This window comes from Heliconius melpomene, chromosome 15, assembly GCF_056956725.1.
Source record: "Heliconius melpomene rosina isolate 202511_hmr_F chromosome 15, ASM5695672v1, whole genome shotgun sequence".
Classification (NCBI taxonomy): Eukaryota; Metazoa; Arthropoda; class Insecta; order Lepidoptera; family Nymphalidae; genus Heliconius; species Heliconius melpomene.
Window position 1 is genome coordinate 11,041,732 of NC_140403.1, and position 144,179 is coordinate 11,185,910.

A 144,179-nucleotide genomic window follows, 5' to 3' on the forward strand; every position below is an offset into this window, starting at 1 on the left:
ACATAAGTCAAATTTTCACCAAATGAGCTGTGGTAGATATATAATGAAGACGACGCTTCATTCTCGTAATTAAATGTCAGTTCACGTAAAGCACTAAGATTCAAAGGATTTATTTACTCTTTACATGTCTAATTTCTCAAAGGCTTAATTTAGTTTTGAATTTTGTTCGAGCTCAGACGGCACTGTCATAAACATTTTGAGGCTTCGTTTGTCCTCGTAAAAGTTTTAGAATTAGATTTCCTGGAAAAGGAAATTGGTTTCCTATATCTTATAAAACAAAGTCGCTTTTCGTGTCTGTCTGAACTTTCTAACTCTTCTTCTTCTAAACCACCCAACGGATTTTTATGCGGTTTTCACCATTAGGTCGAGTATTTCTCAGGGAAGGTTTATATATAATTTATTATTTGTATATTCTTATGTAAATTAACATAAATACGATAAATGTGTCTAAAGTCCTACCCATTGAGACACTTTTGCGCATGCGCTGCCTTAATGGTAAGTACTACATGAAAATAATGTACTGGAGTATTGTTCCTCTTAATAAGATCTATAAAAAAGTCCGCGAGAGCATATTTTTATCTTTTAAGGATAACGTGTAGTGATCATATTTCTGTCTAAAAATAGTAATTTAAATATATTTTTTATTGAGAGGGATATTTTTCCATAATGGTATTAATCCTTATCCTTTAAAATACTTTATTAATTTTCTACGTTAAACGAAGATAAAATTAGCTGTTTACACTATTTCGAAATTGCGAATAGTTTATAGAAAAACGCATTTAATTGTTGACACATCACGCCGTTGACTCATCAGCTGTGCCGACTTAAGTTTTACTTATCCCTTACTCTCAGCATATAAATAAGTATATTAGTTACGTTGGCCATTTAATGTAGATCAAAACTGTCTTTTACTGTTTTTTCATTCTATTAAGTACTTTAGAAGTTGATACAATATCAAAACATCCTTGCTGCGAAACGCGCCCCGCGACGTTTTGCTTATACAAGCGCGTCATGAGCAGTCATCGGTGGTTCAGTAGTAGAATGCTCGCCTGCCACGCGGGCGGCCCGGGTTCGATTCCCGGCCAATGCATTCTATTTAATTTTCCTCACAGGCAGCCACGTAGTGCTTGCTTTTCATCAGGGACAGAATACCCTCTTTAGCATTAACCACAAGCTCGAAAAAAAAAAAACCCGCCCGCTATAGAGGCATAGCAACGAAGATTTAGATGCGTTTGCACGTATTGGATAATTGGAGTTGAATGTATTATTTCAGCGCGATATATTTGGTTTCATATTTTTTGTAGTAGTTATTAGTAGGAAGGCTTTTGTTTATAATTTCTTCCGTTTAAAAATAGTCATTTAACTATCTAAAAATAGTCATTTAAATATATTTTAATAAGTACTTGAAAAGCTTAGTAGCACAGATTTAAAATTACGATACCTACTAAAAAATCCTTGCCGAGTAAAACAATTGGAAAATCCTTATTGGAACTACGAAAATGCGGGTTGCATTAGAGTTTAATTAATTTTAAGTGCTTTGCAAACATACTTTACATGAATAATCCAGTAGTAAAAGCGGGCGAAGCCGCAAGGGGGTCGCTAGTATAATTATAAATATGAAATTTAACATGTATAGTTAAATTATAATTTAATTATTTACTCTTCAAAATGTAAAAAAATATTTGCTTATTTTGTTTAGCTTTTTGGTAATACTCACGACGTTTACTAGAGGTTAGCTAGTGTAACGCGTGAGGAATAAATTACTTTGGCCCGATGTTTGTCGCCCTCGTCAAAGGGCAATACTCCTGATTATAACAACTAGATTGTCCTTTTTGAGTATCTTAAAACATTGTTTGAAAAATGATCATTATAATTAATGGTAAAATGACGCATATATATATTTTTTATTGTACAAGATACACTATTATTTACTTAATTATAACTTTTGATGGAATTTTACAGATTTAAGCATTAAGTCTTCTAAATATTTTTACAGGTACGTACGAAATCGTGATCAATAATATAAAATTTTGCTACCAAATTGGAATTTCGTAAGAAAATTGAGTAATTTCCTTATTTATTTAATAGTTAAAACGATTTAAAGTTTAGACCAATATGTTCGTAATTAAATATTACGTTATATTACGTAAGCTATTACCGTAGGAGCAATGAGGCTCGTGAAATAGCTTCCAGCCATTTAACTTTATCGTTAGTTTATAACGTACTTACTGACCGCGTCACTGCCAGCCTTCTCGCCACTGCGAGACGTCTGTTTGTTGGGTCGCTTTATCAGACACCGGATGCTACTCCGCGAACTAGTTAATGTTCTCTATATAAACCGACGTAGTGTAATAGCATTCTATGTTGTATAAAGTTTACATAGCTTACTACAAACAAACATGTTTTTATTTAAAACTTTTCACTTATGAATTTCACCTCCTTAAGGTTCCCATTTCATTAATTGACAAAGTTTAAAATTTTAAGCATCCTTTGGAAGAGATCGCACCGCGCATGACGTAGCCCTAGCGCCTAGCGGGAAAACGAAGGACACACGGCGGACGGGCCCAGAGCGGGGACCACGACTCGCTCGCCTCGCAGTTCTATTATTTAGTACGAACGGGCCTGGTAACTCGTAAACAACGCGATTGTCAACAATATATATTTATTGTATACAAATACTTATTTTCAACGTTTTTTTTTTTATTAAACTTACGTTAATTTTTTTAATGTGTATGTACTGTTTAAAATGAAGAGAAGAAAATTATTTATTGTGTTTATTTTATTTATGTTAATATGTCATTAGTTTGACAGATGTGCTTGTGAGGTGCTACGATAAATATTATATAATAAGAACAGTTCTCCAAAACGTGATGAAAATTTTAACTGTGGTAGCGCTTTGCGGTAAGTAGTAGATAATAATAGAGTTCAAAACATTTTACGGAAAACTATTTTCCAATATTACTTTTAATTATTAAAGAAACCTATAACTAAATGAATCAGTAATAATGTTGATATTTTAGGTAAAGTTATAAAACTGAAATTTGTTCAAATTGAAAAATATTTCATAGTGATAATTTTTATATTTGAAAAAAAAGACTATTTTAATTATATCCTTTTAGTTTAAGTGTAACTATTAACGTTAAGTATAATATAAGACCTTGTCTGAAATAATATGTTGTATAATATATTTTTTTTACATTACAGATGACAAAATGAAGTCATAACTATTATCATTATAGCATTTAAATTTTTATTAATTAGAAGAGAAATGAATAAACCATGGTAGCACTATATATTTTTATTATTTAAGTTTCATAGTATATTACTTAATAACTGAATAATACCTTTAAACTATACTAAAGCTTTTACAATCGTCATAAGTACAACCTGCTATAGCTAAAAAAACAATGATACGTTCCCTCTATTTGATTTATTTTAATATTTGTGAGGAAAATGTTAACGCATGTTTGTGAAACGTGTTTTCGTGACTCGACTGATATATACCGTAAGAATTTAAGGTTTTTCTACGAAAATGATAATCCATTTTATAATAAATTACATTTCTTCAAAATGACAAACTTATTTATATTATTTTGGTTATGACACATTTTTCATGCCACGCCATTTCATGCCAATAAGTATTGAAATTTTTAGATGAAAATCTCATCGTACAACGTACAATTATTTATATTAAGGCTATGTTTTTTAAACAGCTTTCATATTTTAATTCATTTATTTAATTTTCCTATTTATAATTTCATAAATATTTTTTTAAATAACTTTTATTAAATCCTTAATAATTCTTAAATAATTAACTTAACATATAAAAATATATATACAATTATATATTAATTTTTAAAGTAACTGTATGTGTCGTAAATTTACAATGTCATATAAGCTAAACCTGAAGGTTAACCTGTTCTTAAAATAGAAAAAACCATTTCTAAGATTAAAATCTTGAAGTCGCCATACAATGTTATATTTGTCTATGAGTTTTGTCAACTTTTATTATATTTGAGCCAAAGGACAGAGCAAATGTAGTCAAATATAGACGTAATAAAATAAGACCCCTTACTCTCGTGCCAGAACTCTAAGAAGTAGACCGCATCCATTTAAAACTTGAAACTTGTCATGTTATAAAATATAAGTTTGCGACTAATCCATTAGTTAAAAGTTAGAAGAAAATACCTCTTAAATTGTTGTACTACGGTAGTTACAACTATACGTCGCGTCGTATAATGTTATTATTTCTTTATTGTTAGTCATTTCAAGTATGTAAAAATGTAATATGACTTCGGTTGACTAAATAGAGACATCAAAAATAACTGATGGGCGAAAACTAACTTACGAATTACTTTGGAACAGCATTGTTAGTACAGGGTGAGGTTTGTTCATTTTGAATGAAATTCCTTTGTGATCTTTTGAATACAAATAATTAGCCGCATTAAGTTATGTTAAGTTTGAAATTTACATTGAAAAATACTATGAAATATTTTTTTCAGAAAATCTACGCAAAAAATTAGCATCATTATTGCGTCCTTGTATATAATTAATATAATTTAACCTTATAAAATAGGTTAAAACTAGAAATAAGTACATCATCATTTCTAGAAATCTACCAAAACACCACTGTCCTTGTGGACTAGCTATCCTACAACTTCTAGTAATACATAACAGATATTCAAATTTGTTGGATTGAGCGCGCTAAGTCTCAAATAATTTAAGCAAAATCGCGGAGCCAGTAGTATATTAATATTCAGTGACTATATTCAAGAAGTTTGCGTTAGTTGGCTTAGTTGCAGAGCAAACATGAAAATTGTTAGGTTGCATAATGCATAGTTAACGAATAGATCCTCTGTTTTAACATGCTGATCTATGGGCTATGTATAGCACGTGCACTTAGGTTATGGAAATATACATGTAACACGAGGAGTTAATATTGATAACTATATATTATATTTACCTTACTATGATGCTAATGAAAACTTTTAGTTTAGTTTTATTTCGTTAGCAATGTACTTGTTTAATAGTATTGTGTTTTTTTTTTAATTGAGAAACACACGTTCTATTATATTTTTTTGTTTGTATATCAAAAACGGACAAGCGAGACTCGGGCTCGCCCACCGATGTTCCGTACAAAAATTGTCGGTCTCGAGTCAAAATACGTGTTCTTTGCGATATAAACGGTCTTATCTTTTTTTTTAAGTAAAAGTAGAAAAAAAAATAAGGAAATCATGTGGCCGTAGAGCTGAGTTAGCGGTTTGAATTTCAACTCAGTTTTCCTGTGATAAGTGACAGACAGATAGACAGACATACGAACGGACAACAGAGTGATCTTATAAGGGTTGTTTTTCCCTTAAAATCATCAACACAAGCCAAGAATATATTATATTAATATATATGTTAGAATTTTCAAAAAATTGGCTTACTATTTTAAGTAAAAACTACAAACTACAAAAACAAACTGCGAACTACGAAAGCTAAGCGATATAAATAAAGAAAAACAACTTAACGTGTTATTTCGCAAAAAAATTACGACGTCCAAAGGTTTCAAGCTCTGATACAATGTAATATCTAATACCTACTTCATCTTTGAACTTACAATCTGGAGTATAAATCATTTACAGAGAGAGACATTTAAAATTCACTTTCAACTTGTAAGGCAAGCATTCAATATTTATGTAAGAGGATTACTGTAAATGTGATTATAAAGGCGGTCTATTTTCACGAAGTTCGTTATCATCTTGAAATTAATTTGAATATGTTTTTTTACGAAATTTTTTTGAATTTGATTGGTGGAATTGAATAATGTCTGTCTTTCCTGTGGTTGGCAGAAGGCCAGATGTGATTGCGTTTATGTTTTTTTCATAGCCATTTACTATTTAACGAAGTGAGGCAAAAGGAACAAAAATGATTTTTTTTTCTTGATTGTCTCAAACTTCATATTTATAATTTTTTCTTGATGGTCCATTCATTCATTTATTTTTGTGGTTATTATATTTGTTAACATAATTATTATATACATAGCAGATTTAGCTTGTTTCCGTGTCTATTGATCAGTATCTATGTGTTCAACAAAAATTAGTTATATTTTAATCAATATTTTTGTTATATTACATTAAACACACATTTAAATTACCTCTTAATCTTTATGTTTTTATTGAAATATATTATAAATTTACTTAATATAATATGTAAATATTAATATTCTATATATTCTATTGTACTAATAAAACAGTTAAGTTATCTTAATAATGTATTTCAATATTTACCGTTACATGATAGCAACATCGTTGTCAAATCTAAAAAGCTATTTCCTTAGTCTAAGTAATATTTCTACGACATATTTCATATTACATTGTCAACAACAAACTAAATTGCAATTTCTCTTAAGAGCGGTTGAGGACTGGGGTGCATCATGGAAATGAGGCCATTTGAATGATGGCGGTCGGTGTTTGCTCACTTTTTACTAGCTCGATGTACTTTTATGCTATTGTCAATATTAAAATGGAATGTCTTACATTTGAATTATAATTTAAAACAAAACGTAGTTCTTAGTATATATAGCATATCTAATCTTCGTGTAATAAAAATTATTAAAGCTTATAACTAGATAAATAAAATTGCAATTGTAAAATATAATCTGAAAACTAACGACAATTAGTTACATATGTGCCAATAAAAGTATGGCCAGATAATATTAAAGTTAAACAATACCTGTCGATTGTATTCTATTTGCTTGTCTGTGACGTACGAACTGTCGATGTAACCTACCACGCCGTGTTTGTGTTTCTGGCTCTCGGCCAGGCGACCATTGTACTTTACTACTGCGATTGTTTTCACTGCGCAGTTCAAACTGCTCCAGAACTCAACGTCCAGATAGAGATGAAAGAGTTTGTATGCAAGGCGACTGTAATGGCCGTTTACTTTTTGGAAAATTAAGATAGGGTTACGTGGCTTTAGGAAAATGCGTTTAAATACTGCTAGAAATGTTTGGTTATGTGTTGATTGATGATTAGCTAGTGTCTGTACTGTTAATGAACAACTAAAAAGCATAATTATGATAACTATGATTATTTTTTTTAGCGTCACGCTGTATCCCATATATAATAGGGTAGACAGAGGTAGGGAAACCTATAATAAGTAATAAAAATTACAAACAAAAAAAAAATAAAGACAGACAGCTAAAACTTAGATTTAATCTTTTGAAGTAAGTATGACTTTGCTATAATTGGTACTTTTTATTTTGCTATACTAATTTCAATTTTGTTGAATTTTTTTTATTATGATCCAGTGGATATAAAAGAAAAGATTTGTAACTAATTTGTTTATAGTTTCGTTTCAACTCTACAAACAATAAAAGTGTATGTAGATTGGATTAAACGATACTAATGTAAAGTATTTTTTGTAGCGATCTGTTCTTCAACATTTTTTAATTATATTTAAAAGTTGACTGACTTAATATAATTTCCTTATATGTTACATAAGTTTAGCTTCCTAACTGATAAAGAACGAAGCGCACATTTTTTTCCTTTAATTCCTTTACAAGAAATAATTTGACACAAATTTAAACAACACAAAATTATTTGCAATCAAAAACATGTTGTAAATTATGTATCTTACAATAAGGCACAACTTACTAGGTGTAGTAAAAGCCACTATTGAAATCTCTAATTCATAACTCAAACATAACGAGTGAACTCAATTATTAAACAAATTATATTACCGTTGAACCCGAGTTTGGGAGCTTTTAATACAAAACTAAGTTATCTAAGCTGTAAAGTTACAATGACACTCGCTCACAACTGACAACAACACACGACACCTACATTCATTTCACAGTTTCATACTCACAATTAACCCTCTCTGCGTCGTAATAGGACGTAATAACCGCGCTGTGTTCGTAAGGTATTGCTACGTCTAGTACAACTAGACAAATATTCGTCAATAATTAAGCTTACGTCTTCGACTTGAACAACCCGCGAGCTTTCTCGTGAGATATTCAAGCTTTTTAAGATATTTTCTTTCATGTGCCACTATAAGTTAAAAGATATATAGATCCTAGATTATAATTTTAAAATTAAGTATAAACAATTATAAATAGTAAAACAGATTTTAATAAATTTATCACTAAATGTCTAAATACTAATTTGAAAGCTGGCTTAAAAAACCTCAAAAAAATATTATTGAATGGACTATTCTGTTATTATTTTAACATTTTTAACATTTTAAGTTTCTGCCACCGTCATCTTTGATTTTATTTTAAATATTTCTAATAATATTATATGTACATACAGTGCTTTAATATCGAGAAGTCCAGCTGATGCATCCATTATGATAATGAAAATGAAGGTAATTAATCTCTGCATGAACATGTATGTACACTAAAAGCTGCTTATCGTGATGATTATTATTGTTGAATAAATATTTATACATACTCATACACTCAACCTGCTCACCTCACACTACTCATAAAAGCCCCAGAAACCTTTATTAGTTTCTATTATGTTTTATAAACTTTTTTCTATTTATTATATTATTCAGGAAGGTTAATTAATAACATGTGTATCATGAAATTATACTTGTTTGTAATATCCATTTACATTTAAAATTTAGGTATAATCCAGTAAACTATAATTCAATTAACTAAATGTTTTGTAAAAATAAAATATTGTTTTGTAAAAATAAAAAATTCTCTTTAGAAAGTTAATCTTTTAATTTGTAAAATAATTACTTGTGTGTATCGCTTAGAAAATATTAAATTTAGTGACTGTATTAACCGGAGTGTATATAAGATATGGTAAAACTTTATAGTCTTTATTAATTCAATTAATTCCGTGCTTACTAAATTATAATAATGATTGAGTGTATGAATATACACAAGTGTCTAAGCAGCGAATTTCCTATTATAAATGACCTTTTTCAAATTGGGTTACTTATCCAGGGAATACGCTGGTATGAACGACAAGGCCCTCTGCGACCATCAATACAGTGTTACTAGCACACGTGTGACAGTGGTGCTAATATTAAGTACTGGGGAGATGAGAGTAATTTTTTATAAATAGATTCATTGTTTTCCTCATAACAGGGCAGAGGTGGACAGAGAGAACAGTGTCAGGACACTTGGTTCTCTGCTTTTCACCCGAAATCGAGACATTGCTTATTGTTTTACGGAACTCAACGACGCATTTTGTCTTACAAGGGCAAGTTGGGATCAAATCAATCGTCGCGTTTACAGGCCGGCGTTGTACCACTACACAACGATGCTTCGCATTTTTTTTTATTTATTGAGATATTAATCTTCCTATAACTTTTTTTAGCTTCTTCCCGCACGCACGCCGTATCCCGTATGTAACAGTGTAGGCAGAGGGAACCTAGTGTTAAGATACTCCACTCTCCATTTGCCACCGAATTCTGGAGGCATTGCATGTTTAGTTAAAATGTTAAAAGTTAAAATATGCCATAATAACAAGCATTTTCAGGTTAAAATAGCAATGTTCACAAATTGTAAAATACGTATTTCACGCTATCGGTCGCTTTACAGTCAGCGTGCTTGAACATATGTAACGTCTATCGAGGTCACCAAGTCGCATAGGAATTGACTATTTCTCGTAATGGAACGATAAGTGCTCTTATATGGTAGCTATTTCTTCTAAAGTAATGAAAAGAAAAAATCTAACTAGTACATTAATATTTCTAATTTGAATTCGCGTAAATATTATTTGTAAAAATATCTTATTTAGACGCTACATCTATCGCTCTATAAATAGTAATTATTTCTTTCAGCTTCACTCTTTTTCTTCAGAGACATATATACACATATCATATCAATTATACTCCATTCTCTCCTTTTCGGCTGAATTGTTCCCCCGAGCGGAGAATCGAACTCAAATCATTGCATTTACTGACAGACCCTCTGCTCTATGAATGTATTTTGAAATCAACAAAGCAGACAATTTTGAGTATGAAAATCGAAATACTTTGCATATTTTAATAAATTTTATTTGCTTAGGAACTACTGTTGATTATAAATGCTTAAGTAATTTAACTGCGCCCAATTAGCTTTGGGTAGTTTATATAGTGTTCCGTTAGACTACACGCTGTTGTAATTAACTGCATGCAGCTACGGACGTGTGCTTTACTTATGTATATATATGTTGTTTTTGTCTGTTAGTTTTGTTTCAGGTATATTACATGGATAAAGTATATCCATACCTATATTATAAATTCGAAAGTAACTCTGTCTGTCTGTCTGTCTTTTACGCAATCAGAGCCAAACCGCTAATATAATTGTGATAAAATACTCATATAGAGATACTTGAGTGTCTCGGGATGAACATAGGATACTTTTTTTTCTCATATTTGTAATATTTTAGATATATACCCACATATTAAAATAGTTATTAATTTGACATGCAATTTATTCCGCCATGTTAATAACAACTGTCGCGTTGTTAAGCAACGATTTGCAAAGTTCATTGTTATAAAACGTCACCCAAAATGAGCTTGCTTAACGCATCTGTCTATTGAAAACTGAAAATAATTTCATAAATATACTTAATAAATATTCGTATAGTTCAAGCGGGCGTAGCCGCGTTCGGCTCCACTAGTGTTTTTATATATTAATGGCACAAATAATTATTGTACTTAAAAGTTTAGTTATTGAATTAATGGAACAGTTGCCGTAAGTTTATATTTATAATGTTTGTCATTTTTTTTATAGACAGTGCAATAATGAGATTTTAATTAATTTATTCATATTACAAAATTTGTGGCTCGTTCGTGCACGTTCATGAAGAACTGGTCGTTATTTAAATATGAAAACTAAGAAACCGTAGTATTATAGTAGCTAAAGAAAAATCTCTTCGTTTTCATCGCAGGGGGTAGCTTCAACTATATGGGGCAGAACTGTCATTTCGGTTTCACAGAAACTAGACCGATGGATGAGTGTACATTGTTCATATGTGTTTGTATGTGACTTACTCCAGTGTGTTAGCTATGTCAAACCTGTGCTAAAAGAGAGAAACCACTGTCTTTTACTACTGTAACTTGTACTGATTTTATATGCGTTAGTATACGAAACGGAATCTTAATTCTATTTGTTTGATTTTACAACCCTACATCAGGCGAGGTAGGCTTAGACAACCAAGCGATAACAAATACTAAATTATTATAAATATTTATTAAATTTTATAAAGTTATTCATTTAAAATAATTTTTTGTCAAATATATTTTACTAAATAATTCATGAAAGAAATTATAATTACTTACAGAAAGTAATTCATCATACATTTAAGACTGGCTTAAAGAATGGAAAGTGAAAAAGTCTCGGAAAGCTAACGATAGTAAGAAACGTTGGCGTGTGGCCAGAATTGGTGACAATTCCACCTTTTTGCTGTTGACAACATTTCTCAAAGACAAATATTTTTATATTACAACAAGCAAGTTTCCATCTAACAATTTATTGTATACAATTAGGTAAAGAGCATTATGACAAATTCATGGAAAAATCTTGCATTTGTAGAGAAAGAAACGAGTTTTGAAACATTTTACTGTAATTTTTTACTTTTAAGTATCTAGCGCATCATGGATATCCTGTAGGTATATTGCATTAGATGCGATAGAACAAAAAGACATACCCGCTCTTTGCGAGTATAAAACATATACTTTTCTCTAAGTAAATACAGAAATATGTTTTTTATCAGGAAATCATAATGCCGTAAATTTGAGTATATGGTTTGAATTTCAATTCGATATCTCCAAGCGTTCCTGAGATAAAGGGTCTCGACAGACAGACAGACAGACAGGCAGATAGATAGACCGACGGACAACAGAGTGATCTTATAAGAGTTCCTTTTTTCCTTACAAAGTACGGAACCCTAAAAAGTGTGTAGAAGATAGAAAATAGTACTCTTTACCTTTACCTCAGGAATAGGCACGGCCAAAGCTTGTACGAGTATAATTTCATTTAAGTAGTAATCAATAAGAAGGCTCAGTCTTTAGGGAGCTCACACACCCTTTTACATGCCGTTCGTCACTGTAGGGTCGATTTTATTTATTGTACTAGCTAACGTGCTAGTTCTGACCCTAATTGCTTTAAGTTTGTAGTAATTACGAAATGCAATCGCTCATTTAAATTAAAATGTAATGAAGGAACATAAGGAAAATATTAGAGTTTTAATTCTAAAGGGAATCTATCATTAAGCTTTACCTATTAATCTTAGATCGATCCACAACGGTGTGGATACATTATACTCGTATACCACCACGACCGACCCTTGTTGTGATGATACTCGATCTTGCTTTTAACTTAATTTAGGTCAGGCTGTGTCCCTAGCGGAGTAGTCAAGGAGAGTGCCAAATGCTATGGTCTCCTACGGTACGGATCTTGCTTTTAATTTATTCTAAATTAATTAGGCTATTTAAAAAGAGAAAATAAAAATAATTAAGAGATGAAATTAGCAAAGCGCTTAAAAATTATTAACTGTCAAAGTAACTTTAATTTAAAGAAGTAATATTACTATTACTATATGTTACTGTGATTAATAAAATATATTTATTAAATTTTAGATACCATTTTTATAAAGTACTCCTATCCCCTAATTTGTAATCAGCATAAAATTTCATTCATCACTCTGTTTTTTATTTCCTTTTTTTTCTCTCGATCGTTAGTAATGAACTTGAAATATAATTAACGTTTCAGGTAGCCTCTTGCATAATAATGATGAGGTAGTACCGTTTTTAAAATATAACTTCATTAATTTATAATGTAATTTTCATAATTTCTAATGACGTTTAGGACAATGCTTTTATGATCGATATGTACCTACCTAATAATACCAATTAAGTATATTACATTCATAATATATAAAAAATATATAACTTAACTTACTTACCATAGAGTTAGTCTACATTTTCTATTAATTCATAGAAAGTGTAGGCTAACTACGAGTTAGCCTATTCACGATCTTTAATTCATATCTATAACCTATTTTAACTAATTGTAATCTATACGCAAAAGATAATAAATAATTATGAACTAAAAATACATACTCAAGGCAACAAAATAAACTATCGATATTTGAATAATAATAACTGTACAGCGCGACGTTTATCCTCAGAAAGGAACTTAAACAAATTACACTGGCAACCCTCCATAATTATTATTCAACCTTTATCGTGGGTAAATCGAGTAAATTTGTTTCGAAATTACTTTTATTAAAAGTATTTCTTTCCAACCGTAGAACAAAAGTGCTAAAGTAGAGTAAATGGACTGGAATTTCCATTTGAGGAATATATTATTATAAAGCAGAATTATTGTAACTGAATAATTGAACCTCCATAAAAAAGAAAACTATATGCTAATAATAATTGTCATTGTCAAATTAATTATATAACTATATTTTGTCTTGCTTTTTCGCTTAGAACGAATTGAGACAGATAACGTTCGTTGAGGTTGTTAACGATTGTCTTGTCGTTTCTTATACAGGATGGAAGAGGCAGCGCTTCTTTTATTGAAACTGCATATAGGGTAATATATTTCAAACCCACACTTAAGAAATTAATCAAGGTACCTCAACAGTTTGGACGTAGGATTTTTTTTCCATTTCACGATTTTTATCCATACCTGTATTTCGTGTGACGCACACATACGTGTGCGACGTTTCCGATTTGACAGGTAAGTGTGTGCGTGCCAAGTAAAACAAAAAGGCTTAGTAATTAAATATTGTAGTAAAGGTGTTGTAGCATTAGTTTGACACCGACTTCAAAATTATAAAATCTTTATATAATTATTTTTCACTTTTTAGTTCGTTGTTAGAAGTCGGTTTTTGTTTTTGTTAAAAATTATTATTATATATTTATTTTACGATTTTTAGTGATGGGTAGATCTTAAAATGATGCTTCTTGAACGAGTGGTGATGGTGGTGGTAGTGGTTGTCAACGAGTGGTTGTGATTGTTCTATGTAAAACTTCATTTAATTAGGTATTATTTTTGTGCAAAGTTACATTTTGGTATATTGACAAGAACAAATATAAAAAGTATTCGGGTGAATTCGGAATCTCCCTTTTTTGAAGTTGGTTGAAAATGAGAACATCCTCTTTTTTGAGATTGGTTGAAAAGAAATGCAACGATCAGGAATCTCACTTCTGACATCAATTTAAAAAGTTTTTGCTTGTAACTATTACAGTATAATTAATTTTTGACCAAAAAAAACAAACTTTCTCAATTTTCTCCGGATTCCATAATCGAAACCTAACCAAACTTTCACCAAATTATCCTTGAAGTGTATCCTTTTAAATAAAAAAAGAATCATCAAAATCGGTTGGCGCGACATTGAGTTATTCGGCTATTAGTCGCGCACATGCATAATGCAAATTTAAGACTTATGTGATTTTCTCATGGATACCATTGTCAGACATAGACCAAAAAAAATGGGACCATTCGGGAAGCTATACCTTTCAAATAAAAAAAAATTATCAAAATCGGTCCACCCAGTTAAAAGTTATGAGGTAACAAACATAAAAAATAAATAAATAAATAAATAAAATAAATACAGTCGAATTGATAACCTCCTTTTCTTACAGAAGTCGGTTAAAAAATAACTTTTTCATTTTTGGGAATTATTTTTTTTCCGAATTATATTAGACTTTTATAGAGTAGTTAAAACTGTGGTTTCATTTAAAGTGGTGCTCACAATTCCACCCTGTATATTCATTGTATCAACATATAGAGAGGGGCAGTTCATATAAAACGAGAATTATTTTTTACCTAAAAAAAGCCAGATCTAATCAAAAAGTTATAAACTTTGACGTTTCAGATTTAAAATTTTACATCCATTGCAGATTGCAGAGTTATATACAGTATCGTTAAAACCTCAGTTGCTTAAATATGTCGATCGATATGTTATTATCAAAATGAGCTGTTTACTTTACGTATAGTCAAAACAAATAAAATTAATTTACTACGCACTGTACAGTGAATTGAGAAATTATTTTCATACTTGATAAGGGATATAACTACTATAAATCCTCGCCGTCGTAACCTATATACGAGTACACAATTCATCTTCCTATTTGAGCTATATTTTATTATTCATAGAAGCTAACCATAAATCGAAGCTTCTTTTAGTGCTATGAAATAGCTAATAAATAAATCTAAGTATATATACTTATATTTATCTATATACTTTGACCTATATAAAGACTGGGACTACTTCTTTCAAGACTAAGTGCCGCGTTCTGTAGTCGAGACAGTTAGTTCAACAAACATTACATTGACTATATCTTCATTGCTAATGTACCTATATGGAACTATATTATATATATTTTGTATATTTATATTATTTATAAGGAATTATTTGATTTTTATATATTTTTTTAAACATTTTAAATTTGCGCTAGCCCGTATCTCTTAAGACTAAATTACTCTCTTCAAAGGTTGTCTGTAAGAGATTGCTATCAGCCATAAGACCGCCTTTGCACGCTATGGATTTATTTTAAGACTGTCCTTTATATTCCTCTGTAAAGCTTTGAGAGCAATAAAGTTTTTCTATCTATCTATCTATAATTTAAGCTCGCCAGATATATTGTATATCTTTGTTCAAAACATAGTAGCCACAGATACATTTAGATAAAACATTGTTACATGACTAAGAATTTTTTTTTTTTTATGTAAACAGTTTTAAATCCTGTACAAACCATTTCTTACCATAAAATAGAAATAAATAGATTTCATTAATCGCCCATCAAAAGTCCCCAATAGAGCGGAAAGTCCATTTCCCGTCAATATCTTCAGTGGATTGATTTATATCAGTCGACTAATCTTAGGACATTTGACAGATTCTTTCGTTATCAAAATGACATTTTGTGGTTGGAGATCGTATTCTCGGAAAGGAAATTGAACGATGGAATTCATTACATTCTTATATAGTAAATCTATTATTTTTTTCTTTCTAATATAATTTTTACTATTATAAGTTAGTTTAAAAAATCGTCAATTTTGTATAGCAAAATAATCTCGTAATTAAGATAATGCCATAATTTTGTTTTTATCATATAAAAAAAAAATATAAAAATCACAAATAATATTATTTAATGACGAACTAAGCTTACCAAATTAACTGTATATTTACCGAGTCCGACCCCGACTGACCTTTACAAACATTTGTTTTACTCGCTTATTGTGTATGCTCGGTACATATTTGTATGTAATATTAACGTACTCTATGTTTACCTTATTTTTGAAATAATAGATTATGTTTAAAACAAAAATATAAATTTATTTTTTGTTATTGTTAGTATAATATTATTGGACAATCTTCAGGGGAATTTAATTTACATGTATATAATAAGCTTCTTAATTAACTAATCATATGTTATCCTGAGTGAGATATCAATTTATGATTTTATATTATGATATATTATACTCAGAATTCTACCAACCATATCATACCAACTTATTTTAATTTTATAAAGTAAGTCTCTGGAACCCATTGATAAATATACAAAGACTAGCGGACGCGCGCAGCTTCGCTTGCTTATTTAGGGGTGCATTGTAATAAACCACGAAACATGTGTTCAATGAAAGATTTTTAAGAGTCTATATTTTAAACTTTTGTAAAAATCGGTGGCGATTTAAAGATTTTTCCATACAAACTTTCAACCCCTTATTTGCACCCTTAGGGGGAGAATTCTAGAAAACGATGAAACACGTGTTCAATTAAATACTTTTAAAAATCTCAATTTCAAATTTTATAAATATCGGTGCTGATTAAATTTTTTTTCCATAAAAACTTTCAACCCCTATTTCACTCCTTTAGGGTTAAAATTTTTAAAAATCCCTTCTTAGTGGATGTCCAGATTACGAAAGTAAACATCTGTCCAAATGTCACGTTTCTACGCACAGCGGTTACGGCTGTGCGTGCGTCTTACCTCAGTCAGTGAGGACAAGTCCTTTTATATATATAGATATTAGTAACTCAAACCGTAATTAAAAGTCAACGTTTCTATATGAGAACACCTTTAAGCTGCAGTTTCTAAAATACGCTCAGACGCCACCGTTTGTGTAAACGTTGGAGGCACTTTCCACGCGGGAGCTCCTCCGAGAACAACGTAGTACGTCGCATTGCAATACTATTTTAAGTATTTACCGTTTCGCTTGCTAATGTTAGCTTTCCTAAAATAATAATGTTTTGTTAGCAGTGTAGCGTGTCTTATTATTTTTCTGTTTTATATTGTTTAATATCTGAAGCTCTTTGCATGTGCGCTGGAAATGCGTGAAGATGTCTCTTCTGATAAAGTAAACATTTACTTCATAACACATTTACTATAACTATGTTGAATTAAGTTATATTATTCAACATTATATTATGTTGAATGAAAAAAATATATATTTTCATAAACAAAATTTAAGTTAGTATATTAATAACGAAGTTCTATAAAACATACTAAACTACCAAAAATAATTGAATTAACATTTCTTAAATACCTCGGGAGAACAAAGAGACATCATAAAATAATTCTACATTGGATCTACCGGAACGAGAGCCGTAGAATAAATATAATTTTGCGTCTTACAATTTTAAACGACAACACGAAATAAGTCATTTTTACGTTTTAATTAAAAACGGTCTTAATAAAATTGCGAATCATAAAAACAGTGTTCCAAGCTGATTGATGATTTATTTTATAATATATTTTGTCTTTGAACGGATCCTGATAAAATAACCGTTTACTCTGTGGTTTTTTTGGCAGAGTATTTATAATTTAGTTTGTGCTTAACATCCCGCATGATATACATTATTTAATAACAAAAATAGTGTTGTTTATTTTTTTTTTTAATTTATATCCATAAAAAACTGTATTTTTCATATAAATAAATTTTGTGCTGAATTCGAATACACAACCATTATTTAAATAAAATATCTAATATAATTTGTTTCAGCATTAACATCAGCTCATGAAATAACTCAGCTGAAGGTCCCGCTATACGCGGACCCTCGGCGCGCAGCTGAGCTCAGCTGTCACTTCCAGATGGATGACCAGAGACTACACTCCGTCAAGTGGTACCGAGACATGCACGAGATATTCAGATACAGACCCTCACAGCAGGTAGCTTCGATCTCTATTTAATGGGGTTTTTTCCCTGTAATATTAAATTAATCCGACTTTAGATATGATGAGACTGAAAACGTTGATAGACATTTATGTTTTAAAGCAACATTAATGTTGATATACCTATTAACATATATTAATAAATGTTCTCATATATGTAAGCTAAAAACATCTTATCAGATAATTTGTAGCCATATAAAATACGTTAGTAGGTATTTGACGAAACTTTTCGCTTTTTGACTTATTGTTTTTGTATTTTGAGTAATTAACAAATTAAGTAATTACTTTATATAGTTTTTATAAATTACCAGAATTATTTATTTAATAGCTTAAAGCTGTTACACGAGTATACACCTACGGAGTATAAATATAAAACAAAATCACTTCAAAAGTATTATTATGCTTGTAACTTTACGTACTAGTAAGTCCCGTTAGAAGTACTTGATTTATATTTATACACATAAGAAGATAGTTTATATAATGAAAAGGTTTATTCAAATTTTATAGTCATTTACACGATATAAAAAAACTGGACAAGCGCGAGGCAGCCTCGCCCACTGATGGTTCCGCATAATTAGTGCGTCATAAAAAATGAACAAAATATGTTTTGGAACTTATGAGGCGATTATTATACAGGATTTAATAAGAAATATATAGTTTTCAGATTTATTCCTAAGTTAGTACTAATTGTAGATGCTAGCTACCGAATTTCATTTTTCATTATCTTACAGAAGTCGGTTCATAAAATTGATAATATGCATTATATTGTGATACAATATTATTATAGTTTATAGGACATGTTGTACTAAGTAATGAATATCTGCACAGGTTCCAATCCGGCTGTTCAATGTGACCGGTATAATGGTGCAAGGCGGCGACTGCCAAGAGGACTCGTGCACGGTGCGCGTCATGCCGCCGCCCGTCGCCGCGAGAGCTGCCTACACGTGCGAGGTGTCCACAGAGGGGCCCAAGTTCCAGATAGCGAGACAGACTAAACATATGACTGTTGTTGGTGAGACAACTTTACATAGTTTTACTAAGAGATTATAACTGTGTAAATTGGCGCCTGTAAAATTTTTGCGTAAACTATAAAAAAAGTATCATTTTTCGTTGTGGTAGGAATTTTAAGAAATCTCTTCTTAGTGCTTTTATTCCATACCTACCAAATATCAATTTTCTAAGTTTATTATAGTTTCGTATTTGTGTATTGTTTATTTATGTTATTACAAGTCATGTGTCGAATATTGGTATTGCAACATTCACACCGTACATTCCTACATATGCGGTAGCGAACGTTAAATCTCTAATAGTAGAATGTTAGATTTCGCTTCATGAATATGTAAATGTTTAAATTATTAATATTGCGGATTTTAGAGAAGCTCAAATAGAAACTAGAATTTAGGCGAATATTGAATGAGTACGCTCTGGATTTGTAACAGTTTGTTGTTACTAGTACAAGCCTGATATCGAACAGAATAAATAACTTTTAATATTTCGTTTAATTTACTTTTATTTATTTTTTAAATACATTCATTTATTAACGTTCATTAACAATGAAAAATATCTAGATAGAGAAGATCATTTTTGAATATAAAAATAATAATATTAACAAAAAAGTAGAAAGTTAAAAACAGCGTGATATAATATCGTGATATTATATGATATCACTAAACCTGTCTATCAATCTTTACCAATCATTTTAAATTTTCAATGAAGTCGTTTACATGAAAATGGAATTAAATACATAGTAATATAATATTAACAGTCAATGCTGAAGAAAGAGCGAATAACTATGAATTAAAAACTTTAAAAAAAATCTCCACATTTTTTTTAGAAAAACGTCTTGATCGAAAAGTATCTTGAAACGAAAAGTATCTTGATTATTTTGTATTAATTTAATTATGGTCTGTATAACATTCTTACTGACAGTTGTTATCCGCAACTTTCATACATAAACGTAACTCTACTCTCTAAACAACTGAAGGTCACATATAGCAATACGGGTTACAGGTTACCTGAAAATGTTTACATATACTAAACTTTTAAGTTCAATTTTTAACATCGTATAAAAGAGAACATTTGTCTTTTAAACTTTTTTAAGGCCTATTTGCCATTATTTTATCTAAATTTACAAGTTTTGGAGGTAATGATTGCTAAATCTATCTCATTTCAGAATTTATTTATGAACCATCAGTCGAGTGCATGCACTTATATAATTTAATTAAAAAATCGGATGTGTTCGAGAAATCAATATTTAACTGCATCTAGTTCAGCGAAAATCACTTACACAGTACAACTACAACTTTATTTAGCTTTACTTAATGCTTCTAATTTTAACATAAATTAGTTATGTGAAGCTTTTGACTCCAACTAGAACGGCTCGTACCTACCTAACACTTTAATTACGTTTACATTCCTACTATTAAGTACTGTGCTCTAAAGTAGTGTATGTAACTGGAGTTCCTTTACAAGATTACCATAACAGTTTAGTTAGCGTCCCGTACTTCAGCTAATTTGAACAACTTTATTGGAGCTTTAGGATGTTTTGTTTTTCTTAAGATTATTAGTGAATAAGAGGTAGCAAGAGAAAATATAATACAATATAATTATCGTTCTTTTTTGGTAAACGTTTAAAATTAATATAAAATTCTCTTTATAAGTTAGTTTCCAATTGCATGGATATAATGAAGTTTTATTAGTCTTACCACTTAGCATTTAAACTAAATAACCTTGAAAAAGGTAATGTGGATTTTTTTAAAATAATTTATTTGGTTAAATCTTTTAAATATACAAATATTACAAAACAGCAGCGCTTTCAACGGTTTGACTTATATACCGTAATGAACTCTATAACAATTTGTTCCTTACTTTTCTCTTGCATAGTCATATACTATGTTCATAGCAGCGTCGTCACGAGCTGAGGTTGGAGCACGTCGGCAAAGGAAAAGTTAATGTGGGGCCGTGTTTGTGTTGTCCTTTGCTGTGAAATCTTTCTGAATAATTTTCAAGTGCGCAATAAAGTCTGTACATTATCCTAGTTGATTCCTTGTTACTATTCTAATTAATTTGGCTTGAAAAGACAATTGAGAAGGATTTTTATAGACTCGGTGTATGAAAAATAAAATTTGAGATGAGATACCCGAAGGCAATCTAACTTGTTATCAAATCTCGTTAGAGGCTTCAAAGTTTCATTTGTATTAATCTTCGTACTAAAGTCCATTACCCTCGCAGCCATGCCGCACAAGGACCCCACAATACTTGGCGCTCCTAAACTAGTGAGGCCCGGCGAGCAGGTACTGCTCAACTGCTCCTCTGACTACTCCCTGCCGCCCTCTGATATTGATTGGTACATAGACGATGAGATTGTAAAGGTACGTATGTCGTTATATTTATAGTACTTAAGTTATACTGTGAAGCAGTAACACTTGCTTTAGTTATCTGACTCTGGCTGAAAACAAGATGGTAGTGGATTCGATCCTCGTTCGGGTAAATGACTATACCTAATTTAAATATTCTCATCGCCCTATTGTGATAATATATTTCTTGCCTTATCGTTGAACAAAACTTAGCCTCTTTTCAAGAATTTTCCACAAGAATTTTCTTAATACAACTCAAAGAATTCAGAAAATTTATACCTTAAAAATTAATATTTTGTTACAAATGTTCCAGTGGGATTAAACTTAATAATAAATATACAGGCTCATTTGAATAATTTTCATTTTCTCGCTTTAGTGACACTACATACCTTGGCGTGCTCGAAAAATGGAAATAAATATCCTAACATTTGGTTCCCTAGGGTATTCGCCCTCAGCTACAAGCGGAATACAATATGAAATTGACAAAAATATTTAAACATTCACTATTGTGCACTAAATTCGACACCATAGACTTACCACTTCCAAATTAGTAAAATTAATATGAAAATATTTATATTATTTTTCAATAATATGTACCCAATTCGTCGATATTACCAAATATCTATAAATTAAGTGATCACTTTTTAATAATAAGCTACCTACTACTGCTACTACCGCCTACATTCCCAAATCCGTAAAATCTAAAACATAAGTCTACCGTCGACCAGAATTCGAATGCACTATATAATAATCCCGTGGTTGATTAACAACACCTTTAAAATAATAAATGAGAAAGAACTACAATACTGCTATTCTCTAGAAAAAGTAGCATTACCTAGAAAACAAGAAAAGAATAGAAAAAATGTTACCAGAACATATATATGTGGTTTCACTTTGTAACTACCTGGAAATGAGCTAATAACAAAATGCGCTCATTAGAATATACGGAGGTGGATATTACATTTTTATATGAGGAAAACTAGTATGTGACCTTTTTTTGCCCTCTCGTTAGGAAACGGTGATATGGGAAAGTGACGTACATTTTAAATCTAAAATTAAAATGTATATGATAAACATTATTACTTTCCATAACGTTTTATTTAATAAATAATTAGTATAATGACTGTTTGTTATTTAATTTTTTTATTGTTTTGTTTTATATAAGTACAAATTATTCGTATTTTGGAGTAACTATAATTAAATATACTTACGAATGGTGTTCATTACGAATTTTAAACTATAAGAAATATTTAAAATTTTTATGATTCCGAAAACAAACATAATTTAATATAGCAGTTTTTATGTCAATGATATTATTACTTAAATTACGAAATGGAAATTTGAACTCGTTATATTTATGTAGTAATATTTATAACTTTTCTATTTTAATTTTTCCAGTTAAACGACTTGATTTGTAAGCTTACAGTAGGCAAATAGGATAAGTAGGTCACGCTATTGGGCTTTCTGCGATAAAACTTTAAAGTAGAAGCTAAGCCATAAGATAGGCGGTGAAGCGGCTCAAGAGGTAGGCCAAATCGATTTAGCTGTTTGTCCTCTTGTTCTCCTAATGGAGACACAAATCCAAACCGATTTGAACGGGTACTGTCAATTATTGTAATTGAACTTAGTCGGCGATTGAATCCACAAATTAAACAATTGCACATTCAACGATCTTCGCTGTATTTAAATTTTATATTTAGTTACAGTTGATTGTGATCATTTTTTGGCCGAGGCTATTGTAGCGGAGTGGAATAGTGTTTGACCTTTACGGTCAATGATAGCATAGATAGATAGGATAGGGGATGTGCTCATTTTCAAGCGACTTCAAAAAAGGGAAAGGCCTCAATTTGCTCGAATATTTATTATGCATATATATATAACTAATTTTAAAATCACTTTATATAAATAGGGGCAAAAAAGCTTTATGAACGTACTTCCGTTTCACAAAGTTGTCTCGTCCGCTGTAATTAAGCAATGTTAACAACATATTAAATTCCATAACGGAACGTGACTGAGCGTAAATTCTAGGTAGACTATGTGTTTATTAAAAAGCTTGCATTACAACGACGCGACGTATAGTTGGAGCTCCTGTAATAAGTACTTTTAGTGAGATAAAAAAGTCAAAATTTTGATCTATAATAAATGTAATACAACGTGTAATAAAAGTGGAAGAGAGACAGGGGAGACCTCTGTTTGACTTCGAGAACGCAGTATCGATGATACCAGAGGAAGATCTCCCGGAGGGCATGTGTGAAGAGGTTAATGACCGACCGTTCATATTTTTTAGTTATACTATATCATTTTACAGACAGAGCCCTGGCAACGTCTCGAGCTAAGCGCGCCCCAAGCAGGCGGGCTGCGCGCGTCCTGGCGCGTGTTGCGCGTGGCAGTGCCGGCGGCCGCGAGCGGGGCGCTGCGCGTGCGCTGCGAGGCGACCCTGCCTGTGGAGCCGCCCGTGGTGAGGGACACGGCCGCCACCGTCACGGTGTACTCGCGGACGCTGCTGTCCAAGTATGTGTCTAATGGAGGTATGTGTTGAATGTTGTTAGTTATAATAGATTGTTTAAAGACCATGAGAAACATTCCAGCCAAACGGGGAAAACCAAAAATATGTATATTTAAGACATGAAAACCCAGTGGCTGCGATTTAAATGTACCGCCATGGCGCTTAAGCAGATATATTCGTATTGTGATACATAATGTATTAGGTATATTATAATTATGTTTTTTTAACAAAAACTATTTATTTTTTTATCTATTTGTAACGCCAAATATTATATTACGTTATATTAAATTCTTCTTACATTTTAATAAAATAGAATGTTGCTTTAAGCTCCCAAACTAAATTTGAAACTTGATTAATATTTCATTGAGTTAAATTTGTTTGATAGAAAGGTAATCGCTCAGGGCGCGATTCTAGAAATAAGAAATCAGCTTATGTATTTTATAAAGTTTAGACAATAATATTATTGTTTCTTATTTACATTTAAAATTTTGAATTTCTCCCACTTCATTTCCTTCCACTTCTACTTTCCGCCCAATTTTCGAAACGTACCGTAGTGAGTGCAGAACTCAACGGCTCGCTTTGTTTTCTTAATAGGGGAAATTATTTTAATTTTCTTGTAGAAAATGAAAATAATTTCCTTCTTTCTTTTCCTACAAGTAGGTGTTGAACCCATTAGCGTGAAATTTACAGGCTGACGGTGTTCCTCTGCGACACGACTGTTCTCATGAATAACTTAATATTTATTATTATATTGTTGCAGGTACATTCGTTGGGAGCAAAGGCTTGATCGTCGTTTTGATTTGGACTTTTAAGGAAATATTAAAGTTAGTGAGCTTATGAGGCTTGGTTAAATATATTTCAAGTGATATTAGAATAAGTGTAGATAATTCAACGGCCTCAATTTTAAATAGTTAAGAGCCATAAAAATAATCGATATTTAAGTCGATGCATAAAACACCTTAGTGGAAACATACGATTAGAAATCGTTACTATGAAACTTACAATCAAAGTGAATTTCATTCAATATAGATACATGAATAGATTAAAAATATTGTATAAAGTTATTATTTTTGGTACGTTTCGTAGGTATTAAACGTTGTTTATTAAAATATTGTCAAAATGTATGTGTTTAATAAATAATTTATTAAATAAATTATATACTGATTAACATAATACAATTAAACTTACTCCCAAATTCTAAGATTTGTCCTGCATTTTAATTAACTAAAGATTTCGCTGAGCAAAGTATTCAAAGAATGTATACGTACTGACGTGCGTAGGTATAACTGAAAGAACTTTAAGCTTTTAAGTTTTAACACCTAGTTAAATTTTAATTTTTTTGAATTCATTAAATTCTATTTTTTTTCTTTATTCCTTGATAATTTCACACAACATGAATAAAATTAATATTAATATTAAAAATTCGTAAAATAACGCTGTATTTTTTTCAATGTCTTTAAATTAATCAAAAATAAGATAGTATATTCTGTTACATTCATATAGTCACAAAGGACTTAAAAAGGTGATCAGTGGCTTCTAACTAAAAGAAACACACTATAGGAGATACAATCAAAAAAAATACTAAAATACGTGCACTACTTCATATATTTCTTTGTTCAAATCTGTTGCCAGCTGCCGCCATAACAGTCTATCACACGATATGGCACAGGTCACAAAAAATAGGTCATATTTTATCTAAAAGCATACGAATATTCCAAAATTACTAGATTTACTAAAAAGTGCCAAAATCACAATTGAATTTATTAAACTTTTTTAATTGAATTCATATTTCTTTAATGCTAAATGTAAACAGGTGTGGATAGTGAGCAATCATTTTAGAATTGCAGTTTTTAGGAGAGTTTTGTATAGTTCGCAATTTTACTTGAGTGATTAAGCATTTATTTTTAAACATTGTTTAATACTTACCATGACTAGTAATGAAACATACAGATATGCCGTAGGTTTGTAAAGAATTATGCATTATATTAAGTAAAAGTTCACTTAGTTACTTTAACATATGTATAAATATAGGCGTTAATCTCTGGCTGTGTGTCACTTAAAATAATGTCAATTTTTTGCACAAAATAATCGTTTTATCTTTGACGTAAAGTAAATCGACTTTTTTTTATTTCATTCACTAAATTAAATGTGATGCGTAAATAAATTATGATATGAACGTGTTGTATTTATTTAAAGCCTTTATACCTCACATTAAATAATTAGTTAAGTAACTGCTTAATATCAAATGAAAATATTGACATTACAGCTTAATATTAAAAAAGCTGCAAAATATTTAAAATCACGTAATAATTTGTGTAAAACAATAAAATGTAAATATTTAACAAAGATTCAAAGAGCCACGATGACCTCGATATACAGATTAACTCGACTCACGTTAAGAGGATAAAATCAGGACAGCCTGCTTCAGAGTAGGTATACGTAAATCTTTAGAGTGTAAGATTGAAGGTTGAAAGTGTTGTGGTCCATTTAAATTGTTGCTTTTATTTAGTGTTATATTAAACTACTTGCTCAAGGAAACTATCTAAATGTAACTGCAAGGTAAGTTAATACATCATCAGCATTAAAAACAAGACCACAAGGCCGAATTAGGACGTCAACGTCAGCGGAAAACGTGGATAGAGTGCGGGCTTCAATTCAACAATCCCCTCGGCGTTCTGTTCGGAAACATGCCGCTTCACTAGGATTATCTTTCAGTAGTGTCCGCAGAATACTGCATAGAGACCTTAAATTTCACCCATACAAGATTCAGGTAGTGCAAGAATTAACAGTTAGAGACTTAGACACACGAACAAATTTATGCCGCGACATTCAGCAGATCCCCCGCACTGCTGTTTTGATCTTCAGTGATGAGGCACATTTTCACCTCGCCGGAACTGTCAACAAACAGAATTTTCGATACTGGGCTGAGAATAACCCACGAAACCTACACGAACGACCACTTCACAGCCCTCGAGTGACAGTGTGGTGCGCTATTGCAGAGTTTGGTGTGTGGGGTCCCTATTTTTTTGAAGAAGATGGTCAAGTCGTCACAGTTACCTCTGCTCGGTATTGCGACATGCTTGAAACTTTTCTGAAACCGAAATTGGAGGAATTAACGCAGAATCATGACAACGATAACATCTGGTTCCAACAAGATGGTGCTACAGCCCATACATCCAGGCGTTCAATGGAAATCCTGCGACAAATGTTTCCCGGTCATCTCATTTCTTTGCGAGGTGACGTTGGGTGGCCGCCGAGATCACCTGATTTAACCCCCTGCGATTTCTTTCTCTGGGGTTACCTGAAGGAAAAGGTGTACACGCATCGTCCCCGAACCATCGATGAACTGAAGGCTGCAATCACGGAAGAAATCAATGCTATTCCGCTGAATATGACTCGACGAGTAATGGACAACTTCCGGGAAAGGCTTCAGCAGTGTGTGGTCAATGGAGGTAGACATTTACAGGATATCATTTTTAAAACTAACTAAATTAAAACTGCATGTTATGTGCTTTCAAACAATAAAATAATTTTTACTGCATGTCGCTTTGTTTTTAATACACACCTTATTGAAATCGGAAAGTTCAATATGACTCACCCTGTATATACATTAGATGTATCCTATAGTGTAATGAGTCTCCCTGTTGAATAATCTGTAGACATCGATTTTTCATTCATCGCCTATACTATATACATATTCAGGCGGACTCTGTCGCCCTCGGTGACGTTCGGTAATAGATTGCTTCGAGATTGTCCCTCGAGGCAAGTAAAATGGCAGATTAAACTTAGATTACATTCTTAATTAAAATATCTATATTATGTGGTTTACAATTGTGTTGATAATTTCATGCCTGAGTGCTGTAAAATTAAGAAACGGTAAAAATGTAAAACTATACTCTCTATGAAATTACGAGTAATGTGGTCGTCGCCTTGGATCATATTATTTGTATATCTGATACAAATGACCCGCACTTCCCTCGGGACGTGCCAAGATGGCTAATTTAAAACTGAATACATTGTGGACATTGGATTTGCTACCTTTATGAGAAGCCGCAACACGGTGCGCCTGGCGTGCCTCCAGGCTGGCGGATTGTCAACTATTTTTTTTCGTTTAATTTCTATTAAGGATCATTTGAAACTTTTATTTTTCACCTTCCGGTTTATTTCTGTTTGTTTTGTAAATAGTAAGAACACTACATGTATTATACAATGGCTTAATTACTTAAATAATCTATACTAAATATTAAAAATGTGATTTTATATGTGAACGTTATTTGAGTAGGAAAAGCACAAACATATTACTTATACGATTACAAAGGAAATTCGTCAAAAAGCCTCTCAAGCGCTGTAATGATTGGAAATGTGTTCGCAAAATCGCTGAAAAGAAAAAATATAATTGGCTAAAATTACGGACTTTCATAATTTTTATTAATATTGTCTTGTTAAGTCTACATTAATTTATTTAATACCGTATTTACAAACAATTATAAATTTAGTACTACGTCGTTACTTTTGTATTCTCTAATTCTCTTTCTCGAAGCGTAATTAAAATTCACTTTTATACGATAATAGGCATAAAATGAACATTGCTTTTGTATAATGAATTACTGTGTTTATTTTTTATGCTTAATAAAAATATGAATGCTTAAATAAATAAAGATAGCTTCTTTTTACTTTACCCGTAGATATTCATAGGTTGCTTAATTAATAATCCAAGATGTAATTAAGAAAAAAGTTTTAATGTCTTTTTTACAACAAAACATATTCATGTACCAACAACATTAACCGATCTGGTACAGAAAAAATTGTAAAAGTTTCCAGCGTCAGATTAAAAAAATCTTTTACTGGAATAAATTAAAACACTTTCAGCTTTACTAATTTACTCGTCGTATGTGCTAAAAGACGTACCGACGGTCGATGGAGCCGATACGTGCTAGAGTGGAGACCGCGCTTAGGCAAGCGTAGTGTAGGACGCCCTAGAGCACGATGGACGGACGATTTAAAGAAGGTGGCTGGCACCGGATGGATACGAGAAGCCCAAGACCGGGATGGTTGGCGTTTGATGAGGAAGGCCTACATTCAGCAGTGGACGGCGATAGGCTGATGAAAAAAAATGGGCTAAAATATTATTTGTTAGTAGTATTATAGTACTTTACCTAATAGTCCCACGTCATCTAATCAGATAGCAATAAACATAATTATTCCTTTGGACGTGATTTGAACACAACAATCGGTACAGGTAATGGTATCGACATTGTGTATCTCTACAATAGATTATATCATTAATACGGATATGCAAAAGTAACATTCTAAAGGGTTTCTATTTAGTAGCGAACGAACCCTGCGCTCATTGTTTATGTAGATTGAAGAAAGTTTCATAATATCAGTGTGTGACACCAGAGGGCTGTAGATCGCCCCTCGAGAGTCCTCTCTATATTAAATTTGGTTGTATTTTTCTTTAAGCTATTCTAATTTTAAAAATTCCATTGGGATCGTAGTGTCTGAGTATGATATAAAATTACATGAACGATGATCTTATGATAAACTTAAAAGAGAAATGTCAAAATTAAGTAACTTATATTAGCTCTTAGGGAGTTTCTGTTTTCTTTTGTTTTAACTCTAATGTAACTATAATATTCCATATTTGAAAAGTATCGTTTAGTAAATGACGTCTAGTAGAGACTAAATGAGACCAGTTGTTCGAAGCAATTTTGACACAGACATAGTTAATAATATATAATTGTCGCGACCTGCGCGTGACGGGTAATTATAAGTTTCAGTTTCAGTGAAGCACGGCGCGGTCCTCGCAATGAACGGCGTCGCGGTATACTCGTAGTTCTGTTGTACATTGTTGCTCCTAGTTTAAGAGCTATTAGTCTGATTCAATTCAGGCAGCTTTTAATGATTTACCACATGAATATAATATTTTGAAATAAATTTCATATATTCCAATGTGGAGTAAATATTCATAATTATTTTATTTTATTCTTCTACAATTTGAGGCTAAACCTAGCGATCTCTGTGACTGAGTGACTACTAATGAAACATTAGCCAAAAAAAATAATGTTCTAAATATTAAATATTACATATTTTTTTATGTGAGTTAATATATATTATGCAAAATTAAAGTTCAAAAGCCTTAATTTAAGCGGGTCACCATGGACGCTCGTCTCATTTTTTATGTAAATAGCGTGCAAGAACTTTTATAATACCAGCTCGTGACGCCAGAGGACCGCGGCACATTCCGGCGGTTATTGGTCTGCAAAATTACATATTTTATTATTTATGAATTTATAAATTCCTCATCAAAAAAGTATAAGGCAAAAAATATTAACATATAGTTTACAAGAATTGTTCCGTAATGTTTGATTTCGTTACTAATTGGGAAAAGTAAACCTTTCCTTAAGAAAAAACAATTTTAATTCCAAGAATGTTTATGACGCTTGTCATCCTATTTAATATCTAGGATCGGTTGTTCGTATTATAATTTAACGGAAGTTAGATACAGAATTTGAACTTTAGTTAACTAATAACTACCAAAGTAACCACCACCCAAGATCCATACTTCTTAATAGTACTCACCGGTGTTGGATGTGCACAGAAACTTCCAGGCTTTATAAAATAATGAAAGTCTGGTTGCTTTGTCTCTGAATATTTATATATTTTCACATTTTCATTATATGTTAATCGAGCTTTAAATTTAAATCACATCATATATTTGTCTTCTCGTAATTTTGCTTTCATAAAGCATTTTTATTTGAAAATAAATATGGACTGGACTGGAAACTAAGAATGATCCAACACGGCCTTTTTATTCATGAATGAAAAGAGATTTGACGAGAGAGGATTTGACGAGAGGGTTACAAGTTGGCATTCAGCTTTCAGTCCTGTTTAAAAGCGCACTAGATTTCATTTTTATTCAATGACATTATAATGTATGTATGAATGATGCACTCAAGTAAACATTTTGTAATAGTAAAAAACACATCACTTTTAGGTGGATTGTTTAAGTGTTCACTGCGTGATATAAGGGTACAGTTAAATATTATTATCATTGATTAGTTTTCCATTTATTTCGATACATGAATCTTGTAACACACACAAAAAAATCTGGATTAACTTATCATATTGCAAAAAGCCCACAGGCGACGATATTAGTGAACTCAGGGGAAGCCCCGGTTGATCTTCTAGAACTCAGTATCAATGATACGGGAGGAATGTCAGGTAAAAAACATAAAGACCCCCAGAGGGCATGTATTTTCATATAAGATAACAGTGGACGAGGTGAAAAAGGTATGTTTGCAGGGACCGTAGCGTAAAAGTGAATTTAAAAATAATTAAGTAGGCAACTAGTTAAATTACTCAGGCGAGAAAAAGGCTTTTTAAAAATTATTTATTTAATTTTATAAACAACCTTTCTGTTTTAAAGCAAGTTGAAGACAGAGAATCTTTATTAAAATTTTATATAATTCAAAACAGTTAAATCAGCAAAATACTAAAACACTATTGTTCGATTCCGCGAGGTGCAAGTGCGGCGTCATCGGAATGTATCCTTATGCTTATGTAACTCCTCCCTCCTTAAGATGGAAGCTGGTCCTGCAGGTTCCTGAAGCGTCCTCGCTGCTGGTTTCCTCCGGGACTCTGGGAAAATGCTCGTAGATTTTCCAAAAATAACATTTATTATAGTAGTATATAATAATCATAGATAAGCTTGAAACAGCCAGGATAATACTCTATTTCTTTATTTTCTCCTCTTCTTCTAAGGTTTGGATATTATATGCAAGTTGATGTATATAATCGAGAGGTATATATTCTAAATCCTTCTTTTAGGTAAGAGTGCCCTTTGTTACCAAGTATAAGGGTTGGAAATAAGGAATAACTAGGTTATATTTATCATTAGAAATGGAAGGAATTTCTAGGATGGAAATTAGGAAATGTTCTGTACTATATGCTTTCATCATAATAGACACTTTGATTTATTTATTTGAATAGGTTTAATGTTTACAAAATTAAAACTACATATATTTTTTATGAATTAATAAATTTCCTTATAATAATTAGTAGTATCTAACTACTATCGAAACTAAACCATATATAATACCATGATTAACTCTAGAAATAGTAAAAATATTTTTTTTTTGTTTTTTTTTATAAGTAAATCTAACTTATATTCTATTTTATTTCTATAAACCTTATATATCCTTTAAGATGAAGTATTCTCGCATACAACAAAATAAGTTCTTTAAAATAATTATATATTATTATATATAGTATTTATTTGTATGTAAAATTATTATATATAATATTTATCTGTATATAGAACTATTATATATAATATTTATTCGTTATTAAGTAAGTAAAAGCAAGGTTAAACGTATCATTTTGTTTCAGAGTTTTTCTTTAATTAATAAAATTTAAATAATAATATAATATAATAAAATTCCATTATGTATGGGATCTAGGGTTATTTTGTGGAACACGAGGGACCTGAAATAAGATGAGGCCTTCGTAGCAATTTATAACGAACTCTATTAGAATTAGAGTTTGGATGATTTTTTATAATCTCCGTTATATAGTAAGGGTGCAAATTAATTATCTTATACGGACCTTTGAAATCTGGTATGGCTTTATCTCTGAGCGCCGTCTTAGCTACTTGCTCATAGACTGTTTCACCTACCTTATGTGGTCTTCTTATGTATTTCCTTAAAGATGATACTATTTTCTTCTCAGTATTATTTACTTTGGTACATACGTCCTTTATCAATGATCTAGTTACTCTATTATCAACTCTGTACTTCGAACTGGGTGTTATTTTAGGGTTATATTTCGAACTGGGCGTTATTTTAGGGTTAAACTGCCTAACTTGTCTGTCATTATCGTTATATTTAATTAGTAAACCTTTATTTTCGTTATCTATTTGGGAATGGTTGGTGGACACTAAGTTATTAGGAACAATAGTACTGATACTCGTACTGTCAGTCTCTGACGGGCGAATCTTATGTCTGTCGTTGTCAGGCTCTATGTTGTTATCGTTGTTATTACTAGATACAGGGGGTACCTGCACTATGTTTTCATTAATTTGTGCATTTATGTCTTGGGATATACTGTCAAATATATTGTCGTCTTTAATATTGTTAGAATTTACGGTTGATAATGATTCGTCAGCTTTTGTATTTTGTTTGCCTTTTTTATATATAATATTATATGGTCGTAATTTAAATGTACCTATGTTACTTATGGTTCGTCCTTCTGAATTAGTATTAATGACTTTGGTTATAAATTTTCCATTTTTAACATTAATAATAGCAGCAGGGGATGTTAATCCCTTAGACCAAATATAGTCGTCGTAGATATAAAATCCGTCAGTATAGTTTGTTTTTAACGTGATAAGTTTTTCACACTTTGGTTCTATTTTTATAAGTTTCTTATTATAGTCGAAATAAATAGGTATGTCGGCTGTCGCTGTATGTAGTATTTTATTTTTCAAATTAATATTGCTAGATAATGATTTTAATAAATCTAGACCTATAAGTCCTTTGTATTTAGGGTCGAAATCAAAAATAAGGAATTTATGAAGAGTATCACTATTAAAGATTGGGGGTAAAGGTAAATTCACTACATGATTATGCTGTGTTGTCGCATGAGCTGTTTTTATTTCAAATGGTTCATATTCTACACAATTTTGAAAAATAGAATTAAGTATAACTTCTGGTGAGATAAGGGATCTCGAAGCTCCTGTGTCAATTAAAAACTTACCTTTAAATTCGGGAATTACTATGTAGGGTAAATGATCTTTATCATGATTATTTATTTTTACTATCTCTTTACGTCTGGGTCTATGCCTAACGTAAAATCCTGCTGGTTACTTATTTCGTCATTAACTGGTTCATAAGTATCCTGCTCGTCTGGTATATGTATATTATCATAATAATACTCACCTGGGGTGTAGTGTTGGGAATACTCATTGAGTTGTTGCTCCTGTGGCTCGTCTGTGTAGAAGAGTTCCTCCACTGCGAACTGCGGCTTCTCTGGTTTATTTGTTGACCTCATAGTCACATCTGATATTTTTTGGGGTGGATTTATTTGCTGGTGAGGGATGTTACCTCTATGATTAATAAAAGGTCTATAATTACCTGAGGGTTGTCGGTTTTTCCATGGTAGCATTGACTGAACCCATTGTTGACGTTGTTCTGGTGTCCAGTTATTTTGTCTAGGGGTAAAATTTGAATTTACGTGCATAGGTGGATTATTTAATCTAGATTGTGAATTTGAAAATGGAATAAAGTTTCTATGATTTTCTTTAACCTTACTTTGGGGGTTTGACATATTAAAATTATTATCAAATCTATTGTATGTGAGGTTAGCTTCTTCTTGCCTAGCTTGTACAATTGCTAGTTCTAATGTGGTAGGCCTGGCTAGACGCACACCTATTGAAATTTGAAAGTCTAATTGGTTCGTATATTGCTCTATAACCATGTTTTCATAATATTCTTTGTTACTATGTTTACCTACGGACAAAAGGGTGTCAAGTATGTCTCGAAGGCGTTTCCCAAAAGTTTCCGCGTCTTCATTTTTATTACGTCGCGTTCGAGTTAGCTCTTGCATTAGTTGTATTTCGTTCCTAGGTTCACCTAATCTTCTAATCAAAGCGCGTTTAATCGCGTCCCACGAGTCTAGAGACTCTTCGTATGCTATTGCATCTATTGCGGCTCCACTGAGTCTACTTTTTATCAAACACACAATAGCGGGGTGGTGTTTCGCTGCGCCCTCTATTAATTTCAATATATTATCTACTTCTCTAATATAAAAATTCAACGTTTTTGAATTACCATCGTAACGTGGCATAAAATCTGAAATTAACTTAAAACTAGAATTCTCGCAATTTTCAAAAGACATTTTATCTTTTAATCACGACTAACCTATTTAACAAAATAATTAAAACAAATAAAATATTTCAATTCAATATAATATTTATTAAAATAATATTTTATTATTTCATTTAATTATTTATTCATTATTTCATTTCATTTATTTATTATTTCATTTCATTTATTATTTCATTTATTTATTATTTCATTTCATTTATTATTTCATTTATTTATTATTTCATTTATTTCTCATAAACTTATTCAATAATAGTAAATGCCTATCGCGATTTGAGCTATATAGACAGATACAAAAATACGGAAGGAAATATAGCATAGGAACTTGGATAACAAAAGTACTCACCAAAGAAACCTCTGCATCTCCAACCGGGACTCAACTGCTTGGCAGAACCTCCGATGCTTAGGTGCTCCGCCGGTCTCGCCGTCGTAGATTCTTCTTAATAGATCGCGGTAATAACGATAGAAACCGTTCGCGGGCTTTAAGAGTTTGATTAAAGCCAAACACGCCGCGATCCTACCGACTGCGCCAGTTAAATTACTCAGGCGAGAAAAAGGCTTTTTAAAAATTATTTATTTAATTTTATAAACAACCTTTCTGTTTTAAAGCAAGTTGAAGACAGAGAATCTTTATTAAAATTTTATATAATTCAAAACAGTTAAATCAGCAAAATACTAAAACACTATTGTTCGATTCCGCGAGGTGCAAGTGCGGCGTCATCGGAATGTATCCTTATGCTTATGTAACTAACTTTAAAACTTATTTAAATTAACCTTTAAGTATGGACGTCGGGTCTGACAGACCCATCTAGTTCTACGAATTCTACAAATCGGCCACTTCTCGGTGACCTCCGCCACTGAGTCGCTCAGTACCTTTCATATTAATGACAAAATGAATGTAGATAGCAGTGGTTGTGTCTCTGGGTTCAAAACACGTGAGTATTTAACTTTCTAAACGCGGCCTGGGTCTGTCAGACCCGACGTCCATGTTTCCCATACATTAATGATTTCAAAACGCCATATATTTTTAAAATATTACAAAATATACTTTAATATTTTAATTGTATTATTTGTATTCAAATGTTTTTATTGTTATATATCATATATTATTTTGCATTATTTCTTATATATTTTAGTAATATAAATATTATTTACCAAAAAAGATTCAATTTTTTTAGATTTTATGATAAAATGGAAAAAAATGATCGACCAAGCACGTCAGGGACAAAAATATCGGTACTTTATAATCAACATCAAAAAAAGAATTGGACGACGATATTTTATAAAGAAAATAACACTTTATCAAACAAAAAGACGCGTTTCGTATACTAAACTACTCTAAGAATTGAGAATGACTTTGACTCGCGTTTCGCGATCTGATCTATCATTTATTGAACATGAAGCTAAAAAAATAGTTTTGGGTTCTTGAAAAACATGTACACTTTGCCCCCAAAAGATATATAGAAAGACAACACATACTTATGTTGACTGCAATCGTCCTGTTTGCCTACAATGTTGAAAGCCACTGTGTATCGATGTTCAATTGTACCTTATCTTGAGGTGTTGTCAAAATTTTTATTTTATACCATAAAATGTAATTTCTTTATTTTTTTTAATTGTTAGACTTTATATTTTGTTAAAAAAAAAATTATTTTATTATCTGTCTTTTTTTTATAGTATTATTTTCTTAAGAGTCATCCCATGTGGCCAAAGACTGAAATTGTGACTTTAAGTTACTTAAATCGTTGTGATGCGTAAAGTTTAATAAAAAGCGATTTTATTTATATTGATCTTGTTTGATTTGAGGCTATTCATGTAAACTAAAACATAAAATTGTCTCCTTCCTTTAAAAAACAGACGGAATATGACCAATAAATACACTGGTCTGACAGACCCGACGTCCATATGTGTGTTATAAAAAAATCACGTCCATAGTTAAAGGTTAAAAATCTATCCCATAGGATATTTAAACACTAATAACAGTGTATATTAAAAATATTTGTACAAAATAAATAAAGAATTGCTAAGTTTCAAAATTCTATTTTCATAATTTTCAGTGTACAAAGTCAAAGTCAAAGTCAAAATATCTTTATTCCATAAAAATGCTTAACATTCACTTGGACATGTCATAAAAGATAAAAAAAAATGGAAAACAAAATAACCAAAAAAAATGTGCAATTTTGACTTGAAAAAAGCCCGTTCAAATGGTTGAGCTCATGAGAAGATACAGGCAAAGAAACTCATGGCCACTCTTTTTAAATGCCAACATTTGTTATAAATCACAATTAACAATTTTAACTTAGAAATAGAGCAACTCATTTCCAAACATCTTTATCGCGAACATAATCTTTAACAGAGTAATAAGCTTTTTGGCAGAGCCTGTGCTTTACCACTTTTTTAAATTTGTTCAGTGATAAATTAACCACGTCGTTTGGAAGTTTGTTATAAAAGTGTATACTTTGACCTACGAATGAGTGAGACACTTTATGGAGCCTAGAGAAGGGCACAGCAAGCTTATTTTTATTTCTTAAATTATATTGATGGAGGTCACTGTTTTTATTAAATTTATTAATATTCTTATGCACATATACTAAGTTGTCGTAAATATATTGGGAGTGTAGTGTGAGGATGTTAAAGTCTTTAAATTTATTCCTTAGTGACTCCCGTGGACCCATTTTATAGACTGCTCGGACAGCCCGTTTTTGGAGCACAAAAATGGTATCTATGTCAGCGGCACTACCCCAAAGTAATAGGCCGTAAGACATAATGCTATGAAAATAGCTGAAGTATACTAAACGCGCGGTGTCAACATCGGTCAGTTGACGAATCTTGCGGACAGCATACGCTGCCGAACTAAGTCTACCAGATAAAGTTTCTATATGCGGACCCCATTGTAACTTAGCATCTAATGTTATACCTAAGAAAACAGTTTCATTAACTACTTTAAGTTCCTTATTGTTCATCAAAACCCTGGTTTCTACTTGTTGAACATTCTTAGTAAAGAACCTGATACATTTAGTTTTACTACTATTTAAAAGCAAGTTATTGGCACTAAACCAGTGCAATATCCTAGAAAGAGCATTGTTTACATCGTCAATTTCCAATTGCTGTCTATTAACCTTAAAAACTAAAGATGTATCATCTGCAAACAACACCATTTCACAGATATCTCTCATAAGGTGAGGTAAGTCATTAATGTACAAAAGGAACAAAAACGGACCCAGAATAGAGCCTTGTGGCACCCCCAATGCTACAGGTGACCCGTGTGATAGTTTCCCGTTGACATTTACCTTTTGAATCCTATCACTTAAATAAGAAGTGAGAAGATCCAAAGCAATGCCTCTTATACCATAGTGGTGTAGCTTCCTGATAAGAGTTTTATGCTGCACACAATCAAATGCTTTGGATAAGTCACAAAACACCCCAAAGGCATCACGTGACTCCTCCCAAGCCGCGAATACACTCTCTAATAATTTGACCCCAGCATCAGATGTTGACCTTCCACGAGTGAAACCAAATTGACCTGTGTGCAGTAATTTATTTTTATTAAAATAAGTAAGAAGCTGACTGAGTATCAGCTTTTCAAAAATTTTACTAAACGTAGGTAGTACTGAAATCGGTCTGAAATTTGTGGGGTCTTGCGTACTACCTGATTTAAACAATGGAGTTATTTTACTATATTTCATCAAATCAGGAAACACTCCACAATCAATACATCTATTAAAAATTGTAACTAAATCAGGAATCAAAATATCAATTAAAGAATTTATGATATTAACTGAGACACCCCACAAGTCGGCTGTCTTTTTCATACTAATTGATTTGAAAGCTACACTAATGTCTGAATAATTTACATGACGGAAAACGAAACCATTATAAAATTCGGGAACATTGTCTTTAATTAACGATTCTGCAATAGTGGTGGAAGAACCTAAATCGTTTGTTAGACTGACTGGGAAAGTAGAGAAAAACTTTTCAAATGCAATGGCCACTTCCAAATCGGAATCAACAATGTGACCGTCAATACTAAGTTTAAAATTAGAATCTTTCACCCTAGTTCTCCCAGTCTCGGCATTAACAACCTTCCAAGTGGCTTCAATTTTATTATTACTATTTCTGATTTTTGTTTTAATAAATAAAGATTTAGCAATTTTGCAAACTCTTTTGAAAATTTTAGAGTAAGATTTTAAGTACTCTTTAAACTCTTCACCACTATTAAACTGTTTTTCATAATATAACATATACAGTGTCTCCCTACTCTTATAAATACCTGCTGTGGCCCAGTCTCCAAAGATAGGACTATCAGTAATTGTAATCTCTTTGGGAGTAAATATTGAATGAAATTTATTAATAAAAGAGTAAAAAAAAGAATTGTACAAAGAATTGGGAGGTAAAGTTATATCTAAAACTAGTAAATTAGTTAGTAAACTAACTCTCATACGTTCCAAACGACTAGCTGTGACAGGTACAACAGCAATTCTTTTCTTAGCCACCTGTTTTTTCTTACTATAGAATTCTACTAGCTGACCAGAGTGGTCAGAATCCAATTTATTAATAATGCTTTTGTAGCATGGAATAATGTCAGTAAATATGTTATCTATACAAGTACTAGTCGTAGGAGTTATTCTGGTTGGCTCCATAAATAAATTAAGTAAATTGTGTGACTTAAAAAGACTTAATAAATTAATGGTGGGACTAAAACTTTCCAAAATATTAACATTAAAGTCCCCACACACTAACAAAGGCTTACCCGACTTGGTAAGTTTGCTTAAGGCCTCATCCATTACTTCTAAAAATAATTTTAAATTGGCGGAGGGAGGTCTGTATACACATATAACAATGAATTGCTCTAATTGAACACACGCTAATTCGATAGAACATTCTACAGAAAGGGACACAATATCTTTCCGTTCCTTGAACTTAAGGTTCTTGTTTAATATTATAAGCGACCCCCCATGTATTGTGTTGATTCTGCAGAATGAGCTTCCTACCCGGTGGTTTCTGAAATTAAACATGAGCTGGTTCACCTTTAACCAATGTTCAGTAATACACAAAATACTAATTTCCTCCGAGTTCATGAATAATTCCAGCTCTAGCTGCTTGCCCCCCGTCAAGCAACAGATGTTCTGATGAACTAATCTAATAGAATTAACATTTTTATTATTATTTTTGCATGGATATTGTGATGATGTGCAATGTGCGTGATTATTGTAATTTAATTGTAAAGCTGGCTGGATCAAATGGATATTTAATAATAAATTAGAGCTAGAGGTTGCTACCTCTGTTGTCTGAGAAATTAATTTAAATGTTGAGAAATGTCAACAGAGTGTAAATTATTAGACATAATGTCAGAATAAATTGGAATGTCAGTCTGCTCAATAGAAGCAGTTGAAGTAGTAGCCAAGTTCTTGGCTGATAAGTCAAAATAATAGGATAGCACAGAAGCTATCTGTCTCTTAAACCTATGACCAAAATAATATTTACTTTGAGTCAAAAATAAAGTTTTACTAACTATTTTGTTAGTGTCAATTAAATGAAATTTGTCATTATATGTACTTATTGTGTGCAGAGTAGAGTTTAGCTACAAAATATGATATTGCTAAACAACTCAGGTGCACCTTTAGCTATTATCATAACGAGAGTACTCACTAAACGTACATATATTATTATGATAATATAATGTCGAGGTACAATATACCGTCTGTTAACCGTAAGTTGAAATTATATATGCTAAGAAAATTTTATGAAAATATGTGTTGAAAAATAAAAATTACTACAACAAAATTATGTAATTAAGAAATTGTGTATAACAGGCTACATTTCTAAATGATTAGGTACTTAAGTTAATATACAAATAATCTGAGATAAACTAGCGTTGTACGACTCTACCAATTCCATTCAATATCCATCATCGCACTTTTTCATTCCAGCCCACTTCTTCTATAAATATTGTTAAAATATATCTGGAATGTATTTTAACTATCATGGATTTTTGATCAAGTCCAAACTGCCGCCATTTTTATCCGTTATAAAATACTTTTATAACGTTATATAATACTGGCAAACCTAAAAGTAATAATATTGGACAAGTGCGAGTCGGGCTCACCCACTGAGGATTCAGTACAATTTTTTTCTGAAATTCTAGCTTAGCTTAGTCTGAGCCTTTTCATTTAATATCTGACTAGAACTAGCGGCTTTAATATTAATTTTTGCCACTCTTTTAGAGTTAATATTTTTTAGAACCCTTATAAGATCAATTAGTTGTCACGTACGACAACAAAGTGATCTTAAGAGGTACGGAACCCTAAAAAATACTTCAATATTCATAATTTGAAAACTTACTATATTTCCATGGAAGAACTATTCAAATAACCAGTTTCATTTAAAATTGTAATTTCAATGTTTAAAAAAAAGAAGTGTACTTTCATCTTACAGCTCTACAATGCCAGCGAACCATTTAAAAATCGTAAAAAAAATATAAAAATTTTAAAGCAGCAACTGGGGTGAATTTAATTCCTGTTTCAAAACCAAAGCTTAATGGCAAAATATAGAGCTATATAAAATATCGTCGTTGCAGATTGTTACAATGTAAATTAATTTATTTGTTGACAAGAAACAAAATGTACCAAATACACACACATAATATGATCATGCATTTGTCATATTGCAGACAAGTTACTATTGTTCACAGCGATTATCAAACCTACTATCACGTCGTGCATGTTGCTGTACTACTGAGCCACGATGACCTCGTATACTAGGAACATATCTAAATTATAAATAGTTAATTACCTAATCTACAGTCTAATAAGTCTCCCAGTTGAATAAAGTGAAGAAATCGAATTTTCATTCATCGCCCATACATATTCAATTCGTCGCCTTCGGTGACGCTCAGCAATAGATTGCCCCGAAGGAGACTCTCGACAGTAAATGTAGCATACGAATACCGTATACAATAAAACGTACGAAACTAAGGTATTTTGTTAGTTGTTATGTATGTTGCTACACATTCTCGACTGCATCTAGCAGGTACTCGTATGAACGGTTATGTTCTCATAACACGTGAGCTCTAAGTTTACTGTACCTTTATATTCCTGCACTAAACCAAAATAGTAAGTACTTACACACACACACACGTGATCAACTATACACGATCGAAGTAGATATGACAAAACTCCTTCGAAATAATAATGCATATTGTTTATTATACAGTAATCAGTTAGTCAAAAAATATATACTGGGAACAACACATTAAAAAAAAGATATACTCTGATAAACCCTACCGTAAGACAGACCTGCGTTGAATAGAATCGTTAATCGAAGTATCCATAAATCAAATACTTCCAAAGAATTATATATTTGCCGATAAAATACGACACTCGTGAATACATTCATACGTCGTCTTGACATTTGAGAAAATTTATATATAAAAGAGAGAATTCAACGGCACGTGTTTTTACGCATATTTCACTTTGAGTTGGTACGCCCTCATGACTCATATTATGACTTGTACACCTTGTACATGTCGATATTTCAATAAAATCGAATGACTTATTTTGTATTATATTTTCATTGACTGTATTTTTTATATTAAAATGGAACTTTATACGATGTTGGATGACATAGTATTAAATATTAAATAACTTCACCAGTAGTGTACTGTATGCAAAAGAAAATTTTCAACTTCAAACTAATTTTAGTCCTTTGAAGTTAAATAGTGTTTCATGAATCCGTTATCTTCGTACATACAAAATTACATTATAATAAAATGTTATTATTATAATGGAATCAAAACAGTTAAAAAATCAAAACTATCGAAATATATTACAACGTAGCAATCTCCTTTTACGCTCATTCCCCACAAACAATAATGCTCGTACCTCTTCCGGTCTATCACTTTTCGCTTACTTAGAACTAAAGTTTCCACTTCGAAGGAGCGAGTTGGCTCTAGCGGCATTTCCTTGCTAATTAACGGGCGAGTCCGTAGTAGGGTTGCTGCTCTTTCATTAAATAATCTATTATTAATTATTTTTTTTGTTTTCATAAATTTTATAAATTTAATACTATAATGATTACTTGCATTCTGTTTATATGAATCGCTATAACTACAGCTGTTTTTTAAATTGCTAAGAGTTTGGAGGATCTAGTTTTTGTCCCAAATATCTTTGAATGTGTAATAAGTTGTACATTGGATTACAAAAATTTTTTTTATTATAGTAATTATTTCTAGTCAGAAAGTAATTAATTGTCACATACTTTCTGTCCTATTTCTAGGATCTTAAACTTATAAAAAACTAATTATGTGAATGTTTCTCAAACACGACCCTATATTGCTGTGAAATTAACTGCGAACTTACTTAAACTTGGTCGGAGAGACTCATTGACGGAGAATGTGCTCGCTTGCTTTACTTATTTAATTGTATATTGTGTATATCTTACACATTTATGTATATTTTACATTACTTTTGTTCAAATATCTTTTACCCAAACGTTTGTAAGGGAGACAAAATTACAATAGTAAAGCATTTGATACTTGCTAAAAATGTACACATGTATATTGAGGCCGTCGTGACGTAGAGTACAAGCGTCTGACTGTGGCAAGCGGAGAACAAAGAGTAAATGAGAGATATATCACTGATCACTTTCTTTTACTTAAAGTATAAGTACAAATAACATATCTGTCAATACCATAAGTTGGACTATTTTGAATGTTCAATAAAAGTATTTGTGTAATACAGGACCCAAAACAATCACCGAAAAAAAATAATAGAATTGTTCACAAATGTTTTTCGTAAGTTGTTCCATTCTTTCTCGAGATTAACATGTTTATATGTGGGGTCTGTGAACCCGGTCTGAAATACCCTTTATATTTTTTTACTCAGACGTAATCTACTTTCAGTTCAAAATATATGAATTACATTTAAAATTATATTGAAAGAATATACAAGAAATTTACATTTATAAAACTTGCTGTACTAGCTAAACTACAAGCTAACATTTTAGCTCTACCATGTCAGTGTGCCGTCTACGCAATCAATATAAGGCATTTAACAAAAACATACGTGAACATAGTTTTCAAGTAAATCGCTTATACCCAAGATAAGTAAGTAATTGAGAACATAGGTAAAAAAAAATTGGTCTCAAAGAACTAACACATTCGGCTCGTTAAAAAGAAAGTTGCAAAAATGGCGCGCAGAGATTCCTTTTTGACCTACATTCGAAATTACGCATTATATGACTGTAAAATATAAAGTGCTCTTTTAAAATATTTTATATAATTATCATGACGTTAAGAAGGAATTTTTAATTAAATTTTAAACTTTTTTCAACAATTTTTTTTTTATTTATAAATATATATTTATCAGGAATATGCTTTTGATGGTTAAGGTACCTTCAGAGCTGGAAATGGTTGAAAAGCTTGGGTGGCATTGGTTTTTAAGTAAAACATTTAAATTAAACGAGGCGAACGAATGAAAAATATGATAGTGAATATTATTTTCGTAGCCATTGTGAATAACGAATACGATCATTTTATAATGAGAAAAATGAGTAGGACCATGAGGTGAAAATTATTTGCAAAACGAAAAACATTATTTTCAACATAATACTTGCGAATTATCTAATCAGTATAATTAATGTATGATGTTGTAAAAACGTTACTAGATTATTGTAGCGGTATTATTAACTAAAAGCGATTAAGTCATTACGCACCTACAAGAAAAAGCTTTACGAGTCTTATATTGTGTGCAACTGTAGACTTATTCAGCATCATGTGCTTTAAAGCTGGAGTGGAATTATATTGCAAGTTTTTAAGGTACGCTTTTCTGATGTTTTTGGTAAATTAGAAATATAAAACAAAAGTATTATTTCACTTCTTATATGTTATGTGTCGAAATGTGTATAACATTTATAATAAAATTTATCCATTATAATACTTATATGGAATAAGCATTTATATGTTAAGTTAATCGCTATCTCGAGTTAATGCTCTTCTATTACAATATAGCCGTGTTAAGATACATAAACTACCTGAATGAGCCCAGTCATGGGTAAATCAGTCCACAGTAGTATCCGTCTATAGGATTGAAGCAGGCTGATAGTGTCTACATTTCACTTGTATTCACGATTCAATTGAAATTCTGATAAGAGTGTGGAGGTATGGAGATTAATCCATGAAATAATGAATCGCACACATACTTATTAAAGTTCGGTCCCCATACCACATACATATTCGTACCTACTCGTTTACAAGGATGTTCTTTTCATAAAATACTTTGTACTTGATATCTAAAATTTTTTTTCGCTTCCATTAATTTACTGGTATTAATTGCATTCTTACTGACACCCCATTATTAGTGAGTTGCAAAATGTGAATATTTTAAAACGAAAGTAAATTTGTATACAATATACATAAAAGAAACGAAAATATATAAGAGTCGGAAGGCGATGTCATCTACAGAAATTATTTCCTAATCAGCAAGATATGTTAGATTAACTTCATTTGCTTTTCCCTTTCATGAAGATATAATTCTAAGGAGGAGGATTTTAATAGAAATTGTTTTGTACATTTTAGGATAGTAAAATGAACATGAAATTGAGTTAGAAACACATCAATTCGGCAGGAAAGTAGCTATATTCGGACAAATAGGATTGATGGTCAGCGAGACAATTGTAATCAACCGGAATGGAAGTGGGACGCCCTTATAAAACCCCTAGTAAATTGATTGCTGCGGCGAGAACTGAGTTAACTGATTACATCGCAAAAGAAATACTTGATACTTTTCTATTGGTCCTGTACATTTTTTCTGATTATTAGCGAAAATCAAACTAAAATATTGTAGTTTATTTTCTATATTTGATTCACAGTTATCTAATAAGAGTTATTAAACTCGTAATAATAGCTCACTTGAAACTAATTAGATACTCGGTTTTATCTATCAAATATAGAAGTAAACTTCAGTAATTTATAAAGTAAAAATCTTAAATTATTAAGGGACCCAATTTAAAATATAAATAAATCGCGAAAATTCCTTAACTGATGAGCCAAAACAGAATCCCTTCAATATTTGTTACAGGTCTGGCAGTGAAACTTTTATTGCTACAATTTGGACGACGGACCTACTATGAAAACGTTGCAGGCAAAAAATTTTACATGACTAGTAGTATCTACTGTGAATCGGTATAGCAATTTCATATTATCAAATAATCCTTTCCTTATATTGATCGTAAATGTAATAGTGTTCCATCTCTCCTTACGGCTGTGTCACAAGTATAAATCGTTAAATCATTGTGTTTGGCATTTTTCCATTTTCTTGTGTTCGGCATTTTATGCCAGAATTAATTAATTGTATTTTAAGCTTTTTATGTATTCGCTTAGTTAGTTATTTGCTCTGATGACGCAAACCGTGGTGTTGAGTTTCGCCAGTCAACACGCAAGATTTCGCGGAAGGTAGGTCCCAGGTTCCTATGCTGCAAATTACATGATACAGCGTAGGCTAATATATATATAATGTTTACTCAAGTGCCACTAGCCAAATAGTGTTACAAAATCTTTTCTCGCATAAAAGTGAGAACATTCGAGTCACGTACTCGTATGGGGCCACCGCCTCTCTATCTCCCTACTTTATAATACATTGTAGCAAGCGCCGGGAGCTGTTTGCATCTCACCTTTACATATACTTACTGCTGTGCATGTACCATGTAGGTATATTCCACGTGGAGTTTAAGTAAACATTGAATGGTCCAGTGACTTTTATAAACGAATAAATATTGGTAAAAATGGAGTATTTGTAAAGAAACTTATTGATGTTTTACGAAATGGTAAAGCGAATTCAATAGGTATATTTAGTTTTTTTGGCATTTAACATCACAATATAAATTTCAAACCAGCGAAGAATAGGCGATAATTCACTTCGTCGTAATTTGTTTTATTCCTGACCACCTTAAATATTAAAGAGGTATCATCAGCGATGAATATAATATCACACGATCTTAGAATATATTCACTTATATCGATACCTTCGTAGATTCATTTAACATATTTAATAAATGTACGCATAGTTTAAGTGGCCGCCCACCGCCCCTATAACAATGTTGGTAGTTTTTCAAAAGGTATAATAATTGTAATATATATTACCTAATATATACTTTCTTCACATGTGTTGTAATAACTATTGGTATCTACGAGTATAAATAAAAAAACGGTGTGACTATAACGCGACGTTATGAGTTTGGTCCCCACTCGGAGGAATGAATTGTTATTTAATAATAGCTTCATTTCTCTCCTCTGGCACCAAGGCCACCACTTAATACGTTATGCCTTGAAAAAATCGATAGAAAGTGGGGCGTGCAGTGTCTACACTCTAGGTTCCGCTGGAGGCATTACATGTTGAGTGGCGGAACTCGTCGCCACGCTTTGCCTCGATATCAGAGCAAAGAAATGAGAATATAAATTTAAATAAATACTTCATTTTTTCGAGCGGGGATTGAACCCACAACCAGTTTGTCTTACAGTCACACTTTGTGCTACGCCCGGCCTCAACATCAGGCACCTACTCTATCATATAATATGTTTGATTTTGTCATATTTTTTATTGTATGTATCATAGACCATTCAGTACACTGGTGACCATGGGAGCGATACTACAGATTTCTTTGCTGTGTCTTCTCGCCTCTATATATGCGTATGTAATTTTTTTTACTATTTAATTTTTGATTAATATTAATTACGTTTTTCTTCTGCTTATGCTATATGTGACCATTATCTAATATTTTTTTAGCTTCTTAAATACAATAGGGCCACAAATCGAAAAAAATCGTTTTAATACACTTTTTTATTCTTAATTTCTTGAATAGTAAATGGATATATACTTTTATTATGAAATAATTTAAGGGGGAAATAATAAAAATAATTCGTTATCAATTTTTATTTATGAAATTAATGAAATTAACAATTTTAACTTACATTTATTAGTCAAGGCACATGTTTAACAGTTTTTGTGAAAAATTACAACAAAAACAATATAAAATATTTTTTCTTCTAATAGATTAAACATAAAAACAAAATAATACTTATACTGCATCAAAAAAATAATAAAAAAAGAAATATTTAGCTTAATATTTTGTGCAATTTTTACGGACGAAAATGGCATGTTCTATACCTATCACTAATATTGCATTGGTAGCAAACGTATTTAATCTTGCTATATTTGTTGGTGTGACATATTCCACACCACTATATAGATTTGGCTACCTTTTGTGGTAGTTCTTTCGAGGATTCACCTACATGATCTCGGATTCTTTTACGAAGTTCTGTGGGCAAATGTAGATTTATTTCCTGTTTTGAAAATATTCTGATGTTATACATTTCAAAGATGATAATTCTTATTTCAAAGTTTGTGTGAATCATTATTTCTTGTAAATTATCATTAGTAAAAAATAAGTTCCAACATACATCAGCTGTTTTAGCAGTTGGCCAATAGACCTGACGAATTGCCTTACTCTTACACAAACATCTTACACTTACTATAAACCGTTCCAAATTTTCCCAGCTCTTTGTTGTGGGAAAAAATGGAACGAATTGGTTTACAGTACACCTTTGTTAGATTACTTTTCTGATTATATAGGCTAATTTCCGTTATCCAACTCCTGCTCTGTGTTACTTTCAAAGCTTCTTTGATTAACATTATCGATATCACTACCAGATCGCCAGAAGAAATGTCTTCTGCTTCCTCAAAACGACGTAATAATATGTGTTGGTTATCTTTGTATGACATTCTATATTTTTACTCTAAAAATAAAGCAACATAATGCATAAAATAATAAAAAGAAAATAAAATGTGTTTGTTCAAATTCGTTACAAGTAGAGTAAGGTGGGTTTCATAGACCCGTTGACAGCTTCAACATCGTCCATACTGCTCACTGAGCGGTAGTTGCCTAAAGTAGGCAGGTGACGCTTCTGTACCTCTTCCCGCGCAGCTACTCAGACGCGGAATGCGTAATCATAATTTACTATTAAAATATTCGTCCATTCTTACGGGTCTGAGTGTACCACACCCAACTTTACGCTCGTAGGGTTAATAATATATTTTTAATTTGTATTGCGATAAATAAAGTTTAGTAGTACATTAATTATCAAAAATCATATATTTTGTTTAGGATTATGCGTATTTTTCTAGTTTTTTTTTGTTATTTCTCTTTAAGAACTGTATTTAGTTATTTTCATTACACAATTTGGCCGTATTCTTCGTGTTAAATAATTATATTATTAGTCAAAGAGGATAAAGACAGATTTTTTGAAAAAATACATAAATATTCAAACTTGTGACCAATCCTATCCTATCCTATATCTTATAAAACAAAGTCGCTTTTCGTGTCTGTCTGCTGTTTCTAACTCTTCTTCTTCTAAACCACCCAACGGATTTTGATGCGGTTTTCACCATTAAGTCGAATATTTTTCATAGAAGGTTTATATATAGTTTATTATTTGTACATTCTTATGTAAATTAACATAAATACGATAAATGTGTATAAAGTCCTACCCGTTGAGACACTTTCGCGCATGCGCTGCTTTAATGGTAAGTACTACATGAAAAAATATACTGGAGTATTGTCCCTCTTAATAAGATCTACAAAAAAGTACGCGACAGCATATTCGTATCTCTTAAGAATAACGTGTAGTGATTATTTTTCTGTCTAAAAATAATAATTTCAATATATTTTTTATTGTGAGAGATATTTTCCCATAATGGTATTAATCCTTATCCTTTAAAATACTTTATTAATTTTCTACGTTACACGAAGATAAAATTTGCTTTTTACAATATTTCGAAATTGCGAATAATTTTACAGAAAAACACACTTAATTGTTGACACATCCCGCCGTTGACTCATCAGCTGTGCCGACTCAAGTTTCACTTATCCCTTACTCCCAGCATATAAGTAAGTACATTAGTTACGTTGGCCATTTAATGTAGATCAAAACTGTCTTTTACTGTTTTTCATTTTAATAAGTACTTTAGAAGTTGTTACAATATTAAAAAAATCCTTACTGCGAAACGGCTCGCCATTCGCCATGCGTCCGCCGCGCCCGCCTGCCTTACCCGCATCGGTGGTTCAGTGGTAGAATTTTTCATCAGGGACAGAATACCTTCTTCAGCATTAACCACAGGCAAAAAAAATCCGCCTGCCTCTATAGCAACGAAGATTTAGATGCGTTTGCACGTATTGGATAATTGGAGTTGAATGTATTATTTCTGCGCGATATATTTGGTTTCATATTTTTTGTAGTAGTTATTAGTAGGTAGGTTTTTTTTTTAATTTCTTCTCTTTAAAAATAGTCATTTAACTATCTAAATATAGTCATTTAAATATATTTTAATAAGTACTTGAAAAGATTTGTAGCACAGATTTAAAATTACGGTACCTACTAAAAAATCCTTGCTGTGTAAAACAATTGGAAAATCCTTATTGAAACTACGAAAATGCGGGTTGCATTAGAGTTTAATTAATTTTCACATTATCTTAAGTGCTTTGCAAACATACATTATATGAATAATCCAGTAGTAAAAGCGGGCGAAGCCGCAAGAGGGTCGCTAGTATTTTTATAATTATCTTAACAGAAATGATTATTTTTTATATGCAGAAGGACCTTTTGGGCACATATTTCTTTCTTGATATCACTTACATAACAGTTATGTATGTCATTAAACGCGGTAATTATAGCTAGCTTAGCTATTCTATAGAAATATTTTCATTTTCCCGTTTTAGTAGACAAAACGCGTCGTTAAACTTCGCAATACAACACGATAATGTTTTGAAAATTGGGCGGAAATTGAGGAACGGTATATTGAGGAAAGTATCAGAAAAGACAGAACTCAAAGAAGAACAGAAACAATACAGAGACACATTTTACAGACAGGAGGATTAAAAAAGGCATACAAGGAGCTAACTAACACAAGGGACTGGATAGTACAGATGAAAGGCAAAAACACATCGAAAGAGAATAGAAGACAAGGAATTTTAGAAATTGCCACATCATATTATAAAGAATTATACGAAAGCACCACAACCAAAAAAGAAATAGAATTATTAGAAATCTCACCCGTACCCAGTATCATGCGTGAAGAAATAGAATTCGCAATAGAATCCCAAAAAGATAATAAAGCTCCAGGTCCCGATGGAATAAGCAACGAAATACTTAAACAAGTGAAAGGAACGATAACGCCTATTCTTAAAGAAATCTTTAACGACATTATGAACACAGAAACGACTCCATATCAATGGTCAAAATCCAATATAATCCTACTGTACAAAAAGGGAGACCAGTTCGATATTGGTAACTATCGGCCCATAAGTTTGATGTCAAACCTTTATAAAATATTTGCAAAGGTAATACTCAAACGAATAGAAAAAAAACTTGACGAACAACAGCCAAAAGGACAGGCAGGTTTTAGAAGAGACTTCTCAGTACTCGATCATATCCAAGTTGTTAGGCAAATCATCGAGAAGTATGCGGAATATCAACTTATATATTATTTAGCATTTATTGATTATAGTAAGGCATTCGACTCATTAATACACTCCAACATTTGGGAGGCGTTGAAAGAACAGGGGATTGAACAAAAATATATAAGATTGATCAGAAATGTATACAAAAATAGCTCTGCGTGTATTTTAATAGAAAAGAAAGGAGATTTGTTTCAGATACAAAAAGGAGTAAGGCAAGGAGATCCTCTCTCTCCAAAGCTTTTCTCCGCTGTTTTGGAAATGATCTTTAGGAAACTTGAGTGGGACAATCTAGGCCTAAACATAGATGGCCGCAATCTGACACACTTAAGATTTGCCGATGATATTGTGTTATTAGCGAAAACACCAGAAGAACTAAACAGAATGTTTAATGATTTAGCATCTGAGAGTGAGAAAGTAGGATTAAAATTGAATTCTGAAAAAACAAAAGCAATGACTAATGGATACAAAAGCAGCATAAATGTAGAAGAGTCACAAATTAGTTATGTTGAGGAATATATATACCTTGGACAGCTGATATCACCCACAGAAAACATAAATAAAGAAATCGAAAGAAGGATAGCAAACAGTTGGCGAAGGTACTGGGGCCTAAAGGAAGTAATGAAGGACAAAAATTTTCATATAGCAACAAAAAGCAAATTATTCAATGTCTGTATCTTGCCAATATTGACATATGGAAGCCAAACGTGGGCTATAACAAGAAACGTAATCAACAAAGTTGCTAATTGCCAAAGAGCAATGGAAAGAAGCATGCTTGGAGTAAAGAGGAAAGACAGAATAAGGAACATAAACACATCATTCTTTCGCGTAGCTTGCTGCCGATCAGCTGTGTGCACAATATACTGTCTATTTCTCAATTTTAAATTAAATATCTTCATAGGAAAATCGATCTTAAAGTAAAGTTATAAGACTCCTTTTATAATAAACACCCTCTTCAACTGCAGATATAACCGGTTTCTTTACCTTACATTGACGAGCCATTAGTGCATAGTGAATATAAAATTTTGAGATGCAGCGCTCACCAACGAAAAAAGACGGTAAATATTCCTCTCAACCGGACTTAGCATGTTCGAATAAAATTGATTTGGAGCCATTGGTGCCTGGGCGGAAGCGCAAAGAACGCAGTGAATTTGAAGATTTAAGAAATGAAATTCACCTCTTAATTACAACTATCAAATCCGGACAAGAATCAAAATTTGATAAAATCACTAAAAGTATCGAAGAGCTAAAGGTACAGAATAATATACTTAAAAATCAAAATGAAAAAATTATAAATTGTAATGAAAAAATAGAAAATAAACTGATTCAAACAACTGAACTATATAGTGAACTTAGGAAGTCTTTGGAATTACTTCAAGATGACTACATAAAAACAACTAATAAAGTTACTGCCTTAGAGGAACAGATAGAAGAAATGCAGCGTAGCTAGCGTAGTTCATTTATTGAAATAACTACACCCATTACAGATAACGAAAATGTTCATGAAATAGTAACAAAAATTCACGAAGCAATTTGTCTGAAGACTGTGGACGAAAGTATTAGGCAATGCTACAGAATGAAGTCAGGTGCTAAAAAACCGATAATTGTAGAATATAAAAACGGGGAAATACGTAATGAAGTTCTAAAACTTGTGAAATCGTATAATAAGAAACATAATGAAAAAATGAGCACAAAAGTTCTCGGTAATCATTATATAAAAGAACCTATTTACATAAATGAATTTCTCACACCCAACGCGAAAAGGCTGTTTTATCATACCAGGCAGCTACGGAAATCGCACGGCTTTAAGTATAACTGGATATCTGGAGGGAGAATATTTGTAAAGAAAAATGATGGTGATCCTGCTATTCTCATCAAATCATTGGAACAAGTAGAACATATTAAAGTGGAAGGTACAATGTGACTAGTTCGGGTTTTTATATGTTATAAATTGCTTATCTTCTCACTGTTCATGTTTGCTATTTTGTATAAGTTATTATCAGTAATATTTAACCAATACTTAGTTTATATCATTAGCTGCAGACTTAATATTATTTACTCACACTACACGTACAAATTTAAAAATTACACATCTAGACAATTACACAATCACCTCATTCATACACATAATATTCCATACACTCAAAATAAAAATGCGTTAAAAATATTCTGTAACATCCTTTATATGCAAGTCAACGTCATTCTATCACTGTTGCTTCTTTAAAATCGACTACTAATTCATTACTAATGTTTGACATAAAAAAAATAAATGCCGATATTGATAAGAACATCAATGTCGGTACAGCAATAGTGACGAGTGACGTTGCACTGTGCGAAAGGACATTACAAAATACCTGTAATAACAGTTTACGCATTTTAACACAGAATATCAGAAGTATTAATAGAAATTTTGATGAACTTATAATTCTTCTCCAACAAATAGAAATAGAATTTGACATTATTATACTTACGGAATGCTGGCTCTCTAAGGTAAATCAACTCCCTATATTATCAAATTTTAAAAGTTTTTCTACAGTACGGAACATAAATAAAAATGACGGTGTTGTAATGTACATAAGAAAATCCTTGCGTGTAACGGTAATAGAACCACAAAATACCAGTGAAATAACTTGTATTATTGCATGTTTAAAAGATATCAATATCATTGGCGCTTATAGGCCACCAGAATTTAGTAAGTTAGATAAATTTATACAATCACTGGATTTAATCTTAAATGATTTTAAACAAACTAATTTAATATTAATGGGTGACCTCAATATAGATACTAAGGATGGTTGTAATTCTTCTAAATGTGATAGTTATCTAGAACTTTTAGCTATGCATGGTCTAACTGCGTCACATAATTATCTTACTACAGAGAAAAGCTGTCTCGATCATTGTTTTGTAAAATCTACACTCCCAATTGTAACTATGGTTTATCAGTCGACCATAACGGATCATTCAAGTGTCATTGTTTCGCTATTACAAAATAAACCTACCATACGCTCGCAAACTAAATATGTTGAAAAAATAAACTATGTAGCTATATCTAACCAATTAAAATGTATTGACTGGAACGATTTATTACTAAATTTAAATACAGACGAGGCAACTGAAATATTTTTAAATACTATTACTAAAACAATAAATTCAAATACATTAAGAATAAAACTATCATCGAGGAAAAGAAACATTAAGGGATGGATTACGCCTGGTTTAATTAGATGTATAAGACATAAAGATAGACTACATAGTAAATTACGTAAAGACCCCAATAATGTTATTCTTAAAATCAGTTATATTAGATATAGGAATACTTGTCGAAAAGTTTTAAATGCTGCTAAACGATCATTTTATAAAAATAAATTAAACAATAATAAACATAACACAAAAGTTCAATGGGATTGTATCAAAGAAGTATGCAATTTGAAAAAAGAAGAACATATTCCATTAGAATTACTCGAACTTACACACCATCCAAAAGAATCGATAAACCAAGCAAACTTATACTTTGCCAATGTTGGCGAAACTCTAGCAAATGAAATACTCGATAGAACACAAATGACAGAAAGTAAACTTTTACAATTGCAATCACAAAATAATTATCAAGGTAGTTCATTTTACCTTTATCCAACTGATATATATGAGGTTACTAATATTACAACTAGGAGACAAATATCTAAGTCACTTAAGATTTGCTGACGACATTATACTTCTATCGAACAGCGCCAATGAAATCCAAGTCATGATGACAGCTCTACACCGATGTAGTGAAAAAGCAGGATTAGAAATAAATTTTGATAAGACAAAAATTCTGACGAACTCTACGAAGACCAATATAAAAATAAATAACCAGCAAATAGAATACGTAAAAGAATACATATACCTAGGCAAATTAATAACATTTAGAGATATAGATACAGAAGAAATAGATAGGAGAATCACTTTGACGTGGAAGCGATACTGGTTCCTAAAACACTTATTTAAATCAAAAATGCCTATTACACTTAAAAGAAGACTGATGGACTCCTGTATTCTTCCTACGGACCCCGGACGGTCCCTGACGGAAGCAAACGCAAAAAAGATCTCAGTATGTCAAAGGGCTATGGAGAGGAGCTTACTGAAAATAAGACTAAAGGATAAAATAAGAAACGAAGAAGTAAGAAGACGAACGAAAGTGAAAGACGCTATAGATCATGTGAGACAAATGAAGTGGAAGTGGGCCGGACATTTGGCGAGATACAGAGACGGACGTTGGACGCGGGTCGTGACCGAGTGGCGCGGTCCGGAGGGCTGCAAGCGTCGGGTCGGGCGCCCCGTCAAGCGCTGGTCGGACGATATCCGCGCTGTTGCTGGATCTAAGTGGCTCTCACTAGCACAAAACAGGAAAAAATGGCAAGAACTGGAGGAGGCCTTCACCCGCACGGGGGTTCCTACACAAGATTTAACATAACTACTAACACTTTTAACTTTTAATTACTACCTATAATTACTAACATTCTTTACTTTATATTAACGCATAAATTAACTACTTGTATGTAAAAGGAACAAATAAAGGCTTTTTATTTTATTTTATTTTATAATATTACAAAGTCACTTAAAAACACCAATTCATGTGGGTGGGACGGAATTACATCTATATTTTTTAAAAAATATATAAACATTTTAGCTGAACCCATTGCTTTAATCACTAACACCTGCTTTCAACAAGGGATATTCCCAAATTCATTAAAGAAAACGATAATTATACCAATATTTAAATCTGGAAAAAAAGAGGAAATCTGTAACTACAGGCCCATTTCTTTACTACCAACACTTTCCAAGATCATTGAAAAAATTGTAAACAATCGCCTAAAAGTATTCCTAACGAAAAATAAAATATTAGCCCTAAACCAATTTGGCTTTCAAAATAATAAATCTACATCTGATGCTCTAAAATCTCTAACCTCAAATATAATAAGCCTTTTAGATAACCGCGTGAAGTGTATAGGAATATTCTTAGATTTAAAGAAGGCATTCGACACTGTCTCTGTGCCTCTATTATTAAAAAAACTGGAAAATGTAGGTGTACGTGGCCTTCCACATCAATTGCTTACTAGCTACTTAACAAACAGAAAGCAAATGTTAAGTATTAATAATTTACTAAGTGATGAAGCTAATGTCAAATATGGAGTGCCCCAAGGAAGTACCTTGGGGCCTACACTCTTCCTCATATATATAAATGACCTTTGTCTCTTGCGACTAAAACATACTAACATTATAACATTTGCAGACGACACTGTATTAATTTCACAAGCAAACTCTTCTGAAGAAGTTTATAGAAATGCCAATAATGACTTCAGTGTGGTAATGAAATGGCTGGACAACAATTTGCTCTCGTTAAATATTGCCAAGACCAAGTACCTAACGTTTTGTATACGCGAAAAAAAATACCACGACCAACACCAACAAGAATCACTACAACTAAAAGCACATTACTGCAGACTTGACGATTCTAATTTAATATGTAACTGTCAAAAGTTAACACAAACACAAAGTTTAAAATATTTATTAGTTGTTGTTGACCAGCACCTTTCCTGGAAAGATCACATAAATTCACTGTATGGACGAGTCAAGAGATTGATTTCCATTTTTAAGAATATACGATACATATGTGATCTTCAATTATTGAGAAGTATTTACTTTGCGCTGTGTAATTCTTTAATAAGTTATGGCATCATTGTTTGGGGTGGGGCCAATAAGACACTATTATTGAGAGTAGAAAGGGCTCAACGTGCTATTCTTAAAGTAATATTTTGTAAAGATTATAGATACCCTACTGACGCACTCTATAAAGACTTAGCAATGTTAAATGTAAGGCAAACATATTTATTGGCAATTTTAAAAGACCAACACAAACACTCAATCGTGGGAACTCATAATCAAAGAAGACGACAAGACCTAGTGTTTGAACTTCCCACATTTAAATCAGCTTTTGCACGGAAATTCTATCTCTCTCTGGCACCACATATTTACAATAAAATATCCAAATCTGTAAAACTTAAAAACCTCAATAATTATACATTTAAAAAAACAGTTGACAAATATCTTAAAGCACTAACATATAACGACACAGAAAAATTTATCAAACTAATATAATCATACTTAATACTCGAAAATGTTGGAAAAAATTAAACTCACTCATCGCTAAAATTAATCACTTCAGACATACACACACGCACATACACACACTCACACACACGCTTGCACACACACGAAAACTCACTCACATACAATGATATTTACATTTTACATATATATATTTCCGTTTTATATTTTTATTTTACATAAAATTTTCTTAGCGTATATTATATAATTTTTCATAGAAGTTTTTATTATTGTATTTTAATATTATCAAGAAAATTCAACAAATAAATGGCTGCATCTAATCTTTTTATATGTACTACATTAGTAAGAAAACAAGCATGCGAGGTATACTATCCTACCGTCATACAGTAAAACTAGTTCGGAGGGTAGTGCTAATCAATTATTGTTAGCTTAACCAAAATTGTATTACTGTTAATTATACGCCATTTATTGTAATAGGTTAAGGTTTATATATATAAATAAATAAAATAAATAAATAAATAAATAAATAAACATTAGGAGTAAGTCAAAGGTACAAGACGTAACATTAAAAATAAAAAGATTAAAATGGAAGTGGTCGGGACATATAATTAGAGGAAACGAAAAGTGGACTAAAACAGTAACACAATGGTACCCAAGGGACGGCAAAAGAAAGAGAGGTAAACAACATAAAAGATGGGACGATGATATTAGGCAGGTCGCAGGCACAATATGGAGCAGAGTAGCTAAAGATAGAATAGAATGGAGTAGGTTGGAGGAGGCCTTTGCTAACTGGCAAACGGACTTACAGAAAATAATAAATTAATTTTTAACAAAAACAAAAACCGACTTCTAACAACGAACTAAAAAGTGAAAAGTGCCAAGTAAAACAAACAGGCTTAGTAATTAGATATTGTAGTGAAGGTGTTGTAGCATTAGTTTGACACCGACTTCAAAATTATAAAATCTTTATATAATTATTTTTCACTTTTTAGTTCGTTGTTAGAAGTCGGTTTTTGTTTTTGTTAAAAATTAATTTATTTTACGATTTTTAGTGATGGGTAGATCTTAAAATGATGCTTCTTGAACGAGTGGTGATGGTGGTGGTAGTGGTTGTCAACGAGTGGTTGTGATAGTTCTATGTAAAACTTCATTTAATTACCTATTATTTTTGTGCAAAGTTACATTTTGGTATATTGACAAGAACAAACATAAGTAGTATTCGGGTAAGTAAGTATTCGGGTGAATTCGGAATCTCCCTTTTTTGAAGTTGGTTGAAAATGAGAACATCCTCTTTTTTGAGATTGGTTGAAAAGAAATGCAACGATCAGGAATCTCACTTCTGACATCAATTTAAAAAGTTTTTGCTTGTAACTATTACAGTATAATTAATTTTTGACAGAAAAAACTAACTTTCTCAATTTTCTCCGGATTCCATAATCGAAACCTAACCAAACTTTCACCAAATTATCCTTGAAGTGTATCCTTTCAAATAAAAAAAGAATCATCAAAATCGGTTGGCGCGACATTGAGTTATTCGGCTATTAGTCGCGCACATGCATAATGCAAATTTAAGACTTATGTGATTTTCTCATGGATACCATTGTCAGACATGGACCAAAAAAAAAATGGGACCATTCGGGAAGCTATACCTTTCAAATAAAAAAAAAATATCAAAATCGGTCCACCCAGTTAAAAGTTACGTTATAAAAAAAAAATAAAAAAAATAATAAAAAAAAAAAAAAAATACAGTCGAATTGATAACCTCCTTTTCTTACAGAAGTCGGTTAAAAAAGGATCAAATATACGAATAGTTTTAATAAATATTATATTGTATTAGTATTTATATTGTAGTAGTGAAACGACTAGTTAATTGTATATTCTGTTATATCCGAATAAAAGGCTTATTTATTTATTTTATTTTTATTTATATCATATACAGTTTGCCTACGCTGTGGGGAAAAGCATAAATCTGTATTTTTAAAGTTATAAAAATATTTGTTAGGCAAAACAACTATAATTGTTTTGGTAATTATCAATGCCAAAGGTTCTGGATCAGTTATAAAATATTATTTATTATTTTTTATCTTCAAATGATACTCACTAATATATACAAATCTGCAGTTCATAGGTGACTGATAAACATTAAAAGGTCTCTAATATTATGTAATATGATAACAAATACATTGAATTCAATGCCAATAAATTGTTTATCTAGTTGTTTTTTGTTTTTGTGGATAAAAAGGTGGAAAAGGTCCCGCCTTTTATTAAGATTCCGCTATATGTTTGTCTGTCACTAGACTATATCTCTTGATCTTGAATCATATTAGTTAGACAGTTAGTTGAAATTTTCATAGATGATATAACAAGAAATACTAAACAACATAAACAGATTAATATTTAAGGGTGCTTCTATTATAACAAACATGATTTTTTTGCTTTTTTCGCTCAATATCAATAACCGAAACGCTTGAAATATTCACAGAATATTTAGTTATTTATATTAAAAATAAATAATTAAATTACAATACAATAAATATTTAAGGACGCTACCATGAGCCCGCTGCCGAATATTACGTTTCGTGCGTGAATTCGACTCGCACTTGACTGACTTCGCATAAGCTTTACTCGTATGTAATTGTCAAGTACTTATTAAGAATAACACTTTAATAATGTTAAACATTATTATCAAGTGTTGTGACAGTTTATACACTTTTTGCCAGTTTAGTTTTACACCCTTCCCCATATATTACAAGGTAAGCAGCTAACCCAGTGATAAGATATTCCATTTCCCACGAACCAACCCATTTACCATACATTGCCTATTTTATTTCTGTGTTTTTTTTACCAAAACAGAAAGAAAATGAAAATACTTTTTCTAATTTTTCCAACAGGTCGCCCGTACCTACATCGTATGATACGATAGTAGTGGGTCTTGGGGCAGCAGGTGCGACTGCGGCGTCCACTCTAGCTAAAACTGGGAAGAGAGTCTTGGTTTTAGAAGCTCAGGACAGAATCGGTGGTCGAGTGAAAACTGTTCCATTTGGAGATGGTGTAGTAGAAGAAGGTGCGGAATGGTAAGTTGACTTGTTTTTTTTTTTTTTTGCCTTAAATCTATGGAGGAGGTAGAGGGTGCCTAGTGTAAAGGCACTTTTTTGGGCGTATTGCAGAATTTAACTCTGTGCCCATTATGATGGCGAGAAAATTAATATAATTACTTCCTTCAAGTGGGAATCGTATCCACCAAAGTTAATAAACGCAACCAATTTTAGGATCCACGGCACGAACTACAGCAGAATATACGAGAGTGCGGTTACTCACAATATATCACTATCATCACAGACTCAGAGGTTCGTAGTGTACAACTCCGACGGCACTCCAGGGAACACCAGTTTGATATCTGACTTGTTTGAATATTCCGGTTCTATTGAAAATGTTCCAGCGGAAAAACCTGAAGCTTTGGGGAATTATATAACTAGAAGGTAAGTTTTAACAGATTATTTACAGATTTAAGATTTGATAGAAAGAGGTCAGGTGCACAAGCATGCGGGTGTAATAGTAAATAGTTTATTAGGATTAACAGTCGGGACCTGCAAGGAATTCTTCAATCAATAAAATATTTACTAGGAACTAACTAACTAGGAAATGGGCAACGGAGTGTCTTAACACTAGGTTCCCTCGTTCCCTTGTAATTATGGTTAAATAAAATAGTAAGATAAGTGATTTATTAGAAATTTTATGATTTAGCTTCACTTCCGAGTAATCGGCGTAATTTGATTGTGTCAGATTTTTATTTTTCCTTACCAAATTTCTTTATACTCCATGATGAAAACTGTCCTATAAGTTTCTATTTTGGCTTTGGACTATAACTATACCAAAATTTATTCATTTCCATCCAATAGTTGTCGTAATTTTAAGTAATTTTCGATTGTTTAATTTTTTACGAAATTATACTGAAAATCGGACCCTATGGTATCAATCACCAAACAAAAAAAATAAAAATGGCATTATTGTTATATTATTGTTTGTTATATTTATCACATGTTAAATGTTATATTATTGTTTTCTTAAGCTACGTTCATATTTATAATGCTATGTTTTAAGCGCGTATGTTTTTATATCCGTTTCTTCGTTCCCTTGTACCTCCTTAAGCCAGTGAACTGATTATGATGAAAAATATGTTATTGAATTTGTCTTCATGGCATCATTGCTACTTTTTATAGAATCGTTTGTTTTGTTTTTAATTCATTTGTTTTTCTTTATGTATATTTTAGCCTCCTCAACCATATTAAAGACAATCATGCGGAAGTACAGAACGATGAGGCGTTTCTGAATGAAACGTTGGAACTGTTAAATAAGTTTATAAGTAATGATATCGCGTCCAACGATTGGAATGATATAAGTGCACAATCGCATTTTAGAGAAATTGATGGGAATCTAGCCACAACATGGCATCGAAATGGTTACAAGACCTTCTTTGATATTTTATTGGTGAGTTTAGTATTGTATTATCGATTATTTATATAATAATAATAATCTTTATTTGGTAAAAGAAGGTAAGTATAGAGACAAATGAAATATTACCTGAAAAACGCTTGTACAAGTTACACAGTTATAACACACAGTTATAACATATCAGGTCTAAGGGGATACAATAAATCAAGCTTCTGAGTCAATATGTAATAATAATGCATCGATTTTGCTGAATTTTGTATAAAACTTACCCCGTAATCAAACCTATCTGGTATTTTCCTTTAAGTTTTTTTACCACTCTACCATCTAGTACCAAAGTACTCGTTAAGATGATTGATACAAGCCGAAATTCAAAGGAATTATGTCGGTTAGTTACCGAATTCTTCAGGACATTTTCCAGCTCCGTCACCAGACCTTGGTTATGATCTAGCGCCAAAGTATTTGCTAAGATGAATCATAAAAGCACAAATTCGATTAAATTATATTACTTTCCAGTTCTATTATCAGACCCTGCTTAAAATATTTTTTTTATTAGCTTAATAATTTAATCTCACGAAAATAGTCTCAATAGCAGAAATAGTAAAAAGGAAGCAATCCTATCAAAGGAAGAAATACGTAAAAACAGCATAAAAGCTACTTATTATGTAGTTTGTAGCAGCAAGGTCACGCAGCATTCACTATTGGACTCGCTCTCAAATATCAGCTAGGGAAGCACTAAATGGTCTGACACTGTAAAATTAAATGTGAGAGAGATGATTGTTTGTTAAAAAGTGAAAGGTGTGTTAAATCTATTCCGTTGGACATATAATATATTTGAAGTCAGTTGTAGCGCAAGCACAAGAGTGTGACTGTAAACGCTACAAGGTGTGGGTTCAACTCTCTATTGTGCTCCCAGTTGCGTACACTTTAGCATCTAAAATCGAACATGTTATTTACTGCTTTATTTAGAAATATCTTTTCCCGGACTCCTCAAATTTCAATTTCCGATTTTGTTCCATTATGACGCAAAATCTACTGAATCGATTTAGATTACTTAAAAACTTTACAATAATTACAATAAAATCAGCTTCACGGACAGAGCAGGGTAAACAAAGGGAGGTTCCCTTTGTTTACCCTGCTCTGTCCGTGTGTTAAGATATTCCGTTCCCCACTTTCCGCCGAATTTTGTGCCTCTGTGCCACAACTGTCATCTAATTGCAACAATTTTGTATAATTTGTTTATAACGATAAAATTAACCCATATAGACCCGCTGTGCCCAAATGGGTACACCTACAATAGTACCCTTGATTTTTTATATTTTTATTTTTATGCAGTTTATGTCTAGAATTAGTAGATAATAGAATTAATAGAATAAAGATAAGTAGTATATCTTTATGTTGTAGCCGTAAAATCCAATTAAAAATTTTTTACAATCGTTCATTTCGTGCCTTTTGTAAAGCTGTTTCACGAAATCTGTGAAGGCAAAATGTAAGTATTTTTATTTTTAAAATTTTCTTCTAAATACATTTGTTTTGGTACAAAACATACTTAAGTACTTAGTATTCTATGTAATATAATTACATTTGATTAGAAAAGAAGAGTCGTAATAGGACAAATTCAACTTGTACGATGCTGTCCCCAATTGGGGCCAATGGGCACATCAGAGGTAAATTTTTATGCTTTTATACGCATGTCCATCCAAAATTCATAATGACTCTTAGAATATTTAGCGGTCGCAATAAATATAAGGGTCTCCAAGAAGCAATTGCAGTTGTAATTATTGAAGAAAAAGACTTCGGAGAGGTATATATAGTTGCGCTGCCTCTAGAATCAGGTGTGGTAATCGACGAAGAAGGAGATGATATCAATATAAGAAGCACTGCTAATCTGCCTGCTTACTAAAATTGAGACAGTAGCAATTATCAACTTTTTGCTAAGAGACGTAGAGGAACTGTAATCTTGAGCAACCCCGTTGGTGTAAAAGTGATCCAACTACGACTAATATACAAGGTCGTCTTGAGAAATTTAAGAATTGTTAAAAGATGAAACTCAGCAGTAAAGGATATGAAACGAAAAACCGAGCCGATTATGATTACTGCTTTTACCAAGTTAACCAAATTTTATTAGTGCGAAGGTTTACTGTGTGGTATGGGCAGGGTTGATCAGGCTGATCAATCTTTTTACCTATATAGCAATGCTGTACGGCAAAAAATGGTGGTGGGTTTTATCCACACATACATAGGATCTTGCTGTTGCAAATTCACGGCACCTGCACTTGCTAACCAATATAAACAGAATAGATTAGCTTGATTTTTTCGTTACATCGCTCGTCACGATTTAAGAGACGAAAACTTTAACGTATTTATGTGACCAGCAGCTTCTGCAGTACCAAGTCTGCAGCACCACGGGGTAGACCACTACTCCAAAAAATTTTGTTAGCAACTGAGACGTGCAATGTGCCATAAAAAAAACGCGTTGATAGTGTAAAAAGTGTTATAAAACATTTCGTGTCGCAAAAATAGTTTTAAAAATTTACATACTACATGTGCCCATTGGCCCCCTTTAAGGACGGCCTTTCTTATATTTAAATAAAAAATAATATAAAAATATATTATTTTTTTTACGTTTTTTATTTTCTTACATCGATATCTATCAATTAATACCTATAAAACCTTTATTTACTGCTAGTTTGAGTATGGGTCTAAATGGGTTAAACAGGCGAAGCCGCGTGTGGGACACTAATTTTATTTTTATTTTTATTGCATAGAAAATTGGGAAGCAAAAAGATATATTTTTTGCTGATTATTTTATGAAATACAATATATATATAAAACAAGGATACTTGTGAAGACTAGCCTTTGCTACTAGTAGTAGTCTTTATTCTAGAAAAACGAAAAATACGTTACCTATTTATTGTAATAAATAATTTTATTTCCCCTCACACAGAATACATACAACAACGGCCCTGGTTACCCAAATTTAGATATAAAACTACACAAAGAGGTAATTGAGATAAAATGGCCGCGGAACTCTACCGGAAGTGTAGAGGTTATATGTAAAGATGGCGACGTGTATACAGCTGATAACGTTATTGTTACCGTTTCTCTTGGATTATTGAAAGAAAGGTTGGTGACTTGGTAATATACCTTTTTCTATATTTCTTTATAAGAACCTACTTGTTAATTAAAATCAGCGAATAAATAAAATTAAATCAGAAAATAAATTTGTATGGTACTTTTTTATTCATAAAATATTCATAATATTTTAGATCTGTTCATGAAAAGTTTGAGATTGGGTTTCAATATGTGACTGAATATTATACGTCATCAACCACCGCTACAAAACGCAATGATTTCAGAATTCAGCGCAAAGTGGGAACGGAAGTGTCCTAATGGGAATGGATTGTCTTAATGCTAAGTTTCTACCACGGGTGGGGACCCGTGTATAGTGACGAAAAACATATAGCTTTTACTCCTCGGTTAAATGGAAATAACATAGTGCAATTTATATATAATATATATGACACATGACACATTCTATGTGGCCGACGTATCTGTACATGTAAAAATAGGTGCAAGAAAACAAAAAATAATAAATATATTAATAAAAATTAAATTGATTATAATAATAACATTTTCAGATACGCTTCACTGTTTTCACCATCGCTGCCACAGGAAAAAATACAAGCCATAGACAAAGTGAATTTTGGACTTATAGGAAAAATTATATTATCATTCCCAGAAAGATGGGTGCGTGAAGAGAGTTACAAGTTGTTCTATTTACCTGGTGATAAGGAAAAATTTGGCAATGACACCTGGGTGACGAAAATACGAGATATAACAACTCCAGCCGGTTCCTCCAATACGGTGACGCTGTGGACTTGTGGGGAAAATACTAAATTCGTTAGTTTTATTCTTTGAGCACTATAGACCGCGTATAGTGCTTAAGCACTATTTCAATATATATATATATATATATATATATTTTCCTAAGATAGAATAAGAATTGTGTGACAGTCATAGTACATAATCATATTAAAACACTTCCATTACCAGAAGGGGAAAATGCAAATTTTAAATATTTTATTATCCCAAATCTTATATTTTTATATAAAATTAATATTATATTGTTACAGTAAAATTTAAATCACAAAAAATACTATAAAAGATAAGGATATAGACAAAATAAGACTGTTCTGTGTAAAAACAAAACAAAAATTAATCCTACATAAGAAATGGCATATCCATTACAGGTAGAATCATTACCAGAAGACGTTGTTAAGAATAAATCTATGGAACTTTTGCATCAATTTTTGGGCAAAGATATGATCATACCAGAGCCAACTGGGATGATACGGTAGGCAAATATTACTATTATTAAACTGTGCTCATGAAATAAGTACACTATTTGGTATCTTTGTTAATTTTTAGTCGTGAAAAGCTTTGCCACTAAAGCGAAGCAATGGAAATATAAACGTAAATAAATATTTCACTTCCTCGAGTGGGGATCGAACCCACAACCGTCGCGTTGCAGTCACACCCTTGTGCCGCTGCGCTACGACGGACTTTTTTATTTTTGTTTTTAAATTGTAATATAACATTTTCAGATCCACATGGTACTCGAATCCATTTACTCGTGGAACGTATACTTTTGATGGTTTAATTGTACACGAGTATCCGGACGCGAGAGCTGTACTCGGAAAACCCCTTGTAGACGCTAAGGGGAATCCCAAAGTTCTATTTGCTGGAGAAGCGACGGATGTGATACACTTTGCAACAGTTCACGGAGCAAGTGACACGGGCTACAGAGAAGCTATGAGAATATTAAATTCGAGTAAAGCTTAGAAAATATAAATATTGAGTTGTAAAAAATTTTTTTTTAATTTTATTAATCTATTATACCCTGACTAAAATCAAATCAAATACCAACGATGAAGACGTTATGTATGTGGAAACCATTTTGATAAAATATCCGAAGAATATGAGTGATTCTCTGCGAGATATTTTCAAATAAATTAAAAGCAAAACAATCTTTTTTGGAAAAAGCTTTTAATTAAATTCTCTAAAAAGGAGAAAATAGAATTTTTCTTTTAAATCTAAACTATCAACTCATACCCTCATTATACACAATTTATATAATATTAAAAGCTTATCTTATTAATTAAAGACAAGACCCGATTTTCTTTTCTTATTACATTTACGATCCTACGCTGTGGAGTGCAAAGTTATAACTATCATAGAGTAACTAAAACAACTATAACAACATAAATGTTAAGTATATTCACGTTGTTGATGCTCGATAGAGTGCCGGGAAAGTTTGTCGGGTTTATTTTCATTACTTTATTACATTCGCTCGCAAGTCACAACAAAATGTATTAAAAATGGTACATAAATTAATTTTTAACAAAAAGAAAAACCGACTTCTAACAACGAACTAAAAAGTGAAAAATAATTTTACAAAGATTTTATAATTTTGAAGTCGGTGCCAAGTAAAACAAACAGGCTTAGTAATTAGATATTGTAGTAAGGGTGTTGTAGCATTAGTTTGACACCGACTTCAAAATTACAAAATCTTTATATAATTATTTTTCACTTTTTAGTTCGTTGTTAGAAGTCGGTTTTTGTTTTTGTTAAAAATTATTATTATATATTTATTTTACGATTTTTAGTGATGGGTAGATCTTAAAATGATGCTTCTTGAACGAGTGGTGATGGTGGTGGTAGTGGTTGTCAACGAGTGGTTGTGATTGTTCTATGTAAAACTTCATTTAATTAGGTATTATTTTTGTGCAAAGTTACATTTTGGTATATTGACAAGAACAAATATAAAAAGTATTCGGGTGAATTCGATATCTCCCTTTTTTGAAGTTGGTTGAAAATAAGAACATTCTTTTTTTTGAGATTGGTTGTAAAGAAATGCAACGATCAGGAATCTCACCTCTGACATCAATTTAAAAAGTTTTTGCTTGTAACTATTACAGTATAATCAATTTTTTACCAAAAAAAAACAAACTTTCTCAATTTTCACCGGATTCCATAATCGGAACCTAACCAAACTTTCACCAAATTATCCTTGAAGTGTATCCTTTCAAATAAAAAAAGAATCATCAAAATCGGTTAGCGCGACATTGAGTTATTCGGCTATTTGTCACGCACATACATATGTGATTTTCTCATAGATACCATTGTCAGACATGGACCAAAAAAAAATGGGACCATTCGGGAAGCTTCACCTTTTAAATAAAAAAAAAAATATCAAAATCGGTTCACCCAGTCAAAAGCTATGAGGTAACAAACATAAAAAAAAAAATAAAAAAAAAAAAAAAAATACAGTCGAATTGATAACCTCCTTTTCTTACAGAAGTCGGTTAAAAATATAGTAAAAAAACTATTTTTAAGCTTTATGAAATTGTTATTTTTGTAGCAGTTTTTATTTGAATTCAGCTTACAGTTAATTTCAAACTTAGATTATGGTTAAGATATGGAATTTTTCACTGTTGTTTCCGATCTAAACGCTTCGCTTTGCCCACGTCGTGAGTGATTTGGCTTTAAAGAGGAAAAAAATGTATGTTTAAAATGAAATAAAATTTAATAGTGAATTATTAACATGGTAGCAAAATATGAACGTCATTCAATCAATAAAGGAGGGAGAGTATAAATCGTATTAGAGACCGTCGACGTGGTCCGACCCATGATGATAAGTTAACGAAGCGATACGCCGCTCGTCGAACTTTACGTAGGTGCTGTATAAGCTGAGACGTGACTAGAAACCTGAAAAACTTAAAAGGCTTGTAACATAGCGTTTGGGAATAGTGTCTGAGATAGTTACAAGATTTCATTATAGTGTCATGAAGCATGAAGAATGAAGATTGTGTCGCAATGCGTCAGCGTTTGACTGTAAAAATGGCGTTGTGATGATTTCATTTCCCTCGCTCTGGCGAAGCGCGGTGTTGAATTCCGCCACTAAATACGCAATACAATTCATAAAAACACAAATTTAATATATGCCAATTATTATGGTATTTACAGAGACGCATCCTGAGGATTCGAATTCGAGGACAGGATGTTTTCAAGCCAGAGAATACAAGCTTAATTTTCATATACTATTAGAAAAAAAGCAAGTATAACGGATCTACAAACGAAATATTTTCAAAGCGCCCAAAATTCTTCCATTTCGCGTTGAGAGTTGGTTTTCAGTCTTCAACTTTTTCAACACCTTGTTCACTTATTGACTGTTCTTACTAAAGTCATAATGTTGTTTCGTCCAAAGAGGCGTTGAGAACTTTTCTCATGCTCAATTTCAAAGTACCTTTTATTTTAATATTTTATTTGTTTAAACGAAATATGACGGAAAGTGGGAAACGGGGAATTTAACACTAGGATCCCTCTGCATACCCTGCTGAGTGCAGGATACAGCGTGAAGTTGATAAAATATTTGCTTAAAAATAACTTAAGTAAATGTTTTGTTAAATTAAATCTAATAAAAAAGAAAATGATAGTAAAATTATCTTTTTATAAATATAATACGTATAGAAATATTTTGTAACATTCCAAGAACCTAGGTGACAGAGATGTCGTATAGTACGTATAGGAATTCCTTTTACACCAGATAACACCGCAAACTTTTGATAGGAACGACGCTGTCTCGTAATATATTTGACACGCTTTAAACGTTGAGGGATAATCCCAGATTACTAAGTTCTGTGGAATAGAACTAATTAGGGTAATGTATTTTGGTGCATGACCAAACATAGTACAGACTGTATATTTAATTGTAAAATAAACATAATATTTAATTGTATTATAATAAGTTTTTCATTTAATTACTATGTTCGAATTATCCAAACTCTGTAAATATTGAAAAGCTGATTTGTAATTTCTTTAAGGGTCTCATTAGAATGATCTGTAGACATACTTAATTAATTATGTAGACATTACCGTTTACTGTTAGATATTTGCGATCAGAATATATAACGTTCTTTTATTATTTTTATAAAGAAATTTACTTTCAGTATAAGATAATATGTACCTATTATATAGGGAATATATAATTTACTACACAATTAATAATTTACTAAGCAATAGGGAAAAAATAATAGGTAAAGATAGATATAAAAATTGTGTCAGTGTATACTTTTTTTGTAGTCAATAGAAAAATCAATCAGATGTTGCCTCTTCTTTCTGCAGTTAATACTTTTCCACTTGGTCTAATATAGATAAATGAAAAATACACTTTTATTAAATCGAACCTTTATTCTAAATAGAACAAACCATATTCAAGTATATAAAATAACATTTAGAAAACCAATAAAATACATATCAAGAAGCAGAGGGAATACCGTCGTAAGTTATATTCAATATGAAAATGTTCACAAGATAATGTAAATCGACGAATGGATACTTATTGGAAATATTACAATTCAGTCGGAAACAATATTAAGTGCATGAATAAAACTCCCTCACAAATGAGACAAAGGATGTCAGATTCATCGGAAGGATATATATAACGTGCTAACTCAAGTAAAGGACTGGAACACGAGGCTCTACTGTCCGTGGGGTATTTGCGAATGACACTAACCTATGAATACCAAATATGATTTTCATATCCGAATCTCACCTCAATTCGGTCAGAACAATCCATTCATAGTAGAGTACGATATGTTCTTTCACAATTTTCAATTGGTTACAAAACCTAACGAGTAACAGTTGAATATTAAATATTAACACGAAGTATTTAACTCCAACCAAACTAAACCTACTCTCTCGACTAATATTTTCAATCGAATAACTAAATGTCATCAAAGATCTCTATGATGCATATAAAGATATTTATTTGATAAATTTGAAATACATTAAAATATCTTCTTCAAATTTCAATATCTATTAATCATAGCTGATATCTAGCATTTCATATAATCGGATACCAGTTGGGATCGTTTGAATTTCCAAATTATTAATAAATAAATGAAGGTAAAACGCTATGTATACTATGATTATAGTCGTGAATGACTGACATTAATAAGAAGGATTTCTGAGACGACGGTATTTGTGTAGGGATTGTGGACGTAATTAATACCGATCGTTAATCAAACACCCTGTGAAGGCTATGACGACGAGAAGGGCCCAGAGATAATAATGATATATTTTAAGATTAACAAGACGTTCTTGCACTTCACAAAAGTATTAAATTACTTCTAACTAAGCCATGGTAAAAACTATTTATATTTGTATGAAATTACAGGATGATTAAAAATTTTGCGCTTCAAATACCACACTATAACCTTTATGATTTCTCCCTGAACTGTGATCTGTGGTAAATGAGCAAGCCACTCTGTAATCTGTCCGCGTGAGCATCAATTAGCTGCAGTTAAAAGCTCCCTTTTATTGGAACGGCCAAATGAATGGGCAGCGTTGAGGGCACTTTGCCGAATTTCAGGCTCAAATCGTACGAGTAGTGTGAGCTGTGCACCGACCGCAAGCGTTTAAAACTGCGTTGTGCTCGCTCGAATCGATGTATGACATCTATCACGACAGGTATTAACTGTTTAAGCATTTTGTTATTGTCGTACTATGAATATAATATATTTTGATATAACTATGGTAGTGGTTTAAAGTATTTACTTTTTCATATTTTTAACTAGCGACCCTATTGCGGCTTCGCCCGCTTTTACTACCGGATTATTGATATAATGTATGTTTGCAAATCACTTAAGATAATGTGAAAATTAATTAAACCCTAATGCAACCCACATTTTCGTAGTTTCAATAAGGATTTTCCAATTGTTTTACACAGCAAGGATTTTTTAGTAGGTACCGTAATTTTATATCTGTGATACTAATCTTTTCAAGTTCTTATTAAAATATATTTAAATTACTATTTTTAGATAGTTAAATGACATTAAATAATACATTCAACTCGAATTATCCAATACGTGCAAACGCATCTAAATCTTCGTTGCTATAAAGGCAGGCGGGTTTTTTTTTTCGAGCTTGTGGTTAATGCTGAAGAGGGTATTCTGTCCCTGATGAAAAGCAAGCACTACGTGGCTGCCTGTGACGAAAATTAAATAGAATGCATTGGCCGGGAATTGAACCCGGGCCGCCCGCGTGGCAGGCGAGCATTCTACCACTGAACCACCGATGCGTGTAAGGCAGGCGGGCGCAGCGGACTCGCTTGTATAAGCATAACGTCGCGAGGTGCGTTTCGCAGCAAGGATTTTTTGATATTGTAACAACTTCTAAAGTACTTATTAAAATGAAAAACAGAAAAGACAGTTTTGATGTACATTAAATGGCCAACGTAACTAATATACTTATTTATATGCTGAGAGTAAGGGATAAGTGAAACTTGACTCGATACAGTTGATGTGTGAACGGCGTGATGTGTCAATAATTAAATGCGTTTTTCTCTAAAACTATTCGCAATTTTGAAATAGTTTAAAAAGCAAATTTTATCTTCGTTTAACGTAGAAATTTAATAAAGTATTTTATAGGATAAGGATTAATACCATTATGGAGAAATATCCCTCACAATAAAAAATATATAGAAATTATTATTTTTAGACAGAAATATGATCACTACACGTTATTCTTAAAAGATACGAATATGCTCTCGCGGACTTTTTTTTAGATCTTATTAAGAGGAACAATACTCCACTACATTTTTTTCATGTAGTACTTACCATTAAAGCAGCGCATGCGCGAAAGTGTCTCAACGGGTAGGACTTTATACACATTTATCGTATTTATGTTAATTTACATAAGAATGTACAAATAATAAACTATATATAAACCTTCCCTGAGAAATACTCGACCTAATGGTGAAAAACGCATCCAAATCCGTTGGGTGGTTTAGAAGAAGAAGAGTTAGAAAGTTCAGACAGACACAGAAAGCGACTTTGTTTTATAAGATATAGGAAGCGTTATTCCACACTTACGTAATACTACGGTAATACTTTTATAGAAACGTATAAAAATTTGATCGTAGCTGGATTTGAACCCGTGCCTCTTGAATGAAATACGTAATTCAATTAGCTGATTGGGCGAGGCGTTTTCTTCACCTATTAAAGCGTCAACTCAAAGACCGGGCTCGCCGTCCATTTACCGAGGGTTAATCCCTCTTTCAGAGTAATGAAATTCGTATACGTATCTCTTAATGCCTAAGTTTTGGATTCCACACTCAGCCTCGGGCGCTTCCTGCTATTTAACAGATTGTTTTGTATGAGCATCGAATATAATGGCATTCAAATAACGCTTGGTTGACGTTCATTAAGTTAAATTGATTTATTAGGTCCATTGAGTGAAGCTCCTAATTAACTAATTGTCGATATGTAAACGTATGGCATAGTGTGGCACTTATTGAAATATGTGCAATAAATTAATATCCTTTCAGATTTAGATATAAATCTATTCTATCCATGTTCTATAGGCGCGTACAAGTTACACACAGTAAAATATATATTTTTTTACCGCTACCCTTCAAATACTTTACGCCTATCGTAATTTGTAGTAAAGCTTACATTTTTAGTAATATTCTAGTTTTGTTTTGAATCCCACCAATTGTAATAAAATCTAAAATAACAAGAAAAAAATACAAGAAAAAAGATTTTTTAAGAATTTCAAAGCAAGTTGCCTACCATATAAGGCATTTTGAATTTTAACGTCAATCAACGTTATGAAGTAGAATGTATGGTAGTAAATAGTAGTAGGTTAAAATAAAGTACCTAAAAGAAATCTATTTCAAAGCAAACTTTTACCTGACATGCGAGTCATGTTCGGGTGGAATGGTGGCAAGAGCGCTGACATATTCTACTATTGAAATATAATGCTTCTCTACCAGAAAAATGTTCTACATTCATGACTGCATATTGTTACATAATGTTTGTGAAATAGCCGTAACTTAAGTAATATTTAAGTCTGCATCACTTTAGAATAGTTGATCAGTTCTATCTTACGTACTCGTATTGTACTTCAATAGAACAGACACTAAATATGGGATAAATATTACATTTAACTACACAGAGAAAGAAGATAATATTTTTGTTAATATAAATTGCTCCAAATTTAAACAATATAATCAAACAATAAATAAAAGTCTTACCAATTATCCTAATTAATTAATGTAGATTGAAATCCGTTCAGCCTCTAAATCTTGATTGGGATCTTGTCTTAACGAGTACATGTCAGAGACTGTACGGACCAAGCGCTGCATCTATTCATGCTTGCTTGAATCCGCAGATTTCTATGAAGGGTGACGTCGCCTATGGATAGGTAAGGCCAATATGGATTTGTGTTAATAATTAATACCAATTATTTATTGCTATAATATAAATAAAAGAATAAAAACAAGATTTATAAGGTTTTTTTTTTGAGGAATTGCCAGTTTAGGCGAAGCTTGCCACACATGATGTTTGAGTTCCTTTCATTCTAATTGAGACTTGAAGTAAGATATGTTCCGCACAAAATTTGGGGGTCGCAAGCTTTTTCTGAAATTCAGGCTTGCTTGTTGCTGGTTTTTTCATCATAAATGTTTTCTTTATAATTTGGCGATGATCTTGGATTAATTAAATTATTAGGATTATGTAAATATAACGATTTTTTATTCTTACAATAAAAAAGTATTTTTTTGTTGTCCGAAAATAGAAATGGAAGAATCGCACTAGCAATGCACTTTGAAATATTTCCTGATTTACATTTAGGAGTTAAAACTACATAAAATAGTTTTTAATTCTATTATGTATTATATTCTGAATACAACGTTATGTTACGAAAGGTCAAGTTAATATTCAAGTTAATTAAATGCTACTGACAACCTCAACTAAGCCTTGTCGCTCGCTAGACGTGCTCTAATGCAAACTAATCAGACCAACGTGTAATGAAATCACTGGATTATTTATATGACAAGACGTAAGGGAGCATTTAGCTTAATTAACATGAATTAATTATAATATTACCATATAATCTATATATATAATAAAACTGTAAAGGGGGTAAAATCTGTACATTGAATATAAACTAAAAAAAACACTTCAGGGGGACTCAATACAACTAATAGAAGGTAAAAATATGATTTTTGGAATTCTTGTCTGTCTGTCTGTTGTGACTCTAACTCAAAAACTACTGGACAGATTTAAATGAAACTTCTTTTGTTGCATAGCTATTAGTCTTCGGCAACATATAGGCTATAATTTATTTTGATAGTCCGAATACCTGATGTGAGACCCTAGCAGCCCGCCTAATCTATAAGAGATATCAATACAACGAATTAGGAAAAGTTATTCAACGTGATGAGCATTTTCTGTTGACATAAAAAAAAATGGATCCAATGTGAAACCCAGCTAAACTTTATTACATATAATTCGTCAGTCGTCTTAAAATAAATTATTCTACGTAATAAACATTTGTTTTGACGTTTACGTAATACCATAATTATTATTTAAAATGGTTCAACACCAAATGATATAAATTTAAGTAAATATTTTTAATAAATATATACAAATTAAATAAAATTTAAAAAGAATATCCATAAATCGGTAACATATATGTGTATCACAGATAAAAAAAATTAAATTCTTATAATTTTGAGGCCCGTTGTGGCGCAGTGGCACAAGCACGGCACTATATACACGACAGGTTCTGGGTTCGATTCCTACTCGAAGAAATGAAATATTTATTATTTTCATTACCTCACTTGGAACGAGGCAAAAGTAATTTTATAATATCAAAAAAAATATACGAAATATCTTCTTTTTTATAAAAATTAATCGCTGAATGTGTTGCTAAGCGCAAATCTCGAGAGCAGCTGAACCGATTTCGCTAATTCTTTTTTTATAATATTCCTTGAAGTACGAGGATAGTTTTAACGAAGAGAAAAAAATAAAAAAAAACCAGAAAAGGTCCAAAAACATGACTTTTCTATATTCCCATACAAAAGATTCGTATTAATATCTACTTAAAAGTCAATTTGGACTTTAATACCCTACTATAAAGTTTAAATGTTAGTAGCTGGATTCCTGGAAGGCAAAACAATTGAGTGACGTTAGTATCGTGTAAATATTATAGCCCAAGAACCCAGAGCTGCCAGACCGACGTCATTTTAGCAAAGGTGAAATTTTGAGGACTATTAGTCTTACATGTAGTTAAGACAAGTATGCTTACTCACTAACTTGAAAATGGGATCCTTTCAGAGGTGGAGAAAAATAACGGTATATCTCTTTCTGGGAAAATTATAAGGTCATCGGATGGATCTGGTTGCTTAGGGTCTGGGGCTAGAGGGTTCTTGAAATAGTCCGTAAATAATACATTTAAAATTTTAGATTTGCTTTAATGTAATTTGCCCCAATTCTAAAGAACCTTTATTACGTCTGGCAGAAGTAAAGGTCCACGTGAAAGAATGTGAAATATACATTTTTTACTTTAAAACATATATAAAAACTCTCTTCCTTACTTAAGGGAGCGTTTTAAATTGACACTTCCAAGTGAAAGACCTGTACGCTCATGTGTAACTCTAAGAAAGCTTGAGTGCCCTATATTTAATACTATGGAACTCACTACCTATCTCTATACTGTCAGGCAATCCATCTCTAAATACTTTTAAAATCAAATTAAAACAACATTTCTTAATCTCAATTAGAATCTTTAGTAGTCGCTTTGTCTTTTTTTTTATTAATTTTCTTTTTCTGTTTCAACTCTTTTATGTCATTGTATATATTTATGTAGTTATATTATATTGATTTATATTATGTATATTTGTATGTAGGTTTATTATTATTATTATTATTAACATTATATTAAAATACCGCACCCGAATCATTTCTTTTAACATCCCCTACATTCAAGGGTTTCTGGTAGAGATCTCTATTAGAGACAAGTTATCCACATTTTTTCTGTTATCATAAGTTTTCTGTACTTTCTTTCTTGTGTGGTACATAAATAAATGAAAAAAAAAAGAGACTTTCTACTTTAACGCAACTGGAAGTGTGCTTTAAGTTGGCACTATCTCTGAAGGTTTTTTAAGTTAGAGAGTATGTATACAGTCTTAAGTACATATTAGACTATCAATTCTCAAAATTTCAGCTTTGTTAAAATCATGTAGGTCTGGGGGCCTTGGGATCTCAATCTATTAATGTCAATATTTGTCAATATTTCTATGGCGAAATGTCACTTAAAATGTAAACGTCTCTTTGTGCATCTATATTATTAAATCTAAAAGCCACAAATTTCTATAATATTATTAAAGTATTGTGTATTTCTGACTTACTAAATATGCCTTCTATAAGGCGGTGGACAAATTTAGGCAGAAGAATCTAATCATACTCCCAGAACGTGAAGATTGCAATAAACGTGAGCACGACAGTTGTCTGATAATGGTGCAAATTTGAATCGAGCTGCTTTTTGTTACGATATATCAATTAATGCCAGCAGTGCCTACAGCTGTGTTGCTATTGGATCTATAAACTCAGCTTGCCAATATTGTAAGGTTATTGTAAAAACTCAGTATGCACATCAATTTGGTGGCGCAATGATTTTATTATAAGGAGGAGGATTGCCAGTGGTTCCACGTTCAATGCAAGCTGATGAACTGAATTCATGTTTAAAGTCCTCGAAATTGTGGAAACATGTCAAGGTATTACATTAAAGCAAGAATATGCGTGTCATGTTGTAAAATGATCAATCTGGAGACATATTCTCTAAACAACTCATTGATATTGGTAATGGCAAACTTCCTATATATGCGCTGACTGGCTGCATCACCTTTCCTGATCGTTTTTGTCAGTTAACGTAATCAAAAGATTAACTCATTCATAAAGTGCTTCCAAATGTTGCTGAAACATATTTATTCCATGATTGGTTGAGCGAAAGAGCTTTACTCGCTGCTGATGTAAATAATTTATTTTCAATTTCCAAGATGGAATTCCTGGCGTAATGAAGATATATTATCATCAGTTGATACGGCAACTAATGAAGATGATGTCGTGAATTATCCACTGGAATTTTTAAACTCACTTTATTTGCCAGGATTGCCGCCTCACAGACTTCAATTAAAGCTTGAATGTGTAGTTATAATGTTGCGAAATATTAACCAACTGAAACTTTGTAACGGCACACGATTAGCGATAAAAATAATGAATAACGAATAGAAGCAATCATATTAAAAGGAAAGTATAAAGGAGAAGACTTTTTGATGATGCGGGGCATCCCAATGATTTCGATTTTTTTTTTTTTTTTTTTTTATTGAAGATGAGTAAGCATTTGTCCGCTATCTCACCTGGTGGTAATTGACGATGCGAACGATGGTGGAGCATGCTTACCCAGAAAATGCCTATTCACTCTTTCCTTGAAGACGGTCAGGTTATATTTAACGGGGAACTTGAGGGGAACGGGGAGTTGAGCAGGCAGGGAGTTCCACTCCTTAGCTGTTCTTATAAGGAAAGATTGACATACCATTCGAGCTTAAAAGACTACAGTTTCCAGTACGGCTTGCTTTCGCAATGACTATAAACAAATCCCAGGGGCAGTTATTAAGTGTTTGTGGTATTAACATAGAAAACTCATGTTTCTCGCATGGTCTGTTGTATGTTGCCTGTACCCGTGTTGGAAAACCATCTGCTCTGTTTGTTTACGCGCCAGATAACCAAACAAAAAATAACGTGTATCATAAAGTACTACAATGAAAATGAAACTGAATTTAGAATAAGTAAAAATAAAATAAAATATAATAAGTAGGCATCATAATAAGATATCGGAAATTGTTATTTTTATTATAATTTTTAATGAATATTATAAGAATTAAAAATGATTTAAGTTTTTATTTTTTTTATCTTACTAGCTGACCCGGTGTCGCTAATAGCAGAATAAAAAAAAATCGACTGTTAGGCGATACGAAGTTCGCGGGTCTGCTAGTTATATATATACATATATAGCGCTATATTTAATGAGCAAAATTTAAAAACGTTTATATTTATTTTCTAGTCTTAGGCGGGTCTATATGGCTATATAGACCCGCCGTGCCCAAATACAATAGTACCCTTGTTTTTTTTTATATTTTTATTTTTATGCAGTTTATGTCTAGAATTGTAAAGATAAGTAGTATATCCTTATGTTGTAGCCGTAAAATCCAATTAAAAAATTTTTACAATCGTTCATTTCGTGCCTTTTGTAAAGCTGTTTCACGAAATCTGTGAAGGCAAAATGTAAGTATTTCTATTTTTAACTTTTTCTTCTAAATACATTTGTTTTGGTACAAAACATACTTAAGTACTTAGTATTCTATGTAATATAATTACATTTGATTAGAAAAGAAGAGTCGTAATAGGACAAATTCAACTTTTACGGTGCTGTACCCAATTGGGGCCAATGGGAACATCAGAGGTAAATTTTTAAGTTTTTATACGCATGTCCATCCAAAGTTCATAAAGACTCTTAGGATATTTAGCGGTCACAATGAATATAAGGGTCTTCAAGAAGCAATCGCAGATGTAATTATTAAAAAAAAGACTTCGGAGAGGTATATATAGTTGCGCTGCCTCTAGAACCAGGTTTGGTAATCGACGAAGAAGGAGATGATAACAATATAAGAAGCACTGCTAATCTGCCTGCTTACTAAAATTGAGACAGTAGTATTATCAACCTTTTGCTAAGAGACGTAGAGGAACTGTAATCTTGAGCAACCCCGTTGGTGTAAAAGTGATCCAACTACGACTAATATACAAGGTCGTCTTGAAAAATTTAAGAATTGTTAAGATTAAGATGAAACTCAGCAGTAAAGGATATGAAAAGAAAAACCGAGCCGATTTTGATTACTGCTTTTAACAAGTTAACCAAATTTTATTAGTGCGGTTTACAGTGTGGTATGGGCAGGGTTGATCAGGCTGATCAATCTTTTTACCTATATAGCAATGCTGTACGGCAAAAAATTGTGGTGGGTTTTATCCACACATACATAGGATCTTGCTGTTGCAAATTCACGGCACTTGCACTTGCTAACCAATATAAACAGAATAGATTAGCTTGATTTTTTCGTTACATCGCTCGTCACTATTTAAGAGACGAAAACATCAACGCATTTATGCGACCAGCAGCTTCTGCAGTACCCAGTCTGCAGCAACACGGGGTAGACTACTACTCCCAAAAATTTTGTTAGCAACTGAGACGTGCAATGTGCCATAAAAAAACGCGTTGATAGTGTAAAAAGTGCTATAAAACATTTCGTATCGCAAAAATAATTTCGAAAATTTACATACTACATGGCCCCATTTAAGGACGGCATTCTTTTTATATTTAAATAAAAAAAAATATATTTTTTTTTACGTTTTTTATTTTCTTACATCGATATCTATCAATTATTACCTAAAAAACTTTTTATTTACCGCTAGTTTGAGTATGGGTCTAAATGGGTTAATTCTTTCTAGTAAATTATTTTTAAATATATTTAGTCTGTACTACAAACTGTATAATATGGTAACTGTTCTGCCTATAATATATAACAAACATTACATAATGAACAACAGAGGTCTTTAACAATAACAGATACTTTATGTACAAGAAAATTCTCTCCCTCACATTGATTAAACGGCCTCCGTCTTATTATGCAAGTTAAACAAGCCAAACTGAATTCAAAAAATACAATATTTATTTTATATTTTTCCTTCAAGAATAAATTTGCATTCCATTGTCAGCCATAAATATTTTTGTTTCAAGAATAAAAATATACAATTAAATCACATACAACTCGAACTTAAAATCTTTTTCATAAATGACTATTTTGAGTAAGGTATGTTTACGAGTACGGTATGTTTAAGCAAAAAGTAAAAGAATATGTTTATATAGAAGAATATTGTTTTTATGAGACGTGAATTTCGCAAATAGAAGTTTCCTTAAGATTCAAGTAGATTCAATATTCATTCAGTATAAAATAATTTTATTACACAAAGGGATTGCATACAAACGGCAAAGAAATAAGGACGACATTCCATATTTCGGAATTTTCTTATAAAAATGTGATGATAAACACTTTTCTATTGAACTGTTGTAGATAATGTCTATAGGTTAGACTTTGATAGTTGATGTTTTAAATTTATTATATTTATGTCAACTAGCCATACTGAAAAACAAATTAAATATTTCATTCGTCATCGTCCTCAGTCGTGGCATAGTCGTAGTCTCCTGATCTGAAATTGGAATGATTATGGGTTCAATCGGGGAAGTTATAGAGAGAGAGAGTAGAATTTGTATTCGGAAGAAGAAATTAACTGTTACTAACATCTATTTAATTTTCAGCTCCACGCTGTATTCCTGTGGAACCTAGTGTTCGAGTCACAGCGTGTCTACTATATATAAACAATTATTCTATTTATAGATATTGCTTGCCTGAGATTACCAAGATACTATAATAATTTTATAACAACTGACTGGAGCGAGATCTTTTAGCTTTGCAAAGCGCAATTTATATAAAAGGAGCACTTTGCGACAGTCGCATTCGCATTTCAACTTTAATTAATTCTACAAAATCTATCTTCATGCAATTTGTTGTTCACTTAGCGGTTATTACATTTATTATGCAGTATCTGTGAAATATTTGTAGTGCTGTAGAACTATTTACTATAATTTTTGAGATAACTGAGCCTGCCTATATAGGTACTCAATTTTTGATAACGTACATTAGGTACGTATTATATATAGTACGAAATAACATCACGTCAAAAAAATTATTCTAATTGTTAAAAAATTATAACTTTGATGTGCGACACTTATACGACCAGTGAGAAAAGGTATTCTGAATAGGTGTGTAAGCAAATAATTTATCAAAGTCACGTCACTGGAGTGGCAATTGCTAAAGAAAGGAAAAAAAATGTTATTTCAAAACGTTTTTCTCATACACAGATCGACGCATACGTGATTGATTTATCTTTCCTAAAACACACCTAATAAAACACTTAGTTTTTCTGGTCCAATGATGTAATTAAAAGTAATTTTGATACATGTATAACAGTTTCACCTGTAGAAAGAACCTGGTGTTAAGATACTGCTTACTCCACTTACCGCTCAATTTTCATGACATATGCGCCAGAGAAATTAAAAATTCATTTCCGCGCGTCCACAACCGTCGCGTTTACTCACACGCTGTGCCACTGAAACAAAATAGCAATAAATACAAATGTACAAAATAAATTTCAAGCGTGGGCAATATATTTATACATATGGGATTTATCTCTAAGTCCTATAGACAAGACAAGAACTATAGACAACTCAAGAGTAAAGTTTATTCAGAATCTAGGCCGAGGTGCGGCACACGACAGTGTCTTATTAGATTTGCTTGATCGCTCTCACAAATACTACCCTGGACGAGCTTCTATCGGACGTACTAATTGCTTTAGACTGCCCGTATGTACCTGTCGTCTTTGCGTGGTACGGTTACTGATTATTTGTTATCTAAAACAGATGTTAGCAGTATATGAATATATAATGCTGTTTGAATATATCTCAAATTGCCATTAATTGGTTTGCTAAGTAATTATTAGTCTCATACAATAATGACAATATTCGAATACCATAAAAATAACTTATAATTATAGATTATGTATGACTAATTATAAATAGCAGTGAGGCCGATTGGACTGTAAACGGGACTGGCTGTGGGTTCAATTCCCACTCGAGAAAAGATTCCGGAATAGAAAAAAATTCCGACGAATTGAGATCGGTTAAAAACTAGACAGTGTTTCCAGGTCAGTACGATATGGGTACCTTCAAAAAGCGCGTCAATTCCACCTCAAAGGCCGGCAACGCACATGTAACTCCTCTGGTGCTGCACGGGATCGGCGGTCGTTTGCCTTGTCCTTTTTCCATAAAAAAAAATAGGTTCCCAATATCTCTTTGCCTACCCTTGTAAAGTGCGAAGCTAAAAAATAAAAAATGTTAATATTGAATACTAATTTTATACAGCATTGTTTAATGTGCATACATATTATGCGAGTCCAATTCATGCGAACCTACCAGCATAATGGAACAGTCGTTAAGCTCGAAGAATGGTTGATGTCGCTCCGTGACTGCCGTTAATTGATTTTATGCAGTGCTTTTGACTCCAATTTCTTTGTTTTGTAATGATTTAATAACAAGTTATTGCTTGTTTCTTTTTTAGTTTAGTTCACTTTGCGTATTTAATTGTGCGCAAAAAGTGATTTGATGAAAAGTCATAACATTTTCATTATTTTGTATAGAAAGCAACATCACGTGCTGATTTTCGGATTCTTTACTCTAACAAGAATAGTTTAGGCGAGGCTAGTATATTTGTAGTTCATTTTATGCTAAGAAAATACATGCCCATGTACCTGCTACTTAAAATTGTTACGGAACCCTCGCTGGGCGACCGACTCGCTCTTGACCAGTTTTATTTATGAATTAGATGAATAAATCCATTAGTATTTGTAACATTTTATATAATATAATGTATTATTAAATGTAATAGCGAACGCTATAGTATCAGGTATTTTGATAAAAATTATAAGACTTCTAAATTTTACTAAAATTCTAAATATAATTAATCTTCGGTGAATAAAGAACATCATCTAATTAAAACCCTTATTTACCTTCATTTTATTACTTCATTAATTAGGGACGTTCTTTGTACACAGTTATTATATAACGTTATTTAATAACAGATAATTAATTAATGTTTATCTTAAGGGGGGGGTAGGGTTTTGAAGGCAGAAATAAACAGGTTTTTACAGATTTTTTTTTGGGGCGTACAGTGAAAGTAAATTTATTTCTGATTATTGTATATTAAAGAGTAGTAATTGAACTATATTCTGTGAAATATTGGTTGAAAAATATTGAAAATTGACCGAACGGTAGCAATTTTTCGCAGGCGCCTCAGAAAAAATACATTTTGCGGTGCACGTCATACCTCAGCACTGGATCATCTGAAATGAAATAACCAAAGTTTTTCTTTTAATTTTTATGTCCCTCTAGGTATCTCTGTCGAGTTTTTCCATTTTATTAAAATTTTTGAACTTTTTACAAGACTTGAAAGTGAAAATACTGATTTTTGGCCTAAATTCATGACTATTGTTTTTAATAATAAAAAAAATAAAATCAAAAACGAAAAAATCTCAACAGGGTTACCTCATAAATTATGTAAGGAAATACTGTAAAAAAATTGAGAACGATCGGTTGAATAGATTTTGAGATACAGAGGGCACCGACTCAAAAAACATCGATTTGAGAAAAACGCGTTTAAAGATTTTCGTAGCGAAAAGACCCTGATAAAACTTAGTAAGCTATTTATTTTTTATTTTACTCACATAGAATCATCAATGCCGGGACCATAGAGTATAGAACTTTCGTCAAGAATGTCCAAAGCATCTTTTTAATCAAGTCTGCGGCGAATTCTATCATTTTTAGCGGTTTCAGCTGCTCGCTCATCTGCTCTGTTCATTCGAATATCGTCGGTTAGAAGCGCCCATCCATGACAACTTGGACCAGTACAGATTCGCATCTCTTCTAGGAAGGTTAAATAAGCTTTACAGCGTTTCATCGTTTCTTCGTTTATGCGTAGGAACAATTTTTTTAGCTTGATACAACTTTTTACCAGTCTCCTTTCTACACTCTCTGGAAACTTTTCTCGGCATTTTGCGAACAACAAAAATATCACAACGAAATAGAGTAAGAAAATACAACACAATTGTTACACTCCGCGTCTGCTTCGAAAATGAAGCAACACCAGGTACCGTTACAACGACCCTGTCTAAGACTTTTCTGTAAATTGCTTAGGGACAATAACAAAAGAGATTTAGAAACAGCTCAGGTAGTCGTTCGAGACACACCTACTTCCAAAGCTATATCTTTGTGAGTTTTGCTTCGATTGACTTCCTATTAACAGACAACATTCTTGAGTTACTATACTTTCATAATATGCAATAAAAAAAATTCACTTTTTTTGAACCCTCAAAACCCTACCACCCCCTTAAAAGACCTTATCAAAAACAGCATAATTACAAACGCTTACTTAACTTCTTTTATAATATTATGAGGAAATTTATTCCTATGTGTAACTAAGGTAATTATTAATGTGTATACCGCAAACATGAATACTATTATTTCGCTTGCAATTTATTTGCTCGCTGCTGTATCCTGACTCTACCTGCTAAATGGCGAAACTAAAAATCCCATTTAATTTTACGGGCTAAATATTTTTTCCCGAATTTTCCCAAAGACTTAAAAAACATAGTGTAGAAAACAATCTTAAATTAAGTTCTTTGAACGTAAAGGGAATAAATTTTAAATTCCACATGTCCTCAGAGTAATATGTAACACAAACTCGTGATGTCCCGACTCAGAAGAATAAAAATGTAAAAGAGAACATTGAGATAACTCAGTCTAACACGATTTGCGCATTAGCTGTGGAAGTAGGGAATATATGTGTGGTAATTTAAAAGCTCGCTTGTTTTCCTTTTTGTTTCATTATTATCAGTATTGAGTAGATGTTTTTTATTTGTTTGTAGTTTTTTAATTATCTGCAATATAAGGATTTAAAATACATATATAAAATGCATCTAATTTATTTTTATTTTAAATACTTCATTTGAAATGAATTTATTATTTTATTTGAAATATTTTACATAAATACATTTTGTATTTGTAAAGCGTTAGGAGCGTTATGCTCACTAATCAAATGTTAGTAAATATTTATTTGATAGTGGGTAGTTGTATGTGGACGTAGTGTGTTATTAATTGTGTAAAATGAAGGACAGGACTGTTTGCTTCCTAAAAAATTTTACTATTGAAAAAAATGGTAACGGTGCGACTTCCAATAAATAATTATTAATTGGAATATACGATTCTAAAATATATACTTTTGTAGAGAAATAACATTCGTTTCATATTGTAAGGCTAGTGGAGGTTCATTAGTACAGACAGACTTGGCTTCTTGGTCTGAAAGAATGAGTTTTATGCATCTATAATTTTGCATATTTAGAAAAGCGAAACCTTACCAGTTTTATTGCTAATTTCAGAAGAATAACTGGAAACTGATGATGATTTCACTTATATTCATAAGCGGAAAAGCGGTTTCCAATTATAAAGAACAAACAGTATTGTAAAATTTACCGTTAATAGAATGGAAAAGTAAATTTAACAACAAAGAAAATCTTATTCTTATTCGGAAATTCAGCTAAAAACCCTTTCTGAGAAAAATATTATTTTGTAATTTTTGCGTATTACGGAGTTATTTCCCCTTTATAAAGATATATCATAACAACAACTCTGTTACAGAAATTGAAAAATAACAATAACGATAGATGTTGATTTTATAAAGGCTCTTTGTTTATGAAATTTATAAGATTTTTTTACATAAAATCATTTTCAGCAAAGTAAAATATGATTTTTAATAATAGTTTCGATCGTTTCGTAGTAGTACGAACATTGATTTAAGGATTTAGTTATACAAAGAAATATACGATGTTTACGCCTATTCAACATGTAACATTCTGTAACCATTAATTATTACTAATTTTTACTTACTCTGTTCACTCATAACTATATAGGTACATACTATTATGACTGCTACGCTACTGCTGAAAAGGAGACCTATACAAAAGCATAAGACTTATAATCAATCGATTAACTTCTTATCCAATAATCTGTTAACAATCGCTTTACAACTCAAAATAAATATTAATTCAACTCCCATTTCGATTACATGGCCCCGTAGTGTTTGCTTTATACAATAGACGGGTCTCTGGCGCCGTAAATTAACAAGAAACAAGAGTCGTCGAATTGATGCCCCCGCTCCGACCAAATTTCCATAATTTAATTAAACTGCTCTAATTAATAGAAAGTGTAGAGGATAATATTTCTGTAAAATATTATTTTTTATATCTTATCTGTACATATTTCTTTGTAGCTTAACGCTGTTTAATTTAACACCGTTTTGTCTTGTTACCAAAACGAGAACGAAATTGAATCCACAACCGTTGCGTTTAAAGTTTTGTCGCTGCGCCGGCCTTACTTGTACATCATATTATAATATTAATAATGAAAAATTTCAATATTTAAAAAAAACGTTCTCGTTTCGCTGGTCTTGTTAGATATGGGTTCCGCTATAAAATCTGACAGAGAAGGTAATCGACGATGGAATGATTATTTGCGAAAGATGCGATAATAAATTAATTTCATTATAAAATATACATGATTCATTTAAAAAGAATAAAATTTACAATATATAATAATTAAAATTTTAGAATGAAAAATTGTTAATTCACATCGCTATTTTATAGACGCTACTAGCTTAATGGAAACTTAATTTGGAACAGTTTTTCACGTGATTTAAAATTCGTTTATCTCTCGCTCGCACAGCTTGTTACGCGATGACCGATGCCGGATATGTTTCCGCTTTTAATGAAATTCGTCTGTCCCTGCGCTGTGTCGGACCATCACGGATAGCGTGGTGCAAACAAATAAAAACAAATATTATCTAATTGATTTTAGCACAGTGCGACCATGAGTGTGTATGATGGTTGTGGGTTCGATTCCCGAAATTTACGAATTTCTTGCCTATCGCGCTTACATCGGTACGCTAGTGCCCCTGCACCACGACTGGCCTCACTAAGAATTATATCTAAAATATTTAACTGCATCGAATACATTGTAATTTAACAAAATATAATGTTTTCTCTGCTGTGACTATAACAATTTTTTTTTGATTCAGCATAATATTGAAAATGGATGGAGTGGAGAAAAATAAATATTGTAGCTACATCACATTGATGAAAAACATATAGAATTTCTTCCTTTTTGTTACTGTATCCCGTGTAAGATCAGGGAAGATAGTCCGTCCCCTCACTTCATGCTCAAATTTTGAGATATTGTTATTGTTTTTGCTTATATCTATTCAATAATATTTTGTATATTATGTAATGAAATAATAGCCTCAAGAAGCCTTTACTGTATGTTTATGTGCTTATTTCATTTTCAAAAGCCACCTGCAAACAAGTTTCAATAAGCCACGAGTCACGACTGTCGGACATTGAACATCAGAATAGTATTGTGGTCCGCGTCGAGAGCGCGCTCTGTCCTGCTCTGCAACTGTTCCTTATCAAAAGGCTATTCTTCTAAAGCTTTATCTTTATGTATACTTTAGATGTATACGATTTTTCCTTATTTTTTGAATTTGAAAATGTTCACCCTATTTATGTTAATTATTTTTAAATTATATACGTAATAATATTTATATTGATAATAGCATAAGTATTTTTTATATAAAATGTAAATTACAATGCATCCTTTCGATATTTAAGATATATATTATGTTTCGGATGGCGGACTAAAAGTGAAAGCACAGCTATAAGTCACAATATTACTAGTTTATAAGATATTTTTATTAAATACGTGACACCAATATTTTTTAATCAAAATTATGAACAAAAATATTTGAATCCAGTTATAAATATGATTGGAGGAATAGTAAAACGCGAACTGGAACAATCATCTCCAACAGTGATAGAGTAGCTGTGGAATAGAGAACGTCCGCCGAGGAGGAATATTTGATATCTGTATAGTGAGCAGCGTCGATAGCCGCTCGTACTCGTATGTATGAGAATGCTTTCATAGTTGGACAGCGTTCCTTTATATGATCAGGATTTTCTTGTATGTGTATTATCTTTTTATAAGTTCATTCAATGGATTCAAAGCTCATCCGTTTTTCCTTTGTATATTTTCGGTACAAATAACAGATTTGATCCAATTTGCAGGAGAAGCTGAAAAATTAAATTAATTATTTATTTAATATATTTTTTTTTTTTATTAATTATTTATATTACTTTTATCATATTATATTTTTTCAAAAAATAAATCACGCATTAAAATTTTAAGTTCAACTTGTTGTTCAATAATTAATGTTATAACGTATCCTATCCTATATCTTATAAAACAAAGTCGCTTTTCGTGTCTGTCTGAACTTTCTAACTCTTCTTCTTCTAAACCACCCTACGGATTTTTATGCGGTTTTCACCATTAGGTCGAGTATTTTTCAGGGAAGGTTTATATATAGTTTATTATTTGTACATTCTTATGTAAATTAACATAAATACGATAAATGTGTCTAAAGTCCTACCCGTTGAGACACTTTCGCGCATGCGCTGCTTTAATGGTAAGTACTACATGAAAAAAATGTACTGGACTATTGTTCCTCTTAATAAGATCTACAAAAAAGTCCGCGAGAGCATATTTTTATCTTTTAAGGATAACGTGTAGTGATCATATTTCTGTCTAAAAATAGTAATTTCAAGATATTTTTTATTGTGAGGGATATTTTTCCATAATGGTATTAATCCTTATCCTTTAAAATACTTTATTAATTTTCCACGTTAAACGAAGATAAAATTATCTTTTTACACTATTTCGAAATTGCGAATAGTATTAGAGAAAAACGCATTTAATTGTCGACACATCACGCCGTTGACACATCAGCTGTGCCGACTCAAGTTTTACTTATCCCTTACTCTCAGCATATAAATAAGTATATTAGTTACGTTGGTCATTTAATGTAGATCAAAACTGTCTTTTACTGTTTTTTCATTTTAATAAATACTTTAGAAATTGTTACAATATCAAAAAATCATTGCTGCGAAACGCGCCCCACCACGTTTTGCTTATACAAGCGCGTCATGAGCAGTCATCGGTGGTTCAGTGGTAAAATGCTCGCCTGCCACGCGGGCCCGGGTTCGATTCCCGGCCAATGCATTCTATTTAATTTTCCTCACAGGCAGCCACGTAGTGCTTGCTTTTCATCAGGGACAGAATACCCTCTTCAGCATTAACCACAAGCTCGACAAAAATACCCGCCCGCTATAGAGTCATAGCAACGAAGATTTAGATGCGTTTGCACGTATTGGATAATTGGAGTTGAATGTATTATTTCAGCGCGATATATTTGGTTTCATATTTTTTGTAGTAGTTGTTAGTAGGTAGGCTTTTGTTTATAATTTCTTCCGTTTAAAAATAGTCATTTAACTATCTAAAAATAGTCATTTAAAAATATTTTAATAAGTACTTGAAAAGATTAGTAGCACAGATTTAAAATTACTGTACCTACTAAAAATCCTTGCTGTGTAAAACAATTGGAAAATCCTTATTGAAACTACGATAATGCGGGTTGCATTAGGGTTTAATTAATTTTCACATTATCTTAAGTGCTTTGCAAACATACATTATATGAATAATCCAGTAGTAAAAGCGGGCGAAGCCGCAAGGGGGTCGCTAGTATCTTATAAAACAAAGTCGCTTTTTGTGTCTGTCTGAACTTTCTAACTCTTCTTCTTCTAAACCACCCAACGGATTTGGACGCGGTTTTCACCATTAGGTCGAGTATTTCTCAGGGAAGGTTTATATATAGTTTATTATTTGTACATTCTTATGTAAATTAACATAAATACGATAAATGTGTATAAAGTCCTACCCGCTGAGACACTTTGGCGCATGCGCTGCTTTAATGGTAAATACTACATGAAAAAAATGTACTGGAGTATTGTTCCTCTTAATAAGATCTACAAAAAAGTCAGCGACGGCATATTCGTATCTTTTAAGAATAACGTGTAGTGATCATATTTCTGTCTAAAAATAGTAATTTCAATATATTTTTTATTGTGAGGGATATTTTTCCATAATGGTATTAATCCTTATCCTTTAAAATACTTTATTAAATTTCTACGTTAAACGAAGATAAAATTTGCTTTTTAAACTATTTCGAAATTGCGAATAGTTTTAGAGAAAAACGCATTTAATTATTGACACATCACGCCGTTCACACATCAACTGTATCGAGTCAAGTTTCACTTATCCCTTACTCTCAGCATATAAATAAGTATATTAGTTACGTTGGCCATTTAATGTAGATCAAAACTGTCTTTTCTGTTTTTCATTTTAATAAGTACTTTAGAAGTTGTTACAATATCAAAAAATCCTTGCTGCGAAACGCGCCTCGCGACGTTATGCTTATACAAGCGAGTCCGCCGCGCCCGCCTGCCTTACACGCATCGGTGGTTCAGTGGTAGAATGCTCGCCTGCCACGCGGGCAGCCCGGGTTCAATTCCCGGCCGATGCATTCTATTTAATTTTCGTCACAGGCAGCCACGTAGTGCTTGCTTTTCATCAGAGACAGAATACCCTCTTCAGTATTAACCACAAGCTCGAAAAAAAAAAAAACCCGCCTGCCTCTATAGCAACGAAGATTTAGATGCGTTTGCACGTAATGGATAATTCGAGTTGAATGTATTATTTAATGTCATTTAACTATCTAAAAATAGTAATTTAAATATATTTTAATAAGTACTTGAAAAGATTAGTAGCACAGATTTAAAATTACGGGACCTACTAAAAAATCCTTGCTGTGTAAAACAATTGGAAAATCCTTATTGAAACTACGAAAATGCGGGTTGCATTAGGGTTTAATTAATTTTCACATTATCTTAAGTGCTTTGCAAACATACATTATATGAATAATCCAGTAGTAAAAGCGGGCGAAGCCGCAATAGGGTCGCTAGTTTGAATATAATATTTGAGTAATTATTACAAAAAGTACTTTTGGCAGGAATTCAAGATAGCGAATAGACTATAAATAAACAATTTTCCATCTCATAAATTGCGTACAATAACAAGAAAACTGCAAATTTATGCAGATTTCATGGAAATGTCTTTTAAATGTGAGTTGGCCCGCAACAAAGCTAATCTGAATGTATAAAGGTTTTAGAGGAATCAAAATACGGCCTGTATTAAGAAGAATATGATGTTTTATATTACTATGATTTCGAGTTACATTAGAAATTGTAACTTCTTCGTTTAATCGGCCTTAACATGTGGAACTGCCAAATGATCTAGTGTTAGAATATTTTTAATAATGTAGATACAAACGAATTGCTGTTATAAAGTATTCATACATATTTTAATAACCTTAGATAAATACGTAAGTATAGAAATTCAACAATGTTTTATTGTGGTATTGGAAAATGTTAGCAGGAAAAAATAGTGAAGTTGGTTTCAGAAGCATTTGACGATAGTAACGGCTAATCCAAATGGTTCGGTCGGCTGTCAAACTAGCCGCTGCCTATCCCGAGACCGAGTTTCAATTTACTCACGTCGTTTGACGAGGACACTTGCTCTGAGATTTTAATATAAGATATATCTGTGACTTTAGTATAGAAATAGAAATATTATTTAAGCTTTTAACAAATAATATCGTCACACTTCAACCTCCTTTTCTGTCGAGTGTTGTCAAGTCATGTTCAACTTATTTATATAGACTGGAAAATTTATAAGATTTCTAAAAGTATTATAAAAAAATATTTTATTTAACTTATGAAAGACAATTCAAAGCAAAAGTAATTTTATTTTAAAGCATCGATTACATTTATACTTCCTTTATTACAAAAGATTCGCAGCCACCGAATATTTTTTAAATAAACCTTTAATTTTCCATTTTACGATCATACAAATTCACAAAATGGTTTCGTTTGATGATCAAACATGCCAATTCAAGCCGCAAGCTCGAACTTCAATTTACCATCGAACCATTGAATCAATGCCTCTATGCCTTTTCCAACGAAGGAATAAAGTTTTCGAATTTTTTTAGAAGCATCAATAAGAAGCTATAAAATAATATTTTACTTACAAATGCGCTATTTTTGACTTAACACAGTACGTTGCAGTGTGCTTTCCTCCAGGAAACTCGCTGGAAGGGTAATAAGTCCCGTAACATCGGACAGGGTTACCGGCTTATATACACTGGGTCACCTTCGGGTAGAAACGGTGTAGCGGTAGTGCTTTCTGAAGAGCTTCAGAATGGGCTCCTTGAAGTTGACCGTCGCTCCGACCGCTTGATGCGAGTGAGGGTACTGATTGAGGGCGTTATCACAAACTTAATCAGTGCCTATGCTCCCCAGGCGGGATGTAGCGCGGCCGAAAAGGAGACATTCTGGGAGCAGTATGAAGGGGTGCTACTTGCTGTGCCGTCTACCGAAGTGGTCTTAGTTGGGGGGGATTTGAACGGGCACGTCGGTAAGGCTGCTGAGCCGTATGAACGTGTTCACGGGGGTTTTGGGCACGGTCTTCGCAATGCAGAGGGAGAAAACATTCTGAGAACCTGTATTGCGTCTGATCTGGCCGTCGTGAATACGTTCTTCCAAAAGAATTCTCAGCACCTTATCACGTATAAGAGCGGGTCCCACTCAACTCAAATTGACTACTTGTTGACCAGACGGTGTCATATGGGCAGGGTAACTAACTGTAAGGTCATTCCAGGCGAAAGCCTAACGGCCCAACATCGTCTTCTTGTCATGGACTTTAACGTCACTCCGAAGAAGAAAGTAGCCGAGAAACGTAGGCCTCGGATCAAGTGGTGGTTGCTGAATGGACCGATGCAGACCGACTTCCTGGCAGAGGTGAAAAGTCACGATATTTCGACTAACACCGAGACTGCTCAGGATGCTTGGGATCGGGCTCAGTCGGCAATCATTGCGGCGGGCAGGCGAGTTCTTGGCCTTTCTAGGGGAGGACGTGTCATCGACAAGGAGACATGGTGGTGGAATGACGAGGTGCAGGAGGTGACTCGTGAAAAGAAGGCTTCCTTTAAGAAGTGGCAAGAATCCAACTCTCCTGAAGACAGACTGGAGTACACAGTAGCTAAACGTGCCTGTAAAAGAGCTGTAGCCAGAGCCCGCAGTGAAAGTTTGTCACCATTGTATGATAAACTTGAAACTGTGGAGGGGCAGAAGCTCATTTACAAACTGGCACGTTCCCGGGATAAAGTGACGCAAGATATCGCAAAATGTCTTTGCGTCAAAGATTCCCAGGGCACGCTGCTCTGTAGTCATGCCTCTATGAAGGAGAGGTGGAGAAGCTACTTCCAGGAGTTGCTGAATACTCAGCACCCATGCAGTCTTCATCACGACCCACCGCCTAACCTCGGACTTATTGCCCCAATAACCCTTGACGAAACACGTAATTGCCTTCGACGCATGAAGAACGGAAAAGCGGTGGGACCTGACGACATTCCGATCGAAGCGTGGAAATCGTTGGGCTCTCTTGGTGTGCTCATGCTTACTGACCTTTTTAACCATATTTTGAACACTGGTAAGATGCCGCATCAGTGGAGGCTTAGCTTCATTACCCCTATTTACAAAGGAAGGGGCAGTGTTCAAGATTGTGGTAGTTATAGGGGCATTAAGCTTATGAGTCATACCATGAAGCTCTTCGAGCGCATGATCGACCTCAGGCTCCGCCGAGAGTGTACTATCTCTGAGTCTCAATATGGATTTCAGCCAGGATCGGGCACCATGGACGCCATTTTCGCCCTCAGAACTTTGATGGAGGCATACAGGGAAAAAAGGAGAGCTCTGCATGTGGCCTTTTTAGATCTGCAGAAGGCCTTTGACTGTGTGCCTCGTCAGTGTATCTGGTGGGCATTGCGATCCAAAGGGATCCCTGAGGCCTATATTGAGATTATCAGAGACATGTACCACGATTCCGCTTCTATGGTTAGGACGGCTGTTGGCGACACTAGACCCTTCCCGATTACAGTGGGGGTTCACCAGGGCTCGGCTCTTAGTCCGTTCTTATTCAATGTAGTGCTCGATATTGTCTCGGCTCACATCCAGGACCAGCCTCCATGGCTGATGATGTATGCCGATGACATAGCACTCATTGCCGAGAACCGACTGACGCTGGAGCGTAAAGTGAACCTCTGGAAGGGTACGCTTGAGAACGGCGGTCTTAAACTAAATGTGTCGAAGACAGAGTACATGGCCTGCGGGAGCCGGGACTCGAGCACGATCCTTATAGGTCCTGAGCCAGCCGTTAAGTCGGAGAAGTTCAGGTACCTTGGATCCGTTATGCACGAGTCTGGAGGCATCGATCACGATGTCCAAGGGCGGATAAGCGCTGCCTGGGCCAAATGGCGGGAGGTCTCTGGTGTGGTCTGCGACCGCAGAATACCGCCCAAACTCAAGGGGCTGATATACAAGAGCATCATCCGACCGGTTCTTTTATACGGCAGCGAATGTTGGCCGGCACTATCTCGGCACACTCAGGAGCTTCACGTCACGGAAATGAAGATGCTGAGGTGGATGTGCGGCGTAACGCGGTCTGACCGCATACGCAACACATTCATTCGAGGTAGTCTTGGGGTCCGTGACGTAGCGGATAAGCTCCAAGAGCGTCGTCTGAGATGGTTTGGCCACGTTACGCGCCGGCCTAAGAACTATGTCGGTTGCAAGTGCCTTGCTATATCAGTTCCTGGAGTGAGACCTCCTGGACGCCCAAGGAAGCGCTGGCTGGATGTCGTGATGCAGGACATGAGAGCCAATGGTCTAACCACCGAGGACGCAAAAGACCGTGCAAAGTGGAGTAGGTTGAGTAGGAGGGCAGACCCTGGCAATAGCCGGGATTAATGCCAGGAGGAAGAAGACAGTACGTTGCAGTAGTGAATAAATTACTTTTTCGACTTTATACGTACTCTATTTTTACATAAATGCAGTAACATATTACTAAAAGATCTTCAAACTGAATTTAGCTTGAATTATAAGTCAATCTTTTAAATAGATACTGAATAGAGATTTTTACCCAGATTTTCTTCATTTAAAGATACAGATCACGTTCTTTTCGTATAAACTTTTCGTCCTAAGTTAGAATTTAATTATGTCTTCAGGTTTATTTAGGAGGTCACCACAAATCACAGACATTACATTATGACAGAGAATATTATAAAAACACACGTGTAAAGTAGGAATTTCCTTCCACGCGCCACGGAACTGTGGAATGGTCTACCCGCGGCAGTATTTCTAAATCGATACGATATGGGCCTTCAAAAAGCGCGTCTATCTCCACCTCAAAGGCCGACAACGCACCTGTAGCTCCTCTGGTGCTGCACGGTGATCACCTTCAGGTGACCCGAACCTTTTTCCATAAAAAAAAGTATAATATTACTATATAAATCTATTATATATAAATATATATGTAGAAGGAAGAGATTAGAACAGATATTATATTATTTTAGATGTTTAATGATTAGCTTTAATATCATCTGTAGCAACTGTTTATAATATTACTGGCTGTGTTCATGTAAAAAATGACAACGTGTCAACACATTTGTATAGCTTCAGAGGAAGTGATCGAAAAGACACTAATTATTGATTATTGTAGAATTACGATTGGCTGACTTATGTTAAAGAGTCTCGTATGACTTTTATTAGACCAGTGAGGTAATTTGACCAATAACGCGGAGGCTTATGCCTTGAGTAGAGTCGTGACGTGTGAGGGTGAAGTTCGATTTTAAAATAAGGAGGAAGTTGACGATCATGGAATGGTGTAGTCTTCTTATGTTTTGACGATCGTAGAATGATTCAGTCTTCTGATGTTTGGGAGAAAGGAAGGACTAGTGACGAGTGTCACGAATCTGCTGCGTTATTCCTGCTTGCATTAACCCACAATGGAGCCCACAGGTCCAATAAGAGTCAATTGCGAGCAATCTCCTACATCAGAAGTGGGATCGATGCAGGCGAAGAATAACATTAAAGTACAGAGAGATGAAATCGACGGATGGCGTGCGTTATTGGGAGCTCAACAAAACTACATGTGCCTCTTCGTGGAAACATTACGCCGTCCGCCTCCCCAGAACGCTGCCAAGCAGATCGTGATCGGGGTGTTTGAATTCTACCCAGAAGATTCAAAAACAGATCCTCGAGCGTGGCTAACAACTGTGACCATGTATTTGGTGGATCGAGAATGTCAGGGGAGTAATCTTATCCTTATACTTGGTAAAGCTTTGAAGGGTTTTGCTGCTATTTGGCTTTTTTATATTGCTTTTCTTAATATAAAGTAGATGCAATTTAAAGATTTTATTTTCTGTCGCACCGCGACGCTGCAAATACAAAAGCAGCGACTATTTTAAAATAAAATATTTATCAGTAAACCCCAAGAAAGAAACTGTCTGTCCGCATAGTCCAATAGAATATTTACTTCTCTTAAGTTACGTTGTAATGATTTAGATAAAGAGGACATAGTAGTGGCGGTGATCGTCGCACATATTTGACAAATTAAATTACGTAATATTTTTCAGAAGAAATAAAGACTCGTTTCAAAATGATGACATTACAAACATGATAAAAGCTAATGACATTTTTATTACAATAAACGTAGTTTTCAAGAATTTGAAACGAATAATAATAATAATATAAAGGATACCTAGATTAAGTAAAATTTTAGTTAAATGTTATAAATGTGAGAAGTGTTGTAGTGACAAATCATTTCAATGTTTCAGCCAAAAGCCCAAATAAGATAATTTCTACTTCCAATCGCTCCGACTTCACGGCAAGACCTCCTAACTCGTGCTTTAAGTGTGGTGTTGAAGGCTACGTGGTGTCGTGGTGCTCTAAAACTCAACGAGCTGCCGGAAATAATTCGATACCTACCGCTATAGTAGAGAGAGTGGGCGTATGCGATGTTACATCTGTCACTTTGTACAATTTGGTGAGCAGTTTTCATTTTGTTGTGATTCCGGTGCTGTTTGGTCTCTTGTTAAAAAAAAGATATTGCTCTTAAAAACTTATGGTAGTTTGCAACATACACCTGTCACTTTAATGGGTATTAGTTAACCTAGTATATTGTGCTAGTTACAAATTTCACTTAATGTCATTATAACGGGTCTGACGTAATTGAGGCCGTAGTGGCTCAGTGGCACAAGGGTGTGACTCTAATGCGACGGTTGTGGGTTCGATTCCCACTCGAGGAAGTGAAATATTTATTTACGTTTGTTTCCATTTTCTTCGCTGTGGTGTCGAGGCGAAGCGCGGCGTTGAGTTCTGCCACTCATCACACAATGCCTCCGGAATACGGCACAAAGTGGGGAAGGGAGTGTCTTAACACTGGGTTCCCTCTGCCTACCCTGCTGTGTGCGGGATACAGCGTAAAGTTGTATAATAAATCGATTATTAAATATTTGTGAGATTTGTACAAATTGTGATAATTTAGACACGGAAGTTCAAGACGATTTTAACTTATTAAATGTTGTACATTATTTTGATGTATCGTTCGTAGTAGATACTCTTATTAACAGAAGAAAGACAGATGAATTAGATGAATTAGAAATAAGACTAGTAGCCCCTTATAAAGCTGTACGGCGTTGGCCTTAGGTATCATCTTAGTTCCGACGATAGCTATATAGTGCGTAAAAAAAACACGATGGTTCAGATAGAATGTGTATAGATGACTATTGAAAGTTAAACTCGAATGCAGTTCCTGACCGTTATCCGTAACACTTATTTGTGATAAAATTAAAGTTCGATAGAAAAGATCGGATTCTTAACGCTAGATACTTCTTATGAATTTAGGGCTATACCTTTCGGTTTACGTAATGCTCTTGTCGTGACGTCGTATCATACAGTTACATAGTGTTCATGATTGGACGTGTTAATTTGTTGGTAAATGCAATATGATAGAAATATTATAGGTGGTATGCGGGTGAAGCCGCGAGTGGGTCAATTTGAATAAAATGGTTTGAATTTGAATTTATTGTTTATATGGATGACTTAATTAACTTATTTAAAGTATCTGTAAATAAATTCTAACAGAGCTTATTACACGGTTAAGGAATATTTGGAGGATAAACATGTATGGAATTGATGTGTATTGGAAGTACTTATTTTAATACTTTATTACACCATAATTAAAATTAATTAACTAAAACACAAACACAAAACACAACACGAAAATCAAACATAAATTAACTTAAACAAAAAAAAAAAGAAATAAATGAAAAATGGTGTAAAGGCGGCCTTATCACCCACACGTGATCTTTACCAGGCAACCTTTAACTATGCATGGATGTCATGCACGATCAGCTGGCAGCCAGCTGATATAATAATTAAATTATACCAATGATTTCGCAAAGCAGCAGAACTGCTTTCTCAACTGGTGGTAGCTTTTTACTTTTGTTCATTCGACAATTCAAAAGTGCTTATATAATTTAGAATTTCTGTTTGAGTAAAGAATATTTAGAAGAGCTAGAAGCGAGCCTAGAAGCTAATATAGAATAGGATATGGAGAGACTGTGGGAGTATTAAAGATTATTTCTTTTAGATGTTCTTAAAAAGGGGAACCGTTTTCTTAAAAGTGAACTACAATATTTATGATGTGAGGTATTAGAGGATGTAATGTCCTTGTTTGGTTGGGGATGCTCTTGAGATTAGAGATTATTTTCAATATAGACAGCAAAATGGCACACGTTAACCTTTCTTTTATAAAAAAAAAAATAAGGCAAAAGTGACATCGTTTTCCATTGATCCAAAATCAATTTGTGAGGCAAGTTGGCTTAGAGATTTGAGAAAAGAGGCGAGTTGGCCTGGAGAATTGAGATAGAGGCGAGTTGGCCTAGAGAATTGTAATATGAGGCGAGTTGGCCTGGAGAGTTGTAATATGAGGCGAGTTGGCCTGGATAGTTGTGTAAAGTGGCGAGTTGGCCGTTTGGATAATTGAGTTGCGTAGGGTATGGCCTGGTGGCCTGCAGAATTATCTAGTGGCGAGGTGGCCCGATGATAATTGAGTGATGGCGGGGAGGCCTGCAGAATTCTCTATGGCGAGGTGGCCTTTATGTAATTATAATAATAGAGGGATTAGAATAAAGAGAGCTCGAGGGAGTATGAGCATTTTTGTGCATGCGCGTGTAGAGATTTATTTTTGGTTTGATTTCGGATTTGATTTAAGCCCTTTAGTGTTTAAAAAAAAATGTTTAAGACATTAAAGTAGTATATGGTAGCATTAATCAAAGAATATTATGCGAGGTTAAAGAATTTGTTGAAAGCTGGAATTACAAACGAAATGTCAGGATTGGCCGAACATTTTACATACACTATCTTTTTTTTACAGAGAACAATGACGAGCTTACAATATCACGCGAGGGCGCGTGAAGCGTCAGGAGGACCGTGTAGAAGGAAGAGATTAGAACAGATATTATATTATTTTAGATGTTTAATGATTAGCTTTAATATCATCTGTAGCAACTGTTTATAATATTACTGGCTGTGTTCATGTAAAAAATGACAACGTGTCAACACATTTGTATAGCTTCAGAGGAAGTGATCGAAAAGACACTAATTATTGATTATTGTAGAATTACGATTGGCTGACTTATGTTAAAGAGTCTCGTATGACTTTTATTAGACCAGTGAGGTAATTTGACCAATAACGCGGAGGCTTATGCCTTGAGTAGAGTCGTGACGTGTGAGGGTGAAGTTCGATTTTAAAATAAGGAGGAAGTTGACGATCATGGAATGGTGTAGTCTTCTTATGTTTTGACGATCGTAGAATGATTCAGTCTTCTGATGTTTGGGAGAAAGGAAGGACTAGTGACGAGTGTCACGAATCTGCTGCGTTATTCCTGCTTGCATTAACCCACAATGGAGCCCACAGGTCCAATAAGAGTCAATTGCGAGCAATCTCCTACATATATATTTTTTATTAAAAGTAAAGTGATTTCACCTAATGAAGATGTAACGGGCTATGTCATCAGGGCGAATATTACTCTGTACTTAATTGAACTTGGCCATCGCTGGCTTAATTGCCTCCGCTTGCCTCCACTGCATATATCGGTATCGATTTTATCATTTTCTAATTATAAAATACGTTAAATTTTACCAGTAAGTCCACAGTCCATGTAAATGATATTACAACTTTAACAAAAGACAGAATATTTTTTATTCACATGATGTTTTTATTGTTTTATTAAGTTGCAAGTTAATTTAATTTGTGTTTTGTCATTTAACATGCAATGTCTCAAATACGGGAGGCAAGCGGAGAAAAGAGTGTCTTGTCACTAGGTTATGGTTTAGCAAAACTATTGAATTTTTGAGCTTGTGTAGATTTCAATTGTACAATTAAGGCACAGAAACGAGTATAAATATATTTTATTTCCATTTTAGTTATGAAATTAATTAAATATTATTCGTTCAAAACTCGTATATGTATCCATTCGAGAATATGGACATTAGGAAAAAAAATAAAAAGAAGTAATCCCGGCGCACGTTTTCTATTAAATCTGAGATGCATTCAGAAAATTTCCACTTTGTAAATCTGCACTTCCTCAACCGCACTAAGTACGTGACCGCGCCTAACCACAGCTTGTACTAGCAGCCCCTTAAGATATTATAAGTGCTATACGTATAAGTAATATAGTTAAGGGATTTTTTTCTATTGTTTTAGTATTAAACAAATGGTCAAGTGTGAGTCGCCAGACGTGTCCACCAACAGTTCCCAGTCAATTTCAGGACTGTAGGTCAATGGGAACTACAATATATAAAACTTGCGGCGTATGCACTCATTTTGTATGAAATATACTACCAAGCTAAGGAAGTGATAGAGTTCGTCATATTAGTAGTTTATTAATTTAAATATAATAGAAAAGAACTCTCAAATACTTTAAATGAAATAAAAAAACCTTAACAGCCGCAAAGGAGAACTTGCGCGTAAACGATTCTGTCGCGCGCTCAGCAATGAATCACCGATGTTTTCCAAGATTTAGTTCTTTGTGAGTCTTCTCAAGCGTTCTCAACTAACAATTCGTTTCCGTTATTAGAACTTTTATATTAAAATGAACATTTTTTACAATAGAGACTAAATCACAGTGAACGTTGAACACTGAAGTGCTCGATCTAAGATACTCTTTTCTTAATAATTTTTTACATACTATTTTTTATTCATAAAATATTTTTATAGTGAGTGAGGCCAGTCGTGGTGCAGGGACACAAAGTGTGACTGTAAAACCGACTGGTTGTGGGTTGGATCTCCACTCTAGGAGACGAAATACTTATTTAAATGTATATTTCCATTTCTTCGCTCTGGTGTCGAGGCAAAGTACGGCGTTAAGTTTTGCCACTCAACACGCAATGCCTCCAAAATTTATCAGAAAGTGGGGAACGCAGTGCTTTAACTAATGCCACAACAACCTTACTCAAACAATTTCAAATTGTTAACCTGTTTGTTTTACTTTACCTATAAATAAATCACGAGTAAATTTTACAAAATAACATGAAAAGCAAAAATATACACTTAAATGTGCTATTGAAAAACCCAAGCTTTATATTACATACACTATGCTTTTAGAAAAATATTTTTCAAAGAAAGGTCGCTTATTATGCCTCGTAAAATATCAAAGTAGATTTATAACAATCCTTCATCTTTATAATATTGAATCTTTATGTTTTAATGGTTTATCATTCGTTCGTTTTCGGTAAAACATTATTCATAATTTTAATATGCACATACGTTATGTTGAAGTATTTGTTGACTTTATGAATATTTTTATTCCAATATAAAAGAATTATACCTAGATATCTTTATATGTAAAAGATTTTAATTACAATAAAAAGAAATAATTTCTATACTTGCACTTAATAATATTGTATATAAGTTAAGGTTATTAAGTACTATTACAAGCTTGACTAACAACCTGCTTTGGTTTTTCCTAATACATCTTTATATTCATGTATAAGTTAAACAAAATAATCTCGTCATAACATTTCGTCGTCAAGTCATACCGTGTGCCTCTCTCAATCCTAAATGAGCTGTACATCTGAAGACGCAAAATTATAACTTTTAGTAGTATTTTAGTAGGATTTTAACCTATTTAGTTTTTAATACGTCGAAGTTTACATTCTTTCATACGAATTGGTTCTACTATGGGGCTGAATAACCAAAAATAACTAAGACAAAACACCTCAAAAGAAAGCACCTGCAATTGTCATTGAAGACTAAATCTAAAGCTTTAAACAAAAAAAGACATATCAATGAGGCAGGATGTGTATTTTAGCTCCATTAGATAGCCCTGGATACAATAATGTACATACAAAGTTCAACGATACGAAAGATACGAGTAAAGGGCATCGGAGCATCAATTAAAATGTCAATCAAGCGCATAATGGGGGGTTGGGTTCATGTCATTGTGATTTTAGATAACCTTTACTTGATATGTGAAATATTGTTTATTTAAATAATGATGTTTTAACTTTGTGGTGTTAATTGTAAGTATAAGTATAAACACTTTAACTCATATTCATTGTTAATAATTAGGTTTTTATGACAATTATTCACTGTGGAAATGCAGGGAGAGAAGCAATAAAGTGAAAGAAAATCTGTGACGAAACCATTATTTTAATTAAAACTTGTGTTTTTTAAAATATTTTTAGGTATATATGTCTATGTAATGCCGTACTGGTATATTTTAAAAATATTACTGAACATAATAACATTGAAAGTTCCTCATCATATTCTATCCTCACCTCGCCCGTGATGTTTTGCAAACTCATCACACAAAATTGACAGTAACAAACATCTAGAAATTTTCCTTAAAGAAAATCACTAGACGTAAATCATAATGGCGTCAATTTTTATTATATAATATTCATCAGGTTAAGAAAAGTTATGATGAAATTTAAAATGTTATAGTTAATGTGGGCCCTAATTATTGTACACGTTTAACTTTAGCAAAATTGAGGAATCATAGTTTTTATAAACTTGTCAATATATAGCATTTTTACAAATATTAAAATTAAGAGGTTATATGTAATGTGAGGAGATTCTTCACTCCAGAACCCTAGCCGCCGATGGCCTGGACTCTTGGCTCAGTCGGGAGAGTATTTTTTTTCATATTATTTATATTTAATGCCTTAAAAGTAAATAAAACAAAACAGATAATGTGTATATACTTATAATTTCAACACCAAGTTAATCTAGTCACATAGCAAAATTGATTATAGGCCGGCAGAACTATGGAAACCGAAAACCTTGCAACAGTCCGCCTCAGTCGGTCCTCCTGACATTAAAGAATTTAACAAAGATAAATCAAGAAACGCCAGATTCGGCAGTTGCTTTTAAACAAATGATCTCCTATTTCTCTATTTACTCTCGATTGAGATAATGGTGTATTTATTGAATGAAAGGATCTTATTAGCCACCTTTTGAACTCTTGTTTTGTTTCATTTCATCTTATTATCGGATTATGAGCTTTTATCTGCAAAGTGCTCAGAGTTAGTCTGCAAATATTTTCGCTTGTTTTAGTTTGGTAGAATCTGGTTAATCTCTCGTAAATCCTCTTAATATTTCCAATAGCCGCCGCTAGTAAACAAAACTTTAAGTCTACTTTAATATTAATGAAAACAGATCTATTATTAAAAGCGATGACGAGGAATTGTCTATTTCACATTTTAAAATAAGGTTACATAAATATATGCACAAGCATATATATTAATATTTTTAGTATAGCCGTATACTCTTTAGTAAAAATATTTTTCCCAACATGTTGTACAAAATTGATATACATATGTATATTGAAATTTAAATTTAAGCTCGAGGTCGAGGCCGTTATGGTACAGTGGTGTGCGTGTGTAAACGCGCGTTGTGGATTCGATTCCTACTCGGGGTAATAAATAATTTATTATTTTAATTTTATAACAAGACAAAGCGCGGCTCCATAACATGCAATTTCTCGTTAATTTGAAAGAAAGTAGGGTGAAGTATTTTACAGTGGTAAAACAACCGCCTGTTCTTACCTGTTATATGAGAGAAAAAAAGTTACATGATCCTTAAGTAAAGAAACATGATTTTTTATATTCATATAAAGATAATATAACATTTGTAAGCTTTTAAATTTTGCTTTAGCACAATTTTTTTAATGTTTGTTATGTTGTTATCAAAATAGCAAACTTAATGTTGTTAGAAGTTTTCAAAGTCTAAGTAAGTAATAACACTATTTTGTTACGTAAGTTACATTTTACAAATAGCTTTTACATTCAAACGTGGAGATGTTAGTTTATTTCTTAAACGAGCACCTGATATATTCCAATTCAATGATTCAAGAACGTCAAACTCGAACTCTGACTGGAAAAATTTAAGAACCTATAAAGTTAGGAGATTCCGTCTTCATCACCGTTCGCGTATATCATTGACTACACTTTAAATTGATTTTCATTTTAAATTGGATTGGATGCTTCAAAACTTCGATATGGTGTAATACACACTATATCGAAGTGAACTTTCTTGTGTTTTATTACTTTTTTATAAAAATATAAAGTAAATATATTTTATTTTAAGTAAATTGATTTTGGTTCTTGCACTTTAACTTCGACTTTTCTAGGACGCACAGAGTGAAACATAAAGTAAAGTAACTATTACTTTTATAATAACTCTTGAGGCAAACCCCCAGAGCGTACGCAAAGTATAAAATAGGCACATACGTAGTAATCAATAGACCACAGTTATTAATCAAGATTTTGCTTTAATTGAACTTAATTTTGTACAAACTATTAATCAATTTACAATATAAACATCCCGATAGCATCCGCTATCCGAATAATTAATTATTATTTATAGTGTTTACCCTCACACGATGGTGTTTGAAGTTCACACGTGAAGCCATTAGATGTTACAATATAGATACTGAAACGTTTGTAATTTATGATCTCTGGAAGTTATAGAATTAGCTACAGTAATACAATCGAATATAAACGTGTGTTTGTGTATTTTGTCCTTGTCTCTCTGTATATGTTTGTCTCGCTTCCCTGATTGATGGCAGCGGAGATTGCATGTCAGTATTACAGATGCGGGGATGTACGGGTTACTTAGTTGCTGGGGGAGGGGTAAATAGAGCGCACTATCGCCCAATATTAATAATGTATCTCCTATCTCCAGTTAACGTCTATCTCGTACTGTCCGACATATCTATCCAATCACTAACCTGCATGCCTACCTCCATCTCTGTCTATTTCAATCTATGGTAGCAATTTTTGGATTAGGATTGGTTATTAACATTGGGCCTAAATGATAAAAGATACTTATAACTATAGATTGAAAAATTCATGGCTTACTCTTATATTATACAGTTGTTGTGTCGATTGATTTTATGTCATGTCAAATATAATATTTTGTTTTTTTTTTAATTTATATATTATTTTTTAACAAATAATATTATACATATATACATAATTTGATTAAATAAATGTATACTCAAGATAAACTAAAATCTGTTGTAATTCTAAAGAGAGAGCCGTCTAGAGACTGACGGTGGAGGCACAATCTAATTTTCCTCCCGTTTTCTTACTCCGCTTTTCCGCGTCAAAGTGATGATAAATAAAACTTGACATCTCATAGAGTCAAAACCTTCATATATAAAATTATGTTATTGTATCGTTATTTTTGCCTCAAGTGGCGTAAGTTAACTCATCTTACCAGAGCCACGAAATGGAAATAATTAATTGCCCCCAGCTGGGACGAAACCCACTACTATTCTTCTTTTGCTGGTCAAATTATGCCCTGAGTGTAAAGGTTTTTGATATTCTATCTTAGATGCATTATTTAGATTTAAATAGAACATGATGTAATTTACATATTAATATTTGCAAAAGAAGAATTAGCTATATAAGTAGATTTGTGTTACGTTATGAATTTCTTCGTCGTTCTTTAATAAAAGTCACTGTAGCTTTTCTTGTCCATCATAATTTATTATAAGTTTCAGTTTACAATATTTCTGCGCTTCTTCGCAACCGTAGCGTAGTTGGGTATGTAAATGTATGATTAAATATAATAATGATGATCGTAAGTTCGATTTCCACAAAAAAAAATGCTTATTATTTATTAAATACTAAATTGAAGAAATATTTGTATGTTTTGAAATTATAATCAAAATAGTGGCTTGCTACTTCTGTTCTGTGATATTATGATATTCATGTATATTATATATACATGAATGATAAAATTTGGAAATACTTTGCATATATCGAATACGGGGAAATTCTGACAACAAAGAAGTAGAAAGCAGTGCCAATAAAAGAGCTGGATTGGATCGCGTTTGACAAAAGGCCAAAGATGATGACGATTACTACGACGAACGCAACAAAAAATGTGTTATAAAATGATTAAGATTTTAATTATCTAATAATGTTTCTTGATAACCTATAACGTTGATTTTTTTTATTAATATTTTTTAAATTTTAATTATCTAAGAAAATAAATAAATCGTTTTTTGTTACTTTTCATTTTCGCTTACAGTTTCGTAAGTTCTTCTGAAAATAATTACATTACAATTATATTATTTTGTATATTTAATGACATATACTCGTATATAGTACGTATATAACATATTTTATCAAAGATTGTTTGCCAAATCTAAAGATAATTCGATTTCATTAACCAATTATTAGGTAATTATATAAATTCACAACATTTTATCCATACTGTATTATACAATAGAATAGCAGTGAATGCATAATTTTGATCTATTTCTCTAATACTCCATTATATATTCCAAGTCTGGAATATCGCTCGTCGGTGTAGTGTTCAATATGCATAATTTCCTATTCGCCGTAGGTGGTTCGTGTATTAGCACTATAATTATTTCATCAGCTACCGACCGCGGGGCTCGGAGCTGCTGAACTATAACACGAGGCATTAAGATACGTACGAGGTTCCATCAACATCAATGGTAATCCCTTCTTTAATAAGCTTTGAGTGGAGTTGAGTATGAAACGACTCAGCTATAGGTAATTTAATCTGTTGCTATTGTGACGTCGACATTACTTACCGAACGAGGTGTTTGTAGGTTGGAATATGTATAAATATATAGTATCATAGTAGTCGGGAAATATAAAACTTTAAAATATTCTGTAACCGATAGATTTACGTTTGTATAATACCAATATCAAAAATAGTTTACGAGACGAAACCTGAAAATTCTCAACAGTAAAAGTGAAATATGAAAATTGAGCAATCAACTTCCTTTATTAAGAGGAAAAAAGAAGTTTTAATTTAACTCGCGTTCTTGTAAAAGCTTTTATAGAACATAAAAACTAAAAAATGCAAACAACCTTTGCACAGCCAGTTTGCACAAATGTTATGCTGCTGTGCATCTAGGTTACAGTTTACACTGTAATTTTTAAATTTATGGTAAACGAGTGTTGCAAAGTAAAACATAAGATATGTCATAAAAAATTAAAAAGGCAAATATTTCATGTTAAGATTGCAAATTTAGTAAAACATTTTTTTATTAATAATTTTTCAATAGTGTATACGTTACTACAGCTTAGTCCTTTAGAAGTATGTAGGCATGTAGGTATATCTAAAACTTAGTAATACAATTGTCTACTTTCGGTGCATTTGAGAAAATATATTATAATGGTATGAATGACGCGTTCTTTTTACTTCCAAGTGAAAATATTTTCATGAGTTAATAGTTAAATCATATATTTCTTATGCATATAAAAATAATGTCCATCAAAATTAGCAAGTTAGCCAACTACCTTGAGCATTAAAACATGTAAAACGTAAAATTTTAAACAAAATTTCTTCCGTTCAACTCATATTATGATGAAAATTTAAAATTAAAATAGAAGTCAACTTGGCATGCTGTATACAGGCAAGATGAGTGCTGAAAATACATTTTGTCTAAAACAAAAATATTTGTAAAACTTTAAAATTAGATAGCTAACAACAAGTTATAAACATTAATTAAAATTTTGACGCCCCACAGTGAACAATAAATAACTCGCGGTCTTCGAGAACTTGTACAGGCCCACTGGGACGAATTTATTTTAAAGTTAGTTTGTACTTGTTTTTTGGCATTATTTAAAAAAGTCCAGTAAAGTTTAACATATCAGAACGAAGTATAATAAAATAGTAAACAAAAATAGAATAAAACCAACTTCAAAACTACAAGTATAGTTTTACAACAATTAAAGTTCTAATACTACTCGAGTTGTAATATATGTATGTACAAGAAATATACCAGAATAAAAGGAGAAAAGTTAACAATGTATATCTAAGGAAAATTTATTTTATTTAAAATTTATTATATTTAACATGCCAAATATGTGTATGTATTCTAAACAACAAAATCGATCAAAAAGCGAATAATCTATCAAAGTCACTCCACTAAGCGCTGTTACTACGAGGAAACACCTTTTCCCCAAAGTTTTACCTATCGAGGCGTATGTACGTATGCGTGATTGATGATCTATTTATACAAACGAAGTCTGATGGGGTATTTGTATGGATGTGTCCATATGTGACCATCGACGATAAATGAGTCTCGAGAGAGACGAGCATAAAATCATGGAAGAAAAATAGAAAAACTTGCTTTTGAGCATTTTTTTTTGTAAAAAAAATATGTAAACATGTCACGAAAGAACCACGTAGAACCACGTAGTGTTTATCCTACTATGTACGGAATACAGCGCGAAGCAAATAATATATTATAGACAGGGTATATATCTTTTTACGTTGTAATGAAACTATAGAAGCTGTAAAAGTATTTGTTTGAATTGTGGCTTCTGTTTCCACTGCGGTATTACTAAAATATTTTATTTCTAGCAAGCGATTGATACCCGCTGGGCTCTATTTGTTCCCTCATAGTAGTAGAATAATAAAAATCTATTACTACTACTACTAAAGACAGTTATTAATTTCACTGTATAATTTTGAAAGGTGATGTACCTAAATGAAAACATTAAACGCAATCATAGGAGGCTCTATTATAATAGTTATCATGAGCAACAAAACTTTAAAAGTATAACATTTAAAAATAATTCGATAAATATAAAGTTGTCTCAGAAAACTAAGTTAAATTTTGTAGTAATATAAATAATTTGATCCAGTTACAGTTTACTAATTTATTGAATCAGCAAACTTTAATTGGATCAGATTAATTAAATTTACTTTACAAATGACAAACGATATTAATGCGAAGGCTCATCCTGTATGACATATTAAATTCGATATCTGAGTCCACTTTAAATTTGATCATGCAGTTACTGAGTCCCGGTCGTTCAGAGAATTAATTCTCAATCATACGTCTACTTATAAAAGAACAAACGTTGTATAAATAAAAGCCACTGCGTCATTTATTTAACGGCTTTATATATAATCATTTATGAAAAAAAATAATGAGTAAACTCTTTATTTTATATATTCTATGTATATCTTTTAAGATCGTGATTATTAGAGGTAGGACACTATGTAGACACTGATCCCACTACCACATATCATAATGATTATACTAGTACCTTTATAGAGTAAATTGAGATAATTATAAACATATGCCGATGCTGCATTGTTCTATTATAATAATATTTAGCTATAGTAAATCATGTATTTGCATACATTTTAGTTATATCAATAAAAAAAATGTATATATCTTGTACATAAATAAGCTATTTATGCAATCAAAGCATTAACTGAACGTTTTGAACTAGCTCCTGTAGTTATATATGAGTTAGTTTGTGCGATCAATCGGTGTGAGCTCATTTGTTCGTGCGTATTTCACAGTTCTAACAAATGGCATTTCCAATAAATTCAGGACATTACAATGAGGATTACACATCAAAGCCACTCGATAGGGGTAATCAGGTTATGTACGACCTAGTGAGTGAGCTGACATTCCTTAACTGGTCCCTGGAAATAGACTGCTTGATGAAATTTAACTATTATTTGTTGTACAAAATTAAAAATTACTCAGATTAAATACAAAATTACTCCTTTTTTAGACTCCTTTAATTGTCCATTTTTAGACACCGTTCCTCCCACCAATTCGGAAGTTGCATAGTTGTGTATTGACTGGCGGAACTCAACACCGAGTATTCTCCGAGAGCCAGCGGCACCACAACGACCTTAAATTTAAAAATATTAAATTTTAACTTTGGCAATAGCGAACTGGGCCATACGATGGAATTTAAAACACGAAACTATCGAAAGTGTAGAACTAAAAGTTAATTTCAGAGAAATTTTAAGCGCGAATAGTTAATGGGTTTTAACTCGATTTCAAAAGGCTAATTTCGTTTAAAGCTCTCTGGCTTCAATAAAATTATGACAAGTTTGGTAAATTTTCCTTCCGATAAAACGGGTTGCCTTTTAATAAATTGCTTAAAAAGAGGTAAAATGTACTGCGTTCTATACATATTTCAACTTTCTTGTTCATAAACTGTTATAAGTAAATTTAATACATTCTTTTTTACTCACATAATCATTTTCAATTCATTTACAGAATATAGTTTAGTTATTTAATTTCTGTACTGATGCTATGATCTTTAGCTGTACTGATATTTTTATTTCCTATTATTAAAATGCCCAGACCGGAGTTCAAGAAATATAAATATTTTAAGAAACTTTTGTAAGATGAATTCTCTTAAGACAAACTCATCATTTTAAAACGCCGGAATCCCAAGTCAAACAGATAACAATATTTAATAAGGCCATTTGCTAACTTCTTTCTAGATTTGGAGGCAGGAATTTGGTGTAGAATACTTAACCTAATTTAAATTTAATGTAATTTACTGTAAAGATATGTTCGAATTTTAACTAAGTTGTTATCACAGATAGCCAATAGACATGATCTTTCATCGATGTTATATTTGTTACTGGCGACCCGCTCTAGACTTCTCTCACTTGAGTTACACAATCATGTATTTAATCTACTAACTATTGTGCTCTAAAATGCAGTGCATTTTTTAAGACAATAAATAATCTTATTATTGTATCTAAACAAAAAACATTACATACTCAAAAACTATGTAAGTTGACACTTCTATAATTTATCTTTAAAAGAAGAGAGAGTTTTCCGCTATTAGTTAGAACTGATCCATTTCTTGTAAAGAAGAGAGCTGGAACCTCGCCAGCACCCCGTCTGCCGCGGACACAGCAATGAACGGTGAGCAACGACTGACATAAATCGCCTTCATTGAATTGCGATTGACTATATTTGAAATTCTGAATCGATTTTTGCTTGATTTCTTTTTATGGGACATGACAAAGGTTACTGTATTTTTTTTTAAAATTGTAATTGAGATTTAAATTTTTTTTTACTCTCGATCACTGATCTAATTCATACTTTATTTATAGTTAATTGCTTAAACTATATTTATAGTAATATATTGCCATTCCTGCGCGTTTCTAATACCGAAACTTCTCTCTAAAGTTATGCCACTCTTCTACATGGTTATATTGTATATAACTAAAGAAAGTGCATAAATATACTGATATACTCGTAAGATAAGAATAATTGTAAAATAATTACTATACGAAAAATTCTCATTCTACAAGCCTCTTCGCTATTTATCTATTGATATTACAATTTATAATATTTAATAATAATTCGGCGAATAAACTTCTGTATAGAATTAATATCACTGTGCTTGTAACGTGTTCACACGTCAAAGGCTTTTACGGGTATAAATACAGGGTTATGACATAAACTGATCCATGTAATTAAAACCAACACGTTCGGTGGTATCATTAAATGTCTGTAATAATCCTCTGAATGTGTCCACAAGCACGTATGTATGTGATATATGCCTATATTCCGTAAATATTCACATTCTATTACGTTCCAACTTAGCCATAGGTTTCATAAACTATTAATAACAAATTCCTTGTTACACTCGAAATTAAAACTAAAAATATGTTAACAAAGGTGGAACCTGAACAAATGGGTGAAAACTTTTAGCATTTAGCAAAATACTGTGCAACATATAATTCAAAATTTTTCTATACGTATTATGTTAATAAGTGAAGCAAAAAAATTGTATCCCTTTTTAACCGACTTCTGTAAGAAAAGGAGGTTATCAATTCGATTGTATTTTTTTTATTATTTTTTTTTATGTTTGTTACCTCATAACTTTTAACTGGGTGGGCCGATTTTGATAATTTTTTTTTTATTTGAAAGGTATAGCTTCCCGAATGGTCCCATTTTTTTTTGGTCCATATCTGACAATGGTATCCATGAGAAAATCACATAAGTCTTAAATTTGCATTATGCATGTGCGCGACTAATAGCCGAATAACTCAATGTCGCGCCAACCGATTTTGATGATTCTTTTTTTATTTGAAAGGATACACTTCAAGGATAGTTTGGTGAAAGTTTGGTTAGGTTTCGATTATGGAATCCGGAGAAAATTGAGAAAGTTTGTTTTTTTTGGTCAAAAATTAATTATACTGTAATAGTTACAAGCAAAATCTTTTTAAATTAATGTCAAAAGTGAGATTCCTGATCGTTGCATTTCTTTTCAACCAATCTCAAAAAAGAGGATGTTCTCATTTTCAACCAACTTCAAAAAAGGGAGATTCCGAATTCACCCGAATACTTTTTATGTTTGTTCTTGTCAATATACCAAAATGTAACTTTGCACAAAAATAATAGCTAATTAAATGAAGTTTTACATAGAACAATCACAACCACTCGTTGACAACCACTACCACCACCATCACCACTCGTTCAAGAAGCATCATTTTAAGATCTACCCATCACTAAAAATCGTAAAATAAATTAATTTTTAACAAAAACAAAAACCGACTTCTAACAACGAACTAAAAAGTGAAAAATAATTATATAAAGATTTTATAATTTTGAAGTCGGTGTCTAGCTAATGCTACAACACCCTTACTACAATATCTAATTACTAAGCCTGTTTGTTTTACTTGGCACCGACTTGAAAATTATAAAATATTTGTAAAATTATTTTTCACTTTTAGTTCGTTGTTAGAAGTCGGTTTTTGTTTTTGTTAAAAATTAATTTTTATACGTATCAATTGGTTCTCTAGTACATATATATATACACTTGTAATTATGTGATAGCAATAATCATATGAACCTAACGACCCAACAAAAACTAAGAACATCGTAGATACGGATATTAATTATGTACATACAGTCATTTATGTACATGCTGATTATTTAGCAGTATTCTCGCAATCACCATATGCAACGCAGCCTCGCCCTATGAAAAGGAGATAAGAAACAGATATGGGGCCTCCAAGTGTTATGTTTTCGCGTTTATTGTACTGTTATTGGTGTTGTGCTTACGAATTTGTATTGTTTCGATTTGACCAACTGACTTTTTTAAGTAAAAAAAACATGCCTTTCGGAAGTGTCATGCGTCAGTCATTCATTAGTTCGTTCATTTAATTATATACAAAATATAAAATACTAAATACAACCTCAAATGTTCATATACCAACAAATGTATGTGCCATGGCTCCGATATCATTTATTTTTAATCGACGCCAGATACTAAGCAGATACGTCCGTACACGGCCATATAATGGATAAGGATTTATATCGCAATCACCACACTGGTTTGGAACCGTTCCAGGAATGATATCTTCAATTGCTCCAAACTTTACTGTTATCTCTGAATAGACGTAATTTACCCACTTGTAAGTATCCACTATTAAACTAAACCTTTCATCAGACTATCAAATTCTAACTCCTCGGATTCTGCTAATGCTGATATGCTACGGAAGTGAAGATTTGACTTCATGAATAGAGTCTGCCGGTACTGGGCTTAATACAGATAAAAATATAAACAGAGAAACGAACGCAAGGCAAGGCATAAAATTGTTATTTCTATTTTAAGGCTAATTAAGAATTAAACCGTAATATTATATAGCTGAGCACTCCTGAGGAATGTAGCTTTCATACAAAATTAGTTCACAAAAAGTCAAAAGCTCTTAGGCCGCCTTAAACAGAAGTCGGTTAAAAACGTCCAACTAAATCGTCATATGTTCTGTCACCTTCTTTGAACCTTCACGGCGCCCTCAATGCAATCAAGACACCTTAATTTTTTTCCAGCAGGCACCGAAATATCAACCAAATAGGCAAACTGGAAGTACACTAACTTGCAGATAAAATACATACAAAAACCTGTACATAAAAAAATATCTAGCGAAATTAATTACTAACTGCAAGTACCTACCGATTCTACATCCATTAAAAATTGTGAGTCGTCGATTATATTCCAACTGTGCTAAAAATAAAAACTAAATTCATTCAACTAAAACATATAAAAACAATTGAAATTGTTTCCTGCATACGTTTTCACCGCAGAAAATCGAGATAAAATTTATAATCTGTTGCAGTATGATGCATTTTTTACAAGCGAGCTGCAGCCGTGACGGACATGTTGTGTACTAAAACATGGAAATGGTTGACTGGCGCATTCCAAACAGGAAGTAGCATTTTATTGCTAACAACCTTTTAAACGCCGCCTCGTGATCGGAAATTTCAGTTGTTATTTAGTTTATTTGTGGTAGAATTGACAAAGTTGCAACAACACACACAACAATTTTATTATATTTTTATTTTTTTATCGATTACTAGTAAAAATTTAAGAATAATTGTAACCACAGAATAGGTTGTGGAGATTATATCATATGGTAAATATACTTTAGCTTATTGTCCATTGGAAGTTAAATATTTGTATATTACTAATGTCCGTGTTCGTTTTTAAACGGTTTTATTTAGCTCACCCCGTTTGTTTATTTATTTGTTTGTATATTTGTTTGAGTCAAATTTAGTAATGGAAATTTAACCCTCTTCCCGTTAACCGATTGATCTGAAATTTGGTATACTCCTTTGATTCTGGTGACAATACAATTATCCATATTCAATATTATTGTGAATCCAAGATGGCCGCCGCTACAAGATGGCGGACAACTTAGTTTTTTTCAATCCCATCAATATGGGTATCAAATAAAAGGGCTTGTCAAGTAGAATTCAGTGCACTATACAAAATCAAAATCAAAGATACAAAATGGCGGATAATGTAGTTTTCAATCCCATCAATATGGGTATCAAAATAAAGGGCATGGTAAGTATAATACAGTATACTATACAAAATTACAATATGAATCTCCCACCTAAGTCAAGATCTGGTATCCTGTCGAGGACTGTGTGGCGTTAGGGTGGCTAAAATGACATGTCGCTAGGGATACACCCCTCAAGATTCAGGTACATCTTGTTGTACATAGTCAATTGAATAGAATAAGAAATAAAAACTAAAAACTTAAAAATAAAAAAGTAAAAAAAATATTTTAAGTTAAACGGTTTTATATTGCAGATAAATGTACTAAAAGCTAAAAAATAATTTCATGAAAATTATGATTACTAAAATAAAATCGTGGGGCACGACACTTGCTGCTTACCACTAGGTGGGTGAAGTCTCATGCAATGTCTTTCGATTGTAGATAGATATTGGACGTGCCTCACGATTTTATTTTAGTAATTAAACGGTTTTATTTAGCTCACCCCGTTTGTTTATTTATTTGTATATTTGTTTGGGTCAAATTTAGTAATTGAAATTTAACCCTCTTCCCGTTAACCGATTGATCTGAAATTTGGTATACGCTTTTGATTCTGGTGACAATACAATTATCCATATTTAATATTATTGTGAATCCAAGATGGCCGCCGCTACAAGATGGCGGACCACTTAGTTTTTTTCAATCCCATCAATATGGGTATCAAATGAAAGGGTTTGTCAAGTAGAATTCAGTGCACTATACAAAATCAAAATCAAAGATGGCCACTGCTACAAAATGGCGGATAATGTAGTTTTCAATCCCATCAATATGGGTATCAATATAAAGGGCTTGGTAAGTATAATACAGTATACTATACAAAATTACAATATGAATCTCCCACCTAAGTCAAGATCTGGTATCCTGTCGAGGACTGTGTGCTATAGGGTGGCTAAAAATGAGACGTCGCTAGGGGTACACCACCCAAGTTAAGGTAAAAGGTAAAAGCGCGCCGAGAACTGTATGGCATTAGAGTGGATAAAAATGATATGTCGTTAGCGTTCTCCCCTCAAGATTCAGGCACATCTTGTTGTACATAGCCTTGCCCCTCTATTGGACCTCTGGGGGGGTCGATCGTAACATTCTCCATTAACCTTGCAATAATGAGGCACTCAACGAATTGAATAGCATGAGAAATAAAAACTAAAAACTTAAAAATAAAAAAGTAAAAAAAAATTTTAAGTTAAACGGTTTTATATTGCAGATAAATGTACTAAAAGCTAAAAAATAATTTCATGGAAATTATGATTACTAAAATAAAATCGTGGGGCACGTCCAATATCTACAATCGAAAGACATGGCATGAGACTTCACCCACCTAGTGGTAAGTAGCAAGTGTCGTGCCCCACGATTTTATTTTAGTAATCATAATTTCCATGAAATTATTTTTTAGCTTTTAGTACATTTATCTGCAATATAAAACCGTTTAACTTAATTTTTTTTTTACTTTTTTATTAAACGGTTTTATTTAGCTCACCCCGTTTGTTTATTTATTTATTTGTATATTTGTATGGGTCAAATTTAGTAATTGAAATTTAACCCTCTTCCCGTGAACCGATTGATCTGAAATTTGGTATACGCCTTTAATTCTGGTGACAATACAATTATCCATATTCGATATTATTGTGAATCCAAGATGGCCGCCGCTACAAGATGGCGGTCAACTTAGTTTTTTTTTAATCCCATCAATATGGGTATCAAATGAAAGGGCTTGTCAAGTAGAATTCAGTGCACTATACAGAAATAAAAAAGTAAAAAAAAAATTAAGTTAAACGGTTTTATATTGCAGATAAATAAAATCGTGGGGCAAGTCCGTAGATTGTCTTAAAGTTATCATTTCATTATTCAATGAATATGATACAGTTAATCCCAAGGTCATCCAAAATTCATTTAAAGTGGACATGCCCCACGATTTTATTTATCTGCAATATAAAACCGTTTAACTTAAAATTTTTTTTTTACTTTTTTTAGTATTATGGAAATGCGTAATATTTAAACAGCTGAATAAAATAGCCTTCGAGACAAGACGTCGTTAGCTTAATCGGTATCTACATTACCTGTAGTAAGAGTCCGCTAGATACTCGTATAGCGTTTATAACGTTTTACCACCTGTAGAAAATGTTAGTGACTCATTTATCATAACACATTTTGTACAAAATGATTTGTATAATCTAATGGAAATATCAGTTTTCTACCACCATAGATTATATAATACGTGAATCACGAAGGTTTGATTTGAAATGTACGTAATATAAACAATAATACGACGATATTTCTTTTTATAATCGTCATTTTTCTAAGATTATCACAATCAGTTGTAAATATGTTTAGGAATACTACCAAATATCTTGTGTTCGCAAAACTATTTTTCATTATTAAGAAGTTATAAGATTTTAATTATTAAGTCCTTCAGCTAACACTATTGTAGTTGGACTGTCAATGTGAATCATTTAAATCGGAAATTGCCGAAGGCAGCTGGCGTTGGAAGCCGCCGACACAAGCAGCAGTACTTCGATAAAGTTCCATTAACGAGTTCTGAAGATTTAGTGATGCCGTAATCGAAAAAGAATTATATCTTCCAATATTTTTTCGCTATTTTTACTAAACTACGAATAGTTGTATAAAAAATATTATTTAAAATATTTGTTTTAAGACCGTCAAGGCGCAGAGGCATAAACGTGCAAGTGTAATCGCGACAGTTGTAAATCCGATTCCCAATCGGGAGAATGAAATATTTTATTTATTATTCTCGTTCGTTCTGAGAACAAGGTAAAGCGCGCCGTTGTGTTTGGGGGAAAGTGAGAAGCGGAAGTGTCTTAAAAGGAACCGAATGTCTTAACAGGGATTAGATTAGATTAACTAGATTCGCAGGTTCCTGCTTCCTTCTCGCCTATCTTGCTAAGTGCAAGATTCAGTGTAAAGCTAAAAAACACTATAAGTAAGAACACTATTTTACGATTTTGTCTATGATTGCATTTATTCTGAATATCGGCAACTAGTATGTCAATCGGTGTCTCCTTTGTCTGCGCTATGGATTTTGCTGATTATCGTTTTGTGAAGTTTCAGACAAATTTCAGAAATTAACAGTTAAAAATTTATACTAAATTATTATAATTAAATATTTCGTATACTCCTATTAATGATAGATACCTTAATTTTCTGCGACAAAGAATACAAAAAAAATTAAACTTAAATGTACACGTATCGTCTCTTTGAAAATATAAGCGAACGTAGCTGAAATTAGTTAGATTTAAAATTTAGCTGAAAAAGTAGGTCAGAGCGAGCACGTAGCGTGAAATGTACGTAATAAGTTCACAGCTCTGCTAATGTGAGTAGAATTTATGTGAGCTATACATACTTATTTTAAAAATTGCCTAGTAATATTTACTTATATATTTGTTATTCCAGCCTCTAAATTCTAAGACACTGATTAATAGAAATATGTATACGAGTTCTATACATTAAAATGTTATATACTAAATATAATAGTATACATATTTCGTCGTATTTAGCTCTTATTTGAAATATATGGTAGTTATTTTCCTATAATTGCACTAATTGCCTCTTGTTGTAATATAACGTTCTCAAACATTTAATTAACTATAAGCTAGGAGAAATTTAGGAGAGTTGGCTTCACTGAATACATTATTCGGAGCAACGACGACGAGGTCAAATGTACCGAAGTTAGCCTCCTTAAGTGTATTGCGAAGTTACACGATGTAGCGTGTGCGATAAAGCTTTTGACACACACGGTACTGTAATACATTTTATATTATTCCTTATTATTATTTTTTGTTTAACTGTTTGACCCGTTACTTGCCGCTGAATTCTCTAACCGCACCGTACATCACAAATTTAAATACTATCCACACCATCTGGATACGTGGCACTTCCCTACTGTGCGGTTCGTGGAATGGCCTACACGCGGCAGTGTTTCCAGGTCGATAGGGCTTGTGTACCTTAAAAAAGTGCGTTGATCTCTACCTCAAAGGCCGGGAACGTACCTGTAGCTCCTCTGGTGTTAAACGGGATCGTGGGCGGCAACGGAGGCAACGTTATACTTACCCTCAGGTTACCAACAGGCAAACGAGCATACTCTCTTTTGCCTTGTCTTTTTCCGTTACAAAAAAAATATCCTGGTAATTTCTTCGGCGTGATTTAAATTTCGGTACCTCCGTGTGTTGAACACTTTACGCATGACGTCAGTGGAGTGTTACTATCACTCGCCGATGTCAATGTTTTTATTTCACATGTTTCAGTTCACTGAGAGAGGATCCACATGAAAGTTATATATGAACAAATACTGTATGTAACGAGATTTTTTTCAGTTATTTTATTTAGAAATGAAATACTAAATTGCGATACGACCAATTCCAATCACGCTTCGTCGTTTAAAATGTTAGCTTCGAATGAAATGTTACTTTATGTTCGGATGCACAATTCGCTATTTACAACCGTTGTTTGTTTTTTTTATATATAAAAATCAGGCTGTAAATATTTCAGTTTGACCTGTACATATTGAAATAGGTAGCTACATGTATTTAGATATTGGCAGAACTAAATTAATTTATATTGAGACCCCTATTAGGGACCCCTGCAGGGTCGCGTCGGCATCGTTATACTCGCAGTATACAACAGAGTGCCGCGAGCCATTACACATCAAAGCGAACGCTTGGTTTCACCTTCGCAGCACAACTCTTACTTAAGCCACATTAGACCCTCATCTACGTCGTGATTCTAGTTTATGAGGGTTGTTGATGTTGAATAATAATTAATTTTATTCAACATTATTCCTTGTTTACTACAAAATATTAAGCTTTGAAACTGTTGCTCTGAAGAAATTTTAACAGTAAGTAACTTATGCAGGATGTAACGCGATCAAGTGTATTGCGAGGAAGAAAACCTCAGCACCTATCCATTTCACCTCCATGTCTGTTAGCCAACTTTTAGTTGTTCGGCAGAACGGTTTCGTGAAGAAAATTAGCAAATACGACCCGACTAGAAGACGATGTTTCTCTTAGTATTTTGAAAGTAGGTACTGTAGTTACATAAAATAAAAATTAAATAAATTAATTAAATGCAAAACTATGCACAGCTGTAAATATTAAAAAGGTTATACCTAGAATATTAATTAGATGATTGAATTGTTTATTAATATATGGAAACATTTATGAAAGTTTATTCTGTAATTTTTAACACGTTCGTACAAATTCGTAAACTATTTTTGGTTCAAAATTACTTACGATAATATATTTATTCATTGCTGTCGCCGAGATTCTGTAGAAACATTATTTATTTTAAATATAATATCAATCAAACGTCGCTTTTGATCGTGCGTCGCTCTTGAGTTATGAAGTGTTACGACAGTGAAGTGAAATATAGGCTTTCAATAATAATATAATGTTACATAAATTTTATATAAAAGTATTTATTTCGGCGTTTTATTTTCTATAACGGTGTATTCTTAATAGTTTAAGGTATGCACATTCACCCATACTATGTAATACGATCAAAGATTGGTAATAGCGGAATAATCACTTAATGTTTCGTTTATGCCCATTGACTTTTATATCAGTAAGCATCGACAGTATATAGAAACATTATTGGAATTAAACACATTTAGATTAATAGTAACTACCAGAGTGCGATCTAAGCCTCATAAATAAATAGGTTGAATGTGAATAGATTTACACTAAAATAACTTTAGTTTAATTACTTTATATCATGGAATAAATAACAGTATAATATGAAAATAGCATGACAATGTAGCTGAATGAGATCGCGACCGCAACGACAGATCACATGCATGTTGATATCAAAACCTGAACTCTATATGTCGGTATTAGCTTTCTACCGTAGAACGACAAAAGCTTGGTAATGGCTTGTGTATTTTATAATAAATATAAACATAAGTACCTAAACATCAACTAAACACTTGGTTTTCTAGCACGAATACACTAATGAAATCTAAATAGGACTTATTCTCTAACAATTGCACTGCGTCAAGTAAGTTATAATAGGTACATACTTGTAATTGCGATATAATATACTCGTATTGTATCTTTCTCAAATGTTATGGTGTTTTTAAAAACTTTTTTTTTAGTATTTGCGAATGGTCAGTGTGAAAAGCAGTCGAAGCTCATATTAGTATGGAATAGGAGCACTGGTTACAAGATTTAGTAACTTATGTAACCATCACTGTACTTTTTATTATTTTATTTCTCTATATTATATAATTTACGCTTATAATAACAATGTTCTCTTATAATCTTTTATTGAAAGTTTTTAAGATAATAAGAGTTTTTGTGAAAAATGTTTTTTTACGAATAAAGTGTATTTCTGTACTATTACTGAAAAAAGTAACACTTTAAATAAGAAATTATATATATAGTATCTACCAGGGGCGGCTCTAGCCCGTGAAGCGCCCGTGTTGAATAAAACCCTGGCGCCCCCTAGCCCTGCACCACGAATGGCCTCGCCATTATTTAAAATATGAAAATCCAAACATACCTGTAAAGCGTATAGTCGATCCCGCAAAGCACGTCGCAATGCACCAGAACGTTCCCACTTGAACGTTCGTGCGTCCCGCTTCGGGCATAGAGTTATCAGATATGATTCTCAGATATTCCAATCTAACGTGTGTTATCAGCTTCTTTGTGTTTCAGTGACATCACAATTTTAATTAGATCGCGCTCTTTCAGCACTAGCAAAACTTCAATGGTTGTTTTAACATAAACGATATAAAAACATTATATTTCTATTCCAAACAATAAGTTAATTACATGCAAAAGCTTATCAGTAATTTGGTAATTGTGACACAGGCTTCATTTATATTATAAAAAATAAATAAAGAAGCCTAATAATTTATTTTTGTTTATAAAAAATACTTACCAAGATCACACTAAGGCGAGTCGAATTTGTACGGCTAATGCAAGACAGAAAATGAAAGTACTAAGCAGTGGTATTAGATCTAACCCTGGCGAATAATAATTAAGCAATTGTTACAGTACATCTATCAAATATAACATGGTATACAAGATAATTGTAGCATTCTTATCTTGAAAAGAATAGGGAGAAATAATTAAGATCATGTGAGTATATTTTTAGTTTCATGCTAAATCCCGCATACAGCAGAGACGCAGAGAAAACCTAGTGCCAAGACATTGCGACTTTATTACCACGAATGTAACCCACTACCGTCGTATTTACAATCACACCCTAGTCCCACTGCGCCACGACGACCGTGTATATTTTATACTAGCAGACCCGCGAACTTCGTATCGCCTAACAGTCGATTTTTTTTTATTCTGCTATTAGCGACACCGGGTCAGCTAGTGAGATAAAAAAATAAAACCTTAAATCTTATAATATTCAATTCTTATAATATTCATTAAAAATTATAATAAAAATAACAATTTCCGATATATTTTTATGATGCCTACTTATTATATTTTATTTTATTTTTACTTATTCTAAATTCAGTTTCATTTTCATTGTAGTATTTTATGGTACACGTTATTTTTTGTTTGGTTATCTGGCGCGTAAACAAACAGAGCAGATGGTTTTCCAACACGGGTACAGGCAACATATAACAGACCATGCGAGAAACATGAGTTTTATATATTAATACCACAAACACTTAATAACTGCCCCCGGGATTTGTTTATAGTCATTGCGAAAGCAAGCCGTACTGGAAACTGTAGTCTTTTAAGCTCGAATGGTATGTCAGTCGAAATCATTGGGATGCCCCGCATCATCAAAAAGTCTTCTCCTTTATACTTTCCTTTTAATATGATTGCTTCTATTACGTTATTCATTATTTTTTTTATCGCTAATCGTGTGCCGTTACAAAGTTTCAGTTGGTTAATATTTCGCAACATTATAACTACACATTCAAGCTTTAATTGAAGGTTGTGAGGCGGCAATCCTGGCAAATCAAGTGAATTTAAAAATTCCGGTGGATAGTTCACGACATCAGGTTCATTAGTTGCCGTATCAACTGACTTATGTGTCCTTATTTTGCCAGGAATGCCATCTTGAAAATTTATATTTAATTCATTTACATCAACATTTGGAAGCACTATATGAATGAGTTCATCTTTTGACTACGTTAACTGACAAGAACTATCAGGAAAGGTGATGCAGCCAGTCAGCGCATCTACAGGAAGTTTGCCATTACCAATATCAATGAGTTGTTTAGAGAATATGTCTCCAGATTGATCATTTTGCAACATGACACGCATATTCTTGCTTAAATGTAATACCTTGACATGTTTCCACAATTTCGAGGACTTTAAACATGAATTCAGTTCATCAGCTTGCATTGAACGTGGAACCACTGGCAATCCTCCTCCTTATAATAAAATCATTGCGCCACCAAATTGATTGGCAAACTGAGTTTTTACAATAACCTTACAATATTGGCAAGCAGAGTTCATAGGTCCAATAGCAACACAGGTGTAGGCACTGCTGGCATCAATTGATATATCGTAACAAAAAGCAGCTCGATTCAAATTTGCAACATTATCAGTCAACTATCGTGGTCACGTTCATTGCAATTTTCACGTTCTGGGTACGATTAGATTCTTCTGGCTAAATTTGTCCACCGCCTTATAGAAGGCATTTTTTGTAAGTCACAAATACACAATACTTTATTAATTTTATAAAATTTGTGGCTTTTAGATTTAGTAATATAGACGCACAATGAGACGTTTACATTTCAATTGACATCTTACCATAGAAATATTGACAAATATTGACATTAATAGACTGAGATCCCAGGGCCCCCAGACCTACATCATTTTAACAAAGCTGAAATTTTGAGGATTGATAGTCTAATATGTACTTAAGACTCTCTAACTTAAAAAACCTTCAGAGATAGTGCCAACTTAAAGCACACTTTCAGTTGCGTTAAAGAAGAAAGTCTCTTTTTTTTTTCTCATATATTTATGTACCACACAATAAAGAAAGTACAGAAAACTTATGATAACAGAAAAAATGTGTACAATGGATAACTTATCTCTAATAGAGGTCTCTACCAGAAACCCTTGAATGTAGCGGATGTTAAAAGAAATGATTCGGGTGCGGTATTTTAATATAATGTTAATAATAATAATAAACCTACATACAAATATACATAATATTAATCAATATTACTATACCTACATAAATATATGCAATGACATAAAAGAGTTAAAACAGAAAAAGAAAATTAATAAAAAAAAGACAAAGCGACTACTAAAGATTCTAATTGAGATTAAGAAATGTTGTTTTAATTTGATTTTAATAATATTTAGAGATGGATTGCCCGACAGTATAGAGTTAGGTAGTGAGTTCCATAAGCGCACTGCTTGAACTGTGAAGGATTTTTCATAGAAAGAGGTATTAAATATAGGGCACTCAAGCTTTCTTAGAGTTACACATGAGCGTACAGGTCTTTCACTTGGAAGTGTCAATTGAAAACGCTCCCTTAAGTAAGGAAGAGAGTTTTTATATATGTCTTAAAGTAAAAATGTATATTTCACATTCTTTCACGTGGACCTTTACTTCTGCCAGACGTCATAAAGGTTCTTTAAAATTGGGGCAAATTACATTAAAGTAAATCTAATATTTATAATATATTATTTACGGACTATTTCAAGACCCCTCTAGCCCCAGACCCTAAGCAACCAGATCAATCCGATGGCTTTATCATTTTTCCAAAAAGAGATATATACTGTCTTAACTACATGTAAGACTAATAGTCCTCAAAATTTCACCTTTGCTAAAATGACGTCGGTCTGGCAGCTCTGGGTTCTTGGGCTATAATAGTTATACGATACTAACGTCACTCAATTGTTTTGCCTTCCAGGAATCCAGCTACTAACATTTAAACTTTATAGTAGTGTATTAAAGTCCAAATTGACTTTTAAGTAGATATTAATACGAATCTTTTGTATGGGAATATAGAAAAGTCATGTTTTTGTACCTTTTCTGGTAAATTTTAATTTTTTTCTGTCCGTTAGAACCATCCTCGTACTTCAAGGAATATGATAAAAAAAGAATTACCGAAATCGGTTCAGCTGCTCTCGAGATTTGCGCTTAGCAACACATTCAGCGATTTATTTTTATAAAAAAGAAGATATTTCGTATATTGTTTTGATATTATAAAATTACTTTTGCCTCCTTCCAGAGTGAGGTAATGAAAATATTAAATATTTCATTTCTTCAAGTAGGAATCGAACTCAGAACCTGTCGTGTATACAGTCCGGTGCTTGTGCCACTGCGCCACAACGGGCCTCAAAATTATAAGAATTTAATTTTTTTTATCTGTGATACACATATATGTTACCGATTTAAGGATTTTCTTTTTAAATTTTATTTAATTTGTATATATTTATTAAAAATATTTACTTAAATTTATATCATTTGGTGTTGAACCATTTTAAATAATAATTATGGTATTACGTAAACGTCAAAACAAATGTTTATTACGTAGAATAATTTATTTTAAGACGACTGACGAATTATATGTAATAAAGTTTAGCTGGGTGACTGAGGTTCCACATTGGATCCATTTTTTTATGTCAACAGAAAATGCTCATCACGTTGAATAACTTTTCCTAATTCGTTGTATTGATATCTCTTATAGATTAGGCGGGCTGCTAGGGTCTCACATCAGGTTTTCGGACTATCAAAATAAATTATAGCCTATATGTTGCCGAAGACTAATAGCTATGCAACAAAATAAGTTTCATTTAAATCTGTCCAGTAGTTTTTGAGTTAAAGAGTCACAACAGACAGACAGACAAGAATTCCAAAAATCATATTTTTACCTTCTATTAGTTGTATTGAGTCCCCCTGAAGTGTTTTTTTTAGTTTATATTCAATGTACAGATTTTACCCCCGTTACAGTTTTATTATACAGGGTGTCCCAGGAGCCAACGATAAAACGAAACCAGGTGATAGACCAAGTCGTGACAGTTATGAGAAAAATATAAAAAAAAATCTTTGTCATGTATTTTTCATATTATATTGATTTTAAAAAATATCGCAAAAACCGACACCCTGTGATGGTTTTTCAAGTCCCAGGACTACAAATATTACTCTTTGTTCATTTTTTTTTCTGTAATATAATCATGAGTAACCCTTCTGTGAATTACAGTTTAAGATTTAAACATACCTGCATCAGTTTTCAATAAAATGTGGTGTTTTTGCCAAACATTAAATTCAAAATATTTAGTACACCCAACTTTAACCGACTGTACTATAAAAAAAATGTACTACACTGTTTTTGCAAGTAACTTTAAAAGTTGGCGCATTTAATCTGGATTCCGAAATGGTACGACACTTGCTGGATTACTTCTTTGTTGAAGAGAGAAAAATCGAAATACACGATAATCGGGATGACGTTCAGCTTTTTGGTATCTTTTCCGATATATTCTAGCTGCAGCATTTGCATTACATAACCATTCTCCATGAATGAAATGCATATTGGCAACGTGTCATAGACCGAGTATATGGCCTGCGAGAGCCCGGATTCGAGCACTGTTCTTATAATTCCTGGGCCAGCCCCTAAGTCGGATAAGCGTTGCCTGGGCTAAGTGTTTAGTTTAGGGAGGTCACTGGTGTGGTCTGTGATCGCAGGATACTTTTCAAACTCTTATCCGTCTTATAGAGATCGTGATCGATGACTCCAGACTCGTGCATGACGGATCCAAGGTACTTGAACTTTTCCAACTTAGGGGATGACCCAGGACTTATAAGGACAGTGCTCGAGTCCGGGGTCTCGCAGGCGATATACTCGGTCTTTGACACATTGCCAATATGCATTTCATTCATGGAGAATGGTTATGTAACGCAAATGCTGCAGCTAGAATGTATCGGAAAAGATACCAAAAAGCTGAACGTCATCCCGATTATCGTGTATTTCGATTTTTCTCTCTTCAACAAAGAAGTAATCCAGCAAGTGTCGTACCATTTCGGAATCCAGATTAAATGCGCCAACTTTTAAAGTTACTTGCAAAAACAGTGTAGTACATTTTTTTTATAGTACAGTCGGTTAAAGTTGGGTGTACTAAATATTTTGAATTTAATGTTTGGCAAAAACACCACATTTTATTGAAAACTGATGCAGGTATGTTTTAATCTTAAACTGTAATTCACAGAAGGGTTACTCATAATTACATTACAGAAAAAAAATGAAGAAAGAGTAATATTTGTAGTCCAGGGGCGTGAAAAACCATCACAGGGTGTCGGTTTTTGCGATATTTTTTAAAATCAATATAATATGAAAAATACATGACAAAGATTTTTTTTTATATTTTTCTCATAACTGTCACGACTTGGTCTATCACCTGGTTTCGTTTTATCGTTGGCTCCTGGGACACCCTGTATATATAGATAATAATAAATTCATGACTAGATATGTAATTATATTTAATAGCCTCTTGTAGGTATTGAAAAGTAGACACAGTTTATAAAATAATGTTGCTAATTAAGATTGAACATTGAAAAATAACTACTAGATTGTTGTGAAAAACACGTTCAATGCAGATAAAACGTTAAAATTTCTTATTAGATTGAAAATCCTATTGAACTGAGGAAGAGCTTACAAAGGGCTATGATTGGCTCTACCCAACCGAGCAGCGAGCAGCGTACTAACTGTTTGATGCAAACCGAGACCCGCTCAACGAAATTATCTCCTTAAATCAGTGAGAAAAGAGACCTTGTTCTTCATTTTACCCCCTAAGTGTTGTCCCTAATTTGAATGTTCAGACATTTTTAAAGAACTACGAGTGTCTAATTCTGTTTGTTCTTGTTTTTCCCAAATTTCCACGCCCTTTTCCTTTGTTTTTTAAATGAAGTGCTCTTCTGTAATATATTTTCTGAGAACTTTTTATTTAATCTATATATATAAAATCGAAAGGTCACTCACTCATCACGAAATCTCAGAAACTACATGTGCTAGGAATCTGAAATTTTGCATAGGAGTTACTTATAGGACGTAGGTGCTCGCTAAGACGGGAATTTGTAATATTCGACTTCTAAGGGGTTGTTTTTGGGGTTGAAAGTTTGTATGAAACTTCGTTACTAATGACATTTGTGTTTGTCATTCGTTACTAAATGCTAGGAGTCTCAAATTTTGCATAGACGTCACTAGGACGTAGCCATGGAGACAGAAATTAATAATAACATAGTTCATGCGGGTAAAACCGCGAGCGGGCCGCTAGTATATTATAAATCATACCGTACGAAACAATAAAGAATTACTCGGTCATTTACGGTTCACTGGTGAATGCTTCCGGCGTTCGACAAACGTACGCCACATCCGTGCGTATTTCAAGCGTCCAATAAATAATTCAATATTATGTACCAGAGCGCTCTCTTTAATCGCTTCGTTTGACGTCACCTGAGTTTGAGCATTTGTAGTAACGAAGTTTCATACAAACTTTCGACCCCAAAAACAACCCCTTAGAAATCGAATATTGCAAATTCCCGTCTTAGCGAGCACCTACGTCCTATAAGTAACTCCTATGCAAAATTTGAGATTCCTAGCACATGTAGTTTCTGAGATTTCGTGATGAGTGAGTGACCTTTCGATTTTATATATATAGATAGGTAGACTAATTCTCCTCACATTTTGCCTGTGTTAGGAATATTACTATGTGAAGTATTCCAATGCCACCTTTTGTTTAAGTCTTTGTCTTTTGTCTCTATTATAAATATAAATGTTTTAAAGGAGACTTGACTTGATGTTATTATTTTAATTATTGAAACAATACAACATAATGTAAGTGGTACACTTGTACAGTGTTCCTATATCGCTGTGAGGCCCGGCAGTGCTGTGACGTCACTCGGGTAATCGCCGACGAGGCTCCCTCTGATTGATTACATTGCAATCTTGTTTGTGACTTGACTGATGTTCAGTTATTGTATCTCTGTTGCCTTTCGCATTTTTTTTCTTTACCGACAGTCAGAAGTAATTTTGATTGACACTGAAAACATTTGTGTAAGCTGTACAATATAAGCGAAAAGATGATGTTTAAATTTGTTTGCGAAATTATTAAAAATGTTGTCACACTTATAAAGATATTTAAATCAAATCAACTTCACGCTGTATCCCGCACACAGTAGGGTACGCAAAGGGAACCTAGTGTTTAGGCATTCCGTTCCACACTTTCTGCCAAATTCTGGAGAAACTGCGTTAAACCCACAACTAGTCACATTTATAGTCACACTTAATGTCCCTGCACCACAATTAGAAGAATAAAATATTCCAATTAATTTTAAAAGAGAAACTCACTACTAACTTTTTCTTAAAAATAGAGCTAATTATCCAATCTCTTCTTTTTTATCTCTCCCAACGCAATTCTACTTTAAAAAGAGTCTCTAAAAAGAAAATTGATAATACTGAATAGCTGGAAAGGGCGGCAAACGGCCCAATTCCTCAATAAATTTAATTTCTAACGACACACACACTGGTTGTTTGATTCACACAGGGTTCTTATTTCTTTAATAGCACTATATGAAACATATTACATAGCTTATTGGTATGAGCTATTACGATAGGAACATCTAAGCATATACTTAGTACAGTTTGGAAAAAAAATACTTACACAATATAAACAGTCTCCTTTATTGCTAGTACAGAGCAAGGCAGAGCTTGTAACTTTATGTAGAATTCTTGATTCTGAGCAAACTCGTTAATATGCAAAGCACGAGCTCGCTTTCAAACTTGTGATATATTGTATATTAATGTTGTATCTAATGTGTATCTTTCTCTATAGTTTTATTTTTGTTTTACATGTTTGTACTAAGCAATATTTATGCAATGCACATTGCACAAATGTTTTAATGTTATGTTATTACTATTAAATATTGAAATAATCACTTTTATTTCAAGATCTAGAATAAATGATTTAATATTATTCTTTGTCTTTTTTAACAGTTATTAAAACATAAATACTTTGGCGTCTATGTCCTTTTTTACTTTTGTATTTTTGAAATTATCATTTTGTTTAAAAAGGTCAGCTTTCCCCAGCTGTGTTCTATCATGGATGACAATCTTAGTGTTTATTGTATGACTCTTATATTAATACACCATGCCGTGGCAGCATACAAGTAAAGCAACACTAAGCCAATAGTTTTAAGACATGTTTGTAATATCCGATTATGTGTATGTTAGTTAGTTGTCCTTCATAAATAAATAAATAAATTCCTGGTACTTGTTAATGGTGAAAGCGTAAATTTCTTCCAAAATTTTATTATTATTCAGATAGTGCCTTTGCACTATCTGAATAATAATTACTGAGATTCGTGAAAATATCTATCGTCATTTAGAAACGTTATATAAAATTTCTGTTTACTAATATAAATTAAGATAAAGTATTTTACAAAATATTTCAATACTCACCACTTTATTAATATTCAAGCTTAAATTGTTTCAAGATGTTCGGAGCATTTGTAAAATTTAATTCTGGCACAGTCCTTGTCGTTTCATTAAATTCCACTCTTAAAGACTTATTTACCCTAGCAACAGAATTACTAAATTTGTACGCAAGTTTTTCGTATCCGACATCATTGTGAGAAATTTAATTTGCAAAGGACAGGATAATGTAATATAGATAATGAAATAAATTATTTGAATGGAAATTAGTTCACCATGAAATAAATAAAAACAATTGTTGCACTACTTAAAAAAGTTAAGTGGAGTTGTAAAAATGATGTATGTGAGTATGTCTCATATACTACTTAATTTAATTAATAATTTACTTTAATATGTTTTTTTTAAAAGATAAAACGAAGAGATACATTGATATTGCCTACAACTGCGTCTACGACCGCGCGTAGACGTAGGCCTACGACATCGTTACGTTTATATTCATTTACGATCCATACTTTACTGAAGCATTAGAAAATCTTTAGTTTGATATAAATAATTTAGCTTTTTAAATACTAAGTCCTGATCCCCTTGTAGTTTTAATGAGTTCTTTGTTAATTTGGTTGCAATTCGTGTGTTTGCTTACAAATGTGATTTTCACTTTTTACTTTTCATAACGTTAGCTTGTTCCTATCGAGCTACTGAATATACTCTATGAAAGAACATTGATTATAAATTAACTTAATTCTCTATCATATCATTAAAAATTATTTAGAATATGGTGTTATCAGTCAACTTTATTCTAGTTCCCTCGTAGGTACGCTGGAGTGGAGCTCTCAATTTATTTATTGTTTCTGTATCGAAATTTACTTTTTAAGGGAAACTTTTCCTTTGAATCGAAAGAAATTAGCTTTAGTTTGTTACTTCTATTACATTATTGAAAATTCCTATCGTGCTACTAGATAGAACGAGCAAATTTGTTCTTTGCGTTCTTTGAACGAGTACAATGATATTCTTAGATATAAAATATGTATGCGATATTTAATTACGTTCTGGCTAAGTTAAAAGCACAAAATATAAAATAGATACCTACCTATGTACATCTATTACTCTGCCAACCCTTACGAGGGCTGCAACCTTCCACAGGCCACGTGCACCTTGGCGTTCCTACAAGGCGTTGGGGACCGCCACCCGACACGCCATGTCCGGAACGACGGACGAGATGGAGGATCGAGCTACAAATAGCTAAAATGGAATTTAAAAATATATTTATTGTAATGATATCTATCTATAGCACGTATCATACATAAGAAAATTATGTATGCCTCTAAAATAAAAACTAGACCCTCTAAACACGTATCCCCTTTAAAAAACCTATCAAATCAATCCCCTATCCTATGTAAATAAATTGTATAAGCTGTAAGTTTATGTAATAATTAATTATAACATTAAATACAATATTCACACAAAGATATTCACTTGCATTATTTAATGAAAGAGCACCAACCCTACAACAGACCGAGATGCGCCCAAAAATGCAGACTCGCTCGTTAATTAGCAAGAAAATGCCGCTAGAGCTAACTTGCTCCTTCAAAGTGGAAACTTTGGTTCTGAGTATGCGAAAAGTGATATAGTGAAAAAGATACGAGCATTATTGTACGCGTACAAGTAAGCGTCTCAATTCAAAAAGAAACAGCCGTAAATGTTATTCTATAGCGAATCATAACACCCGCTGCGGTTGAATTCTCTCTTTCATATAAATTTTCTGTAATGACGAGGTATGAAAGTATTCTACATATACTAATGCTGTTCTATCGGCAAATATATCACCTTTTCTGACATCGTATTTATAAATACTTCGATTGCTGAATTATAATTATAAAAACTTCCCGGAAATCCCGGAAATCGAATTCTCAAAACTTTTGTGACGACAAAACCGTTTAACGTTGTTCAGTTATACAACAAAGCTTCAAATCGTTCACGACAATTGGCCTCTGAATACAAACAAAATTCTAAACTAACTTAAGCCTTTGAGAAAGTCCAATCCGCATCTAAAGAGGAAAATCCCATGATTACATTGAAATTGAATCGTTCTAATCGCAGTTCGCTATGTGATGTAATATTTAAGTGGAAAAGTTAGGCCTCGTCTTCATTCTAAGCCATGGCTCATATGTTGGAACCACTTCTAAGAATTTGAATTATGTAATACATGCATATGTCACACTTCTATACATATGTGTATGTAATACAATATACTCGTACTGCACTATACTGTAATAGATATTATTATTATTTTAATAACATAAATGTACATTACTTTTATGAAATAATTCTAAATCACCAATATTTGATTTGTCAAATATTTCACTAGTTTTAGGCTATGTAATCAATATTGCTTTCATATTAATGCTTAATTTTTTTCTACCCTTATATAATAATTATAATAGATTACTCAACAAAATGCAAAGTAATTCTAACTAATACTTCTTTACATTTACATAGATAAATCGCTTGCAAACAATTCACTCGCAGCATAAACACGCTCAAGTACTTTCTGCGAGTCTTCGCGTTGAAGTTCAATTCTACAATTTAACTTTAAAGAACTGCTTGTTCAAGTTATCACTTAACCTCTTGGCATGATCTCTCTTAGTCAGTGAATAACTAATTAAAGAAACTAATTACAAGTAGACTCTACGTCTGGAGTACGACAGACTGCTGTACTAAAAACTTTGCATATGTTTTTATATCTTATCGCATATAAAATAATTTTAAAAAATAATATTGTAAAAACTTATGTTTCATTGTTGGAGATTCAAATTCAGTTCGTTTCATACTGATCAATTTATTTAAGAAAATTAAGCTTATTCCTTTTAAAACAATATCGTAATAAGTGTTTCTATAATAAAATATAAATATATCTAAGTTGAAACTAAATCAAAAAAGGTTCAGAGTATTTTCTATTAATTTAACACTAATAACTATCCCGTGTCACCATTTCATAATTTTATGCTCCTACGAAATATAAATAATATTCTATCATAAACATTTTAAGTATATTGCAATTTACCTTACCGGCTGCCGTCATAATACGTGACTTTTAGGAGATACGAAATCCGCTTCAACATTTTCGAAAATTGATTTTGCAAGGGTAATATTATAAATTTTCTGTACGATGTACGTATGTTGACGAAGTATTGACAATCGATTTGTGGGATGCAGCAAAAATAATTATTATATTTTAGCTTATAATAAATATAAGAATTTATGTTTTCTTATTCACCATAAATTGCTATAAACGGGATACAGAAAACACTATCATTTTGGGCATTGTAGTAATGTGGCCAAATACCGTTCGGTCATTAGTAAGAGGAATCTCTTTGGGTAGATCTGCAAATTACGTGCAATTTGCAAAATTATTTCTATACGACTGAAAGTTTTGATCATTTCATATAAATTATGCACAGTGTGGCTTATATTTAAGAAATAAAACGAGAGTAGATTTAATATATCGTAACTCAAGCATCGTACATGGGTCATAATCAGAAAAGTGGACATTTTCGAATTCGTAACGTAACTGATAAGTAACAACACTGATAAAGTTTGTTACGAAACTGATGACATAAGGCATTATACACAACAAAATAACGATATTATATGAATAAAACTATTGTTTTTTTTATTTAATGAGACACAGATCAAAATTTTAAAGGTTCAATCGTTGAATTAACAGATTATAAATGTAAGAAGAAAACATAACAAAGTGAGAATATTAACAATATAATAATGCTAGTTCGTAACGTAATAAACTTATATTTCTAGTTAGAGATCACAAAGTTAATGATAAAATTAAATTCACTTTAAAATATATCAAAATTTGAGTCGTTATCATTGGAATTAAGTTTAATGCTTTGTAAGTGTTTATTCCGCATATCTTCATATTTAATAGGATTGGTCTTTTTAAGACGTTCTCTATATCTAAAAAAAAGCATTTGTTTCAGCATTTGACATAGGAGCTTACGCTTACTGAAAATACAAAAATATATATCAAAAAATAATAATCACAAAATCACAACTAATTTCAGAAAGAATAAAAATAAATTTTAACTAAATCGGTTCAGCTGTTTCTGAGATTAGCGTGCACAAACACATAGACAAACAAGCAAACAAGCAAAAAAAACTTAAAAATCATTATTTTTGGTTACTTTACGTTATGAAAAGTCACTAATAATTTTTTTCATATGCCAGCAATTTTTTTTTCTTATATACATATCTTCCATATACAAGCACCGGTTCGATAAAATTTTATTATAAACATATATAAGAAAACATTGGTACCGTAATTGTGAACTAGGCTTCATATTTTCTCAGTTTCGTTACGTAACGAAATATAACGAAATTGAGAATGAAGTCTGAGAAATTCTAACCTTTTTAAATATTTGCTCATAAGCCACGTGTTGCATGTGCAAGCACTGACGTTCTTTTTTGAGATTTTGTAAAAAGAAGCAAATAACATAAACAAGAAAACCAAATTATAGAATACTTACCAAAATAAAAGCCGTTTATAACCCTGAGATGTAATTTTACGCATTCCCTTTAAAACATTTGAACCCCTCAACTGCTGCGAGAACACTACTGGTTGTAGCTACGACAGCATTGACTTTTAGAATAATGATGCCACAATAAAGAATAATATTAAACACCATTCAAAATAATTGCGTTCATAATTTAATTGTACGTTACTAGCCCTGAGTAACGAAAAGACAATATTTTGGGACAAATTTAGTTAATTAATATATATTATTTATTAAATAATGTATCAATAAAAGTAGTTCTATTTAATATTATGCATAAAGTAAAGTAATATAAACATATCTGAAATCAAATAAAACCATAAATATTCGTAACAAACCAATTTTTAAAAAGTAAAGTGGTGAATGGGACACGAAAAATTGTATGGAAGCATTTTGAAAAGTTTTTTGCAACTAACAAAAAATACTATTATTAGCCTTAATACATTTAAGATATTACAAAAATCTTTAAGTTAATAAGTAAATTTATCTTAAATGGCAAAATATTTAAATTATCTTTAAAATTGTATTTTTAAAACGCATTTAAAGTAGCGGGACAAGAAAAGACACAAAATGTGCACTTTTTCTGATTATGACCCACATACTAAATTACTTTAATAGTTTAGACGACTTATAAACAATAAACATTCAATAATAATTATAATATTTTTTCAAATATCATCATATTCTACGAACAAAATCAAAAATATTTAAGAGATAAAAATGTATTACTTGCTATAAAGTTCCTATGAAAGTTCAACTGAAAACCTTTCGCAACATTATCGTAAAATTGATCGGAACCGAAAACACTGATTGACATCAATTTGGACTGACTGTGAGTACATTGTGACGTTATCGTAGTTGTAAATACTTGTCGCGGTTTGTTGACGTCCGAGACAAATGACAAAGCATTCATTGTGGTGTCTCTAAGACAGATTTACGGTCTGCATCTCTCCTTTTTCCAGAAATTTTGTTAATTAAGAATGAAAAATACAAAACAATATTAAAATAAGTTGTCACTGCAGCGATGTGTGAGTTGAAGATGAGTTCACGACTGTTATACAATTGATATGATTAAAAATTGAAGTTGCAATAAAAATTGAATAGTCAATATTAGGAAAGAATTTACTTGGAATATTAATACCTACATAAGATTTACATTATATTTCCGACTTGGAAAGTTTTGTTATATTTGTCCATATAATTTTTAATAGGAGGTTTTATAGCAATAATTCACATCGCATTCGCAAACTCAAAGGCTGTAATATTTTCTTCTTGTTTTATGGGTTGAGGCAGGGATCAAAATTCGTGTTCTGTAAATATATTTCAAGGCTGATCCCCAGAGAGGGAAGAAAATCATTCCAGGACGTGTCTACGGTGTTTATAGCCCTAGTGAATTATGAGGTACAACATTTATACGTATTTCAGAATATTTACGAATGCTGCGTTCATATTGTAGGTATCGTTATAACGTGTAACGATATAACGACGATTTTATATCATATATTTTTTCTCATAGCATTCTTTAATGCTAAAATATATATATATAAAATAATTGCACAAGCTTTATTTTAGCCCCATTAAGTAGTACGCTCAGGACTTAATAGTATTATGATAATTAAAAATGTCGAAGATATTTGAAGTATATAATAATAGGACTTGCTGCTATGAAGACTTTTACTTAAGAAAGTAAAAGACAAATTAAACTTATAGTCAAAACGTAAAATGTATGTATGTATAAAATCATTGTAAATGTAAACCATTTCATTTACATATTCAACGAGCGTATCAATGTGTAGGGATCGTGACGAAAATTTGAATTAAAAAGCTCATTGGTCCTAAAACAACTAAAGTTGTGGTTTATTTACACAAGTAACAGCGATCAGTGCACGGCGAGTTAAATATGCGTAGAGTTTAATTATGATGGGAAACAGTGGACTCGGAAGGTGAACATTATCGATGAAAAGCTGGTACTCATACAATATTATCATATTGATAAAGTTTTCGTAAACAATAACAGGGATGCTGTATGTATGTTTTTTTATTGTCGGGTTGGTTTTGAAATAAATTTGATTATTGCATTATTAAATGAATTTTAATTAACAAAAACATTTTTTTTTTTGTTGTATTCGCAGAGAGTAGAAAGGAGTCTGTCTTCTTTGGTATTGTCCTCAAAAATACGACGTTCAAATTAAAAACATTTATCGTGTCCATATAATATAAGTTATATTTACAACATTAAAGAAATATCTTTTTCCCATAAGATGATGATTAATTAATAAAGTAAAAAAAAATCGGCAAGACGCAAATCACAATAAATGTTTGTAGTGGTCATTCAGCATAAGGAAACTAAATGCTAGACCTGCCTACACTACCCACACCCTTATCACGACTGTACTGAAAGGATTTATCAATTTCCCGACCCCAGCTCGACCGTGGCTACACAAAGACCCGGTTATCATGGTAACTCGGTTTGATTTAGTAAATGAAAGCACACGAGCTACTGTAATGTGACTATACTTATATATTTGGTTTGTATCGCATTTTCATACATAACGCTACAGTCTGAGATGGCATTTACTCAGTATTTTTAATCATCTCTGTTTTAATACAAGTAGGAGATAATAACCCCACGCCTCACTTTACTAGACCGAGTAAATGAAAATAATAAATAGTTTTTACTTCCGTTCCGTAAAATTTGCTATATTTAATTTCTCCTTAATATTCGTAACTTGAAGTGACGAATATTAAGAAGAATGTATTAATACATTTAATAGCAGTAACAGCGACAACCCTACAAGTACCAGCTGTCACAGATTCCTAACAATGAACTAAATATTCTAGCGAGTGTAAGAGCGCGTGTACACTGTTATAATTAGTTCGTATTTGCTATGAAAATTTCGAGTTAAGTTCACTGTATAGGTATTAATAAACGCATAATCCTAACTAAGCATAATGCAGAGTGCATTTAATTTTAATTAATTGTAGAGTGGAATATATATTTAATTAAAATGTAATCATATATTATATATTTAATATCATTATGATATTTATATGTATAACATTTATTTTCATTAATAGCTTATTAATAAATTGCTATTGGTAATAGATACTTATTGTGACTGTTGTTTAGACACATAATGTTAAGTTTAAGTTAATATTATAAAACCAGGACAGTACCTGCTTAACCCTTAACCACTGACATGTAATACCGTGACATATCACGCACGTCAGGTACTCGAACTAACCTGCTAAGACACGTGTCACGCATCTGCACACCCCTCTGGCCATGCGTCATTGGTGACTATGAAACTATCAAAAAGGTACCATTCTCGCGAAAACTTAAGTTATAATCAAAAATCCGCTAGGGTCAGTGATTAAGGGTTAAGCCCCTTGTTGACGTTTTAAACACATTAATAACTTTTTACTAGCATAATACATTTTTACAAGCGTAAAATGCAAAGCGAAAAGGTGACTCGAATTATTGAAATAACTTATGAACAGAATACTCCATTAAAAGTAGGTTGGGGCGTTCCTTGCAGTCTGTGCTTTAATAAAACAAAAATATTTAAATGTAAATATAACAAAAATCGTTCTTATTGCTTTAATGTTACGTTGTTTAATAAATCACAGACAGTTCAGTTGTAGCAAAGTTTGTGCAATATTTTTATAGTCGAATAAAATGTATGCATGTATGTAATGCTCATTTATTATAGAAGAAATTAGTGCATTGTAAGGACAAATTTGAACTTTCTGACTATATTGTAAAATACTAACGTGGTGAAGATCACTAAAACCTCCGAATTAAAATTTATTATTTATAGAAACTCGCTAGCACTATGATCGAATACGGCTGTCGGCTGTCAAAAATAATGAGCGCGACGGCTCTTCAAGTCTCCTTTTAACCTTTCCTCGAAATAATAGACAATATCACAGAATTTCATACATAAAAAAGCAAACGTGAGATTCAACCAGAAATGTTAATTAATTTTTCAGGAGAGACGTACTTAGCATTTTTAATTTAAAGTTCCTGATAGAATTTACAGTATACACTTGTAAATGTATACTGTAAATTCTAAGTTCTAAGTAATTTCTCAAGTTTTATAAATATTAATTGTATACCACATAAAAGATAAATTCAAAGAGTACACTCACGACGTTTCCACGAGAAAAAAAAACATTTAATTCACATTCAACATTAATATTCTCATAGCGATATCGTTTTTATCTTTTAATTACAATCTTTAACGCACCGATGTGGACTCACAACGTGGTTTGGCAAAAATAAATGCACGTAAGGGGAGAGTAAAACCCCATCCTCATTCCGCATGATGCATCGTCTGCGTGAGGCCTGTCATTGGGAACAAACTCCCGCAAGCTTTACACGCGGCCCTTCGCAGCGTGAATAGACACACAAACATTATACACTATATACTATGATTTATAGCTGAGCTTGCAGTTACTGTATGTATATACGAGTCCATACATAGGTTCTAAAGATGTAAAATACTCTAAATAAACATTCATCTTCATAGTATCTAATAATGTATAGATACGTTTGTCACCTTTAGTAAGCTATTCAGTAAACGTTTGTTAATTTATATTTGGTGAATAAAATTGGTTTTCTTTCATCATAAATAGAGGTAATATGGTTTTCAAATGTAAGTGGCACATACTTTTAGGTCTTTACCAATGTAACAGAAACGCTATATTTTTCATGTAACCGATATGTACATGAATATAAATAATATATCTATATATTCGAAGCGTATTATGTTAATTTTTAAATAAATTAAATTAATTTCACTACTTCTAAATCTCTATTAAACTTCGTAGAGTTTGATTTCCTCTATTGTAGACACGGTCCTATTACACGGATTACATTACAAATACGCATTTAAAGAATAGAAAAACTACTTCAAGCATAATAAGATGGACATAATATCCAATAAAAATATATATAAATGTACAAACTGCGAAAAAAAATCGTTATTCCGAGCATAAATCATACCGAATGAAACAATAAAGAATTACTCGGTCATTTACGGCTCACTGATAAATTCTCTTACGCGTTCTGCTCGGATACACTGTCTCACCCCTTCCGGCGTTCGACAAACGTACGCCACGTCCGTGCGTATTTCAGGCGTCCCATAAATAATTCAGTATTATGAACTAGAGCACTCTCTTTAATCGTTTCATATGACATCACCTGAGTTACTATACAAACTTAGCAAAATACTCTTATAATGCTATCTTTGTAATTACACAGTTATATAGAATTTTATAGAACTTTGGCCTAAATTGAGTCTTATACTTTAAATTAATTATAATAAATATATTATGTAAATAAAGCATAGCGCGTTTAATATTTGTAACAAAACAATTATTCACTACTAGCGGACGCGCGCAGCTTCACTTGCGTATTTAGGGGGTGAATTCTAATAACCCATGAAACATATATTCAATGAAATATTTTTAAGAGTCTAAATTTCAAATTTTATAAAAATCGGTGGCGATTTAAAGATTTTTCCATACAAACTTTCAACCCCTTATTTGCACCCTTAGGGGGTGAATTCTAGAAAACCATGAAACACGTGTTCAATTAAATACTTTTAAAAATCTAAATTTCAAATTTTATTAAAATCGGTGCAGATTTAATTTTTTTTCCATACAAACTTTGAACCCCTATTTCACCCCTTTAGGGTTAAAATTTTTCAAAATCCCTTCTTAGTGGATGTCCAGATTACGAAAGTAAACATCTGTCCAAATTTCATGTTTCTACCATTAGCGGTTACTGCTGTGCGTGCGTCTTACCTCAGTCAGTGAGGACAAGTCCTTTTATATATATAGATTACTACTTTATAGTAGCAATTATATAATGTTCTTATTAATGTAATGCAAATATTTCATGCACAAACAAAAACTTTCTTTGTCATATATTTACAATTATTAATTATTATAAAAACCATGTCTCGAAGTAATATTTCAGTAAATAATTAGGAAAACGCAATTTAAAGTACAGTAAAGAGATAAAGGAATAGAAATTTCGGATAAAGAGAACTGTGCACAGAATTAGACACTCAAACGGGTTTAAAAATATCGGAACATTCACATTGGGGACGAATTGAGGACGCAAAATAAAGAACAAAGTCTATTTTCTCGCTAATTTAAGGAGATAATTTCGTTGAGCGGGTCTCGGTTTGCATCAAACAGTTAGTACGCCACTCGCTGCTCGGTTGGGTAGAGCCAATCATAGCCCTTCTAGTAGTAGTAAGCTCTTCCTCAGTTCAATAGGATTTTCAGTCTAATAAGAAATCGTTTTATCTGCGTAGAACGTAATTTTCACAGAAATTTGATTGATTTGATTGTAGTTATTTGTCAATTTCACGATTTTGGCGAAATTTATTTACAATATTTCTTTATTTATTGAAATTATTTATAGTGATGATATATATTTGTGAATTATCGGACGACCATTTCTTAAAGCTTAGTCCTTTTGAGTCACAATGTCCGTTTAATACCATATGCATGGCATGTTCAAAAATATTTATTCTCATTTCCCCTTTATATTTAAGCTTGTCTAACACTATTGCGGTATCGATTTCAACATGCATGTGATTTGCCGTTGCGGTAGTTGTGGCTATTGTTATATAATTTTCATATTATAATGTAGATAAATTGACTATATATTTCCAATCAGTTAATTTAAATTTTATATTATACTAGCGGACGCGCGCAGCTTCGCGTGCGTATTTAGGGGTGACTTCTAATAAACCATGAAACATGTGTTCAATGAAATATTTTTAAGAGTCTAAATTTCAAATTTTATAAAAATCGGTGGCGATTTATAGATTTTTCCATACAAACTTTCAACCCCTTATTTGCACCCTTAGGGGGTGAATTCTAGAAAACCACGAAACACATGTTCAATTAAATATTTTTAAGAGTCTAAATATCAAATTTTATAAAAATCGGTGGCGATTTAAGAGTTTTCCCATACTTAGTGGATGTCCAGATTACGAAAGTAAACTTTTGTCCAAATTCCACGTTTCTACGCACAGCGGTTACGGCTGTGCATGCGTCTTACCTCAGTCAGTGAGGACAAGTCCTTTTATATATATAGATTAGCTTAGTGTGTTTAATTTAAATTAATTTATTAAATTGTTGATTTCATTATTGTTATGATAACCGTGATGACATCTCGATCATAACATTAAATTAAAACTCAAATTACAAATGATTGTTTACTGTAATAAGTCTATTTAATAAAATTACATCTTTGTAAATATAACTGAAAGTAATATTTACAAAGCATATAAATAAAACAGAAACTGAGAAAACTGGTTAGTACAAACTTAGTACAAAAATAATCGTTACTTGTAAAAAATCTAATTTCACAGAAGCTAGCATTAATCTCTTACTGAGTATGTGAAGTGAAGTTGCTTATTTACCAAGAGATAAAAAATTCTAAACATAAAATAAATTTTAAAGCAAGAAATAATTAACAATTTAAATTTAAATTAAAGTTGGAGTTTCTAGAATATTTCGTTAGTATGAACTGGAGCTATGATACTGGGAGCAGTGTTCTGTAATACGTATGTAGGAGATGAAACGTGAAGTGCCGACGGCGGACAAGTTAAGTTGTTTCAAACTATACTAGAGTTGTGAAGTCATTCTTTATGCTTTTATATAGTGGAGATGTTGATGGGACCATATATATTACGCCAATGTAATATTAATCATTTGAAATGTTAGACGTAGACTTATATAAGAATAACATTTCTTTAATCAAGAATTAATAAAAAACACAGATAAAATATTTCCAGAACGACTCCAATATGTTTGAATGGATTGAATTTGAAAATAATACACGTAAATATGTATGTAATACCAAGTAATTGTTCACTTTAATTCAATCCACTTTAATTTCATTTAATCATATCCTTTATTTTGATCCACTTGCATAGTGTAAGTATATAAGTATATAATTAAATTAGTACTAGTTTATTTACACAAGTAAATCGCGCGACAAGCTTTTATGATCATATAAATTGTGTACAATGAGGTTATGAGTTGATAGTTAAAATTTAAAAGACAAATTTTATTTTCTTCTTTTTAGAGCATTTAAATAAAAGCTTTTTCTAAAAATGATTTTTTGCTTATAATTTATTTTTTACTTTTTAGTTACCACTGGCTAGGTTTCTCACACTAGAGACATGTACCACGATTCCTCTTCTATGGTTAGGAATGCTGTTGGCGACACTACACCCTTCCCGATTACAGTGGGGGTTCACCAGGGCTCGACTCTTAGTCCGTTCTTATTCAATGTAGTGCAGCCTCCATGGCTGATGATGTATGCCGACGACATAGCACTCATTGACGAGAACCGACTGACGCTGGAGCGTAAAGTGAACCTCTGGAAGGGTACGCTTGAGAACAGCGGTTTTAAACTAAATGTGTCGAAGACTGAGTACATGGCCTGCGGGAGCCCGGACTCGAGCACGATCCTTAGAGGTCCTGAGCCAGCCGTTAAGTCAGAAAAGTTCAGGTACCTTGGATCCGTTATGCACGAGTCTGGAGGCATCGATCACGATGTCCATGGCCGGATAAGTGCTGCCTGGGCCAAATGGCGGGAGGTCACTGGTGTGGTCTGTGACCGAAAAAAACCGCCAAGCTCAA

At 32.4% G+C, this 144,179-nt stretch overlaps 2 protein-coding genes and 1 long non-coding RNA gene across 4 annotated transcripts; 2 read left to right on the forward strand and 1 right to left on the reverse strand.

Moving 5' to 3' along the window:
* Positions 1–2,626: 2,626 nt before the first annotated feature.
* LOC146531696 (uncharacterized) lies at positions 2,627–25,378 on the forward strand. 2 transcript variants are annotated; one of them, XM_085198767.1, is made up of 6 exons: positions 2,627–2,901; positions 17,945–18,111; positions 18,943–19,126; positions 21,346–21,485; positions 23,779–23,981; positions 24,737–25,378. In XM_085198767.1, the coding sequence occupies exons 1-6, from the start codon at positions 2,871–2,873 to the stop codon at positions 24,786–24,788; spliced, it is 777 nt and encodes a 258-aa protein (XP_085054893.1). In that variant the 5' UTR covers positions 2,627–2,870; the 3' UTR covers positions 24,789–25,378. The 2 variants fall into 2 exon arrangements, with proteins under 2 accessions (XP_085054893.1, XP_085054892.1); XM_085198766.1 differs by having other exon boundaries at positions 2,630–2,901; positions 23,779–23,998.
* A 22,025-nt stretch (positions 25,379–47,403) lies between these two features.
* On the forward strand, positions 47,404–67,076 carry LOC146531697 (spermine oxidase-like). Its single transcript, XM_085198769.1, has 8 exons — positions 47,404–47,542; positions 60,365–60,547; positions 60,743–60,952; positions 61,745–61,961; positions 64,870–65,048; positions 65,564–65,825; positions 66,176–66,279; positions 66,530–67,076. The coding sequence occupies exons 1-8, from the start codon at positions 47,457–47,459 to the stop codon at positions 66,765–66,767; spliced, it is 1,479 nt and encodes a 492-aa protein (XP_085054895.1). The 5' UTR covers positions 47,404–47,456; the 3' UTR covers positions 66,768–67,076.
* A 16,602-nt stretch (positions 67,077–83,678) lies between these two features.
* LOC146531698 (uncharacterized) lies at positions 83,679–84,883 on the reverse strand. The gene is made up of 2 exons (XR_014878808.1): positions 84,221–84,883; positions 83,679–83,839 (listed from the first exon to the last, which is right to left on the reverse strand). It is a non-coding gene; the product is annotated as an uncharacterized LOC146531698 (long non-coding RNA).
* Positions 84,884–144,179: the final 59,296 nt, after the last annotated feature.

Coding starts and splice junctions, on each gene's coding strand:
- LOC146531696 (XM_085198766.1), top strand. CDS start 2,871: ATGAAAATTTTAACTGTGGTAGCGCTTTGCG. Junction 2,902..17,944: donor AACTGTGGTAGCGCTTTGCG/GTAAGTAGTAGA, acceptor AATTTGTTTCAG/CATTAACATCAGCTCATGAA. Junction 18,112..18,942: donor GATACAGACCCTCACAGCAG/GTAGCTTCGATC, acceptor ATATCTGCACAG/GTTCCAATCCGGCTGTTCAA.
- LOC146531697 (XM_085198769.1), top strand. CDS start 47,457: ATGTATCATAGACCATTCAGTACACTGGTGACCATGGGAGCGATACTA. Junction 47,543..60,364: donor CTTCTCGCCTCTATATATGC/GTATGTAATTTT, acceptor TTTTTCCAACAG/GTCGCCCGTACCTACATCGT. Junction 66,280..66,529: donor GAGCCAACTGGGATGATACG/GTAGGCAAATAT, acceptor TAACATTTTCAG/ATCCACATGGTACTCGAATC.